A 135,132-nucleotide genomic window follows, 5' to 3' on the forward strand; every position below is an offset into this window, starting at 1 on the left:
ACAACCTCATTTGAATTTCTGTACCACTGTGTGTAGGGGAAATGTCATTTTTCTTTTGATTCAGATTGAAAACAAATTTGCAATTACAAAATTGCCTAAGTACATAAATTCTGTGTTATGATCAGGACTGGTATTTACACAAACAAGTTGGAAGAAAATTCCTCTTTCCAAAGAGCACTGCTTGGCTATAAAACAGCATGAATCTGAGCAAGCGTCTAATCAAAACTGTTTAAATTCAGAATGGTATTAACAAACCATGAAGGAATTTAGTCATTGTTCCAATATCAATTCATACATCATCCCAATATACAGTGTAAGATTATATAGAGATTTCTTACAGCCAAAAATGCTGCCCATCAGCATAATTGGGAAGTATAAGTCAAACTGTGCAATTACATACAAACCAGTTCAGTTCTCTCTTGCCAAGAAAAACATTAATAGAAGTATTGGCTGCATGAGCAATTAATTGATACAGAACATTTAGCACACAGGATCATAAACTGTGCTCTTCACCTGTGATCTTTGAGTTCCCCAGCCCCGGGCTGGCCACATATCTGTCTAGGCCATGAGTGTAAATGAGATCAGACATCAGTTGCTGACAGTTTATAAGAAAGTTAAAGATGTTCAGTTACAAGAAACCCACAATCACAGACTATAAGCAATAGCGGGAGGAGAGACTATTACTGAAGTCATTCTGCTAATTCTGTAACTCCAGGGTCTACAACTCAGCAAATATTTTATTTTTCCTGAGTATATCAGCCATAGAGGTGTTTTGCATGAGCAACATAAAGCTGCCACAAAATATCAAGAATGGAGTCTTTAGTGTATAATTTAAGCTGTCTCTAAATGATCCGCTTGATCAAGTTTCCCTGGATGTGTACAGACGATAAACTTCCACCTACCTTATCACGTTCATTATTTGCAATTATTAGTTGCAGTCATAGGATTTTCGTAAGGCTCTTCAGATTCAGATAGGACTTTTGATAAGAGCAACTCCTAATGAGAACAGGCAGCACCCTAAAAAAGCTTCCGCGGTATAAAATGCTGCAACCCGTTTGCTTAGCAGAGCAGATCTCATCCCAGTGCTACATTCTTTACATTTGGACCCCATGGTATAAGAAATCCATTTCAAGATTTCTTCTCTGATGTTCGAATGCCTAAATAGTTATTGCAGTGGATGAATTTCTCTCCAGGATTATGACTCCCTGCAGTAACTGTGTAATAGAGAAACTATAAAAGTCAGCAAGAGATGAAGGGCTTGCAGGAGCAGTCTGCTGCTAGCTGCATGGCAGAAGTTTGATCATGATCATGCCCCATAACACAGGAGCATATATTGTACCCGGTATCAAGGCAGAGAGGCTTTTCATATCTGGTGAATCAAAAGTTGAACTGAGAAGGGAATTCATTACAAAAGGACTTGAAAATGGCTACTTTCAAACACCTGGTGCAAAACTCACGTTCTTGATTTAGCTTATCTCCAAAATATTCCTCATGGACAACTAGTATATATATCAAATGCACTGAAATCAGTTGAAATTTGACTGTAACTGACTTAGGTAGGACCAAAATGATATCTGTAGTCTGTCTCTTCCCAAATGAGTAATTCTTCTTCCCCAGATAAATACCTCAAACACTATAACAAGATGTCTTTTAGGTAAATAGAAAAGTGGGGCATTACTGTAATTATTTCTCTTTTTAAAAGGTTGGTGCTAAGATGTTAAGGATGTGAGTACACAGATGTGCCCAGAAAAGCACCTAACTTTGCAGATAGGATTGTCCACTTCTTATTTAGGACATTTGTATGGACAGGTAAGTACTGCTCTCCAAATGCCTACACATGTTTAGAAGTGTCCTTCCGTCAGTTCATGGTAGAAGTTCTGTCACTTCTTACGGAAGATGTTGTACATTGTTGTACATTTTTTCTGAAATTGGAGGTTGCACTTTGTCTCTTTCCTTCATCCCAAGGTTGCAGAAAGGTCAAAAGGATCATGAAGGATTACCAAAACCATAGTTATTCGGAAGGCCCTCACACCATACAGGATGGGGAAATGAGAGACAGCAGTAATTACAGCCAAGGATCGGTTAGTTGATCCCGAGTATTTGCTGGCAGCAGCTCAGTTCCTCTCAGGGGCAAGGTAATGTTTATTTCTGTAGCCAGTAAATACAGTCAGTCTTCACCCCCACCCCTGGTGCACTGGGCTGCTGCTAATTATTGTGCTAATACACAAAGACAAATGAGCCCAAAGGAAAGGGGCAGGGAAGAAGAGACAGTTCACACTCATAAAATGAGAAACACGGGATTAGAAGAATAATAGAAATGATAAAATCCATCTGCACTTTGGAAGGTCCTAATAGCATCAGAGCCTGAGAAGTCCTTTCCCCCCAGTAATTCCTCTCTCATATATCATCCAAACCTCAAATTCCTCTCTGGAAATGAACATAGATGGAACTATATTTTCCTGCGGTTATTGTGAGCAACTCAAAATGTTTTCCTCCCTTTTCCTGTGAGACTGAGTGGGCTACACTGTAATCTGTATTTTAGTTCTGTGAAATGAACAGTATCTGGGCTAACATGACATGAAAATGGCTTATATGTTTCAGCTTTCTTTAATTGCAAACAAATACTATGAATATGTAAAATAAAATAAAATAAAGTTAAACTCTTTGGCTAAGTTGAAGGAGGCTTGCAGAGGGAAGTGGAAAGGGAATTGATCCATACCAGATTCACACAGATGGACTGGCTTTACGACAGCATATACTGTTTCTGTGAGCTAGGCCAAAGCAAACTGGCTCAAAGCATCCTCATCCTATGGCCACAAATACCCTACACCTAATGTATATTAACCTGATACAGATTTGTGAGGACAAATCCCTACCACATTCTTTTTAGCAAATGCCTGGTGAGGTCAAGAGAGAGAAGACCGCTGCTGGGAGCATCTGATAGTCTGAGCTGTACATGCTAGCCATTTTATATGCTGCCAAAACCATGGACTTGTCTGATGAGCTGCTACTGATCATGGACCAACTCTGCACAGAGTGGTTAATGCTTGCAAGTAGGTTGTCAAGACTTTTGAAAAATGGAGTTGTTGTTGAACTCAAATGAGTTGTTGAGTTCCAGGTTTGCAAACTTGGCAGCCTGTGGGTAAGGGGACATACTGTACAGCCACCACTTGTGTCCTAGGCTACAGGACACCTAGTTCAGTTTGGTATGACCAAATGAAATGGCCAGCACTGGATCCAAAATTTCCACATGACGAGGTGGTACAAAGGGTTTGCTCCAGCCTCCCATGTGCCTCTCCAGGCACAGACCCTAAATTTGCCTCTATGAAGGAATGAAGGAACATGCCTTCTGCAAGAAGCATTGCTTTTTGTTTTTCAGACTCTAGAGGGTCAGTTGGGCAGTTTCCTGTATGCCCATGTGGAAAATACTGGTAAGCATTTAATGTCAGGCTACTGAGCAGATCTGATTTATACATTTCCAGTGGCTGGGACCTTATTTTGACGTAACAATGTTGTTATCAACAGTTATAATTACAGTTAATGTTCGCTGTTGTTTTGAGGGAGTCCTATCAAAATTTTCCTGCTCTAGCAAGTAAGACCAAACTATGGCAGACAGAACCAAGAAAATAAATCAATCACATACTTAGCTGTTAAGAGTAAGTGGTCTGTGTACACATTTGTCTGGCCAAAGGACCAATTGGGTAGGTCACAAATTTTTCTGGATGCCAATGTGGCAAATATAAAAATTGATTCTGATCCATTACACCCTGCCCAGCAACTGAAGCTTAAAGAGAGTCTTCTCACAAGAAGTAGACGCCGATGACTTACTTCTTTAGTCTACGACATAGGAAAGTCTACGACACAGCACTAGTCCACATTCCAGGTAGGCTAGAAATAAATAATAGGGTGGCCCTAGCTTTACACATCTTGACAGCAAGGTAATACACCTCCCAGTTTCTTCATAGCAGTTGAATGGTAGAACCATTCCAACTAACCACTAGATGCCACTTGGTTTTCAAAGTCAATGGCAGATGTACTGTAATCCTTTCATCATATACTTCTGCTTTCTAAACAATACCAGCTTATTACCAGGAACTATTAAAGAAAAGGTTAAGGGGTGTCTGCTGCCATTATTCAGGCTTTAAATAGCACTTTATGATTTTGGCCTATATTAGTAATTTTTTTAATTGATTGTTTTTTTGCTCTCTAGTGATTCAACTGTTGTGATTTATTGCATTAAAGGTGTTTGTATTTACGGGTTTTGCAGCAGAGGTTCCTGGATTTCAAGAGAGCATGCTTTGACTTATTCAGGGAAGTGATAAGCAGGATCCTTTAGGAGGCAGTTCTGAAAAGCAAAGGAGCTCAAGGTGGTTAGTGGGTTTTTAAGGACGGCTCTTTCCAAGTATATGAATGTGCCGTCCAGATACTCAGAAAAATAAATATGTCAGGATACCAGCTTGGCTGAACAGGAAAATCATGAATTAGCTGCAGTCCAGAAAGGAAGGGCAGATAAAAACAAAGACAGACAATGGAGGAATATAGAAATATTGCCTGGGAATGGAGGAATGGGGTTAGGAAAACCAAAGCTCAGAGCTGAAACTGGCAAGGGATGTCAAAAGCAGTACAAAGAGTTTCTACTACCCCATTGGCAGTAAAAGGATGAGCAAGGGAAGTGTGGACCTATGCTGAATGTAGCATATGAGTAAATGACAGCAGATGAAGATAAGTCTCAGCAAAGACTCCTCAGCCTGGGTGACAAGAAGAGACAACAAAATCTGCCAGGCCTTTGTGCCGAGAGGCAATGTTCAAGGAGAGAAATTAGCAATTGTAGTGAGCCAGGGATCTCTTGAGAAATCTTATTCAGCCTGGAGGCAAGATGGCTTCAAAGCGACCTAGCAGCAGCTGCCTGGTACCTATGGGGACATTATGGAGAAGACAGAGTCAGGCTTTTCATAATGGTGCATGGTGGGAGGACAAGAGGCAACAGGCATGAGCTGAAACAAGAGAGGTTCAGACAGGATGTAAGGAAAATCTTTTTCACCCCGAGGACAGCCAGGATGAGGCACAGGTTTCCCAGAAAAGGTCATGCAGTCTCCATCCTTGGAGGTTTTCAAGACCCAGCTGGACAAGCCCTGAGCAATCTGGTCTGATCTCACAGCTGATTATGCTTTTGAGCAGGAGATTGGGCTAGAGATCTCTTGAGGTCCTCTCCAAACTGAATGAGTCTGTGTTACAACTCAGGCTTCCAGTAATTTTTGTTCTCTGGTACTTCATTAAAGCACTTCTGCATATATCTGGACAGTTATTTCTTTGCAAGTACTTTGACACCATCCATTTACTAAATAGAAAAATGGAACTTTATTGCATAGGTGAGTATCTCTGGGGCAAAAAAAAAAAAAAAAAAAAAAAGAACATTACAAGCAGACCAACTGCCTGTAACCAAATTAAAAGTCTAATGTAGTACAAAACTAGTAACCCTAAACTCAGAAAATACAATCACAACAGAAAAATCAAACTCCTCCATGCTTAAACCTGCAAAAACCCTCCAGGAATAGTGGTCAATTGGTGCCTGTGGTGCCTTTTCTTGTTTTGCTTCCTCTAGGAAATATTTCTTGCTTGCATTGCATACGTCAGATGGGCTGAAAGTAATGTCTACTGCTGCCTTCCACTTCACCTTCCTCCCGACTTTTGCCATTTTCCATTGCCAAGAAACCCCAGAGATCTCTAGATCTTTCCCTGTTGCGCCAGAGGATAGTCCAGGACAAAGTTGGAGTACTCATGCCCTTGTTCCACAGTTCAGATTGATTTTGGCAGTTTTTAACTGAAAATTGCTCCGTCAATAAGCACACCTGCTCTCTTTCAGTGAAGAAAACACTATTACATGTGACAGTATGACACCTCTGCACTTCAAAATGTTATTATATTCATCACAAGCAAGTAACACTTCCTGAGCTTGGAAGAACTAGGTAAAAACTTTATCTCATTGCTTAGGTAGGCTTGTAGGTAAGCTTATGTGGATGACAGAGAGAGACAGATGCACCTATCTCATTTCTCACATATTTTGCAGGTGGATAAAACACTGATTTTTCTAAGGGGAGGAAACTTTCTATGCCTTGTAAAAGGCCTGACTGGCTCAGCTCTCAAAGGAAGGGTCAAAATCAGCTTGTCCCTTCATGTCCTGTCACAGATATCTCCAAACACTTTTGGGGTTATATTATCCATCACATGATAAAAGGGTTGCATGATAGAAGGAAGATTAAAAACATTGGCCATCGTGGTCATTCTCTCTTCATCCCTCAACCATTTTTCTGGCCTTTCACTAAGATTACCCAATACTTTCCATTATAAGGACCTTATAACTTTGCCAAAGTTTGGTCATTTTAGTTGTAATTTCCCCTGCTGGCTGGATGCCTCTGGCTGATTTTTGTTTGGATCTTTTTTTCTGAAAATTTTTAAGAGAAAATGCAGTCATTTCCAAGAAAGAAGCTAGGGGAAAATGTATATAGTGTCACCTATATCAAAAACTTATGGGCATTTTCTTTTAAAAACTCTTTCCCCAGGCTTTATAGCAGAGTACAGGAATTTGGTGGGTAGTTAATGTCTATGTCTGGAATGGCTTTTTTTTTTTTTTTTTTTTTTTTTTTCCTGTCCCAGTGAAAATCTGCACAGTGAAGAAAATACTTTACAAGACTTAAATATCACAGATTTGTGTCATGAAGACGACTATTTTCTTTAAGAGTTCTGCTTCCTTTGTTGTAAAGGTTAGAATCATAGAATCAGGAAGGTTGGAAGGGACCTCTGGAGATCATCTAGTCCAACCTCCTTGCTCAGCAGGGTCGTGTACAGCATGTTAGACAGGGTTGCATCCAGGCGGGCCTTGAAGATCTCCAGAGAAGGAGACTCCACAACCTCTCTGGGCAACCTGGTCCAGTGCTCTGCCACTCTCACAGGGAAGAAATTCCCTCTCGCGGTCAGGCGGAACTTCCTGTGCTTCAATTTCTGCCCATTGCCTCTTGTCCTGTCACACGGGGCAACTGAAAAGAGTTTGTCCCCGTCCCCTTGACACCCTCTCTTCAGGTACTTAGATACATTGAGATGTGTATACCCTTGAGATGTGTACCCTTCAGATACTTACACACATTGTGTTAAAAAGCACATGTGAGAGATGGGGTACCAGAGACAGGAAAACAGAGAAATTCTTTTTTTCAAAGCAGGTAGCTTCAGTACTAGAGAACTGATCTCTGCATCTCTGCCAAATAATTCCTATGTGATGTGAGCAACTCACAAACATCCAACCCATCCTAGTTTATCACTACCCATGTTTTTCTCATCAGTCTTAATAGGAATCTTGTGGTGTCATTTGGAGGAGGGCTGAGTACTCACACCTGCAGTGGAAGTCAATGGGAACTGACAGTCAAACACGCGAAATGTTTTGTATGACTATGTCTGGATTGTAGGGTTTATGCTATCTGCAATGCACCTAATGTCCTGATCTCATAGCTTTCCAGATACATGACTTGGCCTTTTTGCAGGTCTCATACACATGGAAAGCAGGGAAGGAAAGGCGGAGGCACCATAAGGTTTGCCTCAGTCTTGTGGGGATGTTGCTCGTGTTTTTAGCTGCACTTACAAAGTGGAAGGTGGAAAGTGCCCTTGGCATAAATATAGGCTGTAATGCAGGGTACTCTGAGAAATCAAAGCATTTCAAATGAAGGATTTCATATGAGAAAATAGCTTTTAATTTGAATCTTAGCATAGTCCTATAAAAGGGCCATAATAATACTCCTGTTTGCTTGCAAAGATGTTTGCAAAGATTAATTAACCTTTGGGAAATATAAAAATGTTACACTGATGACAGACATAGAGAAAATTAATAATTTTATCTTCAGAGCAGAGCTTGAATGTTGCAGTGAATGGGACTCAGAGGAATAATGAAAACAAAATATTCAATCATTAAATGAGTTCAGTCCATTCTCTGTGCTGAATAAAAGAAGGTTATTAGACAAATATAACAAAACCTAAAACCTAGATCAATACTTTTTATCAATGGGAATAAATATATCTGATCAATAAATTTCAAATATGTACAGATAAATTAAGATTGCACAGGCAATCTTTCTTCTAGCATGTCCTAGCTCTGGAGTGCTTCACTTCACAACTTGAGTAATGTTTTTTGACAACAATTATTTGTGTGTAGTATGTATGAAGTCTGATACCGTGGAAAAAAGACATGGTATCTCTCCAAAGCTTTAATTAATATTTTCAGTGGCATGTGATCTATCTGAAAGATATCTGAAGACCAATGTAAACCTAGTAAATAAGACTAAAAATACTTATTAGAGTATAACTTATTAGTTATTGCCATTATGCCCCAACAAGCAAAACTTCAAAAGCTCAATGTTCTCCATAAACAGTAATTTACATAAATTACAGATGTGTTCTACATGGTAAGCAAAATACTTAATGATTGGAATCATTCCAATCCTGTTTTGCAAAGTTTTTCTGTATTTTTTGGGCTGAATTCAGAGATGAGAAGTCATAATTTAATATTTCCCTGGACTTACACCCACTTGTTGAAGTGTCAGGGAGTCTTGGTGGGTGTAACTAACATGCTGAGCAGCCAAAATAAGTTGTAATGGTGTTAACTTAAAATAGGGAGGATACACTGTCTTTTTATTTGCTTTTCTTGCTGCGTTCCTCCTCCGTGGCCAAGCAGTATACAAGACATCATAGCTTAGCCTCTGCTGGACTGAGGTCTGCACTGGAAGGTGAGAAGTCATGGCAATAAATGGTATATTTGGTTGTGCCATGTGAACCTGTATTGGTTCACAACCAGCGAATTCTGGGCAAAGACTCAGCTGAACTGAGCCACACACTGTAGATGTCCCCTGAAGGACTACGTTACAGCAGCTCCCTCTCCCCGCAGTGTGAGAGAGCCTGGCAAAGACACCTCTCCTCAACACCTCACCTCCAGGAGCACTTACACAGCTGGACAGGAGCACGCATAACACAACCATCTCTCTCCGAGCTGCACGTGACCTGCAGGTGACTTCAGCCATAGGTGCACTTCTGAGGGCTGACAGGGCCCACTTCTCCAAGGAGACAGGTTGCTGCTCCCCGGCTCCCTGCTGAAGATAAAAGGAAGACAAATGATGTTGGCATCTGGGGAGTCTCAAAACATTATAAAAACTGTGTCTTCTCTTGTTTTCCTCCTTTCATGAATATGAACTACACGATGGCCAGTATCATTCTAATATACCCCCAACTATCCAGCCAAAGAGCTGACTCCATTAGATCATGGGCAAAAATGTACTGTAAGGAGGAAATCAGAATTATTTTATTGTATATGCTGAAAGAAATCAACATTATGCCCAAACAATATTTTATTACTAAGGTATAAAAAGCTAGTTACGCAAGCACCTTAATAAAATATGGCACTAATTATTTGGCCTTGATTTTACTCTAGTAGTAATAGAATTGCTTTTTATTATGTGAAATTCTGGTGCACAAAAGTTGACTATTTTGTTGGTTTAAGTATTCAGCAGACTCAACAGCAACAATTGTTTTCAGTAATTTCAACAAAATAATATGCAAGGAAATTGGTCTATAAATTGCCAGAATAAAATTCCCCAAACTTTTTGAACTGGAAATAATCACTTTTAATTTGAAATATGTAAGAAACATAATGATGTGTTTCATCAAACATCAAAAATATAAAACAGCAGTCCCTAAATGTCATCTGCAGGTAATCATAATAGCTGTACTTCTAATTGTGTTCCAGCATTTTGTTTTCTTTACATGTAAGGCAATGTGACTGTCCAGCTGATTCTAGAACTTAGGTCATGTTATCCTTCCAAGAAGCATGGTTTCTAAAAGAAAAAGGTCACAGTAGTCAAAAGAGAAGTGAACTGGGCATGGGCTTTCGCATTATCCACGGTCAAACAATCTCTAGAACAGGAGTCACTATCTGAGTAACTGTGTTACCCTGAAAGATAACCAGGTGTTCTGCTGCTTTCAGAATCGCCTTCAGCTTCTCAGTTAGTGAACAAAATTGGAAAGGGGAAGCTCTCACTTGTCAGAGACAAGACTAGATAATTAAACACTTCCAAATTATGCTGATAATTACCCAGATTAAGAAAAAGATCATCTCTGGATTGAACAGAATTATTAGTAAATAATTATTCACCATTTGTTTAGGATCATTTACAAACTCATTACCCAGATCCAAGGATAATATCTTTGCTCTAGGCACAGATCCAAAATGGTCATTAACAACAATACGAAATTGTTGTGGACAAAAAAGATTTATCATTAAAATATGTTATAATACTTAACTTTTACTTTTCAAATGAACATTTTGTATTGAACCCAAATGGTACTAATTCAGTCAAATGATCTTCCACATACGGTTCTTGTGTAACATGTGGTTCTCTCCAATGATGCATTGGATAAAATTGTTGCTTTTCTTACTGCATTTGGTCTCAGAAAATTAGAAGACTGCTGATCAGAAGAGAACTCCACATGTACCTTAATGTGCAAAGACTAAAGCTTCCAGCATCATTTGAAGACTCTCCAAATAGTCCAATAGCTTCTGGTCAGAGAACAGAAGAGTGAATAAACTGTGACAGTTTAGACTTCCATACAACCAAGCCATATTAAATGGATGCAAACGGTTCTAGACAAGCACAATTTGTTTAGACCCTCTATACCTTCTCTGAATCTGAATCTGGCTGCAATATAGGATCCCTTTGTGACAGACTGCCATGACAGCATGTTGCAATAGCAAGATGTTGTTATATTATTGAAAAAACAGACCTCATAATTTATGTCCTGAACTAGAATAACAGCAAAGACCTTAAAATGCAGTATTTCTGTGAAATCGGGTGTCCCTAGAATGCAGCCTAAATACCAGCAGATTTCTAAAAATATGATAATATGAAAATATACTTGAAATGTTTTCTGAGGACATCAGTGGTTTTAGTCAGAGCGGCAATGTAATCAGGTTTGGCACATTTCACCATAGCTTTAAATGAAACTTGATAACTATGAAAGCATATATAAAAAGTTCAAGCTTGTGAAGGCCTAGGACTGGGCAATATTGGCTCCATGTTGTGCTCTGTTATGTAATCTGTTTTTATACCCAGCTTGTAGGAATATTCCTTGCTCTCTATATAATAAGAAACGGAGACACAATTTAAGGTCAGAGAGATCCAGCTTGAGGAGAGACCTTACATCTAAGCAGAAATAAGAGGGGAGACTCTAGCACGTGAGCAGCACTCCTCCTGCACGGAGATCACAGGGGAAGGGAAAGATGCATCAGCTGCACTGAGGAAACAACGGAGTTTAGTTCTGAGCAGCCCCTGTGGTACAATCGGGTTTCACTCTGAATGAGAAACAGTTCCAGCTTTGGGGCCTGTGATGCCATTTCCAACAAAACTTTCCCAGCAGGTTGGTTGGAAGGACGTGCCACCAAGACTGCCACGTCTCTGACGGCATTGCCCACCATGGCGCCGACCCGCTGCCTTCCCTGTGTCCTGCCCCAGGGGACACCAGCAGCCGAATGAAAGATTGCAGCCCCCAACCCGCTCCTGTGGGTACCTTGGGGTAGACAGAGCAAGGAGAAACGCAAGACAGGTTTCCTCTGGAGGTACTTCCTCAGACCATCATTTTCGGAGCATACATCCAACAAGAATCAAAATACCTGGGAGCTGTGCAAACACGCAACTGGAAAAGAAAAAAACAGCAATAAGACTGGAGCACAGAATCCCTTTAAGGATGGAAAGGGACATCCTCTTGCTGTTTTTTAAAGCCAGTATTGCGAAAGTATGCTACTCGGTGGTTTTTTTGATCTTCTAGAATTCTTCCATCTGTTTAATCAGCCTGGTTTGATGGAGAAAGTATATGCTAACATCAACAAACCTCAGACAGAAGGAATTCGGCTTAAAGCACCCTAAGTCTGTAAAACAAACTAGAAGCTCATTAATTATATTTGCTCATTTACCCCATCTCCATGGAACGTAATCTGGGCTCACTTTCTGTGGATTCATAACTTTCAAGAGTTGACAAGGGTAGTGATAGTATCTAACAGCAACACCTTCTTAGGGGTAGATGGAGAAGATCCAGTGGGAAAAAAGAAGGAACACTTAGTTCAGAAACTGAAACAAAAATGCCTAATTCCTCTATATTTTAGCAGAATTCGCATGAGCAAAAGAAAATATAGAAGCACAGTTTAGAAATATGAAGTGCCACACTATGTACATGAATTAATTCATATTTTAAAACCACAAGGATTGAGTTAGATTTCAGGCCTAATGAATCAATCATCAATTTATGTTTGAGTTCAAAATACTCATTTTTCTGTAAATTACCAAGGAATATTTTTTACTTGGACACAGCAGTTCACTCATTGTAAGTCTCAGCAATCTTTTGGCTGCTATCCTTCAGTTCACTAAGGTCTTATAAAAGTGTCAGTAGCTACTACTGTTGAGGAATTGTCTAAATTCCTGCACAGTATATTCTGCTGCACAGTATATTCTGTGATGTAACAAATTTAGATGTGTTCTTAAAAAAAAAAAAAAAAAAAAAAAAAAAAAAAAAAAAACTTTCATCCAGCACTATGTTTTCAAACCAAAGTACTTTTCTTTTGGAGAAATGACACCTCTTCATTACTAGTTTCATCCACAGCCCATGGAAATTACTGGAGAGATTTCTTCTTGGAAACATGCTCACGGGCTCTGGATCAGACTAGATAGCTTTTAGTTTGGGGAATTGAACAATATCTCTTCCTCAAAATAAAAATTATAAGATAACAACTGATCAAGCATTAATCTGTCTCATAAATATGGTGAATGCTTTTATCCTAATCCAGCAGAACACTAAAGGACATTCTTAATTACCTGATTACTATATTCAGATTTAAGTGTTTTTAGTCATGGCTCATACAAAAAGCAGACAATTCAGTCGACTACTGCAGTGTAAATTAAAAGCTGATTCAAGTCTCTCTGACATTTGAGCTCTGCTTTAAAGTATAACGTGGTTACTGCACTAGTGACCCACAATTGATATCCAAGTATTTTTGGCGATACTGAATTGGAAGAGAGTAGGTACTATTCCCGAGTCAGCTAAACTCCCCAGAGTGTCAGTCAGTTCAAGTCATCAGGTCAACTGAAGGCATTCAAATTTCTAAATCCGTTCTTTAATTTTTGCTTTACATGTATTACATTTTGTGAATTTAATCCTATGTTCCTCATCTAGGTGAGATTCTACCTGATACTTTTCCAGCGCTTTTTTGGCCTAGCGTTAAACTGTTGATGGGATACTGCAGCACAATCCTTTTGTTACGCTACGATCGTTACCAGAGCCGTAGGCTGGCTGAACAGACCATGCGGCACAATCATTTCCTTGGGTTTCCCACCATTTGACATGCTGTGGTACCTCTAACAGCCAGGCTGAGGCAAATTTGTGTGCTTGATGGGAAAGGCTCTCTGGCGTCTCTGCTGTTTTGGGCAGCCCCGGCAAGAACCGGTGCATACGGGGCTACTTCTGCTTCACCAGAATTGGTGGCAATGGCTGTAGCTGGATCACAAACACTTAGCGCTGTCTTCCCTAGCCTAAATAAGGGGAGGTTTGCAGAAAATCAATGCGTGCCTTTCATGAAAACGGGACACTGGAAACTATCCGCTATTCCTGGCAACTTCCAGAACGAGAGAAATAAAAGATCACTTGCCCTTATATCCCTAATCCCACAAATATTTACACACATTCTTGAATTTACGCTCTGAGAGCAACCCCGCTGGCTGCCGCAGGGCTGCCCGCAGCCTTTCGGCACGCGCCCGCGCGGCTCCCCGCGCGCCCTGCAGCGCCCTTCCCACCGCCGGCCGCGGCCGGGCCCCGCGCTCCCGCAGCGCGCTCCTTGCGCCCCGGCGCTCGCTGGGCACCGCGGCGGCTTCGGGCTCGCTCCGTGCGTCGCGGCGGCCTGCCACGAACCCGCCCCCGCGACGGGTTGGGGGTAGGGGGCGGACGGGGCGGACGGGGCGGGGGGGGGGGGACAAGCGCCGGGTCCGGCCCCCGCGCCCGTCCCCGCACATCTGCATCTGGGCCCCGCCGCCGCCCCGGCCCCGGCCCCGGCCCCTTCCCCGGGGCGGAGGGAGGGAGGGCGGGGCCGGGCCGCGGTTCCGCGGGGCCGGGCCGCGCCGCGCTGGGCTGGCGGCGAGAGCGCGGTGCCGCCGGCGGCCGAGGAGGGACCGCGGGCGGCGGCGGCGGCAGCGGGCGGGCGCGCGCAGCAGGGCCCGCGGCGACGGCGGCGCCCGGCCCCGGCATGGCCCGGCAGTAGCGGCGGGAGCGCCGCCCGCCCCCGCCCGCCGCTCCCGGCGGCAGCCCCCGCCGCCCCCGTCCTATGCGACCCGCCCCGGCGCCAAGATGAAAGGTAGGGCCGGGAGCGGCGCGCCGCCGCGCCCGCGGACACACGTGCGCCGCCGCGCCCGCGGGCGGGCACCGGGCGGGCAGCGGAGGGGATGCGGGCGGGCACCGGGCAGGGCACCGGGCGGGCAGCGGAGAGGATCTGGGCAGGCACCGGGCACGGCACCGGGCGGGCAGCGGACGGGGTGCGGGCGGGCACCGGGCAGGGCACCGGGCGGGCAGCGGAGAGGATCCGGGCAGGGCACCGGGCGGGCAGCGGAGGGGATGCGGGCGGGCACCGGGCAGGGCACCGGGCGGGCAGCGGAGGGGATCCAGGCAGGGCACCGGGCGGGCAGCGGAGGGGATGCGGGCGGGCACCGGGCAGGGCACCGGGCGGGCACCGGAGAGGATCCAGGCAGGCACCGGACAGGGCACCGGGCGGGCAGCGGAGAGGATCCAGGCAGGGCACCGGGCGGGCAGCGGAGGGGATGCAGGCGGGCACTGGGCAGGGCACCGGCGGGCACCGGAGAGGATCCAGGCAGGCACCCGACAGGGCACCGGGCGGGTAGCAGAGGGGGATGCGGGCAGGCACCGGCGGGCACCAGAGAGGATCCGGGCAGGCAGCGGGCAGGGCAGCGGGCAGGGCACCGGGCGGGCAGCGGAGAGGATCCGGTCAGGCACCGGGCAGGGCACAGGGCGGGCAGCGGAAAGGGTGCAGGTGGGCACCGGGCGGGCAGCGGAGAGGATGCGGGCAGGAACTTGACAGAGTACCGGAGAGGATGCGGGCAGGCACCGGACAGGCACTAGGCGGGCAGCGGAGAGGATGCAGGCAGGCACCGGGCAGTGTGCGGGCAGCGTGCAGGAAAGCAACGCACAGGTCGAGCACGGTGCGGGCAGGGGTTGAACGGTGTAGACAGGGCAGGGTGCAGGCAGGATGCGCACAGGTTGCAGGCAGAGTGCGGACAAGGCAGCGTGCGGGCAGGGCAGGGTGCATTCAGGGTGCAGACAAGGCAGCGTGCGGGCAGGGCAGGGTGCATTCAAGGTGCGAGGGGGCAGGAGGCAGGGTGCGAACAGGGCAGGGTGCAGACAGGGCGCAGGGAGGCTGTGCAGGGGGCGAGCGAGTGAGCCGCTGCGCACGGAGCTCTGCTGCAGCACCCCGGGATGGTTTGTGCTGGTGAGCGCCAAAAATCTGCTCCGAGGAGGCCAGTTATCCCTGCGTCCCCTCTCTTCCCATCATTTCTGCTCTCCACAGCACATTTTTGCTCAACACCTACCTTTTGTTTTATCCCTCCCTGCTGTCCTGAGAACAAGACATTTGTTTTTCCTTAATTTATTTGTTTATTTTTTGCCAGTGTTTTGCGATGTTCTTGGTGTTGCTTCTAAACATCTGGCAGTGATTAGGTGCCAGTAGAGGCTTAACTGGCTTGTGAAATGTATTTGGCATATTTCTCCTCAACATCCACCGGCTGGAAAATATTTGGTCTTTGCCTTGCATCTGTTAAAGCTGAAACTCAAATTCTTTTCCTCTTTCTCTCTCATTTTTTCTCCCTCTTTTTGTTTTGAATGGGTGAAACATGCAAATTCTATGAGTTGACCCTGTCCTGGAAAGTTGTGACTGAGAGATATGAGATGATGCAATTTTAAAATCTAATAGAGAAGCAGATTGTCGGTTTGCCTTGGTTGTAACTGAGTAAAGCTGTATTAGGAGGTTTGCAAGAAAGCCTCCTGTTTACAAAAATTGATAGCCTCACAGCAAAAGGCAGAGCCTTTACACACTGGGGAATTGCTACAATGAAAACATCAAAGGACATTACGGAAAGTTGAGGAAGTAGTTGGGAGTTTGCGAGAGTTGAGCCTAGTTTTTCTTTGGAGACAAAAATAAACTTGAAAGGTGGAAGGAAAAAGCAAACACACGAGAAAATTGCTTTTGGGCACCAGAGTGCCTGTGCTTGGATTGCGGAGTTCGATTCCAGATGCCAGTGTGCCAGTAAACATCATAATAGTTACACATAGTTTCCACAGTCTGGGACACCAAATGATGTGATTATTTATTCACTTGCCAGAGTAGCTGCCTGAAGGGAGGAGAAGCTTTCTGGGGGCTTCTGGGTTTTGTTTTTGCAAGCCCACACACACCATTTAAGTAACTTCTGACATTGTGATGTGGTCTCTCTACAGAGCCCTGCAATACATTAAAAAATAATGTATTTATAAGGTTCTTTATTTAGAGGGTATTTGTGCCCAAAGTGTTGTCCTCAGCTTGTCATTATCAGCATTAAGTGCAATGGCAGTAACAAACCAAACCAGTGGGGATGCAGTAATGTAAAACCACGTGTGGTGTCACTGCGAGTCTTACATCTATTTTTGTTGGGCCTGAGGCTGTGCCCTTTTTGGGGAGCGGGCAGGAGGAGAGGGGCAGAGGATGCCAGAACGTTTTTGAGTGAGCGCGTACTGCGATCCCCGTTTACGCCAGCAAGCGTTTTGCTGTGGTTTTACGTAGATGCGGGAAGCGACTCAGAACGACTTGCCTCTCTCTGCGTCCTGCACCCATTGCTCTTCTGTACTAAGTGGAGAAACGTCATTTTGAGGGAAGATGTTGCTCCTCCTGCGAGCAAACGTTGGTGCCCAGCACTACAGCGAGAGCAAGGTGCTTCACGCTGGCTGACAGTCCTTACCTTTCTGTTTCTCCAAGTAGTCACAGCCATTTTACTTCCTCCCCTCACCAGAATTATGGAAATCAGTTTTATAGCATGCAAAGATCAATCCTTAAATGACTGTGCTAGTAACGAAAGAACAAAAAGCCTTCGAACAAATGCTCGAGCGGCATTGCAAGAGTTATGGAAGTTTTTAGCCAAAATAAATTTTGACTCTCAATTTTCCTTTCCTGGGTACACATTTGGTTATTCATATTTTCTCTTTCAACTCGGTGGTGTTGATAATTCGAGGGCTTTAGAACTCAGTGCAGTTACACATTTTCTGAATAATAAAATGATCTGTTGATTGCAGCTGTCTCTGTATTTACCCTCTCTGGAGAATGGAGAAATATCTAAATAATTACATCATTAAATATCTGTAAGGAATAAATTATATTTTCCATTGCTGGAATTTGTAATGTGTTATGTTTCAAATCACTAAAATAAATTGAACTGTATGTTTCAAAGACTTGCAGCTTTGTTCCCAGTAAACTACGCTGAGCTCACAAACTTTGTGATACTTTCTAGTAATAATTCACGTATTTATAAAGGGACTTCATTGCTTTAGGGTCAGATGTATCTTTGATGATACTTCTAAGTTTTAGATACTTATTGAGTTATGAGGTAGTAGTTGTTGCCTAGGAGACAAATGAAAACAGCTTCCTCATAGTCAAACAACAGCACATGTTCAAAACCTTTCGGCCTAATTTAAGACAGGGAAAACTGTTGCTAAAACCAAGAACTTCCTTCTATACATCTGTAATATATTTTATAATTATTATTTTAAACTATATCTGCAGTCACTACTGTCACGACTGTCTTGGTGTTAAGTATTTTTGCTGTTTAAAACATGGATAATTATTTGGTACCTATGCCTAAAATCGGGCAACGCCGAAGCCAAGACTGCTGCTTTGGGGCCATTGGTCCAGGCTGCAAGGAGAGGTCTGCATTGTGTTATCTGGAGCTGTTCAGCTTGGTCTGGTCACCGAGCATCCTCTGCCGCATTCCTCCTGGCTGCTGTGCCAGGCACCTTGTTGTACCACTTGTATATCGGTGGTTGTGGGAGGAGGAAGAGTATTATCTGAGAAATAACGTGTGACCAAATGCCCTGTCCCGTGCAGTTCCTCTCATTTTTTTAAAACATTTACCCAAAGAGAAGCAAAAGGGCAGGTTCACCTGTGCTTGCGTTCCACCGAAACGGGTAAAGAGGCAATTGCCTCGGAAATGGGTAAGTCTCAGCGTCCGGCTGCTTCGTGTGGGGTGCTTTCCCCCATTGAGTTTTGTGCCCTTTGTACACAGGGTTTTTGGTGGACCAAAGCAAAGCGTGACAATTAATGAAACCTCAGGCTGTTCTGCTAAAATCATCTTTCCTGTGTTTTAACTTGGATCGAGGATGTAATCTGTGGTGCAAAATTCAGTTCCTCTTTCTTCATTGTGTTGCATAAGCCTTAAGAATAAATAAGTAATCTATTTATATGATATCTTCTTGCTAGATTCTCTCTTGCTAGATTTCAGGTTTCTCTCTCTCTAACCATTTTGATGCTGCCACTATTTTCAAAAGATAAAGCAAAAGCAGTAGTTTTCTATTAATGTAAAAAAGTGTATCTCTCTGTAATCTTCTTGTGCTCAAAACCAAATCAGTAGTCATCTGCAAATGGATCTTTCCTGGACAGAAACTTTAAACTGCAAACTTCAAAAATTCCAGTCCAGAGTGCATTGCAGAAGCCAGAAAGTGTCTGAAAACGAAGGATTAGAAGTGGAGAGATCCAATAACCTTTACTTAGTCCACTCATAACAGTGCTTATATGAATATACTGATATAAACATAAAACATATGCAAGTGCTCTGAGTGATTGGAGTATACAATACAGTGTGTTGAACATGTCACAGGACCATACTATAGAAGTTCAAAGGCAGGAGCAGTTATAATAAATGTGTGATACAGCACAGAACAAATCTTCAGCAATGCCACTACATTGCCAAAATATCCAAAATTTGTTGATAGCATAGAGGATGAATGAGAGAGATGAATATACTTGCATGCATCAAAGGGTATTCTTAATGATATAGGAGAAAGCAGAGCAGTGAAAATACAAGGGAAATCTGCTATTGCAGAGATTGGAATATTGCTGTATAACTGTATAGCCTCATTAAGCATAATGAGCATGCAAGCCTTTTATTACTGGATTATTTTTGGTAACAAATTGTAATTGTGCATCTCAATATTCCACTTTTCCCAGCTATGTAGGATGGAGAGTGGCACTGGGGAGTCTATCCATGTAAAGAAGGAGGTTGTTTAAAATCTCTTGTGGCTTTTTCTCCCACTACTTTGGATGACTAAAGGTATTCTAGACTGATTTTGCTGGAGTTGAAAGCTGAACAGAGCCCTTTTTTTGTTACCATTCCTTAACACTTTGTTTAGATCTGTACTTAAAAAGCATTGTGCTTATAGGTTCAAACATCTTTGCCTGCTTAGGTACCCAGATAAGGAGGCAAACATGTAATCTGGTACAGAGATACAGCTGATCAGGCCTTCAAAGCAAAACTAGAACAGAATAAAGAAAGAGAGCTGGAAGAAATGTCAACGATGAAAGCAGTTTAGTGCTGTAAAATATGCCTGCCCAGTTATCTTCAGAGATTCCCAAAATGTTTCTTATCCTGAGGTTCTCAGAGAATGAACATTCTCTGTCAAAACTGAGATTGCTTCCTTCCAACCCTTCCCCAACGGAAAGCAAAATAAAAACAGGGGTTTTTATCAGGCATTGAAAGTGAACATGATCCTCCTCATAATTTGTGGTCGGTAAAAGTGAGGGATTGACATAAGATGAATTCTTTTGGGAGTCTGACTGCTTACCCTTGAAATTACTTTTGGTACATAAATTTGAGGTGAAGACTGGGATGTTACTAGAGAACAAGGTGGATGAATTATGGGAGGTAAAATAGAAACATGTTCATGAAAGTGTATGCCATTTTAATGTTGTCCTCTAACATACAGATAGGAAAGCAAGATTTTTCAGTGCATTAATTAATTAAGTGTCTGAAGGGAGGGTGTCAAGGGGACGGGGACAAACTCTTTTCAGTTGTCCCATGTGACAAGACAAGAGGCAATGGGCAGAAATTGAAGCACAGGAAGTTCTGCCTGAACATGAGGGGGATTTTCTTCCCTGTGAGAGTGATGGAGCGCTGGACCAGGTTGCCCAGAGAGGTGGTGGAGTCTCCTTCTCTGGAGATGTTCAAGGCTCGTCTGGATGCAACCCTGTGTAACATGCTCTAGGTGACCCTGCTGAGAGGGGAGGTTGGGCTAGATGATCTCCAGAGGTCCTTCCAACCTTCCTGATTCTATGATTCTATGATTAATGATCTATTTACTCTTAAATCATTACTCTAAAATAGGATGTGATTTAAACTTTTTATTTCTAAGGTTGATCTTCTGCACCGCACAGCCGTTCCTGGCCCCAGTACTGGATGGATCTGTAGCACTGACCTGTAGCACTTAAGGCCTAACAAGAAGTATTTTAGCTTTGTTCAAGAAAGCCCCCCATTTAGTGTCTTCATTTTGTGCTTAAAAAGCAAAACTAGGGCCACCATTCCTAGATCTCTGACTTTCTTTATATTCTGTCTTCTTTTCATTCTTCGTTCTCTCTGGTTATTTTGGCTGTACCAATGGGTACATGTCATGTTTCTTTTTCCTTTTTTTTTTTTAATGCATGTGTTATGTGTTGAGAGACACAATCCAAGTCTTGGATTATAAGGCTCAAGAGAGGATTGAAGGTCCAAGACCTTGCCTCTCGCTTTGTTGCAGTATTGCGAGCGGATAGATTCCCACATGGGCCCCTGAGGGACAGAGGTGGGGACAAGCCTTGGTCTCATTGCTAGAATCCAGGCTAAAACGACATCTCCAAGGATGCCCCAGCATGCCGGGATGTGGGCTCTTTTCCAGGACTGCCTCGGCTAAACCTTTGCCGGGGTTTCCCAAAGACCCGCTGGAGTCAGGTGTCCAGCAGGTGCAGAAGTGTAGTCCTCGCCCCGAGGAGCATGGCATGCGAGGAGACAAGGCAGACCAAGGCCTAGGCGGCAAAGTGGCGTACTGCATGCAGCGTGAGCAGCGGTGACGTTGTGAGCGCGACGTGTCGGATTGTGACTTGGTCAGCGGGGTTTGGGACAGGGTTTGGTTTTGGAGGAGGGCTTATCAGAATAGAAGCAAAGAGAGAAAGGCGTTTTAACATGAAAAAGGGCTGTAAGGAAAAATGTGCAGAGGGAAGCGGAAGAAGCGGAAGAAGAGGACAAGTGAAATGAAGCATCTGTGAAGACGGAGGGGAATGAACAGCCCATTAGTACAAACAGGAGACTGTCCAGAATAAAAGCTATGAAAACCGGTGGAAACCAATTAGACTGATGAAGTCATCAACATCTGAAGGCTGCAGCTGCTTGCCTGTGCTTCTGCTGGCTCCGTTTCACCTCTAGGTCAGCAGTTTGAATATAGACCCAGCTAATAGTGACCAAAAATGCGTATAAATCTGGTGGCTGTTCCAAAAACCTTTTGAAATGTGATATGAGAAAGATACTAGTGCTCCCTGTTCTCTTCTCTCTGAACAGTTGTTATTATTAGAGAAACCTCACAAGTGGACAAGTTTTACCAGTCAGTGATGGGACTGAGAGGGAGAAGGCAGACAGGATGAGCTTTCCGACACTGCAGGTGGTACCTCCAGCTGGGTCCAGGATGCACTTGCCACACAGGTCCAAGCAGAGGTCTGTGCTGATGTTATAAGAACTGTTGCTGTTTTATGACTTATGAATATCCTTGTTTTCCACTAATTGGCACAGTATCTCTCCAAATGTTAAAAAAAAATCTGTTCTTGATAATATTAAAATAAATTTTACAGAGTTGCACAGGGATATAACTATATAGTTTCCATTAAGTCAGTGGGAGATGCAGGGCCCTAACTATTTAAGCTCTTTCTGAGCGCACATTAGAAAGAGATTTATTTTAAAGGAAAATCTTTATACTAGATGTCATTGTTACTACAAATTAATCTTATAGTCTGGAGTTCCCAGTGTGGTACTTATGGGTAAATTATAATGTACTGTAAATCCAGTTTTCAGGGGGGTTATAAATTAGCTTATAAAATCTGCATTGAAACTTGGCATGGCAGTTTTCAGTCCAGATGCCTCAAACTCTCTTGAAACGTATCTCCAGTGATTTTGAAATATAGTGTAGAATATTTGTGCTTATTCTAAATTCAGGACTTCAAATAAAGGTTACTTCTTTTAACCCATGTTTACCACATGCAAAAGTTCTAGAAATAATTGGGTGCCATGCCATATGTCTGTAACCAGCACATGATCCATCATCTCTAAGGTACTGAGGTCTAGTTTGCTTCACTAGTGAATTATATTGAGTGATGTACTGTTAAAAGGTGGCAGCCGGACATGTACGTTACCAGCTTTCTGTCACACCTTCTGTATGCCAACAATGATATCCATAAAAAGAAGGGGATCAAACTGAAACAATTTCACTAGAATCACATTGCAACGAAGGATTGGCAGGTCTGATGCTGTTCCTGTGCAGAGAGCAGTGGTTATAGGCCATACAACGGGATAGATGTGGCATCCTTTTAGGCTCCAGGCCAGCTCTTTCTTACTTGACCTCAGACTGACGCAGAAGTGGTCCATGATTAATTTATTTAAGATTTAAGAACAAGAACTAATTCTACTCAACAGAATTTTGCTTTGCCTCTAGGAGATTAATCAAACGAGAGTCTAATTTGTTTTAAATTAAATGAATTCCTTCTGTTAGTTGTGTTGCTCCTCAGCTGAACTACCTTCTTATAATTTCCACTCCTTTGAAGCATTGCACTGTAACTTATTTAACTCTACAACTGTATTTATTAGAGGTGTTACAGTAATAACTTATAACTTCTGGAAGGCAACCAGAAGTTGGCATTGATACTTGCTGGGGGTGTGGTTATTGCCAAAACATCTCAAAGGCTTTCCTTTCCTTTCCTTCCTTTCCTTTCCTTTCCTTTCCTTTCCTTTCCTTTCCTTTCCTTTCCTTTCCTTTCCTTTCCTTTCCTTTCCTTTCCTTTCCTTTCCTTTCCTTTCCATTTCCTTTCCTTTCCTTTCCTTTCCTTTCCTTTCCTTTCCTTTCCTTTCCTTTCCTTTCCTTTCCTTTCCTTTCCTTTCCTTTCCTTTCCTTTCCTTTCCTTTCCTTTCCTTTCCTTTCCTTTCCTTTCCTTTTTATTAGTGCTCTTGCTTTGCACTGACTCCCTAAATATTTGATGTGCTTCTGCCCTACAGAAAGCCAGTTACTTGTAGTGGTTTGCTGTAAGCTCTGAGCGACAGTCCGTTGTAGTCCTCCAAGGATACTCTCGTAAACCTGTTGAAACAGGAGATCTCACATGGTCCTTCAACACAGTTAAATAAAATCGGTTGCTCATGTGCGTTCATTTGGAAGTTCCCCTTTTTCAGTGGCATATCCTTCTGCCAGAGCTCAGCAGAAGTCAGTGGAACAAGAAATCTCATTTTAAGTAGTTTTTCTTATTCTAGATTCTCTCTCTGTCACCTCCCAGCTGAGAGCACTGTAGATTAGAGCCCTGTTACTTGGAAGCGAAGTGCCCATGTGCGTTGGCATTTCGTGCCTGCTGGCTAAAACACCAACTCCCCTGTCCTTGCACGTGCTACACGGGGGCTGAAACTGCAGCTCGCCTCTTACTGCTTGCTCCCATGTTCTGCCTGGCACCCTGAAAGGAAGCTTGCTGAGAGGTGAAATGTGCTTTTAACCCGCCCTGTGTGAAGTTTTCTCGTGCGTCGTTTGCATGTGTGGGAGGGGGGAGGTTTTCCTTGCATTGCTTTTAGAGACCCTCACCATTTTGTACAGTGAGGGAACTGTTGTGCTCAAGGGTTTGTGCCTGAGGAGATGTTCCCAATGGTCCTGAAGGCTGCACTCTCCTGAACTCCAAGCCTATGAAATGAATTTATGGCTTAAAGAGTTAATTCTTCCAGCTGGGATATTATCATGGGTTGGCTTTGTTTTCTGCTTCAAGGAAAAGTATGCGCTTTATGTTTTTCACCCAGCAAAATAATCCTTACATATAAATATGTATACGTGTGTAATGGAAATATTGCATTCATTCCGGTCGTCTTTGAAAATGAGAAGGGTTGAATTTAAACTAAAGTAAAACATTTCAAACTTATGTCTTTCACTATGTCAAACAAAACTCTCTTGTACCAGTTGCAGCCCCGGTCAAGTGAATGGGCACCGCTGATGTAAAATAGCAAAGCTGCGGTAATATGAACCACAAATGGTCAAAACTCATGAATTCATTTCATGCTGATTTCTGAAATTGTCCTTAAAATCAGAGGGCATAAACACATAATACATCCTGGAGGTTTTCTTCCTGTTTCCTTTGCTGGTTGGCATGTATTTTTTTAATCTCTGTAACTCATCACAGATTAATTTTTATAGTCTTCTCTACAAAGACTAGATGGTCCCTTTTAAATGAAAATGTAGGTTCTCCTTTATTTCTGCTATGCGAAGATATCATGAAGCTTTGAAAAATACTACTGTTTTTCTAAAACTTGTGACAAAAACTTCAAGATTTTCAGCACTGGAACTTGTACCAGAGACCTGAGGGCCAAGTTTTTGGTATCTCCAGTGAGTACAATACCATCCAAAAAGGGAATAAGAGGAGAAGGCTGGTAAAAATGGCTTTGTTTCAAGACTTATATTTGTTGGTTTGTTTATCAACTTTAGTATTTCAAACACAGATTTCTTAGGAATAACCCAGTAGAAGTTTGAACCCATCCCATTCTCCTTTTTTAAAGGATGCCAGGCTATACATTTCTGAAAATTTAGTCTAAACTTTTGTTTTATTTCTTCTTCTCTTTTTTAATTTCCTTAAACTTACTACATTGAAGTTAATATTAATAAAAATTTTTTATTGTATTTGCATGTGATTTGAGCAAATTGTATAGTGGGAGTTGTGACTAAACATGACTGAGCTTTGTTCACTAGATGATTTTAATAGACCTCCCCTAAAATAAATTCTTGCCTCTTGCTAGACTAACTCACATGGAATAGAAAAGTTTTATCTGCTGTTTTAGGTTTTAATGAACAAGAAGCAAGGTTGCATGTTGATGAAGCAGTCCTTGCCCATCTCTACTTCTTTGTTTCAAATGCCACAAGTGTTCTTCAAAATCAGGAGATTTATGAAAAAATATTACATATTAAAAGCTAAAAAGGAAAAAAAATGCACCCAGTCACTGGGTGCAACACTGTGTTGTAAGTATAAAAAAGTAAACGGTCAAGAAGAACATAAATATGTTTATGAATGTGTTGCCAGAGGTCAATGCTGTTGGGCATAGCATGAAGACCTAAACCATATCCCATCTAGCATCCGCAGGAGTGGAGCAGGGCTTTCAGCAAACACTCCTCGATGCCAAGATGACCTTCGAGGCAGCGTTTTGAATGGCTTTGATTGCCCAAGGCTGTGGATGGGGAGGAAGCAGACGTACTTGATTTGAAAGATGATCAGGGAGTGCAGAGAAGAGTTTGACAGCGTGGGCCTGGGAGGAGGCCTGTAGGATGAAGCAAGAGGATTTAGTCCCGGCCTGGCTGCGTAAATCAGATAAGCTGTGCACCGGATCAGCCAGATTACACTCCCGAGAAACAAAGAAAATGACTGTGTTACTACCCCAATAGCAACAGAGGGCAGGAAGTTAAGGGTCCTGGAACTGCTATCTTTTTTATGCAACTTTTATCTTTTGTGCAAGAGGGGAAGATTTTTCCTTAGTACTTCACTGTTGGGATAAGAAGCTTGGGTGTTGACTGTTCGTGGTCACCTGGTTTTTTAGTATTTGTCATGTTTGGGCAGGTGACCTTGTCTTTGGATAATGTTTGGTAGGATTGTGAGATTTGCTGACTTCAAAAACAGGGTATATTTGTTTTGCCTAAGGAAGTGTCCACAGGTTCTTGCATTTCTTGAATACGTGTCTGAATCAGGAGTCCTGCTTAAGATATGGACAGGAGTGTCCCTGGCAGTGAGCAAAACCTGTACTAGCTGGTTAGGAATACAGGTAGAAGGTTTTGAGCTGTTTCATCAGAAGTGCTGTGTGAGTAAAGGATGAAGTTCTACAACATGATACATTTCATGAACTACTTTGCTGCATCAAGCAATGACTTCCTCATGCTTCAACGTGTAGCACTTTGCAGGTTAGAAAGAGGTGTAGGTTAAAATGTTTCCTAGATCTTCACTCAAAATTTGCCAAGGCTGCAAGAACCTGATATTTACTTTTACATTCTTTGGGAGGACTTCACCTTTGGATACATCCTCCCAGGCCTCCGTATGCCCCACGTTAGCTGCAGCCCCTGGTGACGCAGACCAGCAATAAAATCGTGGACATCAAAGGGCTCACCCAGCACAGATCTGCCACTCCACTGTGCGTGCTTGTCTGTATTGAGTCTGTTTTTTCATTACTACTGCTCATTAAATGTTCCTGTCTGTGAATTCCTTGGCTGGCCCGGCCTTTGTGCTTCTGTTTACTTCTCCCCTGGTGTGGGCAAAAGATTTGGATGGAGAGTTTCCAAGTGAATAAGCTTCCTTGGCATCACGTGCCAGATGAGTGGCATGAGGGCCTTGGAGAGGGCAGCTGCACGAGCGGCTGCTGCAGCTGCCCAGCATGGCATGGTCGTGCCTGACATGGTGCTGAGTCTGCTTTCCCCGAAGTGGGAGGTGATAACGTTCTGCTGTAATACAAACAAAAGCCAGGCTAGCAGATTTTGGAAAGCACAGATTTTTTTTTTTTTTTTCAATTTTTTTTGCCGCTTGGGACGCAGGCTTGCCTACAGACTTCTGTTCAGAAATGCAGCAAAGGCGATATGGCTCCCCAGTGCAGGGTAGCTGTGGACTACTGCACCATGGCCACACTGACTGCCCCTTGGGAGTCGGTGTTGTAAAGCCTATTTTAAGAGAGCCAACGTAGGATTCCCCACCACATGAAATGGTGCTTGTGAGAGGGCAGATGGATCTATTTTCCCTTTAGAAATTGGGAAGACAGGAGATAAAGCAGCTTGGTCTGAGCTCCACTTGCTGCAAGTTCAGTTGACTAATAAGAAAGCTGGATCTTGTCTTCCTCTCTGTCTCAGCAGAAAAAAAGGGCTTGGTTGATAGAAAGAGGCTGACCACACAAATGCAGGCATATCCTTTTTTCTAAAAGAGAAGTTGTGGATATATTTATTGTGCAGGTCCCAGCCTTTTCCTTTGTGGTATTGCTGCTGGAAGGAAGTGGAGAGAATTAAGCTTCTAACAAGATAAATTTGTGATTATTAGCATTTTACTGCTAAGGAGATGAGAACAAAAGGGCTTAATTTGTTTTTTCATCATCTTTCTGAGGTTGTCAGTTCTGTTTCCCATCTTTTATTGGGTCTTATCTCTTCAAGTGAAGCTAGTGCCTGTGGGAGGTGGTAGATGGATAGCCATAGCTTCAGACTCCTCTCGCTCATTATTCAGCAGAGCTACAGGTTGCAAAGCCAAGCAGAAGTGCCGCTTTGTGCAGATGGCCAGGCTAATACACGTTGAGCCTGAGCCCGATGGTGCAGGCAGTTCCAACAGCTGTTGTGAGCAGCACCTCGGTCCTGGCACCAGGTGCCAGCTGTGGTTGTCCTTGCAGTGAGGGACTGGCCTGCTCCAGGCTGTACTTGCACATCAACCAGGGTCCAGAATCACCGCCAGATGTAGTCTGGATTTCTGCTGGAGATCTGAGGGGGAGGAAAGGCTCCGAACTGTCACCCACCTGGTGACAGAGGTTCGGCATGAATGGTGGAGGGAAAGGAAATTCAGTGATGGTTAAAATACCTTGCAAATCAATGACACTTTCAAGTGCATTCATTTGTTGTAGTGCACCCATAAAAACATTTCTTCCCATCTTTGTGCAATGGAAGAAGTAACCTCTTGCTTTGTCTTTCTCTCTCCAGACGATTTTGCAGAAGAGGAGGAGGTGCAGTCCTTTGGCTACAAGAGGTTTGGTAAGTGCTAGCAGGTCTTTCAGCTTGGTGTTTCCTAGTCCTGAAACAAAGTAGAACAGTTGCTATTAAAACCTCCCTTGGCAACAGCATATAAAGCTATGGGACTTTGCCATAGGACTTGCACCTTGGTCTAACATATACCCAAAGAAAGTTATTTTTAGGCTTATTTTAATTTCTTGGCAAATACACTTCAGAAATAGCTCTGATCAGAAATGAAAAGAGGTCTATTTAATTATTTGAGTATTGAATGAAATAGTGTTACGGAAATGAAGTCCATACTTCAACAGAAATGGATCTGCTTGCTGTAAAAAGGGGACTGTACCTCACAAATGTCTTCTGCTCAATTAGGCTTTCCTTAGGCCTTGGGACTGATGTACAGTACAGTTTGCAGCTATTCCTAGAATGGTAGTGTAGGATCTCCTGCAAACCCATAAAGTTATGTTAACAATTTAGCCAGGAACTATTCCATGCATTCCTCTCAAAAAAAGAAATAAAAATATTTGATGTGTATGCATTCAGACATCAGAAAGCAGTCCTGTTAAAGAGAATCCTTTACCACCGTTTTATCTGCTCCTGATCTGGCATGTAGTGGTAAATTCAAAACCTTGCTAAACTCTCCTGTAAGGTGTTCCGGAGCTGGTGAGGTTCTTTATTGCTCCTCTAAAGAAGTGCGCAAACGTTTCGCCTGTGCTTACCATTGAATATACCAAAAAGATTTGACTTAATGCAGTACAGTGTTACATTTTGTAAACAATTTCTTAAACTAACAATTCTACTAAATAGTTTTATTGAAATGATAGCAGTCACTTTCTTTTCTTTTTTAATATTTTATTCATGAAAATGGCCATGAAGTGTGAAGCAATCAGTGCTATAAGTTTCTGAATAGGCCTCAGAAGCCTTTCAGGTTCTCTCTGATTCTCAGGGAAATATTTCAATATCGGCAGGCTACAGCTTTCCCCAAAGAGACAGGCTGGCTCCTTTCTGTCTAAGCGCCATCAAGATAGCGTCGTGGGCTCCGAGCTCCCACATTGCCAGCTCTGTCCGGGAGTAGAGGAAGCATCTGCAGGCAAAAACATGAGAGACACTTTCGAGGAGCTCATCATCCAAACTCATAGCTGCCTTATCCACTATAAACCATTGGGCTAAAAGTTCACCTTGTTCTTCTGTCCCAGGAAAGAGGCTGGAACAAGAGTTCCAGTTCAAGAACCCTGTTTGGCAAACCGATAGGAAAGGCAGGCTGAATTAAGGGGGAAAAAAAACCAACAATCTCTCCACCCCAAAAGGAGCAGGGGGAGGAATGATGTTTGTAGCAGAAGGGGATGCGGTGTTTGGGAGGTGGGGATCACATTCACATGACCTCTTCTACCCCCTGAACTACTCCACCGCTCCCTGCTGTTGAGCTTTATTTTGGATAGGTCAGCCAACCACAGAGCCAGCATCTGTGGCTTGGAAAGTCCTGCCATAAGGCTGCACATATTTTTTTTCTTACTTTTTTTTTTCTGGATTAGGCCCTAGAATAGCAGGAAAAAAAGTCTTGAGAAATGGGAAGAAATTTTAACTGTTCATTTCTGTCACCTCCAGCTGAGGAGAGTAAAAATTATTAGGATTCATTAGCACCTATAAAAATAGCTTCCCTCCATGTTGTCCACTACCTAGCCACCTCTCATCGGCATGCACTTGCAGTGAACCGTGCAAGGTTTCAGCAAGGAGTGGATATCCCTAGTAAATGCACTATTGTGGCATAACGTGATATTTTCATGTTAACTTGCTTTCATTCCTTTCTTTCTCCTTTGCCCTCGTTAATGTGGTGCTAACAACATGAGTCATTTCTTCTCTTAAAAATGTAAAATTGACCTGAACATTTCCAGAAATATGTGTGCTATTGCAGTGAGGGTAAAGGGGGCAGAAGAGGGTAAGCAGCATGGCAGTGGCAAGAGAAGGAAATGTCCCCATGTCCTTGTTCACACCTGAACACCACAAAGTGACAACGGAAAAGACAGGTTAGTTCTACTTTTAGGAAATAACTGTAATCCTTTCTTCTCCATAAAAACAAAACTGCAGTCTTCAGGGAGGTTTTCCTGATGTTTACAGTACTTGAGAGTTAAACTCCAAATCATCCTGAGCCATTCCTTAGTTTAGGAGAGCCAAATGTATAGGGTGAATGAGACCCTGAGGTCAGAACATTCACGCTAGTGAGGATTTTGTAATTCTTCAGTATCCTGGTCCAAGAAGCCTTCTTTGTTCATGTTATTTTTGGAGTGCAAACTTCCTGTCATACCCCTTCCTCATCTTTCTCAACAGAGTGTGGCAGCACAGGGAAGAACTTTGCTGATTGTGTTTCAGTACCTCCCTGCCATCAGCGTTTCTTCTGCGTGCCTACAAGTGTACATGCTTTTGTGGCCTCTAAATGATTATTTCCCCTACTTCAGAAAACTAAACTTTGTGCATGCCCATTTGCCCAGTTATCAGTGTATTTCCAGGTAGCTTCTGAGTAACACCTCAAGGAGGTGGGCAAACATGAACCTAAGTAGTGTTGGCTACTTTATCTTACTCCATTCAGCAGGGTGACAGGCAAATCTTTTAAAAAGCCAAAAATCACTGAATGGCCAGGTCAGCGTTTCTAGTGGAACACACAAGTTGTTATTGAGGCTGAAGTACAGCTGAGTAGTTCAAGCTCCTCTCTGAGGAATAGGAAGCCTCTTATTGCAAGCGATATGCCCTCTTTGCCCTCTGTCCTCATTCATAATGGAAGGTAATATGGGGGAAGCACTTTGCAAAAACCAAGCATCATTATATAAACTATTGATAAAAGAGCATTTTGAGAGGAGTCTTACCCTATCTGCTGGTCTGATGCTGTTGAAAGCTCAGTGCTTTTGGTGTATAGTCTGCTGGAATGGGCAGCGATAGTGGCAGCAGTTATATTTTTGCTTCCATCACACAAGAGCTATTCTGTTAGCATAGTGTGATAGGAGTAGTCCTTGTATGCACCATCGACATGAGATGTGGTAGGAGTACCCTATCTCAAGTGCCTTTGACTCCAGCTTTTGGAAGTGGGAGGCCTTGTTTGGATCATAATGTCCTCCAAGAGGGAGACAGCTAAAGCACAAGTGGTCCATGAAAAACATGGCTTGCAGTGAGTCACTGCTGGCAGCTGGGAACATTTGTTGGTCAGCATTTGGCAAGCAAAGCTTTGACCAAACTGCTTTCCTAGAGTTCAGCTGAAGAGTTTATTATTAGCTGCCTTGTTGCTGTTCCCTGTAGTTTGATTCAAAGAAGAAACAAATCTGCAAAAGGCAAGAGGCTTCTTCAGACAAACCATGGTTTGGAGAAGAAGCTTTTGGAAAGAAGACTAATTTTTTCCCATTCTGCCAGCATACCCTGCTTCTTTTTTTTTCTGAATCATCCTGTCCCTCCTCCTCAGATAAGCTAATGTCAAAGAATTTATCTTGCTACTATGTTTTCGAGTCAGTGGAACGTTAACTGGTTATATTAAGCCAAACATACTCAGCATAACATACTAACATACTAAGTAACAATCAGGACTGATACAGAAAACTTTGAGATGCTGGAAAAATATACACGAGCATTTTTCCCCCTTTTGAGCAAAGAACAAACTTGCTGCAGGGGGGCAGGAAGGTAGAGGAAAACACTCCTTCCAGTTAACTGATGTTAGAGGGTGTTTACTTCTTTTCAATAGCTGCTACAGATGTGCGTGGAAACTGCCAAAAGTGTGTTGTCTGGTGACTTGTGGCTCCGGGTTGTTGCAGTGAGAAAGCCCATGACAAAGCATGTTTTTTATCACTGTTACTTCATCATCAGTCACTGCTGCAGCCACTTTGAAGTTATCTGCCCAAGATAAGGAGCTAGGCCTCTCCACTGATTTTCCTCTTCCAGATTGCCAGTAGCATTAACCCTTTCTTCAATCAGCATATCATTGGTTTATATGTTTTTTGCCTCTTTGGGAAAGAATCAGTGAGGAAAGGTCAGAACTTTTCAAAATTACACATCTTTTAAGTCTTTTTGGTTAGCATTAAGACACAAAATGGATGCTAAACCTCAGGATTCAGAGCTCAAGCCAGTTTCTAGATAGCGGACATAAGAGTGAGATCTGCTTACAGCAGCATTTTGATTCTGTCCTCTGAGATTCTGGCTCTGGGCATAGCAGTAGACAAGGGAATTAAAGGGAATTAATGGGCTTTGAGGCAGCAGATCTGGTCTTCTCATTTGTGACATTCCTAGGTAATAGATACAGAGATGATTGCAAATTTTGCTTTTTTGTTTTAATATATTAGAACTTATAACCTGTGCTTTACTGAACAGACTATTTTAGGTACAAATTTCAATGTGAAGCTTTTCATTGTCTGGTTTGAAGCTATGGCACAATTTGGAGTATCTGAAAACAGTAGGGTTGGTCTTTCAGCTGTTTTGAAGCCCATTTGTAATGTTTTAGAAAGCAAGCTTCCAAGGAATGAGCTGAGAACCTTGCTGATAAAGAGCAACCTCAGAAGGAATCAAAAAATAGAGCTAATATACTATAGATAAGTAGAAGACTAAACAGCTTGGGTAAGATAACTACCCCTTTCCCCAGAGCAAACACAGCCAGAATTGGAGGCCATAAGCCTGTCCTCCATCGTAGTCCTCATCTTCGCCACTCCCCATCATCCAGATTATGAGATGGGATCCATTTCCCTCCTCTTCCTTCACTTCATCTTCCTGCTTCCCTGCCCTGGTGTTGAAGTCATTAGTAGGAAGAAGTCCCCTGTGTCCCAGTGCACAAACCCCACTGCACTCCAGCACACTCCAGCACACTCCAGCGCTCTGCAGTGCATTGATCCTCGGGAGTCCCCACTGTCACTCTAGGTCAATATTTGGTGATGAAGGATAAAAGTGACTTTGGCTCTCCCATGTAATGTAGGTACTTTTTCAGGTACGGTGCATGAGGCATGCAAGAGATGACCCGCTCATGATGTCCCTGCTGTGCAGTTATGACAACTTAGTTCCTACATTTGGTAGTGATGGTGAAATACCGTGATGCTGTTTGAACCCTGTAGTGGTTATGACATGCAGCTAACATGCAGAATTTGCACTTGTGCAGTTACCACGTTTGCAGGCTACATGTGACCACTGGTCACCACAAACATGATGCTCTGTTAAAAATAAAAATAAATCAGAGTTTTTTTAGTGGATTGGGAAAATTCAGATGATTCAGCCACAGACTGATTCAACAACAGAAACAGCTGGACACTGGTGGGACCAGTAGGGTAACCCTGTGCCCTTTGATTTCACAAACTGCTTCTTGACCTGGCTGTCACCTCTCTTGGAGATGCTATTCACTGCTGTGGCCACCGCAAGCTTGCAGGGCAATGGCCGGCGTGCGGCCGTTTCTGGCAGGACGTTCTCTGCCGCTGCGCAGGCGTACAGCACCCGGCGGTGTCACCTTGCTGCCGAAAGGGGTGCACTCAGCACATGCATCAGCGCTGCACTCTCAAAAACATTTTTTTTCCCTGATTTGGAGCAGCTGAGCTAGATCCGTTTAATAACTCTTTTCTCACTATATTTGTTTATATTATTTTATATGGAGAGAAGATACGTATCGTTTCTCCACCTCTGCTAAGCTACAGTTGGGGAGCATTAGGATAAAAGCCTTACGAACAGTTTACAGTGAAAAATGCAAACTTTGAGACAGAATGCTTTTTTTTTACAATAGGATTTATTAAATCCCATACGCTTTCTGCCTATAAGTAGAGTTTCAGACATGATCGCAGTAAGCTTTTGTTAAAACTCGCCTCTTGGAAGTTTGTGATGGCATTTCTTCCTTAGTGCTGCACAGACAGAATGCTTTTAATCTTTACGCCCAGATGAATCCAGTCCATTGCCCAAGCCTGTGATAACACACACAAGAAATGGCTGGCGTTAGTCCGGCAGCATGCTCCCTCCGCACGGACCTTAAGCCTCTGACGTGAAAAAAAGAAGAAAAAATCTTTAGGAATTTGTCAACTTTTTCGTGTGGTTTGTAAACGACCCGTGGGCGGTTCAGGTGCCACAAACCCCATCGTTCCTGGGGCGTTCTTTCATATGGACGCCTGCAAAACTAATAAAAACCATGGGGTCACCGTTGCTCACCAAGCCAGGAAGGTCTGGCAAGTTGTTTCCAGTTCAGTGATCCAGTTGTATTTATCGAATCGCGATGTTGTCTGCCTGTGTCTGGGGTAATTAAATCCGCTCTGAACGGCGGAGCTGGTGCCATGGTTTGTCTTCGGAGGCGCCCTTCTGACTGCGATGGGCAGCAGCAAGCAAGCAGCAAGAGGGCTTTGGCTGACCTCTCCCCACAAGTCCCTGAAAGTCTGAGCAGCCCAGCGCGGTCAGTTGTTATGGGGTTTATTCATTAAGGGGAATTGAATGTTTGATACAAAAAATATCCTCCGTGTTTTGTCATTTCGGAGGAACACGTGCAGGGAGCTCCTGGTGAGGTGCCTGCATGTGTGTAGCTCCGTCTGTCATCTGCCAGAGCCTTCTGTCTCGTACAGCACGAAGGGGACGGGTGATAAATGGTTTATTGCCAATATGGTCAAACCACATTTAAAGTTGCTATGTCTTTTCATGCTCCTGAAGATGGAAAATAGTTTGTGCATCCTGACAAATCTGTCAGGCAGCTTAGTGAGAGCCAAAAAATTAACAAAGCTGTGTCCTGTGTTAACGTCCTCAGAAGCTTGAAGAGCTGCTGAATTCTGTGGGTTTGGATCTGCCCCTCTCCAGTCTGCCCTGCTGTGCCGAGCTAACGGCATTTCTCCTTCCAGTCCAAACCCATCAAGAGGCCTCTTAGCAATGGCAGTCATTCCAGCTGTATGTCGTTATGTAGGCAATCTATTTTCCCTTAGTTAGGGGGTTTTGTTGTCTAGAAAGGCCCTGCATACAATTAAAATTCTTGACATGTTTCTTCATATATTGCATTTGCATGCATGGAATCATAGCTGCCTGATCAATCTCCATCTTTTACTGGGCTGTGTTGAAAGGCGATATGGTCAACATCACGTGTGAATTCTGCACTCTATTTTTCATTAGAGCTATAAAATAGGTGTGTGGGCTTAACAGTGTCATATTTATGAATGGAATGAAAAATATTGGCCACAGCATGAGCAACACCTGGGGATTTTGTATTTATTTTCCTGTAAACTAGCTGGACAAATAATGAAATACGTAACATGCAAGTTGCTGCCAAAACACCTAGGCTGCATATTGGGTTATTGAACTTCATAAGGCAATTACCTGTGAAATTAATACCTTAGAAGTAAACTAAGAATTTACCATGAAAACGAATGAAAACTGTGGGAGAAATTAAAGATAAGGAAGGGGAAGATAAAATAGTTGAAAGTTCTTGTTAGAAGAATCTCCTAGTGATACAGTGTGATTGTAGCACTCATCAGAATTCCTAAAGCTCCAAATGAATTTTCTTCAGAAATAAAATAAGCATCTAAAGCCAGCTGCTACTATATTCTATTCTTTACTGTGCCCTATTAGCTGTAACTTTGCAAGTGTTGAAATGTTTCTAATTGTACTTTTGTTTACCTGTATCTACTTTTCTATACATACTCCATAGCCTCTGTTGTACTTACCACAGGTGACAGTTTCAAAACAGACGCTCTGGTACCTAGTGAAAAAGGGGGTGCTATCTTCCCTTGGGACTATGTCAAACCTTTAGGTTCGTTGGTTATCTAACAACACTCCAAAATAAAACTCCTTCCTGTCAGATGCTGCTTACCTTGGCCTCCTAGATTCCGTTTATTTCTCAGGAATTCCCTCAAAACACCAGCAAGCTCTAGCACTGATGCTGTGTGATGCACCAGAAAACGGCATCCGAGCACCTGGTTCTCCGAGGCATGAAGCTCTCGGCAAAAGCTGCTCGGCACCTCGTCGGGGCAGATCCCCAGATTTGCCGTCCGTGTAACGCAGCGCTGCTTCGTGGCTTTGTCAGCCAGCTAGGAACAGCCAGTGTGCTAACAGCAAAAAGCTGGGTGTTTTAAATAACTGCTACCAAGACAAATAATACGACTTAGCTTGACAAACATGCTGGTAGATATATACGGGGACTAATACGTAAAGCCCCTAGCTGTCGGATTAGGAAGCCTCGCAGCCTTTTGCCATCTCACTTAAAAGCCCCCGTAATCATTTTACTCGATACAGTTAAAGGAGCAATCTTGTCTCGTGCTCTCGGTTTCAACAGAGTTCCAGCGAAGGGGAAAGATCAGACTGAATTGTTAGTACAGTGTTTTGCCTGGTGAACTCCAGGAAGCATTGAAACGAAAATGCCACAATGTTTTGACATCAGATGTCATTTAAAGTTATGTCAAGCTTCCTCGCTTCTGTACCACCGGTTTCTCACTTCCCACACTCCTTGGGGAGCCGCAGCGAGGGAGGTGTGAAACCTCGTGGGCCCAGACCGGGCAGTCTCTGCTGTCACCCCCGTTTGCACGCAGCAGCCCCAAGCCTGGCCGGTGTCCTGGAACTGGCGACTTTACACATGCAATACCTCACTTTGTTGTACTTGGCAAATTTCTTAAAGGGATGATTTTCAGAGACTAAATTTTATGGACTTCCACAGGAAATCCAAATATGGGACTTAGGGTAGGTTTCATTTCACCTACTTCTAGGTAGCCTGGACATCTACTGCAGGGTAGACACTCCTTAAAATGGCTGCAGGACAGGGAGGTCAACACTGCCTGAAGAGACTTCATACTGAACGGGAGCGTTGAGTCCGTGGCCATTTGGAGTTACTACCCAGAGATCTTCAACTCCAGATCTCTGTATTAGGTGTTGCTTTCTGCTTAGAAGTGTTTTCTGTGGAAGTACTGGGCAGCTGGAGGCTCTGGTAATAACTGACCTAGGGGAAGAAGCCTGTGAGACCTAACAGGAGTGACGATAGTGCAAATAAAGAATCTAAAAGTATTTTGGCCTGTGTTAGCCTACTGCAGACAGTAACAAAATGTTGCATGTGGCTTTGTTAAATTAAAACCAAATCATACTCCAGTGTGCCACAACATACCAAACTAGAAAAAAAAAAAAAGGAATCAAATTTTATCTACTCTTGATAAACTTTCTACTACTAGTAAACCTAAGTGAAGCAGCATGAGAGCAGAGGACTTTCCATTTGTCCCGTTCCAGCGGGGTTAAGTGAGGGGGTTGACATCCTGGAATGTGCAGCCGGACAACACAGGAGACGTCCAGAGGCAGGAGCCTCGCGGAGAGCCCGGAGCCGACAGGGAGAAGGGTTGGTGCTCGGGGAGTTGCGTGCTCTCCAAATGCTGTTCGGTTTGGTCAGGAGTGCATCTGGGAAAACGCACCAAGCCCAAATGTGAGAGTGATGCCGTAAATAAATAAAAAGTAAATACATTTTTCATGTTTCAATTTGTGATTGTTAATGGGGTCAGCCAAAGGTTTTGCAGGAGACACAGTGCAAGACACAGGGATCCACCTCTGTTCAGCCTAGCTAGGGCTCGTTAGGAGATACTGTATTGCCAGTCTTGTGCAGACATTAAGACTCAGCATAACAGGACTTTGTCATATGATTTCTGACAGCTGTTTTGTAAGTCTGTGAAGATGCAGAGCAGCCAGGTTTTCTTCTAAGGATGTGAGGACACTAGGGCCCTCATTGGAGGGCCAATGGGAGGAAAATTGGATTTCTCTGTGTATGTTTCTAAATCTGGAATTTTAAGAGTTTGGAAAATGCTTATTTATTTGCTTTATATAGCATGTTCCTCTGCGCTTGTTACCAAGGTCTTGGCCAAGAACATGGAAAATTCTGCTGGGTTTTACATTTTAAATTAGCTCCTGAATGGACATGCAAGCCTTTAGTTGCAAGGCTTGTTTAGGCCAGTAGATTATACATTTAGTACTGTTCAACGGCAGAAAAAATATAAGCCCTTTGTATTTTGTTTAGAGGTTAAGATATAATTTCAAACAATCTGTGTACATAATGCCAACTGGTAACTGGTTCCCTACGTACATTTCTGCATTATCATATAGTGAAGGACAATCTGATAGCAAAAAATAATAATACATAGACCTAAGGAATTTTCTTTTTTCCTCCCCTCTCCCTGGAAGTTAATTGTTTCAGGTGGAAATACTGCATATAATGTCCCATGTAACGGATGATTTCATTTTAAATCTGGCCTGTAAGACTAGAGCTTGCAGATGGAGAGCTCCTGTCCTTAATTAACATTTTGAACAGTCAGAGGCCAGAATAATCTGAACATCCGCTGTTGAGTTTCAACATAGCATCTGTGCACAGCTAAGATCACTTGTCCCCAGAAATTATTGCATGTCACTGTTTGTGTGTGCAGATGTTTATATTTAAATGTATGCACTCAGTTTTCTATGACCGTATCCAAATTGGATTTGGTCGGTGTATTGGACTACCTGACAGCATGATTTCCAGTATACAAAAACCAGACCCTTGGATGTTTAAACTGCATTTAGGTTCCATCTGAAAGTTTGTGCTCCCAGTGTGTCCCTGATTATACTAGTCCTCATATTTGGTAAAACAAAAAGCTGTGAGGTGGTTCTTCTTCTTTCCCTTTTCCAAGGGAAACTCTTGGAGAGTTCCTCTGGAAATTCCCTGGTTGAGAATTAAGAAGTCATCTTGCTACCTTGAACAATGACGCTGTCTATTTTTCCTAAAACAGGCCAGCTGAACATTGCTCCATAATTTATTTGTCTCCTTCAGAAAACAAGTTTCTGCTTGATTAACGATACTACACATTTAACTTATTTTACATTTTTTTTTAAAAAAATACATGTTTCAGAGCTGCGCAAAATGTCTTTACTAGATGCCTTGCAGAACAAGTGAGGCTAGGACTGGACAATACACAGCACACCTCAGTTTTAAGGGGAAAAACAGACGAACATCTGCTTCTTCTGTTCATTACCGAGCATCTGAAAAGCTTTCCAGAATATTAAAAACTTTAAAAGGGCTGGTCACTGTTAGATAAAATTAGGAGAAAAATGTAAGATGTCAGAGTAGTGAATTTGGTGTGCGTGAGGGGCTGAAATACTGTGGAAAGAGGAGGAGGAATAGACATACCCTTCTTTATGGTGTCTGTCTTGGGCCATCAAACACAGAAGTCAAGACCATTGTTTTTAGAGGTGCATAGTTTAATCCCTGTTTGTTCCATCACTGCTAGCCTTTGCTCCCTCACGAATCACAGACTGGCTTTTTGCAGGCTCCAAAACAGCTTTTGAAACTACATCCATGGAAGATTCCTCTGTTTTCAGTGGCATTTACTGTACAAGCTGTAGTTTGGCAAGGTGCAGGAAGTAATGTGCTTTGTGGAATGCCATTATGTGGTGCTGTTAGGGAACCCCATGTTCTTTTTTTTCTTTTTTTTTTTTTTTTTTTTTATATATATAATAGCTGTAGAAGGTGTCAGAGGTGGCTCCTGCTCTTCCTGTTCAATTGAAAGCCTGTCCCTTATTTCCCTCATCGTCTCTGCCCATTCAGTCTACATCTGGACTAGTGCAGCAGAAGGTAAAAAGAACATTTAAGCCTCAGGCCCTCAGTACTGAGCCCCCCGAGATGACATGGCAGAGGAATTTGGTAGCTGTAGGAAATGCCTCCCATTATCAGAGAGCGATTGTCACCCTGTAAACCCCATAAAATTCACAGTTTGCCTTTTGCTTGAGCAAACTTTGACTCCAGGCCAGGGACAGATGAAGAGACAGAAAGAGGTTTAACCCCTTTGCTCAGCGGGTTTCCATTTTGTGAGCTGACACGCAGAAGGAGAGGGTGTTAAGCTGGGGCCCACCTCTGCAGCAATAGCCACATCTGCTTCTCTCTTGCAGCGCAGCATCCTGACTCCCAAGAAGCCAGTATTCTTGGCAAGCCTCCCCTGCAAAATACAACCTTGTGTGTGCATTTTTATTCTCAAATATCTGTGCAAGAGGAACTATGCACAAATATCTATGCACAGAACTACTCTGAGTAATTCTGTGATTTAATACAAATAGAGCTGCTTTCCCGGCAACAAACTCTTTATGGTAGACTCAGTTCAAATTGCAATTAAGCCTCTGATTATGTCTCCAGTGGAAAAAAAAAAGACTCCTTGCTAAGGAGTCTTGTGTTCACTTCCTGCAAAGAATGAAATTCCACTTGTATGAAACTAGATTACCAAAAAAGCCAAAGTAACCATACGAGTTACCAGATAACTCAGTAATACATGTTATGTATCTATCCAGTGGGTGTTCTAGGTGGCCTAGAAGAGATTAAGTGTCTTTCCAAAAGGAACCAGAAGAGCAGACTGTAGAGTGAAATGGCATCTGATGCCAAAGGATACTCATGTCACTTTAGTTCTCGCGATTTTGTGCTTACTGATTACGCTGATGTGGCACTATAATTTAATCCCTTTATTTTTCTCCCTTCTGGGAGGTTTCTAAAATGGTATTTAAGAAAGCAAAATAAATACTCTCTAACGTCTTTTCAGTTGTTCTTCTGGGAAGACTTGTGGTGAGTTAAAAGAAAATACTCAGTGAAGCTGTGAATGGGAGACATTTCCAGGGTGGGTGTGTTCTGAGGTTTGTTTGGGTTTTTATAATACTCTACTCCTATGTCTTATTTCTTTTAAATAGTTTTCAGATGCTTTTAATACAGTAGAAGCTGAATTAAGAAACTCCTCCGAATTCTACCAGTTCTGGGAGTTTTGCGGCGCAGGGATATTACCCCCAGGCAGATACGTGCTTAGGGTAGCTCTGTTAGAAGGCAACTGTGATGCTGGTCGAGTCCTGCAGCCTTTGCTCAGGCAGATTCACTGCAGGGTTTTTTTTCCAGGCACTTGTCTCTCCTTTCGCTGAGAGCTGAAATGGATTCGTAACTTTAAGTAACCCCACTTCACCTGCTGAAACAACAGTTTCTCCAATGTCCAGACTCCCAGGGAGGACGGAGGGTCATGTTGTGCTCTTTGCAGTCACCTGAGGACCGCCTTATTTCCCCCCCCCCCCCCCCACAAATGCCTTCGGTTTGGAGACCACGTCGTTTGCTGCCCTTCTTCCCCGGGCCGAGTAATGCTTTGCATCACGGGTGGCATTTATTCCTGAAACGTTCTGCCGCAAAGTGAACAGCCAACATCTAGAGGCGAATCGGTACTTCAAGGAACGGGTGGAATCTCCTCTCCGGTAGATACATTAACTCAGAAACCGGAGCGGAGCAGTTGCGGGCCTGGTTATTTATGGCACTGGAGTCAATAAAGCGGGATGAGGGCGGCTTGATTTGTTCGCTTCAAACGGCGCGGCGACGCAGCAGAGGGGCGCCGGGGCGGCAGCTTTCTTTCGGAGCTGCTTGCTTTTATATACTGCGCTCGACTTCGTCAGCGCGCGGCCTGCGATGCAGGCGCCTTGCAGGACGGGGTTAAAACCGTCTGCAGTTCTCAAACGGGCAGCGTCCCCCGAAGAGGGTGTTAAATCCAGAGAGTGCTGATCTGTTTCCTGTCTTTGTTATGATTTCTCCGCTGTAACTGAATCTCCCCCGGAGCCGCGGCGAAGGAGCGGGAGCCCGGCGCAGCTGTGTCAGCAGGCCCAGGGCCGCCGCCGCCGCCGCCGCCTGTGCACGGCTCGCGTCCCCGGGCCCCGCGGGGGGTTGTGAATTTGCAGCTTAAAGCCTGCCGGGTTGGCCCGGCGAGCGATGGGCGCCCGCTTTTCCTTCAGCGTTTAGGGGGCTCCAGGAAAGCAGGCGGAGCAGATGGGAGAGAGCGCGCGTGCCTGTTAGCCCTCACTGCGCCTGTCCAGAAAGGATCTGCAGGGCTGTAAACGTAACCCGTCACTTTCAGATGGCTCCCAGCGTGGCCCTTTGGGAAAACACTTAGGAAACGCATGTGGCGTTTAAGACTCTGGGCGGAGGCTCTTCTTCCACATTGAACCCCAAAGCTTCAAAAAGGTTTTGTGCTCTTAAAGAAAAAAAGGGCGTTACGCGCAGGTTTCGGTGTGTTTCTAGCAGCGCGTAGCCTGTGCGGTGTCACGAGCGCGCGTGAACGGAAGGGGCCCTGGCTCAGCGAGAGCCCTCTTTCGCCTTCGACGGATGGGAGCGAGTCTTCCCCGGCTGCGTGCTTTTCAGCGTGGTTCGCTGCCGGAGCTGACCGCTGCTCCGAGAGGGAAGACGCAGCCAGCAAACTTCGCCTCGTCAGAAGGCGCTGGTCCAAAGCTGCGCGGGTTACGCTGCTTGCTCTTCGAGCCGCTCACAGAGAGGCTGCCGGCAGGTTTCCAGTAGGCTCGACGCTGAAGTCAAAGCGACTTCTTTGAAATGTCTGAACTGGGGCGTGCGGAAGGTTTTAGGGAAGATGGGGAGGGGGAGAATCTGCAGGTTGTGCGCAGCGCAGCGCTTTCTGGTGAGGATGAGACACCCCAAGCAGACCGGTTTTCTCGTCGGGTTACGGTCTGTTATGAGGATTTGGGGTTTGTCATGCAGATTTCCCAGGCCTTAAAATGCCGATTATTGCCTTTCAGCTGTAATCACAGTAGGTAAAGAAGTGGTTCTCTATCGGGTATCTTGCCTCAAGATCTTTCTGAAATATCACAGGACCGGACTGCAACGTAATTTTGACATAATAATAATTCAAAAATGGCTTTTGAAATTTTGAGGAGGCTGGAGAGTTTTCTGACTCATTCCCAGGTCACATGCAAATCTGCTGTAACTAGGTACAATTACAAACTAGGTAACTGATTGAAGCAGCGTCGCCGCTGCTGGTATTTAAGTGTGGAATTGTTTGGCTAGATTTGTGTCGTCCCACTGTTTGAAGACAGTGAGTTAAACAATGCTCGTGCAGCCAGCTGGAAGGTCTGAAGAGGAGCATGTTTTAAATCAGAGTAAAGCCCGACATTTATTTTCATTGCATTTAGTGAATTAGAGCCAGGACTGGTTTCCGCAATGATTGCATGTGTCAGGCAGTGCATTAACACCTGTTAGGGGAGCTTGGGGTGCCTCCTATAAAAGCAAAAGCTGCTCTAAGATCCTAAATATCTTTGTTGATCTGTACTTGGGTATTTTAGTTTTGCATGCTTTTCTTTCAAATACTGTAAAAATGAGAATAGTTTACAGCATTATATTGTAAGTCGTAAGGTATTAGAAGAAGTAAGTTGCATAGTTTCCCCTCCCTCCATGCACAGTTCAGTAACCTGATAAAAAAAATATAAACAAGAGTTTGTTAAGACCTCTGTAGCACCAAAGTGTTCTCGTAACTCATGTGAATGTTTCAAAGTTTTGCAATAATATACTTGATCCTATTTGAAGAGTTTTGCATTGAGTCTCTACAGGACTTAGTAAAAATAAAGATTGCGGTTCAACATTTGGTACTAGATCTTCTCCGAGAGCAACAGTCATAAGAGTCTATGTCCCTTTATTTAGCTAACAGTTTGGTATTTACTGCACACTGACTTGAGATGGACATTTCTTACATTCTCACTGTTGTATGATTAATTTTTTTAATGAATAAAAGATACATTGAATGTGGTCATAGGTAACATGATAAAACAGCTAACAGTTGAGCTTGGTTTCAGAATGTGGGATATTTTATTTTATGTCTCAAAACAATATCCATCTTCATCTCTCTTTGATAATGTGTTTTTTCCCTCTTGGTGTTTTCTTGACTTTTACTGAGGGAAAAGGATAAAAGAAATAAGTGATGTAACTCAGAGTTTTCCACCTTTCAGATGTCCAGTAACTATCTTTACTTCTTACTCCGTGTGGAGGAATCACATCCGTTGCTGCTTGCCATGCTCCAGCTGACTTGCAAATACATACCAAAGGAGGAGCAGCAAGGCCCAGGCTTATCTTACTTCCTCTAGTCTGCTCAAAAATAAAATAAAATAAAATAAAATAAAACAAGGACTGAATATTCAGCTCCCTCGAGCTACTTTTTTTTTTTTTTTTCTACTTTCTCCTCATCTAGGTTTCAGACAACTGCTTGCTGCTGCTTTTACGCCACAGGCCCAGGGGCCGGGGGCCCGTCTCCGCTCCGCGAGCCATCTGCTGCGGCCGTGCGAGCGCTCCCGGGCACGCGGCAGCACGGCGCTCCCTCGCCGCGAGTCGCCTGGGAGCGCCTCCCTGGTGCCTTCATTTGTTAATAATAATAATAATAATAATAATAATAATAATAATAAACACTCAGAGCGCTGCCCGGAAGGCAAAGGCAAGAACGAGCAACTGAGCAAACCAGCGCTGAGCGTTGCTGAGCGCGAAAACGCTCCCGGGCGCGAACGCTCCGCGCGAGTGGCGGGCTCAGGCGGGCGGTCGTCCCCCGGCCGGCAGCTCGCCAAGAGGCCGTAGGGAAGAGCCCTTTGGTGGGTGCTGCGCGGTCACTGTGCGCTGCGTTAATCAGAGCTGGCAGCAATTAAGAGTCGTGGAGGGGAGTCTTTCTAGCTCAGCGATTTCCCCCGTAGCCTCTAATAAGGAGGACTCGGAAGGAAAAACAAATGTTGTTGTTCGCTAAGCTCTCACGAGCCGCTTCCGATCGCCTGGCGATCCAGCCGTGTGTTGGATGGAGAATTGGCAGCGTTTGGATTGAGTAACACCAGTTTTCTGCATGTCTGCGTGGTGACGTTTCTGTTTACATTCTTTAAACATGTGGAATGTCAATTTTTCACTGTTTTTCCTTTCCTGGTGTGGGGTTCTTGGGTTATTTTGAGCCCAAGCTTGTTTTCCTCCGTTATGTAAGAAGTCAAGATAACAGAAGTGTGATGTACTTCCCTCCGTTAATACCGCAGTTCAAGGAACTGAGGAGGCAGAACTGGCCAAACAGAGTTCTTGTCACACGTTTCTGGTCACAGTAGTTCACTTGCCTGTGAAAGCATATTCCTCGCACAGCTTTTACTATTTTTTTTAATTTTATGATGTCATTTGTGTCTGATGTGATGAGGACAAATAAATACCATGCACATTGCAAGGGTGAAACACGTCGGCCGTGGTGACAGCCCTGATTAAGTGGCCGCCTCACCTGCACTCCCTGCCCGGGCTCTCTGCTGAGACCACTTCTGACATACCAAACCTGTGAGCAGTGTCCAGTGGCTGCCAAGGAAAAGAAAAAATGGCCAAGGAAACATTTCTCTCGTATCCCTCTGTCCCAAATGTGATTTTTTTTCCCTCCCCATTTATTTTGGTCTAAATTCAGGACCCCAGAACAAGGACTGCGAATGGCTGGCGGGAGTGGGCCACGCTGGAAGGACCTGTGTTAATGGCCCATCCTACACAGCCAGGAGCCCCTCGTGCTCCCTAGTCAGAGGATGCCCTTGGCAATCCCATGCCTCTACACTGGTATTCATATTCATACACACCTCAGCATCTGGGTCCTCAATAGCCTTCACAGAGCAAAACTAAAATTGCAAATCATTTGCCAAGTCCCCCTCTTCTTAAACACTGCTCTATAAAACGGTGTGTTATATTTTACTATTTCGCTCAAATACGGTCAAGCCACTCGAGAATGATTTGATGGCAGTGATGGGCTGTGGTGGCCAGTATCACAGCAACAGGAAAAATTGTTAGAGAAAGTATACTAGTAAAAGCATGGTCCATTTCAAATGTTGAGGAGGAGGCAGGTGCAGTTGCTGCTCCTCAGGTGGCAAATTCTTCCAGTTTACCACCGTTCCTCTGATAAGATTTGCATTTTTCACTTTGTTGACATCAAGGCATGAATAAAGGCTAGTGGGCTGGTGTCTTCATTAGATATCTGTCATGTACCTCAGGTATCATTTTGGAGAGTCTGGATACTCTGTAGGTGTATGAAATACATTTGTATGAATCTCATCTCATAGACAAAGTAAGTAGAATCAAAGGTCTTCATCTCTGTTTAGCTACTGCTCTGAAAAATACTTTCTCAGAAGAGAGTTTTCATGTTTAGATAACAAACTGTGGCATTCTTCCTTCCTATGCTTCACTTGCCTCGGCCAGGTGTCCATGTGGGTTACTCCAGTCGTCTGTGCTGTAGCTTTGGCCCAGGGTGCATGTTCATTACGTGCTTTGAGTTTGATTTTTCCAAACCTTGATCAAACCGGGCCTGTGGCTCCCTGTAATACTGGAAAAAATCAGTCAGTCCCCTTGGCTGATATGTTTATATGAATATATAGGGGGAAAGCTGAAATTGGACAGGAGCTGGCTGTTGAAAGCACATCTGTGTCCTGAAAGCAAAACCTGTAGCTAGGATGACACAGACCTCCATGCAACAGGAACACACTGGCTGGATCTCCACTCTCCATGTCTGTGTCGCTTTTTGGGTATCTAAAGCTCTTTCACGCCAGCGCACACAATGCCACTCGGAGGCTCCACTCTAAAGATGAATTTGTCCAGCTCCAGGCAGGAATTGCCAAGCAGACCAGAGCCTTCGCCCTCTAGGGCAGCGTCCTTGCTCTGAATGCAGCTTGCCCTGCACGAAGCTTTGCAAGAAGGTGCAGCAAGCTTTGAATCGGGGAGACGTGGAATGACCTGCCCCCTTGTTCCCTGGGTTGCTCCAATTTGAACATTGCCCTCAGCCCTCTCCCTCAGAAGAAGGGAGAGCCAGAGCGCTCACACTGCTTGTTACAAGTGAGTGTTTTGCCCGTAGATTTTGTGTGTGTGTGTGTGTGTGTGTGTGTGTTGTCACTTACTCTCTAGCAGTGAGTTCAGGAGATTAATGACAGACTGGGTAGAAAAGGTATTTGTTCAGTCTATTCTCAGCATGATTAATGCCCCTGATACTTGTGATATAGAATAGACATTTCTAAGCTGCAGATACTTCTAGCATTTGCAGCTCATTTTAGGGATTATATACAGTAAATATGATTGCTTTGCACAGGGCTGAATTTCATCTTGAACTCCAAGTATATTAGTTCATTTTTATATGGAAATGTGTCTGTTCAAAGAGAATGAAACACTGACATATTGCTGTAATATTAGACCTTGTCCAAAACTTTGGGCTCTTTTGTTCCAGAGAAAATTCCAATATTTTAACATTTTTCTTACCCCCACCCTCCCAAAGAGGGAAGGCTGCAAAATGAATCATCATGAAAATGCTTTAGAATGCTTTATTTTGAGGTCTTTGGTTGAAATTTCAGAATTCCTGAAATATTGAGCTATTCTGCTTTATTCCAGTTTGATATTAAAATTTTGTTGCTGGGTTTCATGGGAAATACAGATGAGATAAATTATGTCTCAGTTCTCACCAGGAGACTTGGCTCCCTTGCTATGGATGCATGGAATATCACAATGATTTATTTAGAAATCCTATCCAATTCTGTTTTTTGTTTTATTATAACCTCACTTGTGTTGAAATAAAAGCACTTATTTGAGTAAAATAGTTTTTTGGTTTTACGGAATGTTTTGAGGGTTTTTTTTTATCACATTTATATTGTCCAGAACTTAAACGTTACATGGAGCTCAGTTGAGGGCTGTCCTGATAGAAGACCTGAAAATATTTGTAAAATTGTTTTTTTTTTCAAATGGAATTACCTTATTCCATGGAAACAGTAATTTACTGAAAACTTCCATTGGCTTTAATTTCCAAATAGTGTTTTATTTTTCACTGTGGTTTAATCAGTAGCATGCTGCTCTAAAACATATTGCAGAATGCCCCACCATTTGTAGCAACTGTATGTTTCACGTGTGCAAAAATGCTGAGAAGTGGTCAAAATGTCTCATGCTTGCAGCCAATGACTCTTCCCTTTATAATGTCTAAATGGTGTGCAGTTGCAGTCATTAATGATGCTTATTTCAGTAGCATCTGCTGATAACCAAAATTTACGCTATGAACTGTGCAGGTATTGAAGAACTTTTAGTCTCGGTGGTTGAGATAACCAAAGAATAGGTAATAACCTGCAAGCCAAGGGAATTATGTGACAGCAGCCAACCAACCTGTCAGCTCTGCCAGCTTCCAGGAGGGAGGCCTGAATAGAATAAAAATAAAGGGCAACACAGAGTTCAGCCAATATCAAAGTAGCGTTTTATGCACGTCTGTGATTCCATGAGACCATCCCCAGCTAATGACGAGTCCCAAAGTCTTTATAAGCAATAAATAGCTAGTCTGTTGCAACAGACTGACTTTATGTGTTGACCATCCTTGTGTGGTTTAAACTTCGTAATCTGGAGCCCACACAGGAACTGAGAGGTTTTTGGTTATTTCTTCTTTTTTCTTTTTGTCAAACAGAGCTTGACTGTCATAGTAGACTATGAGCCTATCATGTGCAATTGAAGAATCACCAAGAACATATCTAGAGAGCTCAAAATACAGTTTCAAAATGCTTCCAAGATATATCTTGGGTATATCCGTGGGACAGAGGATGAGGAGGGATGTAACTTTCCCATTACTTCCGATCAGTACAGCAGAAGTTTTGCATCAAGCGATGGGGTAGTGGCTGCGTAGCTGCTCAGCTGTCCCGCACAGATCAGGGCTGTGTTCAGGGCACTGAACATTGTCTGCTGCAGCAGGATTTGTTGACGGGCTCTGGAAGAAGGTGTTACAGCTACTTCGGTGTCTGCAGCCTGAGCTTAGACAAGTCTGCGGCTTCTGTAGTGTCACCCTGCATCCGCATCAGTTTCTGTGAGACCTAACTAAGCTCTTCATAAGCAAATATAAACAAACCAGCTTAGGTTGTACAAACTCCACTGGTGGTGGCAGTGCTCACAGCTGGGGTAAAGCCGGAGTGTGACCTGTCCAGAACAGAGAGGTCGTGTTTTTCTGAAAGACTCTAAAAGCAGAAAGGATAGAACCTGCTGAAATCACATTTTCACTGTGATGAAAAAGCAACTGTCCAAGTTATTGCACTTTCTGATATTTAGCTTATTCTGTTCAGCACCTGAAATTATTGCATAAGTTGCTTTTGATTACTGTATTTTATGTTCCCATCAAAGAGCCACGTTTCGTGTGGTTAGGCCATTTTCAGTAGAAATAAACAAACTGAATTTTATTATGAAGGAAAAGAGCAACAACTGAGAACTGACTCCTGCACAGTTCTTCCTGACAAAAATACATGTATTCAATTACATCTTTATTTTGGGACTGTGTAAGTGGGCAAGGTGCCCACTCAAACGGCTGAAAGTCTTCCCTTGGATTATGCAGGCAGCTGAGGCCACCAGCTCTGTCTAGCTTTTCATCTGAATGATGTTGAGCACTGCAATGTAGCCAGGTATAGTAAAACATGCCAGACAGCTCATGCCTCTCTGTGCAAAGTTTATTAAAACACAATTTATTATAACAGTTTGATACATAGTTTATTTCAACAGTTTGATAGTCAACAGTTTTTTGTAGAGTTGCAGCCCATCTTGCTGAATCCTTGCAGGTGGATGTTCATGATACTTGTTGTCTTTGAGAGGCTGCTGTTACGGGATCAGCTCCGCAGGGGGAAGTGAGCATTAAGCATTGCTGTGGCATGTTACCTGACCATCTCGCAATCAAGTCTGCAAATCCTCTGCGAGCTGCAGCGCTGTGGCTGATGTTTTATGGGCCCATCTTCAGGCTCACCTCAACAGTCTTTCTCCCAGAGTGTGTAACATGAATAGGACGGGGATTGTTGCTTTTTCAGTGAGCTCTGGAGAAAGCCCTGCTGTCCTGCCGTGTTCCTCTCCAAGAGTTTGTGGTGGACTCAGAGGAGCTAGAGAATGGCTGGAGTAAGGGATTAATTAAATTGCTAGGAAGGATTTTGGAGTCAGTTTAGGGTGTGCTCACTGCTGAAAAGTACTGAAGTTTAGCTGTCCTTGACTAGTAAAGAAAGGGTAGATTAATCCTTGGGTGATGGAGCTCTTCAGAGAACAAGAGCTACCTGGTGTGACCAGGCTGCTCAGGCCTGAGCGCTGCCTTCGCACTGCCGTCTGCCATGAGAAGCACTGCTGGCATGCGCTGTGGGTAAGCAACCCGCCCCCGCAGCACCCAGCGCATCCTATTGCAAGCAGCGTTCAGCACGCACCCCTCTCCTGAGTGCCCAGCTCCTGGTGGCACAGCGACAGGGTGGCTGGCGGCGTGACAGCGGCGTATTGCTGTGGCTCACCTCGTCCCCGTGCCTTTTGCCAGGGACGGGGGGGTCCTGGAGCCCTGCTTTTGGCTTTGCCACCTCATCTGCCCTTGCAAGTGAAAAGAAGGCAGCTTCACTGCAGCTTTTGTGTTTTGGTTAAACCAGAATCTCAACCTGGGAAGAAACATTTGGTGGGAGTGTTTCCTGAGACAAATCTGTCCTCCTGGGAATACTGACCTCTAACCCTGTCAAACTAAGGAATTTTTACTTGAGCCATCTCACTGATCTAACTTGTCTGGCATCAATCTCTTCTGCCTATTGATGACTTTTTATTGTTGCTAACTAAATGTATTAATGAGAGAGAATTTAGTGTCTTGGATCTGCCATTAATTTTCACTTAAGTATTACTGTGAGCTACAGACTTCTTTCACTTTTCTTGTCTCTTACTTTTATAAGGATAGTCCCATGATGAGATTAAATAGCCTTCCTCACGATGCAAGAAATGGGGTGAAGGAAACAAACATTAAGAAGAAGGATAAAGCAGTATGAGAAGATATGTTAACATTGTCCCTGAAAGATATTCTGGATTCTTGAAAATGTTATGCAGAGGCCATCCCCAAGCCCGTGTAACTTTGGTAATCCATGATCTCTTCCAGCTGTTAGCATGAGCACCGCAGCCTAATAATCATCTCAGTGTGCATTACTCATTCTCCATTTTATGGTATGTCTCTTTACTTATTAGATCATTGACAGAGGGAACAAGCCATCCGTTGAAGGAGACCTGGATGCAATTATGCATAGTTCAACTGGATCTGATTAGTGCTAAACAGCAAAAGATGTTGCATGTAATGCAAGTTAAGATACACAGAGAAGTATGGCAAAGTGGGGAAGACAAGAACCAATGCTCAGCAGGGACTGCTGCTTTCAGAGACACAGTCGTGAAGACATATTAGCCATGATGCATGTTATCCATGGGTCATTAATTTTGGCTTAATATGCTCTACAGGTATGAGAAAGAAACACTGAGATTTTGCAGGAGGAGTTCACTACTACAGCTAAACCCTGGGCTGGCACAAGGCAGCAAGAGACCTGTGCAGTGTGTAGCTAGCCTGTGGAAGATATGAGAGGACAGCAGGAACCTTTCAAACCTGTGCTTTTTTGCAAGAAAGGCTGTGAAATTCCTGGGGAAAGCTCTGGGGTGGTATAATGAAACAGCAGGAGCCAGGCAGTAGTATCTGTATGCTACGAGCCGTCTTTGCCACAGACTCTTCGTCGTGAAGGTAGCTTGCCCTGCTTTCACAAGTACACTTGTATGACTGCAGGGTAATGCAGGGACACAAAAACACGCTTTAATCAGTACCAATAGCATTCAGATGTAGAGCTGCTCACTTACTGCAGTGGTGTCCAAGGTAGGTTAGTCAAACCCCAGCCCTGCAAAGTACGGAGCCATTTTTCTAACTGACTCGTATCCAATGTGCAGTTTGTACCAGGACTCAGTTCTCTAATAAATTTAGTGCACTCTTACAAGGGATCAGTTTTAGGCTCTGGCTAGATGCTAGTCTTGTCAGTGTAGGTATGTAAGTACTTAATTTTTAGCAAATTTCCTCCTAGTATCTGGAGGCCTATCAATGGGTAAGGGGAAAGGTTGGAGTAGAAAATCCCTCAAAAGGGACAATATTTATTTGCCACTTAATGTTCTTGATATCAGTGCAATGCTATTGGCCAACTGTAGCAGTTTTATTCTACTGTAAAAATGGTGGTATTGCAGGTTGGATATAATTCTCAGTCAATTGTGCAAGTTTTCCTTTTACATTTTTTCTGGTGTGAAATTAATTGTTGGTATCGTTGTTAAAAGAATCTTCCTGATTTTCCAATAAGGAAGAAATAAAAGAGCTGTGGAGTTTAGTTTCTACCTCATGTGTAAAATATGTTGAACATAGTAAAACAGCACTGGAGTTGGGGCCACCAGTCACAAGTACTGAGTGCAATGATGATGAAAATAATTGTAGAATTAGGGAAGTATCCTGATTATTATTATTTTTGCTATGATTAGTTCATCAGAGACCATTATCCTACGATTTTTCTTTCAGAATTGGATTTCCAAAGTCATGAAGGGATTTTCTTTACCCAATCAACCCTCACAGCATATACTGTCAGAGGAAAATGCTCAGTTACATCTTGCACATCCATTTGACCTATTAAAGAAATATGATGCTAAAGAAGATTTTTGCTAGCCAGTCCTCTTTTTGATTAGAGAAAGAGAAATCATTCTGTGTCAAGCATAGATCTTTTGGTTTCTCATGTATTGTGTCATTGGTGCTTATCATGCAGTGACTGTTGATGGTTTCAACCAGAAAAATAAGTACAAGGAAAATAAGTGCATCCTTTCAGTACAGGCAGAGATGAGGAATTTGTTTGCAGTTGCACAACAGAGCAGCGCTCCTATGGAGCATGTGGAATAATTAGAAAATGATTTGAACCGTGTTTATAAAGCAGGAAGAGAGGCAGGCCATCTTTCAGCAGAGAGGTCACAGAATCATAAGGTTGGAAGGGATCTCTGGAGATCATCTAGTCCAACCCTCAGCATAGCCCATACGGGGAATGACTCCACAACCTTGGCATTAGCAGCACCACGCTCTAACCAACTGAGCTAAACCTGCCGCCTAACCGTATTGCAACTCTGTGATGGAAAGCCTCTTTCACACTGGGGAATTCATAAAAGGTGAGGGGGAGAAAACACTCTTTACCAAGTTTGTGTGATTTTCCATCTCTGGAAACCCAGCAGACCACAGACCTCAGGAGAAAGTGTGAAGGAGCTGGAGACAAAGCAAGACTGATGAAGGGGATCTATTTAACCCTCCTAGGACATTAGGAAAGTTCACCCAAGCTTACCTTAGATCCACGACTCCGTGATAGAAATAAAACGCAAAATGCATGGAACAAATAATTCCAACAGATAAATGCTAGAAATTTTTTCGTGCTTACTAAAAGTTTAGTGTTACTATGGGAGGTTCTTAAATTGCAGCGATGGTGGGGAACAGCAGTGCTAGAGAAATTTATAGGTACGTGTAATGCTTGTAAAATCCCTGGATGAAAAGTAGTGTAGCAGGGCAAATTATCTTTCATATAAATTATCTTTCAAAATGTAAATACAAGCAATAAAGACAGTACCTGTATGGACAACTTGTACTACTGCTAAGAAACTTCACAGGACTAAACTTACCATTCACATCTTTCCAGTATATGATCTGTAGTCATGCTGGTCAGGCAACATCCATCCCCAAGAGGTCCTACAAAAAAAGGAATACTTTAACTGTGTCATGCAGAGCAATGGATTTTAACTAAATGTATAACATCATCTTTAGGATACATCCTTTAGCAATTTCCCCCTCTTCCTCATCTTGCATGACTCCATAAATCCAGTTCTGTGTCCCAGCTCATGCCACATTCAGGAGCAGACTCCGAGCATACCGGTGTTAGACATGAGCTGCATCCATCCAGAATCTGTAGGAATCTAAGTGCTGGTGAATTTTAGGAAGGAAAGATCAACTCTCTATTTTAGATCAAATTTGATTTTGTAATCTTGTTTCTGAAGTGGTTCCATATGTGGGAGAAATCTGTTTGGAAAAAGTTAGAATCTTAAGCTGGTAGTTCTTCTCAAGAGGTTTCTGCCATTCAAACCAAAGTGATAATATTTTGATACTTTCAATTATGAACTTAATTTATTTGTTCTTGTACCAGCCTCTCCAAGCACCTCTAGCAGCTATGTTTATCTGAAATGCAGGAATTTTCCTATTGAAGGATCTGGATATAGTCCAATTTACATTTTTTTTTAGACAAAACCACAGAACAACTACGTGTTATGTACCAAATAAAAAAGTCTGTAAAGAAATCGCCTCATAGAGGTTTGCTGTTATTTTCAGAAAATTCACGTTGATATTTTCAGGTTAGACAGTAGGAAATAAATACAAACCTTCCAAGCCCTGCATTTGAAAGATACCATACAGATTTTAGGTTAGTCTGTTCAAAAGATGATTTGGTCTTCTACATAGGCCCTCAGACTTTGTGCAGTAAATGTGTGTTACTTAATTTGCTGATTTTGATAATTGGTGATACACTAAAGAGCTCCTGTTTTGTTTCAAAGCCACATTGACGTAGGCGAGTGTTTGTGCAGACTGAGTTAACAGCAGCTCTTGGCTGATATTAGTACCTGCTGACAGGCAGAAAATTACATTAATGTATGTTTTATCCTCAATATTTCAAGCTTAAATGTTTGTAATGGTAACAGTAATGTATCTTTTGGTTTACTGTAATGCTAAGTTTCCAATGCATCACTCTCCTTCCTATCCGCTAAATGACACAGGGATCTGGATGAGTCCACCAGGGTCAGGAATACTCTTTTAAACCATGCACCAAATTTAGCTGGGGGGGGAGGTAGAAGTCTGGCAGCCAGACTCCCAGCTCCCTGATTTTCACTGCTCCTAGCCCTGTGCTGCCATACCCATCAGGTAGGAATAGTCGAACACATGGTCCATGGATGAGTAAAGCATCCCCCAACTGTGGATATACCAGGCTAGAAAAACAGTCACTTGAGGCAGCGAGGAAAGTGCAACTTGCCTGCTCCCGGTTGCTGACAGAATAAAGAGTAAAGAGCTGCCTTCCAAGTGGCAAAGATGATATCCGAGCTCTCCAGGTACCCTTTGGCAAGGTGGTCCCTCTGTTAGATGGAGTCCATGACTCCCCTTAGCCTTGGAGAAGGGAAGAGAAACTTTGGAGAAGTGTTTCATCCGATGAAACACTTCCTTGCTTCTGAGCTGCCTGAGCAACATTTCTTGCTTGCTGAGCTCAAGAAATACCTTAGCTCTTCAAGAATGGTTGGAAAAAATCCTTTACTGACACTCAGCCAGGGCAGCCATAGAAAAGCAGTGTGGCTTGAATGGCTGTTGTAATTCCTAAAATTGTTTTAAACACCCTGTGCTACTGTGGGAGAAGTAACTTTTAACAGTGTGAATCCATGATGGTAGCGTAACCTGGGAAGGCTATGCTGCAAGATGCTTTGGAGGCTGCATTTCTGCTAGGCAGGACCCAAAGGTCTGCCAGTACTTGGAGCAAACAAAACTGGAATTTCATTGCATGCGATGCCAACAGAAAGTCCAAGTGTTCTGTTTTGTTCTTTGAACTGAAAACCCCAGAGCAGAGTTTCTTGGTTTCACAATAAAATAATACAAACGCTAGTTTAAATTTCGAATTAGTAAAGGACTATTTTTGGCTTTCTCAGAGACAGCATCTGTAAATAATCAGGCAGAAGCCTTTCCATAAAACAACACAGAAAAACCTCAAAGAGCATTTAGATTCTGCAACATTTAAACAAGATTTTTAACCCATAGGGAAGCCAAAATCAACACAATGCTTCCTGCACATAAAAGCCTGGAATTTCTTAGCAGTGTGGGGGCAATAAATGACTATCACATTTCCCTCCTTTTTAAAAAATAAATATTTTTCAATGGAAATAGTAATATCAATGGAAAAAGAAAACAGGACCGTGAGTTATGTAAGAATCAATTTAAGCTCTGAACCCTCATATACTGCAAACTGGAGGCTAATTAAAGAAAAGCTGGTGTTGCCCAGTTTTGCTCTAACTGTCCTCCAGGTCAAGAGATCAAATATTTTAGCTCAGAATCGTTTTGGAACCATCCAAATCCATGACCCACATTTCAAGTTCACTCCTGCTGCTCCCAGCCTGGTCCATCCATAATGCAAACACAAGAGGTGAATAATAGACTCTTAATTAAGTCCTCTACAAAGATAAGGAGAGTATGATGACTTAGAGCTACAAAAAGCTAATCAGTTTACTCAAGTCACATAACTAAATTAGCCAATTTGATTCTTATTTATCTTTTGTGTTTCCAAATTGACAAATGACACAGATAATATATAAAAACTTAACGCACAAAGCACTGCCTCCATAAAACTAGCTTAAGTGCCGATGCTAACCAAGGTTGTCAGTGGCATATTTTAGCCAATTTATGTTCCTTTCCAGTTCTGTTAACTAAAGAAAATCACCAAGAACATGAAATCTCTTTTGTGCTTAGAGTTGTAACTAGTACAGCAGGTCATCTGCCTTTCTTAGAGAGCCTGTTTCTTTACTGTCTGCACAAAACACATTACTGTATAGTGCAGCATGTTCCTAGAACTCCCTGACCACAGCATTAGCCCACAGTATGTGTGAAATCCAAAACTGGTCCATAACCAAGTACGTATGGATGGGTTATTTGCTAAGGAAAAATGTGAACATTGTCCAGTGTAAAAAATCAATACCTTATATAAGATGCTGTTACCTTGATTTCCTGGCTCTTGCAGGGGGAGAGTTGTTGGCTGAAGGAGCTACTGAATCCAGCTTTGGTGCGTTTGAGTGGAAGACTGTTTATGGAAAACAGGCTACATTTCTGGTCATTAGCTTGGCCTGACTGAAACCTGTAGATCCCTAAACTGTGGACTGGTTGACTAGCAAATACCAAATTTTCTTGGAAGTGAGCAGTGCAGGCAAAAGGAACTGAGAAATGTTGCTACTTATGTTAAATGATGGCTCCATGAGTAAGCTGCATGGTTCCCATAAACCACCCCTGGTTTGTGAGCCAATGCTAAAGAAAGGCCGAATCAAGCAGTTGTTTCATCTGTGTGAAACTCTGGGTAAAGAAGCAAAAATCACAATCTTGCAATTCCTGTTTACGAGTCTGGTTAGGTTTTAGCTGTAGTTTATACGTGGTTATTTAGAGTGACTAATTGTCTAGCTTCCCACAAAAGATAGATTTGTGTCTTTTCCCAGAGCAGGCACAGATATGAAAGGTTTTACAGTAACAGATTCAAGCTAATGGCATGGCCAAAATGTGCCTAAATCTTCTGTTTTTCTCTGCTAAATGACTTATTCATTTTGATATTCCAAGAGATCTGCAGGCAATTTCAAAATATTAGCATTTGCTTAATAGGCAGATTTCGGAGAAAATAAAAAGTTGCAGTTCAGGCATGGGAAAAGATTGTCACAGAGACACAGAGCTTACCAAGATGTACCCGTCGTAATGAATTCCCAGAGCCCTGAGTAACACGTCAGACAAGATTCCAGGCCTTGGAATCTTTTCAAGGCAGGTGGGATCTGGGAGCCTGACACGGCTATAGTTCCTGGCAGTACAGTGTTTCACGAGCACCTCTGCCTTTCTGATTCAACTTGGGCACATAGCGTTTGACATTTCCAAAGGGACACAGGGCATCTGAGCTAGTTTGGGCCTTTGAAAATCCTGGTGGTCCTACCACCATATGAAAATGCTTTAATAAAATGTGAGAGAAAAGCAATTCCATTTTCTGAGGCTGAGAAGCTTTACTGTGCCACAGTGGCAAGAAGTTTCTTGCCAGTCTTTTTTTTCTTTGCAAATTTGGAAGAACCACAAATTAGCATACTTTGATCATGGTACCATGTGGAAACCAAAAGTTTGTGCTGTAATTACCTTCTCAGCGTAGCTTTCTTTTCAAACCAAGCTTTACTATTGTCAGAAGAAGAAAAACCCAGCATGGAGTTTGCTAACATGAGACTAACAGATTTGCAATGGTGAAAGCATGCATCATCTCCCATGTGTTCGCACATTCATTTGTTTGTTAATGTAAGTAAGTTGTAACTTTTTTAACATTCTTCTTTGGCTATAGCACTTAATGATTTAAGAAAGCTAAACTGTAAATGGGAAGGATGCTGAACAGAGGAGCTCACTATCAAAGCAGAGCAAGTCTACAACTCTTTGAAGTAGAATAAGGAAGTTTAGGTTATCTGCGGTGTGGATGGTGGAAAGGTTTTTTAAATTTGGTTAATGCACATATCTTCAATACACTTTTTTTTGAGATAAATAAACTGGTGATGGTGAAATTAGGTTTACTTCTAGTACCTAAATTGAAGACATTAAAAAAGGTGTATTTCCTTGAATTACTTGACTATAACTTTCTTACACTACTACATGGTCATATAGATACTCCAGTTTTTCACATTAAATGCAGTGGCCATGCAAGACAGCTTTGCATGGTAATTTTCATGAGTACAGAAAGTCAAGGTAGGAACAGAGCTGATGTAGTCTCAGGGTTTTTTAAAAAATGAACAAGATCACACTATTCAAATATTATGAACCATTTTCCACAGTCTTCATTCAATAGTTAATAAACACAGCATGATAAACACAGAAGTAATGATGTACAGTATGGTTTTGCATTTCTTGTTCATATCTTACCCATTTAGACTCTTTGTACCATGTGGGTAGCAAACAGATGTATTACATTATGCTACATTAAATCCTGTGGAGGCAATAGTTTTAAGTGCTGCGTCAAATATTTATAATGTGGAATTATTTTAGGACCAGAGCCAAGTACAATATGGCATCCTTCATAGTGTCTCTCTTGTTTTTGTAAGAACCGGAAGCCTCGCTACTGCCTTACAGTTATGCTTCTTCTCTAACCTTCATCATCTCTTTTCATCTGTCACCATCAGAATATGTTTTAATTACCATTATTTATTGGTGTCTCTATGACTTTCTTTATTAGCTTACTCACTGAAGCTAGAAAGGGCCAAGATTTTAAGAGTCCCTTTTTAGCCCTACCACACATGTGGGTGGGCAAGACCCTGCTTTCTCATGTGCCTGTGGTGAACCACACATGCTGGAAGCACGTATGCCAATCTTGTGCACTCCAGCAAGTGTAAGGTACAAACTAGGTGCTGCAAAGGTCTTGATGCAAGATGTGATAGCGCTGGGACCAGGCCAACCCACAGCGTAGCTCCGGCCAGGGTCGGGGTCCAGCCCTGAGCTTGCTGGTGCTCCTAGCCCATGGGTGAGGGTACAGGCTGAGGGGCCCAGGGGAGATGGAGCAGGGCAAATAAGTCTTGTGGGTGACCCCAGGGCACCCCTGTCCTGCCATAATATACCTTGCGCATTTCAGAGGGGTAATGCAGCATTTTGGGACTGTATCCTCTTCTGTGCATAATGCAATAATAATAACAGCAACAGTAATTTCCGTCATTAAATCTGCCTTCTCTGCATTACGATGTGTTTCTAGAGGCTGTCTTGCTTTTCTTTCTGTTAGTTGGCAAAAATGAAGACCTGAAACATGGCGGTCTGTCTTGAAAACATTCAAAATATCTGCGGCTCTTTAGAAAGTCATCATGTTAAAGGAGTTTGTTGTTCATCTCCAGCTGCATGTCTTGTATTTATGAGCCTATTTAAATTCCAAATTTTTGCATGCTTCTTTTACTTCTCTTTGACTTCTAGGTTTATCCAAATCCTCTTCTTTATGGAACTGATTTACAGGTTGTGTTATTCATTAGAAATTCTTTACTCAGAAATACCGGAATTTTCTTAGTTTGTGAATACTTTCATTACTCAACCAGCTGAATGGCTGATTTAATAACTGAACTGTTTAATTCCTTTGATTTTTTTTAATAATTTTCCCTCAGTATATGTTCCCTGCTTGCAGCCTCACTGTTTGACATTCAGCAAGCGGACGTCCTTTCACTTGTAGAAAATTCTCTGAAGAATTTGAATGCGCTTTTTCATGTGGATGAAATTTCTGAAGGATCATCCCTGTCTGCAGCATTTCCTAGTGTGAGTTTGTCCTCTATGGTGTCTCCTAGACTCTTCGCACAGAGTCTACAAGCAAACAGCAGACTGTCCGAGAGGCAGCCCAGGGGCTTACTCAGGCATATTTTTCTCCTCCGTAAAGATATAGCCTTGTGAAACCTAAGTGTGGTTTGTCTTCCCGCTCCTCTTTTCTCCTCTTTGTGGTCACGTATTTGAACATTTAACATGTTGGCAAATACATCACAGTCCTATGCGTCAGAGCTGCTAGAGCAAGAACATGGCTCTTTATTTATAGTGTTATGTCCTGAGCCCGAGGGAGAGATGGATCCTTCCTTGTGCGCGTGGCTAATGCAGCAGAGAGGGGGGTCCGGGCCTTTCCACAGGGCTGTCATGAATTGCTTGGGTATCAGAAGGGGCTACATGAGCAGGATCGGCGGCTGTCGCTTGAAGTGACTGTTTACCCCACTCAACCTCAGGACGGCTACAATGAGAGTACAAGGCACCCCCCCTTCCAAGCAAAATGCGATCAGGTGAGGAAAGTGAAGAGCTGCGTGATGGCATATGGATTTCTCTTGTATGACAAACGTACATGCATGCAAACAAACGTACATCCTCTGTGAGACATTTCCTGAATAATGCCAGCCCTTACCGTCTATAAAAGAATATGCTCATTCCAGTGCTATCACTCTGTCAGAAATTTTTCTCCACATTTAGGAATTTGTAGAATGCATTCAACTATATGTTGGTATTTTATTAATATTTGCTTGCCTTAGAGCTGATTTCCAAGCTAAAATCAAAAGCCTTTTTATTCTAATGCTTGTTATAGTGTGAAGGGGGGTGGTTAGGAGCAGTAGATAGACAGGAAAATGAGGACAGACCCTGAGTTTCTCTGTCAGGGCCCTCTTTCAGTACTGCCAATCCCAACTTCTAACATGAAAGCACCATAACTCTTATCATAGTATCCTGGCAGCCTTGGTCCTTTCTATTGGCACAGGCTGTAAGTCACTCTTCAGCTCCTTCCTTCTGTTTGAAAGTGGCTCGAAAGAAAATGGAAACTGCTGTCTACTGTTGCTTTAAGAAGGCAATTGAAACATAAATATCCTGGCACTGGAGTCCAAGTCAATCAATTTTTTAGTTTTCTCAAATTCAGCTTGACGTTTTCTCATTCCATACGAAAGGAACATTGTCTGAGGTTTTCAGTGCTCTGGGTGGGCTCATGAGCCAGTGAAATGGAGTGGTGGTTTCTACCAGACTTGGCTCCCGGCCTCTGTAGCGGCTCATAAACACAATGATTTGCATAACCTCCCCAGCGTCTGAGGAAAAGAGACTGTTAGTCAACACTTCTGTCACGTCAGGGTCATTCTTAACGCATGTGATCTGAAAGGGCAGCACCGCGGCGTTCTTCATCTCCTTCCACTCGCGGGACCAACATCCCATCTCAGATGGGGAAAGATGCTTTAATCAACTCAAAACAAAGATCACTATAAGTTGAGTTCATTCAGTCTCTGGGCCTTTTATTGGTTAAAATTCATATGTGATATTCTTGAAACTATCTGGATTTGCAGGTCTCACTGAGACATAAAATACCCAGACCGTCAGTCTGGTTTTCATTTGCACTCCTTCCAACTCTGGTGTAATTGAGAGCAGGCCCAATGCAGTGTATCTATAGCTTTCATATACCTCTTGTAGGCTGGTTTGCTTCTCAGTTTAACAGAAGGTCCATTAGAATTGTAATCAGAGATAACTTTGGGGAAAAAAACAGAAACTGTACAGAATATATTTTAAATTGACAGGATATTAGACTAGGTGATCCAGAAAAAAATCTGCTTTCTAATTAATACTTGCTTTTAATGTAGCAAGGTGATGTTTTATGCTTCTCTTTTAATGTTTCTTTGATTTCAGCAGGGTTTAGTCATTGAGGCACTTTTGACTGCACAATTTGCTCTCAGCCACAGTAGAAGCCAATGGAAGGACATTGTCCGTTCCAAGCCAACATCCTGGCTTCTGGGGCTGCTTCCTCAGTTGTGCCAGTATGTGCATGATGCAATAAGGTAATGAGGAAAATTTAAATTAAATTCTTTTTAAAATTTTTTTTCAGTGAGGCAAATGATTTTGTGAAAATTGCTGCATGTGGGTCTGAATCTTCCCTAAGCTACCGGGCATTTGTTACGGCACAAAGAAGGCTTTGCAGTCCCTGACTATCTGGAAATACTCCTTTTATGTTATGTATGTTGCTAAGTACAGTCCCTCTCCCCCTCCAAACAGGCTTTCAAGAAGGAATTCTTTTAGTCAGGTTGTTTGAAGGTTTATCCACTGTCCTATTCAATGCCTGTTATGGCAAACAAATCAACTTCATTCTTTACATGTTTCTTCAACATTTGCCTGTTGTTGGTTTTTTTTTCTGGCTCACTTTAGAGATAAAGAGTTGTTGAATGCACTGATGTATCTTGGTATGTGTTATCGCTGAAGTACATTTAGCGCTTAGTATTATTCGGAAGTGTTTATTTTCAAAAGCATTCAGACTCTATGTCTTTGATAGATTTCCATCTTTCAGCTCCACATGTGATGTCAAAAATAATATATGAGTTGGACATTTGTACTTTGGTCTTTTAGCAGTAGATGTTTGCTGACCACATATTGCTCAAAGTGGTAAATGCAGCTGTTGTCCAGACAATTTGCAGCCTTAATTCCTTCTATTCGTCTCCAGGGGGACAGTGTTTTGTTCCCTATATATGAAAATGAATTAATTTCTGGTATTCATTCTTCTTTCCAATTGATATTTGTACTGAGATGTCATCAGGGTTCTCATGAGAGTGTTTTTCCACAATACATTACTAATACTTTTTTTTTTTTTTTTTTTTTTTTTTTTTTTTGTGAGGCTATACAGTACTTAGATATTTGCATGTTGGCTAGGCTACCACTTAAAAGATCAGGGCTATCAGCAAAACCTAGCATACTGTGGATAAACTCTGTGATAACTGTATCATAGCCCTCTGCACTCTTTTTTTGCCTCATAAGAGTACAGTGAAAGTCAAATAATAGAGGCAAACTGTGCCAAAACATGAGCAGCAATTTACTCAAGATGAAGTAACAGTACCTGGAAAGAGTAATAAGAGTAATAAGAGAAAAGTGAAAATAAACTAGTAAGTAGGAGGATGTAAAAAGTAATTTTATGAATTGAGTAACTTTCTGAATTGAGTTTTTAAAATTTGGAGTTACAAACCCATCACAGTTCTCTGTGGAATGGAAGAATGGAAGCAAAGCTGTGGTGATGGCTATGGGGATTTGTCAAAATTGTCTTTACTTTTGTGGAAATCTTCCTTTTGATTGGCAAATTCAGATGGTAAAAGCTTCTTTGGATTTTATCTAGTTGACTTTATTTATAACTATGGACAAAAGAATCCTAGGAAAAGCTGAGCTGGGAGTTCTCAAATTTATTCTGAATGATGACACCTATAATCACCTTCTTTTGTGCAGAGAGGGTAATGAGCAAATGTTCCCACTCAGTTTCCACAAAAAAGAGCTTGGATTTTTTTCACCAAAATGCAAGTTTTACAAAGCCTGTCAAGAGGCACACCAACTTGCCTGTTTCCAACTCCTTCCTGCCTGACCTCCTGCCACGATCAGGACGGGTTTCACCGGAACACATACATTCTCCCTTGGGTATCGTGATTCAGATTTTCTGCGAAGCGTACAACTCCTGAATAGGCAATCAAAAGGGAATTAGAGCAATCATCTTCCAAGGTCTTGCTCTGCTGTCAGGACACGGAGTGCACACCGCATAGAAAATGAAATAAGCCGCGTATGTTTTCTTAAAGCATGATTTAAAGCAGCAGTTCAGGCCTGCTTTTCTATATGAGTATTGTCTTGCCAGTCGAACCTCAAAATCAGCTACTGAGCTCTCCAGGCAGCACAGTGCATCAGCCACTATGGACTGGCAGAGCCTTGCCAAGCTATTTATGCAGTTTTGTATCTCTTGGGTGGAAACACTGGGGTTGCTCCAGCTTGTGGAACAGACTGGGGTTTGGAGGAACTTATTTTGAAAACATCAGGACTCTGGGTTAGATGCAGTGAGCTTCTTGGAAGGTTTAAAGTCTGTCATTAGCAAGTTGCTGCCTAACTGATACTACGAGTGTCTCTTGCTCCCTTTTTACTGTATTGGGAGAAAATGTTTTGCTGTTACCCCCAAAACACTTAATACAGTTAATAACAAACATCATGTTGGATATGAGAAGAATGTGCCTATAAAAGTAAAGTCAGATCCTCCTTAGGACTGATCTGTGATAATGTCTGCCTTTTGCAGACTTGATTATATTAATCAGTTTAAAAAGAGACTGAAATATGATGATGATGAATGTCATTTGGACAGAAACAGTTAAAGTAGAAGGGTATTCAAATGCAATTCCTTCTTCTTCAGTTTAAAGAACTTACTTTGAATAAGGTCCAAATGACAAAGTCAGATTAGTTTTCTGCTATTTTTTTATAAACTGATTTTAGCTTTTTTTGACAGCTACATCCCTTTGCAAATGTAAAATCTGAACTCCCCACTGAGCCCTGAGTTTGGAACAACCACAAATAATTCAAATCTCATCTGAAAGTCTTTTTCCAAGTTTCAGTCTTGTCATTCTTTGTGTATATATGAAGTGCAAGCCTTTTGGTTACAGGAAAATGATCGAAAGAAAATCTTGTTGAACTGAAGACTGATTGAGTGATCAGTAATTCTGATCAATTAGTTCCACGTATAAAGTGCTATGCTTTGTGAAAGCATGGGCATCTCTTTATTACGATTTTATAAAGCCAATACATCTTTCATGCTCATGAGTCTTCATGATTATATGCAGCTAGCAAGAGTACCAAAAAAGTTGTATGTATAAAATGTTTGCATGTGTGTGCTCACACACACAAAACATACATGGGTGTTACAGATATCTGTTTAATTAGTATCATATTGAATTCAAGGTGCATGACTCTAGACTGGTTGCCATGATTATGTTGCGCAACATCGTGGTAGATTTCCAGTCATATTTTGCATACATTACACTGAGAAACAATGACAGCTCTCCAAAATAACTTAGATTCCATATAATTTTTTTAGCAGCTGTGATTTCAGTTTAACCTTTAATTAGTTCCCTCTGCAGCTCCAAGTAAAGGCTGGCTTCTGTTAAACGCAGTTGCTTTCTTCTGCAGATGGCCTGGTGAAAGTGCGGCTTCTCAAAAAAGGAGGATACTGAACAGTGCATGGCAAACTTGGGGATAATAAAGCAAATGTGATGATTATTAATTAAAGACTGCTTCTATATGGGTTACCCATGGTTTCCAGTAATCATGGTTTTGTATCAATTGTCAGCCCTAGTTTTTATATCAGGTGACATTGCTAAAAACATTAACTTAGATGTTTAAGAGCTGGCGAAATAAACCTCCACTCTGGAAGCAAATGATCCTTTGACATTGCCATGTATTTTCCACAAAGAATTTATGTTGTTCAGTGAGCCCGGCATTCCTAGAGAGAGTGGCTCTATCCCAATGAACACTTTAGGCAGAAGAAAAAGACTCCTAAAGAATATTTCTTTCTCATAAGGATAGGACAAATTCTCAAACCCAGCCAATATGTTTTTAAAACATTTCAGATGAAAACTGTAGTGCCCTATTCACGTTTTCAGAGAATTCAATAGTACATGACTGCTGGCATCCATAGGCACAAATGTAGCCACTACTTTTTCCCAGTACAGATCTCATATCATTATATCTTACAGATTCCCTGAGATATTTCAAGTCTCTCAACGCTGTCGCTCTTCAGTCATACTTCTGAACAAGTCACTCAACAAAAAATTAGGACTGACAGCAACCCATTGCAAAGTTTAAGAGTTAATTTTAAAAAAATAAAGTTTTTGAAGGATCAGGAAATGCTGAGAAATATTTCTGACTGGTATTGCTGCTGAGTGACTGCGCTCAGATAAAGGTGTGCAAAGTAACAGTTACAAGTCTGTCATAAACACTAACACCAATTCACATCATTGCACAACATTAGCTTGCTTCAGCCAAAGAAAGAGTTTAGCAAGGATAAATTGAACTGTCAGAACATAGAAATATTTCTATTCAAATATTAACATTTTCCGTGGTGAAGCAGATTTGCTGTGGGTGTTCCTGTTAGATGTGTAATGCTCATCACAATTACAGCAGCACATGCTAAGAAATTTCTGTATCACATTAAAAGCATTGGTATGATTTCGCTGGTGACATAAATCACTGTCAATAGGAGACTAACTCTTTCCATGGCTAGGTCATAGCTCTAAGCATGCCTGGTAAGCGTGAAGCCTGATGAGAATGAGTAGGAGCCACATGAAGTCTCCAGTTTTCCCAAAACATATTACTGTTGTAATAGGTGTTGAACATTTATTAAAGTTACAGTCCCTTGGCCCACAAAAGTGAAATGTAGAAAAGTAGAAAGATGGTTTCAGAGCTGTGACTTTGTTCCCTGAGAGTAAACTTCAAACTGGAAGGCACTGTAAGATTTAATACTGTAGGTCTCAGTAAGCAGGAGAGCTCTGCTGGCCTTTTTTTTTTTTTTTTTTTTTGGATCATTTATTTAATTAAAGCATCATTTCTGTTGCGACCACAAATGTTCCAGTTTGCACTGTTACTCAAGGTCAGAACTTGCTTGACCTCCCTGGCAGGGGAAGAAAAGAGTAAAGCAAATGGAAAAAAAAGAGAGTAAATAAATCAATTCAAGGAAGACTTGTTCCCTTTACTCCCAAATCCAAAAGAGCAGAAACGGCTGAATTGAAAGAGGAAAGGGCTAAGACTGAGACTGATTAAGAGATGTCCAGCCTGAAGAAAAGGCAAAAAATGAAACAAGTAAGACAGAGAAAAATGAACTACATTAAGAGTGAGCTTGCATGAGAGAGTCGGCTGCCAGCCAGGAGGCAGCAGCTGCAGCAGGAAGGCCCATATCCCATTGAAAGAGAAAAGGGACCATCTCTCTGCTGGAATGAAAGGGAAATAGAAAAGAATTCACCTTTAAAGACACAGAAATGGCATTTGAGGCTAGGGGAAGGGCAGAGAGGAATTAAAATTTGTGAAAGAGACAAGTTGTATTTTCTAAGAGCAATGCAGTGAGTGTTAAAATCCCTTCAAAAGGCTGTGACAACCAAGAGAGATCTCAGAATGATCAGAAAGGATAAGCCGTTCTGAGTAGTTTCATGTTGCATTAAGACTTTTGAATGAATGCTGTGCATCAAGCAAATTTCCTCATTTTTACCAGGGGAGATGAGGCAGATACCATACCATACTAATGACATCATGTCTAACTCCAGATGTGAACAAGAAAGGAAGAAAGTGTAGGATAGATATTTCAGCACAAATCAGAGAAACCCTCAGTACTGAGGGAGAACCTGAGGCTGCAAATCTCAACACCTTTTGTTGAGGTTCAACAAAATAAAGGATAAAAAGAAGCAAAGCAAAACCCTTTGTGATTCTGAGAGAAAATATCAAGGTCAAGCAACCGAGAACAGACATCTTGAATTAAATACTCATGATTTCTAGAAAATATGCCACGCTTAAGAAGTGAATGTCATCAGTGTCACAATAAAGAAGTTACGCAGGACTGTAAATCTGATAATTTAGGAAGGAAAAGCAAAGGGCATAGAGAGGATGTTCCATCTGAAAGCAAGGAGGTTAGTGAGGAAGCTTGTGTGGTTTTGGATGTGTCAGATGTGTAACTTAATTGCTGTTGAAACAAAGAATGGTGATGGCACTCTTAGAGAAATGTTTAAGTCTCACAGTACCAGAATTGTACATTCTGCTTCTGAAGGCATGGAATATTTTCAAGCATACATATGTAATGAATATAGAATAGAAATATTCTCTTTAAAACCAGGATTGCAGCTCCTAACTGTCATGGAGCTGTATAAGCTCCTCCTTCCTGGTCTTTCCCATTGATCCACGCTAAATAAGATGCTAGATCTCTGCTTCTTTAGGTGAACCTTACTATTTCCAATCAGCATATGAGAAGGTTCAGCCTCTTCTGCTTTATATATCAGTAAGATTGACAAATCCTAGAAAGAAGGACAATTCTGGACTATAAATGCCAGAGTATGGGAGGTACAGCATAGAAACTCAGCTCAGAACATCTTCATCAATGACCTGGGGGAGGTAGTGGAGGGCAGTCTCATCAAATTTGGAAATAGCACTGAACTAGAGGGGACCAGGCTTGAGGGTAGGGCTGCCATTCAGAGGGATCTAGACAGACTGGAGGAATGGGCCAACAGGAACCTTACAAAGTTAAAGACTAACGAATGGGAGGGAAGTCTTGCATTTAAGAAAGAAGAATCCCTGCGAACAAAATAGGCTGGGGAGCAGGCCTGAGGGTCTAGGTAGACAGCAAGTTGAATATGAGCCAGCAATTTGCCCTGGCAGCACAGAAGGTTGTAACAGCTTCCTTGGCTGCATTGACAGGAGTGTAGCCAGTAGATCAAGGCAATTGATCAACAAGGAAGTTCTACTCCTTATGCCACAATCCTTAGTAAGGAACTAATTAAGTTAAAAGTAACCTAACTGTTCAGCCCAAAACCTTATGTACAGATGAGCTGAGAAATGAAGGTGTAAACAGCTAGTTTTGTGATGTCTTTCCTTTTTGTTCTATGTTGTTTCTTTTCCATTTGATGAAGTGTGCATAAAACTGAAATTCTTTGAAAAAAGTTGTTATATGTTCCATTTTTTAAAATCCTACAAGAGATGCGATTTGATTCTGAGAAAGAATGGAAGTAAATAATTAATACAGCTGTTTTATTTTGCACCTCTTTTCTTGATCTTAGAACTTTTCCTGATGATAGAACTTAATTTGTAGTGAAATTGTTTGAACTTCTAGGTAGTGTTACCACCATCTTTGAATAAGTGATTTATCTTGTATGATTGATACTACAAGAGTTCACAACTCCATCTGAAATAGTTGTTTCTCAGCATTGCATAAGTTGTCCCCAGCTTATCCAAAGACATTCTGGAGTCCTGCAATCCTGTAATGCATGTTCCTATAAACTATAAACATTAGCTTAAAGGATGACTGCCATTTTTGCTATTTGAATCTTTTGCAACATTTTCCCAAACTCCCAAGCACTGTAGTAAACAAACAAACAAAGCCACAGGAATGACTCCAATTATGTAGTATAAACAGGCTGCATCCAGAGCAAAACAATAGCTAGCTAAATTCAAACAGCTATGGTTGCATTCCGGTGCAAAAGAGGTTGGTTTGTATTCTCGGAGACCCCACATTTGTTTACTTATGCTAGTCTTTCCATTTCGGTGTTTACTGTTAGGAGTTACACTTAGATGAACTGGTGGTCAGAGCACAGCCTTGAGAGACAGGCTGTGACTGAGCCCTGGTTCTCCTATGACTTCTCCCAGATAACCATTGCCTGTTATATACCTTCCACTTTTGCAGGCTTTGAGCGATAGCTGTGTTCGATCACACCTCCCTGCTGCGAAACCCAGCAAATATCAGTATGCTCCTGCTGCCTCAGAACAGGCCCCAAACACGTTCACAGAGGTGATGCTCAGACCCTTGTTGCTAGCCTGACATTTCCGCCTGGCTTTTGTGCGTTTCTACGCAGCTTGGTGGGTTCTCTGAATCATACTGGGAGGTGCCAGTCTGTCCCAAGGCGAACATTGTACATGGAGCCTGAGTCGTAGAGCAGGCCACAGCACAGGGAATCAGTGCTGCAGGCATATTAGTTTGGATTTCATCCTCACGTTACAGGAACCACAGGAGCCCAGAAAACCTCTGTGCAACAAGTAGAGAGCAAAAGGATAGCAGGAAAGATAGCAGCAAGTTGGAGGGGCACAGGAGGAGTCTGCCCACGAAGTCTGTGCACAAAGAGGCACGAGGATGATCCTGAGGTGAGCAAGGCATAAGAGAAAGCAGAACCAGAGCAGTCCCTCCCTAAAAAGCTTGGGAATCACTTTATATGGCAGTGTACTCAAAAGTAAGACATTGCTAATTTGTGTGTGGATGAAGCCTTTGGTTTTTCAACCCAAGCAAGCTGGCTTAAAGACTTCAGCTTCTGCATGTCTCAGCTAGCCCAGATTAATACAGTGGAGATGAGAATGTGCACAGTGTGTTGAAAGAGTTGTTGTGACATGTTGCCTGTGGTGAGCGATTCCTAGCAGCTGGGAAGCCACAGTGTGTGGCAGCTGTTGCCTCCGAATGATCTTCAGGAGTAGCTCCAAGCTTGCGTGCGTTGCAATAGTTATGTCTTGAAATAAAGTAAATGAATAAAAGGGAAACTTTGGTTGACTGTAGCAGGACCTGGGCCTAAAGAAAAGGTTGTAAATCCTTCAGTGACGCAAATACTATGTGGGAAAATAGCCAGAAGGGTGGTGCCACTTCCAAATCATGACCTTCTTGTATGAGAGGTGAATGACAGTTTTCAGCAACAGCAGTAGAAAGGATCCCTTCCAATCCAGCAGTATCTTTCCCTGTTGTATGTCACTAGTGTATACTTCTGGAGTTTCATACTCGGTCAAGTTGAGCTTCAAAAGGAGATTCAGTCCAAATCCCAGCCTGAGCCAGAAACTGGAGAAGCAAAGAAAACTACTGCACTGGTTTCAGGAAGGAAGAGCTGTGATACACACATACTTCCTTTCTGAGTAATAGCAGCCCAATAGTACTTACCAAACTGGACCAGATGGGCAAAATAAAGTGTGTACACATTTTTCATCTCTAATTTGATTTCTTCCAATTTTACTCTGTCAAACTGCTATATAATGTTAACTAAAATTTTAGTATCTATTTATATTATAGAACAGGTATTTTGTATATATTCTTTGTCTGTAGACTTTTTCCCAGTGCAACATTGCACCAAAGTTGAAGCCTTTTTTAACCCAGCATCAAGTTTTCATGGAGTCCTCAAAATAAAGCCAGAAATGTTAACTATAGTCAAAAGTACTGTTTTTCACACGAGTTTGGTAATAGGGACATAAGAATTGAGGCATAGTTAAGTTAGACTTAACTTTGGATTTTGACCTATCTGTACTCACGTGCTTTCTGTCTAACCTTTTCCACTTCTCTCTATTACGTTATTAAAGAACATAAAGCTTGTGAGTGGATATATAAACATCCCCCCCACAGTGTGAAATGAGGCGGTTTGCAGAACGTGTGGTCGAAGTTGTCAGCTACAGATATTTCTCCACATGAAGAAATGGAAATCTCAGGGACGTTCAGCTGTTTTCAATCTGCTGAAGTATTTGGGTTCCCACCCCTCTAATTCTTTTAGGTTTTTGGTTGAACTAAAAAGATGACAGACACCTTATAACTTCTCTGTAGAATTTTTAGTAGATATCTCTGTCTGTAATTGGTACATCACACAGCTATGCTACAGTAAATACAGTAAATAGCTTCATACAAGTTCTCACATGCTTACTGTGAGAATCACAGCCTGGCTTTGTAGTTGCCTTCTTTTTATGTCCTGTCTCTGAAAGCAGTAAAAGCTACAACAGTCAGGTATAATGCTGTTAACTTTCCCCAAAGATTCATTAGTGAAATGAGATGAGGACTTGAGATACTTGAGGTTGAAATTGGGTGCCTATGAAAGTAATCCTTGGGAGACCTTCAACTTATTGAAACACTTTTAGATCAGAAAAAATCTAGAGATACATCTCTGCTGAAGGTATTTATTGGTCAGCAACAACATAGAGCTTTGTTGTGACTCAAAAGCATGAAAAATTGCATGTGGAGCTAGCCCTGCACAGATTTCAAAGAGGGTTAAAATTAATATGAAGAAACTTTCCCTCCTTGCACAAGGAGAAACAAATATCCTAAGCTTTTTGCTCTAGAGTGGGAAAGATCTGGATTTGGTGCTGGCAGTTTTCTCTGTGGTATAGTAAGGAGCCGTTCTGAACTGAATACTTGCTCTAAGATCAGAGCTTTAAATGTTTTTTCTGAACATTGAAAATACTTAGCAAAGCTGCTGACTCTGCATAGTTATCACATGGCCTAAGCCTGATCTGAGGTTCTGAATGTCAGGGGAAGCTTAGACCAGTATGAAACCTTCTGACCCACAGCCAGTAGGCTCGTTCTGAGCATCCTGTAGTGATGCAGTAATCTATCGTGATTCTGGCACTGGCACAGGTTGCCCAGAGAGGTTGTGGAGTCTCCTTCTCTGGAGATATTCAAAACCCGCCTGGACATGATCCTGTGCAACATGCTCTAGGTGACTCTGCTTGAGCAGGGGGGTTGGACTAGATGATCTCCAACCTCAACCATTCTGTGATTCTGTGATTCAGAGAGAAATGTAAGGCTCATCTTGACCACCCAAGCACAAAAGCACTGGAGGAGGTCATGTGCATGGTATTCAGTGAGAAGCAGCCCTTGAGCTAGTAAGCCTTTACTCAGGAGGGAATATCATCCTTCCACAGTAATCAGTCAGCTTTTTTCATTTTCAGATATGAATGTATTTGCCCATGGCCAGTTGCATCTCTTCCTTGCCCCTCATTGCTTTTCACTACACATTGCAGTTTTAAAACGGTGTTCCTTTGAAGTTATCTATGCAGGAAAGCAAAAGCCTTTCTGTTCTCCTGAATGAGAGCAACCACACGAGAACTTAACTTGCTTTAATTGATATACAATGTGCTTCGTACGTCTAACTGATTTATCTCAGCTTTCCCACATATCTTCACATAGGCATGCCACAGAATGCAGCTTGAAAGGAGGGAGTGCAGTCATACATCTGAAAAGCTGGTGGTAACTATTTAAACCTAGCAGCAGCGAGAACCCCTGAGACAAAATCTTTGGCAGTTTCCTACACCACGGAGGGAACTTGGGTCACCAAAGGCCTGTAAATAGCATCATAATGACTGGTTCCTCAGCAGGCATAAACATGTGCTTTGAATTTTCTAAATGATTCAGAGGCGTGCTGTGAGATAACTACTGATAACTAGCAGATGTGAAATTTGCTTTTCAAGACAGGGAGGCTGAGGGGAAAGTCAAGTAGATTTTGGCTTATGGTCCTTACAGTAAGTCTGATATTTGAAGCTCATTAAAGCCTCTTTTTTCCAGGGGAGGAACTCTATTGTATTCAATGAAGGTAATTCTGTTTTAAACCAGTTCCTATGAGGGTGGTATTAGGCCTTGTGAGCTCTTGTAGATAAAGCTTTCTGGGTGTTTGAACCTGAAGACAAAAGTAGAATCTTATTTTGAAAGTTTAAAAATACAATTTTATTTTAAAACGTACGTTGTGTTATGCTAGTGTCTTTCCTAGAGCTTTCTCAAAACTTACATGATGTACTGAGACACTAAACAAAGGTTCTGGGCTAAGGGGTCCATATGGGTGCAGCAATACCACTCAGCAGCCCACCTGCATTAATGCTGTGGTGCCCTCAGTCTAGGGATGGGTTGGTGCTAATTTAGGACTCTTGGCATCCTGTTTCACATTAGGGGGATAAATACACTTGCAGTCATGTAGGATGGTGTGTTTGCAAGGTCTCGGAGAACACCTGTTAGTCTCCCAGGTCAAAGGCTCTTACTGACAGGTCACCTGTTCTTTCTCAGGGAGATCCCGAGTTTTGGAAAGTGAAGTTTTGCAAGTGGTGTAAAACAAAGAAATTATGTATTAAATGGTATTATTAAAAAGCCAGAGAACATGTCAATATTCTTCTCAATTACAACAGTTCTCAGCAAACTGAAACCTGACGTGAAAGCATTTCTGGTGCTTGAGGAGAAAGTGAATCAGCACTAAGAACAGTGACTGCAGCATGCACAATCGTGACCCTGGGCTCAGTGAGAGCTACAGTGGGGTGCAGACAGCACTTACACAGTGACTCTTTGAAGCGTTCTGGAATATTCATGGGTATGGATTTAAACAACATGCACAAAAATTTGAGGTGTTTTGTTTTTTTAGGGGCTCCCTTTTAAATATCATACTTTAATGCCTCACAATACTAAAAGCCATAAGAACTTAAGTGTTGGAGTTTTTGTTTGGTTGGATTTTTTTTTTTTTTTTTTTTAAGAAGAACTGAAAAGATATCACCAAACTACATCTGGGCTCATCAGTTTCTTTATGCACATGTGTCTGTTGCCTGTTTAGTTTCTGCTTTGTCCCAGATTTCCCCATAGCAATGCACTGACCCATGGGCTATGGGGATTTCCTTCAAAGCAATGCATGCCAGCCTGTACTGTCATGCTAGCTCACAATTCGAACGATTAACTCCTGAGTGCCCTGGTGGTACACACTGCCTACGCAGGAGCTCGCCCTCTGACTTTTAGTGTAGAAAGAGCAGCTGTGTCTTCAGGCTGGGAGGCTCCACCACAGTGGGGCTCTGGCTGACACCTGAGCCTTGCTTGTCCAGCCAATCTGAACACGATCGGCCTGACCTGTGTGGCTTTGCAAACATGAGTTGAAATTCAAGCACAGTGGTTAAATGAGAGGGATCTAGCCGCTGGTGAAACAGGAATTGAGTTCAGATAAGAATCTCTTCAAAAGCACAAAAGTGAACAAAGAGAATACATTAATATTTTCTTTTCTGATCTCCTCCTTCCCAGAGAAGAACCAAACATGGCTCAGGCAGCCTCTCTGGCCTCAGGGAGTCTTTTGCATGGACATCCATGTGTTATCTATATGTTGGCTGTTTGTGGTTGAGTCCATTTCCTATAAGCATAGCAGCTGGTTATTAGCTGTTGTGAGATACCCTCTTCAGCCTCCTTCTCTAGACAGTGACTCATTTTTACAATCATGTAGTTTGGTACAATTAACAGTTTTCAGGAACTTTAAAAGTGTTTTTTAAAATGCCTAGGCTCATAACTTTACAACGAGGAGGCACCATCATGATCATGTAATCTGACCCTTTGCATAATACAAGATAGAGTAATTGCTGAGTGATGCCCATAAATTTTTTTCTGGAGCTAAGAGATATCTTTTAAAAAGACATTCTGTCTTTATTTTAAAACTTTATGTGATAGAGAATCCATTAAATGTCTTCTCCACTGCTTCTCATTGTTAATCAACTTCTCTGATAAAAATGATTAGCTTATGTCTACTAGAAGTATGTTTAATTTCACTGTCCCCTACACTGGCTCTTATTATGACTTTGTTTGCTAGAAAGCCCTAAGTTATCAGAAAAAGTTTCATGCAGGAACAAAATATGAGCCTTGTCTTTGATAAACTCAATAAAATTAGGTTTGTTAGCCTCCCATATTAAGGCAGGTTTAATCATCCTTATGTATTCTGTCCAAGCCATTGTTGCATTTCAATTTTCCAACGAGTGCATGCAAAAATGAGATATGTTATTCTAGTACAATGTCACTAGACAGTTATACCACCTCTCCAGGCTTGCTTATACACCTGAGCAATGCATTTACTCTCATCAGCTGCAGGGTATTCCACTGTCAGATCCTGGTGGTTTCCCACATCTGCTTTCTGAAAGTCATCTATCTTCCCAACATGGTTTAGGCTCTTGGTTTTTATATTTAGATAGCAATATTTAAAATTAAAAACACACACTGGTCAAGTGGAGTCAATTGCCCCACAATCCAATTAATTGCTTTGTAGATCAATAAGCTATGTTTTCCGATGTTTGCATCCTCTGCTGGCGTTTTCAGCCATAGAAACCATATTCCATTCTAGACGATACATTTGAAAACCTCAGGCTGTGGTGAACCCTGTGAAACATCCTTGATAGTTGCCAGATATTGTATGCTGTACAGACTTATTCTTTGTATCCTTACATGTCTTGTTAAACTGCCATTTGAAAGGATGTGGTCCTGAATACAGGTTTAACATCAGGCTGTTTCTGGCTCACCACCTCTTTTATGTGTCCTCTTTCAGCAGCCAGGTAGGCTGTGAGGTCAGCACAAGTGCTTGTTTGACAGCTACAGTGTTCAGATAACCTGGTTATCAGTGCTGTGCTAACTATCTTTAGATATACCATCAACTTCTGTTTCTGTCACAGATTTCTTAGATGACATGGACACTGGATCTGTGATTTTAGAAAAACAGATTTTCCTCTGAGTATTTGTTGAAGGGGTGTTACCATTGAAATGGTTGGGTTACTTGTCTCCTGTTTGGAGCATTAGGGGGACATTGGGAGCATTAGGGGTTTTTGGTTCTTTTTTGTTTTTTTGTTTTTTACTTTTTCAAATTTTATTCTGCAGTATTTCAAAAGACCTCATTGCCAAGGCTCCAGTTGGAGTAGGTATAATGCTATATTCACAAAGTTATTTATATTCATAATATACTTTAGGTTACCTAGCACTGTTCAAACTGTAAAATATTCAAAACTGACAGTAGTATTCCTGCCTAGGATTGCTTCCAGGTTAAAGGCATGGATGTATGTGACACGACAGAAAACTCGGAAGGAAGTCAGGCTGCAGACACCCATGTAATGCAGTCGTTGGATCTAGAGAGCATCGGAGACTTTTGCAAAAGAGGTGTTGAGAAGAAGAATTGAAGGAACTGGAATAGGGTCCTTTGTGCACAAGAACCAGGATAATGGGAGACTTGAGAGCAGACCCGAGTTCTCATTGCTTTTTAAAAGTGTTACTAGTGAAGGAGGGGCAAAGCCCAGGGTACAGAAAGGGAGATGTTAGAATAGAGAAGATGCCTATAAATGGACCTCTGGAGAGACTGATAGGTATATTTCTGTATTACAGAGATGGAGAATCGAATGCAGAAGAATGGAGAAGTAGTAGAAGGATGTAGGAAATATGACAGAGTCAGATCAGGGGAAAAGGAAGCAGTAACAGCCTTAGAGCTATTCAGTAGGAGGTATAGGAAGAAATGTAAAGAATTCAGTGGCAAGGGGATTTTAATAATTGAGTCAAGAGGTGGCCAACCTAGGGATCACAATTTTAACAGAAAAAATGTGGAGAAAGGTCATTGTAGATGCTTTTAAAGAAAGAATCTGTAGGACTTAATGATAGCTTCAACCTGAGTTAGAAGTGTGAGATTTATTCATAAACCAGCAAGGAATGAGCTGTTGTTTTGCTCCTGTTTGAAATAACTTGTAAAATTAGAACATTATTGTAAATACCTGTTGGAAAGGCTTCTGGCGGTTTTAATCTCATATTGCATAAAGCTTTAATTATCACATGGAGAGCTGGAATTCCTGAACAGATGAGAAATATACGGCAAAGGCAGGAGGGATACCAAACAGGAGTGATGTGTGAATTCTAGCTGTATATATGTTCAAATAGGGGAAATTAGCTGTATGATGTCCCATAGCTCTTTTCACCTCCTTTTAGGGTGTCCCAGATGATATCTTAAAACATCCAAGCAGAGCTGTTGGGAAGGTCTTCTATAGTTTATCTCAACAAGCAATATCTTAAATATCTCAGTTCTTAATCTGTTTTTATACCAATTTAGACCTAGAGTTATTACACTGACATCGCTGGAGTTATTCTGGGTTTGTGTTGGTATAAAGGAGGTGAGAATTTCGTTCAAAAGACAGTTTGCACAGAAAGGCAGCAAGCTCTATGGAAAGCCTTGGATCAGGACTTCAGTGTATCTCTGCAGAAAAGAATCCAGATCTTTCATGCCCTACTTGCTTGGTAAATAACTTTTGTTCCTGTGCAGTTGAGAGTGGACAGCATGATGACTGACAGTCTGTATTTGAAGGACAAATGTAAATATAGAATACCACAGTTAAAATTCCCTTAATGAACATCACAAAATACTGTAGATCTGGTCAATGTGGCATATTTTAGGGTTGAAAGTGGAATTGGGTTAAAAATATAATTTGTGGACAGAATGCTTATGACTAAAATAGTGAGGTTTCTTTTGGAAAAAGGAGCAAATCTATTTAAATGATTCCTTTAATCTGTTTCCTAGTCTGTGGTTGCTGCAGTCACAGATTTTTTTTTTCCCCCAAGAGTTCTGTTTTTGTCCCAAATAGTCATAGATAAGTTTCTTTTTCTAAAGCCTCTCTGAAGAGTTATGCTTCACTTCATCTATTTGGCCTAACTGTAGTTACTTTTTGACTGACAAAAGATGTTAGTAACAGGGATTGGTCCAGAGTCTTAAAAACGTGGACCTTGGGTATGAAGGAACTTCCTAGATAAAAATAATAGATCAACTTTCAAAAGGGCTGAACCACCAGCAACTTCAGTTAACCTCCTGCTCATGTATTTAATGTTAAGCTGTTTCTTTGATGAATGGTCCCAATTTCAATAGGAGTTGCCAGGTAATTTTTTTATGTAGGCTGTTTGTTTAGTTACTCCCTTGAACCTGGAAGTGCTTTACATTCTTGTGGAGAAAGACCGTATCTTTTTCATATTCCACTGATCTGAACAGTGCATCAATACTGGAAAAAACACTGTACTGACTGATGTCAGCGGCAGAGGAAAATAAATTTGAGTAGTGAGGCCAGGACTAGAAAAAACACTAATTTCCACTTTCTCCTCCTTTTTGCTGACAATGTTATTTTGTGCTAGATTTTCTGGAGAATCTGTATTATAAAACATTTTTAAATTATCTGTTCATTTGAGAGTCATGATACTTTGCGTCTTCAAACAATTGTGGATTTAGGGACAAATCCTGCTGATTTCGGAGTGCCTACAGCTGCAAGTGAGTTGGTGCATCTGCAAGGCCGTATGAATACCAGACTTGTTTTATGAGGTGAACTTACACTAGAGAAAATTATCCTAATTTATTATAACACTCTTAGAGCCGAGTTGCAGACTGTAATGGCTGCTAAACAAATCCAATCTGCTTAAACAGATTGCTTGATCAAGCAAAGTTAAAATATAAATATTAGAAGCAGTATCTTTTATAGCATACTTTGTACGGCATAACTGAAGGCTCTCTTTCCAAAAAGAGTCAAAAAGCAGAGAATGGGCAACAATCAGTGCACCAAATTGTGCTCTGGTTTTATCTGTACAGTGACATTAAGAGACCCCACTGGGGCAGGTACAGAGAGAATTTGGCCTCGCTGCTGTAAGAGGGTCGCCCAGATTAATCTGTGACCTAGCTTCGAGATGGAGCAAGTCAATGGGAGCTGGCACTGAATCTGAATGCTAACCCAAAGAAAATTAAAGGCAATTTAGAAGATTGCCAGGTACTGTGGGAAGGAATGAAGAAGACACAGGCTCGTAGTACTTCTTTTTGCTGCATATTCATCATCCTTGTTGAAATGAAAAAAAAAAAATGTTAATTTAAGGCATCTTCTGTATTTCAATGACATTTTACCTGTTAATAGTGTAGTTCATCTGACTACCACTTTGTCTGCAGCGGGCATACACACAGAATGCATAAGGTTGGAAGGGACCTCTGGAGATCATCTAGGCCAGCCCCCCTGCTCAAGCAGAGTCATCTAGAGCACATTAGACAGGGTTGCATCCAGGCAGGTGTTGAATATCTCCAGAGAAGGAGACTCCGCAACCTCAGTTCATTCATGTTTCCGTGAACTCTGCTGCTTATTGGACAAACAAGGTGAAAAAGAGCAGTGATGTACCTACAAACTGCTGAAAAACTCAGCACCTTTCGTGAGGCATGTGGATCTTAGCTGCGGCGATCTCACATTTTCTATGCAGCGATTAGTCCATTTCCGTGGCAGAGTCCCTGCCGTTCTGCAGAACCCCAAAGTTACTCCCATCTCCCGGGACGGGAAAGCAGCACCCAGCCTCCCCAGCTGTGACTAAGGTGGTGCATCATTAAAGCTACAGCTCCCGGGGACACAACTTCATTGGCTATAAAAGGCTGATGTGTTGATTGCCAGTCGTGATGTCAAAAGCTGACAAGAAACCTTCTCTGACCCCGTTGCCCTGCAAGTTAAAGAAGCCAACCCAGCAGATGCAGAGACAGGAGACTGTGCAACAAAACTTGGTATAATGCTTAAACCTGCATACACAGCTGTCTAAAACTTCTACAGATGTTACAGTATTTAATTTATTATATCATGCACTATACTTTTTTAGTCTTAACCCAATCCTCCTGAAACGCAACATTTACTGCTGTAACTAAGGAGTGTAAATACTCCTTAGCATATTTCTACTTGTTTCTGCTAAGCATACTTAGTAGAAAGTATGCTCAGAGCAAACTGTAAGGACCAGCTGGATCTCAGTTGTTTTTTGTGAATATCAGTGAATTCAGTCTCAAATAGTGCTTCAGTAAATAGGTTTTATAAGCCTGTCAAAGCTAGCACTTCCAGTTTTCTAGAGAATGCTGGCTGTTTCAAATCCTGCTCCTGAATCTTTACTTTCGACACTGTGCCTTTTAGCAGTCCCTAGCATTACCAGGAGATTTTCATTGATTTGTGTGGTCACGATATGTGTGGTTTAGTGCCATAATCTTTTCCCAGTCTATACTGATGGACTGAAATATTGCCTTTCCCTCATATTTTCCCATATACTTTGTGTACTCTTCAAGGAAAATGTTGCACTGTGATTTTTTTTAAAAAAAAAAAAAGAAGCACCTCCAAAATTTGGTGAGCAGTTCTGCAGAAGATCCTGCAGACTGGAAGAGCCAGCTTTAGGACTTTGGTTCAATGCACTAAAGAAAAGTAGGACCAAAATCAGAAATGTGCCCTTTTGCTCCTAGAGAAGAGATACATCTTTGCCTTTGCTGTAGTCCCTCCAAACACCCGAATGATGGGAGAACCTGGCTGAGAAGAGCCATGTCACACATTGCAGATGAGGCACGCTCACTAGGGAAAGCAACAGAGATAATGATTTTTCAGCACTAGTGTTTAACAAGCAGGACTGAAGATAACTCACCAAAGGTCTTAGTTATTCTGGCAACATTACAGGGCTGTGATTCAACATGACAGACTGTCCGTGACCAGCTTTTCCCACTGTATTAATAGAAACAGGCTTTTAATTAGCCTCCAGCTTGTATTCCTTTGGATTCACTTTTGATTCCTGTTTGTTTCTTGAACAAACAGACTTAGAATATGCTTTATAAGAAAAAAACTCTGTGGAGTTTCAGAATACAGAGATACACTCACCCTTATCATCTACTGACCCTGGCCATTGCCATAAAACATCTGGCAGGATTATCTGCTCCCTCCCCATTTTAATTCTGAACCCAGCTGGATCTGAAAGGCACATCCCTCTCAGGGCGGTGAGATGCCTTGTCATCACATTTGATTTTCCCCAAAATGCGTGTACTTTCTGCACAGCAGTCCAGAGCAGAGACCCACCTATTTCCGTTCAGAGAAATTAAAGCCAAAGAGGCTTCATCTTCTCTGACCTCTTGTGTGTGATAGGCCATGCAGTTATATCCAGTTACTCCTGCACTAAGTCCAGTAACTTTTTTTTTTTTTTTTTTTTGGCTGAAGTATATCTTCTAAATGAGGAGTCGAGCTTGAATCTAAAGACATTAAAATAGAGGGAATCCCCTGTGATGGTGCTCTGTTCCAGTTATAATCACTCCCACTGCCTGACTTTTTGCTTCATTTCCAACAGACATTTTCTACCTCCATCTTGTAGCAACTGTTTTGTGTTATGCTTTTTGCCTCTTAATTAAAGTGCCCTTTAGTACCCCAGATTTTCTCTCCTTCAAAGTACCTAGTCTTCAGTCAAATCTGTCTTTCATTTTTCACTATTTTCTTCTGAATAGGAAAAGCGTTTGGATCAATTTGAGCTCCCACTCTCACCCTCAGTCCCCGGTAGGAGTCGTAGTGCTGAAGTTGAAACGCCTGGTAGGGCTCACGGCCTCGCACCCATGGGCATGGGAGTTGCTGGAGCTGGTGGCCTGAGAGCAGCCTCCTCCTGTCTGTGCTGCTCTGGAGGTAGAGGCCCTACAAGATGCTGGCTCCCTCAGAAAGCTGGCCTTGGTCACCAAGCCTAGGAGCCCTTTTCTCTTGGCCATTCACATGACCAGCCTGGCCCAGAGCCACTGAGCTTGTCCAAGGCTGTCCGGGCTCTGGGCAGTTTGAGAGGCCTGGAAAGACGGAGCAGTAGGTTGGGCTTTGGGGTGCCGGAGAACCAGGTTCCAGTTAACACCGCATTTCCCAAGGCCTTTCTGATTTCCAGTTCATTGTAGCAAGCCTGGAAGCTGAATCTGCCGTTTTTGTTATAACACTATACTGGCAAATCTTTGGTGGCTTACTTGTCGCCTAAGCTCCTGATATGCTTTTCAGAGTCACTGCTCTCCAAGCATGACGTTGACATGCGTTTTCCTTGAAGGGTCCCAGCTCGTCCCGTGATTCAGTTTGCTGGCATGGCTGCCCTGCGCTCGTAACTGCTGTGTTAACTTTTTTGTCCCTTTGGAAACATTACAATGTTTGTGTGGATGGCCAAGAGAGGCCAAAGGGGGATCCCCCACAAATAGAGAGCTGGATGTTGTTTTCAGACAGTACAAGATATTGCAGAGCGGCTAAGCTGTTTAGTAACTAATGAAACAGTGATTAAAAACAGTGTTCTTCTGTCCTCTGGCTTCTGTCCACGTACAGCAAGATTTTGACCTGAGTTTGCTCATACACCTTGGCAGAACTCTTGAAGGAAATTTCCCTAAGTGCCTTTAACTTTCCTTTAACAAAGATCTCGATAAAACGAGGAGTGGAATAGAGAGGAACCTGCATAACAACTGCCCTTAGCATTTCTAAAGGACTGTAACACTTTTGCTGGGCGTATCTTTCATCTTTTGAGATAAGAGCTACCAGAACATTTATCAAGTGTTTTACTCTACTTCAGTGTTTCATGTGTATTGGTGTGCACATCTCTATACTCTAGTTGCATTGCATTCATCTTGTAAAATTGCACAGGCTTTACGCTTGATCTTGCCTATAAAAAATAGTATTGTAACAGGGTATGAAGGAGCTGGATCCATTTATTCCCCTTAAAAATATTTTGGAAGTTTTTCATTTTCACAGCATTAAAGAAGGTCTTATCTAAGCTATTTAAAAAAGACTAATTCATCATTCAAACCAGCAAGCAGCAAGTTGTCTCTTGTTGTGGATCAGGCCTGTAATGCAGAACAAGAAGAGCACGCAAAGTAGTGAAAACCATTAGTATCTGATGTGAAAATGCCATGTCTTTTGTGCTCAAATACTTCTTTCCTGTGCAGGCTCGAATATGATTCTGTCAGAGTACCAGGAGGTGATGTATGAAATATGCTTAGCAAACGAAATATGTGTTACATTAAATTCACATTAATGGTTCCACGCACACTGAAAGCTCTACCTTTCATGGACCTGTTTGTGATGTTTCCCATTAGCTATAGTTTAAATTTTTCAACATTTCCAAGTCTGCTTTTCAGGAGTATATAGTTCAGTCATGGGAAAATTCATATTGGGCTGAAATTTGCCATACAAGGAACCAGCCAAGAAATTAATGTTCTGAATCAAATAAAACTACTGAGAAACAGATATTTTTAGAAAATATGTCTTACTCTTAATACATGAAAATTATTTTTCAGATTATTTTTTAAAGTTTTAGAGCATCACAGCAACTCAGTGCCTGTGGATTCTGAGGACACAAGGAAGAGTTAGTCTGAAGTTTATTAGATTTTCGTTAAACAAGTTATAGTGCCATGGGTTAATTTCTTAATTTAAAATTTCCACTGAACTGCCAGTCCAGCTGCTTAGCCTGCTCTTCTGGTTCTACGCTTTCAGTTTGATGTGGAAGAAAAGACATTTTCCAGCTTCCTAGTTTGAATGATGCACCTGCACTGATGTAAACGGCATGTAGCTCTGTAGAAGCTGGTGAGGTTACACTTGTGTAACTGCGATAGTGATAAGGAGCAAGAGCATTTAGTGCAGTGATCTATTGAAAACATTTAACGCTTGCATTGAGCAAATAAATTATAATGTCTCCACACTTAAAAGTTGAAAGACGATGGGTCACGGGTGCAATGTATTTCTCTGCTGGAGTTCAAAAGAGCAGCTGCGGAGTACGGCATAAATAACAGCAGATATTGCCTTATTTTGCAGTGAAAAATCAAGATTTATTGGCCTTGAAGTTAAATATTGACTCCAGATTTTCTTCAGTCATTTTTTTTTTTTTTTTTTTTTTTTTTTTTTTTTTTTTTTTTGCTTCAAGGAGCAAATTAATCTTAGTATTTGACAAAAAGAATAGTAACACAAATTCAGGCCTGACAGAAGAAGGTTTAATTCTATAAACTTTCTAAGTGTTTGCCACCTTTTACATTAAGTATAGAAAAGGACCATTTTACATGTATTTTCAGCAGTATGTAGAGAAACCTGAATACCACAACCATTATTTGAGGACTTCAACATTCTTCAACATGTTAAAGTCATAAATTACTAGGCATGATAAAGTTGCTTTCAAATCCTAGAGGAGCACTGAAAACCAATGAGTAAGGCAGATATTTAGGTATGCAGTCTAAAGATTTTGGCCCTAGCCTCAGGAAGAATCATTTTTTGAAAATAAAAAATTTACACATCTCATCTGCCTGAGTTCACTTAGTTCCCTCCCTCCTTTCCTGTTGCCCTCTGAAGAAGCAAGTATTTTCAGTTACCTTAGGACTGCTTTCACTGAAACACAAGCTAAGATTAGTTTGGGGTCATTTGATATATAGGCCTGTATGTTTCTCAAGAACTTCTAATAATATATTTTCATATAAATTAAGAAAATTATACAACTATATATTATACTATACTATTATAACTATATTATACAAAATTATACAACTATTTATTCTTAATGTTATTAAATAACATTTTGCAAATTCCCACTTTTAGTTGTAGATTTGTGTTACGCCTCCTGCCCCTTAAAGGGCCCTTTAATACTCGGGATTTTCTCTCTGTTAAAGTACCTAGATTTGGATCAATTTAAGCCTCCCGCTGTAACCCTTAGTCCCCTGGTAGAACTCGTAGCGCCGAGCCTGAAACGGCTGGTAAGACTCACAGCCTCCCACCTACGGACAGGGGAGTCACTGGAGTCCGTGGCCTCACAGCAGACCTCTCCCATCTGCGCTGCTCTGGAGCCAAAGACCTTAAAGACCATTAAATAATGGTTTGCAAAGACTTAGCTTTCCATAAGCTATTGAGTAAAGGATTATGGATTCATTTTAACAAATTCAGCCATGGGTATGTGTTCCAGGAAGAGCAGTATTGTTAGTATTACTGCTAGAGCTATTCTTATTGTAGCCACATGTTTAATGCTTTGTTAGGGGATGGTCTAATAAATTTCCCGTGATGTCTAAAAATGGCAGATTTTTACGATGCTTATGTACACTCTGCAGATTTAGTAGGATCTTTCAATGGATTTGTTAACTTCCAAATTTCTGTGTTTGCACTAGAAGTTTCATCTATTTAACAATGTGATTCCATTGACATTAGGTAGTTCTTATGCTTTGGGACTTCTGACTAGTTGCTTTTCTTGTCTGTGACTACAGTGCTCTCAATGCCATTCTGCATAGTTTTTCCTCCGTTATAACAAGCAGATTTAATTCTGCTATTCTTCAGCTGTTTGTCAAGAGAAACATTCCACATTTGCTTGTTTCATTATTAGGAGAGAAAACAAGAATTGCATTTATCAGCCACACTTCTGCTTCTGTATGGGAAGCTTCTTATAATAATTTACGGAAAAAGAATTTCCTCTTAGATACAGAGGATTTTTAAATAAGTAAAATCACAGAAATTGTGATGGTACTGCATGGAAACAATCCTTTTATCAGGACTATTGGACCTCATGTTATACAGCCAGTGCACATTGGCACAACTGTGTGAAAAAAGTTGTGGCTGAATGAGGAATTTATTCTAAGCCTGCTTTTTATCCAGGAAATTGGATGCTAGTGAGATGTGTATGAGCCAGGATGTGAGGAGAGCTCAGGAGGCAGAGATATTGCAGGACGCAGAGAAGACAGGAGAGAGGCAAAACAGGAGAACAGAATGAGAAAAACTGAAAGGTGGTAGCTGAATTGGGTCATAGTCCTTCCTCTTAACCTAGAAATCCAGATTCATGGCGGAAACAATCTATTTTGAAAAGTAAGATTCAGGAAAGAGAGGTAAAGGCTGAGGTTGGTTGGGGGAGGTTCATTAGGATGAAGGATGGAAACAGGATTTATTGTCTTTGCTGTCAAGCCTGCAATACTTCTGAAGAAAAAAACCCTACCTTTAGAAAGTGGTTTTAGAAGGGCAGCGAGGTGAAAAATAAATCCTATTGCTGTCAGCCACTCTCCTTTGGAGATGATTTAATGCAGTGTTCTCGATTCAGCTGAAGGGAGTCAACCAGCACAATTCCAGAGGAACAGCATTTATACCTGAACATAATTTTGCTCCCGTAGTTGAACATGTAGCCCCAGGAGATTAGAAATTAATTTACAGCCATTGGATTTATGACCATGAACTAAGTGTACGTAGGGATCCTCGCTTTTCGTTTTGTGACGACATTTCAGCCACACAATGTTAGGACTGTAGAGAGTTGATTTTGTCATGGAAAAGGCTAGTCAGAAGTGGCTTTGGGCTCTTTTCATTCACAGCCGTAATTTAATAGGTGAACAGAGCATGGTTGCATTCACTTAATGTGTTTTCCGCACCCACATTGGTTTATGAGGTCCTACTCTGCCCTTTCTCATGGCCCACTTTATTTTGGTACAAAAGTTTAGTCACTTGGTCCCATTCCAAATAAGTGGTCTATTTAACTGTGAAGTATCCACCACTACTGGAAACACCTTCAACACTTATTTTGTGAGGGCCTATTTTAAATTACAAATAATGTCCTCAGTAAGACTTTCCATTGGAAAAGAGGCAATTCTTCATCTCAGTGAAGGCAATGGAAGCCTTACCACTTTCTCCAATGGATAAAGGGAGATAAAGGTCTGTTTATTAATTTGAGGTCTTAACCCTTGATTAACTTTCTTCAATTCTGTTGATGTCAGTTTTTCATTACGATATTCCAGCTTGAACATGTAACAAAGGTTGTAAACAAAGATACCTCCACATTTTACTTCTAACAAATCTCAGTCTCTAGAACTTTTTCAAACTTTTGCTTTCCCACATGAAAATGGAATACTTGTTCATAGTCTGCAGGCAATTATTTTTTTTTCCTCCTAAAAGTCTCATCAAAAGTAGTTCTGTATTTTTCACTAATGGAAAAAGAGAAATACAATTTTTATGCCATCCAATATAGTTGAAACTTTATTTTGTTCTGCCCCACCAGGTAGTGGGGGTGAAAAAAAAATCTGATGAATGAGAAGGGCATCCAGTGTGCTTCCTTTTGCCAGTGAGAATTGGATAAGATTCATACGCATTACAAGTGTTTAAAAGCACACTTTACAGAGATGCATGGGATTTTATAATACACTTAAATAAATGACCTGCCGAGATTCCATTAGAAGTTCACATGTGCACGTACGTACATTCCTCAGAAATTTCCATGGAACAGATGGTCTCCTAGTATTCCCATTTGAGTTAAGCATGCACATAAAAAAAGTTTAGTTTTTGTACATAGTTGGAATACTGTTTGTGGCAATGTGAGTGAATACAAAACCATTGCCTCATTGTTAATGACTGGAGTGCTCGTTTGGAGGGGGTGAGCTTTTCTTCACTCTATAAAGCAAAGATCCAATCTAGCATTTTTTAGCGTTGTCCATAAAATAATGTGAAGCGTTAGAGAAGAGGTTAGTAAAACTAACAGTAAAGGCTTCCTGAAAGGAGAATGGATTTTTAACCTGTGCTTTGGAAGGTATCACCATTTCCCTGCAGTATAGGTGGCCTGTATCATGACCTAGCAGACTTAGAGCCTCAGCCAAGATCATGTTGCCCTTTTAGAGAAATGTATCACAAAAGCCACAAAGCACAAAGTTGTTATTTTTTCTTCTTACCAGTTAATGTAATACCATTACTAAGGTCACTAACACCTAAATACTGTATTATAAGCATACCTACTTTGAGGAAAAATACATACTTTGAGGCTGTTAGATTTTTTCCTCTTTTCAGTCTAGTGTAATTTGAGTTAAGACTAAAAACTATGTACGTTAGTCATGAAATTTTACCACCTTCATTAGGAGCTATGTTTCATTAGGAAGCTTGTTTATTTAAGAATGGAGGGCACAGATTTAGACGGTTAAGAGAAGAAATGACATTACTTAGCCATCTGGCTAAATGCCGTAACTCTGAAGGGCAAATCCATCTTTGCTAATGCTTTATTCAATCTAGTTTTAATTAACTCATCAGATGGCATATCCACAGATTGTCTTAGGAGGCTATTGCACAGTCCAAAAGATCTGTCTTTGATCTCCCCATAGATCTGGCAATATATCTTCTTGCCAGTCACTCTGAAATTCTCTAGTGCTAGAGTTTGAGAGAGGCTTTTTACTGTAATGTACTGTCACTATCATGCCTGTCAATGAACAGGTCTTTAATTCATATATGACTTTTATTTTCCTTTAACTGTTCTAGTTTTTCTATCTCTTGAATGGCTGAATTAGATTTGGAGGGTGGTTAGTTCCAGAGAAGTGCACTGAGTGATCCCTTGCTTGATTTTTATTACTTGAGGGCAGGCACATCTCTCTTGTTCCAGATAGTTATTTAAAAGCACCAATATTTACTGTTTTTTGTTCCAGTTTGAGTTAAGCACTAGACATGTGTTTGAATCTAATAGTATATGGGATATTGGACCCTCTGTAGTGTGATCTTCTTACCACATTTCTATGGCTGAACATTAAACACTAGCAAGTCCCTGTTTTTTTGTAAGATTTACCATGATAGTCCTTCAGTTCTACTCATAATATTTGTGTAACATACAGTTCAGACACTCAGCAGTCTCTGCTTAGCCTGTGTTGTGGTTGGGCTTTTTTGTATCCTTTCAATTAAGATATTTAGTGTTTAATCACAGTAGGACATTGTTTGGAAATAGTATATAATTAAATGGTGATGGTTAGTGAAGTGTATAATTAGGATTTTTGACAATTCATTGTGTATCTCTGGTCTACTGTGAAGAAGAACAAAGCCAAAGGGAAAATGCTGGCTGGGTTATATAAATAAGTGAGAGATGATGGTTAGGCTGAAAAATGAGGGCTCTTCCCTCCTTTAATGAAAGGGTTTGTATACATTACATAGAATAAAGTATGTCTTAGGCAGAAAGCTTTCCAGAGATAATAGTGTTGGCCCTCTGAGACTCTTTATTATGTCAGACATGGGATTACGGATTTATGGGAAGAGGCTGCTACCTCTGGCAGATTCAGTTTCATGAAGGAGAATTTACCCTGCCTCTGCTGGGTGCAGAATTTTGGGCCCTGACCTGCAGATCAGGAAGGGTGGGGGGATTTTTCCAAGGTGTGCAAGAGAAAAAAATCCTCCATTTCCCCTGAAACAGCCTGCGTTCTTCTAGCAAGCCTGACCTGAGAGCTAAGTGCCCCCCTAGTTTCTCCAGGGGAGGGTGGAAACACTGAAGCCTGCTCTCCTGCCAGCCCCAAGCCCCCGCCCCAAGGCAGAGCCCTTCCAGCGTGGTGGTCAGAGTGGCACTTTAGGGCCAGGATCCTGAGAAGCAGTAAACGGCTGATACTTTTTTTTTGTTTTCTGGCCTGCAGCCTTGAGGAACCACTTCTCAGGAGTCCTTCTTCTTTTTTTTTTTTTTAAAAAGAAAAAACTGTCTAGGAATATACTGATCTCCTAAAATGCAAGCTGAAATTCTCACGTAACAGCTACAAGAAAGGGGCATCAAGGTGAAAAAGCAATCAATAGTGTGAAACTTATGAAAAAATTACAGGAACAGGCAACACTTTCCTTGGCAGGAGTTGCACAACTTAAATCCTTATACGCAGAACAGGCTTTTGAGGTTTTTCTTTTTTTCTTTCTTGAATTTATTCATACAAGGCATGAGCTATGTAACAGGGCAATCAGATTATGCAGGGCACTGCAGAAACTCATGAGGATGGAATGATTCAGGGTTGGTCAATTTATTTATTAATTTATGAAGAAAGAGGCACTGTCTTGCAGTGTTTGCTTGGAATACAGAGTGGCTGTTTCAGCCACTGTCTTGCTGCCATGTTTCATGATTTTCCACGTGGCATAGGAAAACTGGCACTGGTTAGGTGAGTACCTACCCACCGCTTAGCCTTCAAGCTAAGCTGCTTTAATTGCTTCCTAGTAAACAAACGGAAACCTTTTCAAAATAAACATAGCTTGCATTTACCCCTATTTGGCTAAAAAAACAGAAGCAAAACTAGTAAATTCCACACCAAGTGACAGCATGTTAGTGCTGTTTTTTCCAATGGCATTGTAAAAATCTGAAAATAGACTTAACCGGGCTATTACAATCAACCTACTCGTAAGCAAACATTGCAGCACCTGTGCTAGCAGGACCACTTGCCATGAAGGAAACCGGCCTTGAGAAGACTCTGGATGTGGGAGGAAAGCTGCCACTCACCAGGCCCAGAGCCAAGGAGGAGGGGAGTCACGGCAAGAGGCTGGGCGAGGAGTGAAGCAGGGGTTGTCAGAGGACATGATTCTGTGGTATCGCACATCTTTTGTAACGTGTAATGAACGGTGGGTCCTGGTTTACCCAGTCCATAGCTCTTCCCCAGAAAAGCCCTGCGTGCGGATTTGTGCAGGTGAGGGGCAGAGGAATAAGGAGCTGCCCGGTCTGAAGAAAGGCAGCGGAGGGGATTGCGCCAGCAAGGCCCTCCACCGCTGTAACCTACGGACGTGACGCTCTCTTGCAGCCCCGTTATGCAGTAACTGTGAAATTTGCTCATTGAGCCCTTGCCACAGTTCTCCAGATTTGTGTGTCCAGCCGCATTTTCGGTCACACAGCAGGAGCGGGGCTGGGGGGCTGTGCAGCAGCTAGAGAGCCTCAATAAATGCTATACTTGCCGTGGCTACAGCTTTGTGCAATAGGCCTTCCCCATCCTGTAACTCTGATAACCCTAATATGTGGGGATGGATCAGTATGCATTAGGCACAGAAAAGGTAGAAAAGGAAAGGTCATGCCTATTTACACTCAGCTCAAGCTACAGCCTTTCTAGTTCAAGAACATACTCTAAACTGAAAGAAAGTGGAGAGTTATCTCAAAATAAAAAAAGCAAAGTTTAAATGAGTCTCAGGTTTTGCCGTTTATAAGCATTATAAAGAATGATTTGTTTCCTGAGGTGCTTTCTGTTAGTCACGTGGAGTCACTGAATCATCAGTTTTGCTGACTGTAACTAAACCATTCATAGAGGATTGCAGGAATCGTTACCAAGAAGGTAGGTTATTAACCTGTAAAAGCACAGAAAAGAGGACAAAAATCTCAGTTTGAATTTTGCGGCTGGATAGATCTGGTAAACTCAAAGCTGTATGAGTTTTTTTGTTGGCAAAGATGTGTCTGCTCTTGATCAGAGTGTGCTAATGTGATACGCTGATTTTATGTCAATACAAAGGCCTCTCTCACAAAACATGCATGTATACACATATGCACACACGCACATATATATATATGTATGTGCATGCACTCTTATATGCCTGAATTTGAAAATCCTCTCTAGCTGCCCGAAGGGCAGATTTACTTTCCTCTTGAGGCCTAATTATGCTTATTAGAACAAAACTGCCATTTCACACTTGTGTGCCTCAACTTAAGCACCAGCAGCTAGATTTTTTTAAGAGATTTAGTTATTTAAATCTAGAAAAATATTCCTGATGGGTTTCCTAAAGGGATCGTCTACATTTGCTAGTGAATTAGGCACGCACTGGGTGCAGCTCTGCATGGTAAAGTACCTCTGAATATCTGATTCCTACCTACATGTTCTACAGAAGCTGATTATGCTCCATAGTGTGTTCAGGCCCCTTTAAATATAGTTATTAGATCTATTGCTCATTAGTTTTGAAAGCATTAGTCTCAAGAAATTTATCATTTTAAGGCTGTAAACTAGGCTTGCAGTCTTCCCTTGGAGCTTCAGGGGATGTTATCTCTTTATATACAAATCACACTGGGAAAAAACTCTCCTAACTAATGTATGTACTTTTTTTCCTGCACTACATTTCTTCAGTTATCTTATGAGTACTTTTTTGTCAGGGTTACCTTACGTCTTTGTGAATACAGATCTGCTAGCAGAAATATTATGAGGCCACCTAAGATCCTGAAGCCAGAGCCAAGAAAAGGACACGGAGGAAAATACTCTCGAAAATAATTACTGAGCAAGAAAATATGCGTGCATATCATACTCAAGTGTTTTAAGACATAGTTCCTGAAGCATAATACATTTGAGGAGTCAGGCATTTTGTAGGGTGTCTACTCCATGTCAAAAAGGAAAGGTATTTAGTCTTCCAGTAAAAAACACAGAACAACAACAAAAAAACTCAACCCCTCCCCCCCAAAAATGCAGTTTTATCTGGAGCCCCAAAGGAATCTGCAGATGTATACCCCCTGCATGAGAACAAAGTCTTCAGTCGCTAGAATGTAATGCTATAAAAACAAATACTACAAAGCCTGGTAACAGGGGGATGTCTCACTTGCATATTTTTTGTGACCATCTTGGTTTGCAGAGAAGGGGGTCCCCAAAGCATGTGAGCCAGCAGGATCTCTTTGTACTGGGTCGCTGTCTGTTTGGCCAGATGTCTTCCCAACAGTGAGACAGAAAAACCAGAGCTCTTATTAAAATAAGTCGGGGAAGGGAATGGAAAAAAAGCATGTGTCCAGTGAAACGAGGCACATTGTGTCCCATCTGATATTTATTAAACGTTGATCAAATCAGCAGTGAGAAATGCACATCATCCGGAAGTGACCTTGACTCCCAGGGTTTTGAAGTTAGTGACAAATGTCTGGGAGCAGACCAACATTAAAACCATGTGTACCGAACCCAGAGAGGCGTATGCTGCGCAAGGAGCAACAATAACAAACTGAGAAGATCTGACTTAAGCCGAGAGCCCTGTTTGGCAGGTTTTGCATCTGTTGTGTCAGTGGAATGGGCATGTAGGGTCTTTCCCTGTATATTCACTTTACAGCTTTACAGCTTTCTAGATGAGCTGGAAATCTACACATCTCCTGGAAGAACACCACATTATGGGTAAGCCATGAAAGCAGGCAGCCAAGTGAATAAAAACGCAATTGATTCTGGTGAAAATTTTGTCAGATTAAAATCCAAGTGTGGTTTCCTTCAATACTTGATGCTGAGTTTTTATGACAAAGCTGTATATTTTATGCCAGCCTGCTGGCTTTTGTGTAATCACAGGGAGCACAGGGAATCTTCTCCCAGCTGTTGTTTCTTAATATTTTGGTTACCGTGTCTTTTGAGATCAACCCTTTAATAAAAGGGTCCTTACAGTGACAGACATCTCCTGTATCAGAACAACCCTATTTGGGATTGGTCCTAAGGCAGGATAGTGGGGAAGAACAACTGTGCAAGTCAAATCCAGGTTCCCTGTTTGGAGAGGTTAGGGAGCCCTGATTCTGTTACGTTCATCCTTCCACAGAGAGGGCTACCTTCCCTGTTTTCACCTTTGCTCATAGCCCGGGTTGTTCAACCACACAAAAAGGCACCAGAAACATTCTTCAAAATCTTTTCTTCTGGGTATCTCTAACTTATCTCTATCTCTAACTTTCATGTATTTAGTAAACTCTAAGGTCAGACAGTACTAGCAGCAGAATAGCTGCTACGTAGCTAATAGTTATGTATTTGTAACAAAGAATAAATCCAGTGGTTCTGAAAGACTTACTGTGTCCATCTCCAAGCAGGCAAAAAAAAAAAAAAAAAAAAAAAAAAAAAAAAAAAAAAGCTATTTCAGCTCCCTGATTTTTTATTCCAGCCCTGGACTTGGGGCAAGTTAGATGAAAGTAGTGTGCGTTAGATGACAAGTGAGCTGCAGTTTTAAGCTGGTGTGCAGAAAGAGCCAGCAGGCAATGCAATATAGAGTTCCAGCCCAGCTGAGTTAATGGAATCACTTTAGCCCGTATGATTGCTTTCATACGCTGTGTTTATGTTATTGATACCAACAGGGCTGGATTGTAAAAGATGGAAAGGTCTGGCTTTTGTTGGGGTGCCGCTCTGATGTCAGTTTGAAATACGCTGAAAGTGAAATCTCCCAAAAGCCAAAGTGCTGTTTTATTGGAGCAGCGATAGCGAGGACTGAGACAAGTGAAACCTGATCTTTATGAAGTATTGGAACATATATGATACCAGATGATGAACTGCTATACAGTCAGTGACATCAGCAAACTTTCGGCCCACTGCACTATCCAGGAAGTCAGTGTACAGTGATGGAAAGCAGGGCATGTCATAAAATGAGTAACCTTAATGTGACACCAGAATCAAGTGAAACTTCTCTATGTGCAGTTGCTGTCAGAGATTTAGTTATTTCTGCTTTTCCCTGCACTTTGTACTCTGCAGTCTATCGATCTTCCCAGTAACAGATCTGATCTTGCCTTCATTAGTATGAGAATCAAGCTTTCTGTTATCCATGTGGGTTACAAGGCGAATGTGGTGTGCGTTAAGCTCCAAACTTCCAGTGGTTTTTGGTATGTAGCATGTTCAAAGACTTGCAGAATTGGAATCCAATTCTTAAGTCCTGCAGAGGAAGAGCCTGGCATTCAGGGCATAGTACATAGCACTCAATAAGCTCTGCGTACCAGTTAACAGCAGCAGAAAGGCACCCAAGATGCCATGAGTCCCCCTTATGAAATAATTTCAGTCTCTGAATACCTGCTACAGAACTCTGGAAAACCACACGTTCCCTCTCTGGTCTCTTCAACAACCAGAACTTCCCTCTAGCAAACTCCTTGTGACTGTCTGCGAAGCAAACAAAAACAGCCTACACATCAGGATCCATAAGGATGTTTGTTGAATTATGGACTCTTTGCCATATCTTGTGTGGCACAGGAGTTAGCAGTCTTCCAAGTCCCAGCACCGCCAAATGGGCTCTGCATTTGCCCATCTCTGACAGCTTCTTTCTTTTTTACCTACACAGGAAGGAGAGAATCCTCCCCCCTCTGCCGTTTCTGTTCTTAGGTTTATACATGTGATCTTTGTTTTATTTTCCTCTGATATATCTGAAAAAAAAAATCTGAATGTGCCCAACTGGTCTTATGCCTAAATCCCAAGTATTGCAAATCCATGACATCACTTTCATCACACGGCAACAGGATATGGCATCAGAGCTGAAAGGCTTAGGAAACATGAGATAACACAATGTGGAAAGAGGAGCTGACCTGCACAAGATGCGTTGCTGCCTTGTCCAAGGCTAATATACATGCAAAGGGTATTGAGAAAAATGCCTTGTCAAATAAACTTTGTATAAATCCTCTTCCTGAGTTGCTTCAGCATGGTAATCCCTCCTTCAAGTACTGTAGGCTTAAGGAAGTCACTAGAAACTGCTGTTCCTTGAGAGGGAAATAGAGTTGACTTAGCTTGGTATGTCAGTCACCAGTCCTCAGTAAACACAGGGGAAATGCCCTGTGCTTTCCTCTTAAAAAGTGAAAAATTAAAAACTGTTCTGCAGAAGGTCATGAGTTGGGAAAAGCAAAATCAGCTGTAGGTTACGCCTCAGGGGAAATATAAGTTACTCATAAAAAGTTACAGAGCAAGTTTTGATTAGTTAAGTAATCTGGTACATGCAATTTATTAGAGCTTAAAGCTTTCCTATGGGACTCCTCTAATGGTACACAAATAGAGTAAAATATCAAAAAGAAGTGCATTTTTTGACAGACACAGAAAGCTACATTTATCCTGATCTACATAATGCACATTGGAAGGAGGGATAAATCCAGCACATTCATTCCAGCACAGTCATCAGATTTTCTTGTTTTTACACATTCATCTTTCTTCTGAATTTCTTGGTAACTTATTCAAATCTTCCATTACTTTCAAGCTGTTTCAGAGGATCCCATGGAGAAAAGAGGAATATTGGTTCCCCCCCCCAATAAGCTGACTGATATCAAAACATGCTGTTAAAAGTTCAAATATCAAACAGTAAAGGTTTATTTTTGCTTATCAACTTGATGCCCCTTTTCCTAAACTTTTCTACCTGGACAAAATAATCAGCATGATTTTACCAGTATAGATCTACCACTAGGTTTACCAGTGGGGTATCCTTTATTCTCTTGGGAAATGGTACTTTCCAAAACAAAACAAAAATCTCCTTACGGGAAGAAAACATTCACATGGTAGCCATTTTTGGTGACTGTTGCAAAATAGGGCCAGTACTCCTATCAGCTTCTCACAACACCATTTTACATCTGTGTTTTCATCCTGCCTGAGTATCTACTGTCTCCTGTTGCCAGTGCAGGGAGACTGGATGCTGGGAGGTGCTACTGCAGGATGCTGACAGCAACCATTTGAATAACCATTTGACTTCCAAAGCTCCCCATAGCTTCTGAAGCTCCTGAAAATAGTACTGTCTCTTGGTAAAGCCACGTTTTTTCCAGTGAAATAGAACCTACTTCTCTTTAATGCTGTGAAATCCGTAAGTGATTGTATAGCTAAACTGATGCTTTAACAGCTGTGGAGGCTATTCAGGCAGCACAGGCGAATAGGTACCCGTTTATCATCTGCTTACATAAATATTTCATTCTTTAGAAAATAGAGGAGAAGAAATAGGGAGATAAAACCAGCAATGTGTTCTTTGCCCTTGTTTTAAATTTCTTAAAATCTTCTTTTGCAGGTATTCAGGAGGGGACTCAATGTACCAAATGTAAAAATAATTGGGCACTGAAGTTTTCCATCATCCTATTATATATTTTATGTGCCCTGTTAACAATTACAGTAGCCATTCTGGGATATAAAGGTATGTATGTATGGAGCACAAAATTTCACTTCCAATTAAAAATCCAAGTGCATTTCCACATATTAGGCAATTTATTACATTTTCTCTTGAAATATGAATATGTTTGGCAGTGGGTTTCCTAGTATAACATATCAACATCTGCATATCAATGAACTGCAACTTTAGATTTTCACTTCCAAATAATTATGAAGTTTTGAAATTAGATTAAGAATTATCTAAGAAATTTGGAAAAAAAAAAGGAGAAGGTTAGAATAAAATGATTATTTTTCCATCGTGAAAGAGTATTAGCTGGGAGACTCAAAACACTGCTTTAAGTTGCTGATCTCTGAAAACTGAATCTGTAGGACACCCACCCTTGTTATGCCTTGATTTCACTGGGCTTTCTTGTACATACCAGCATCTTTCCAGAATAAGTGCCAATGTACTGGGTTACCTGCAGTTCTTTTAATGAGCAAAGTCTAAAGGTGCTTTGAAGATGTGGCAGTAATTTCAGACCATCTAGCTGTTGGCAGCTGGGCAATCCAGTAATGAAGGAAGTTTCATTTGTGCAAGTCCAAGGTAGGGCACATTGGAAAGAGCAGCTTGAAGTTGCCATACGCTGTGGTGACTAATTGTCTGTAGCCATAGCCACTTAGGCATGCTTGTGGATGGATCGAGCTCATGGTCTGCTTGTTGTGCAGTCACAGCCCTTAAAAGTTAAAGGCATGAGATGTGAGTCTCTGCTAAGGAAAAGACAGTGAATAGCACTGTGAGTATTATAACAGGACCCTGCAGCCTGCAGAATGATGTGGAGAAAAGCAAGCTAGCTTTAAATTAGCTTCCTTGAGTATAGCTCTAAGCGTAGCTTCAAAACCCTCCAAGAAGCAGGGTAAATACTCATGTGATTAGCATGCAGTGTGTTGTGTGCTGCCAGCAGCTGCAGTCCTTGCAGAATTGACATCACCTTTGGTCTTTTGCCAGTGAAAGAAAAGGAAATTGTAGAAATAGAAAGGGATAAATACTTATTTTAAAGGATTGAATCCAGTTTAGAGTGGGAACTCTTTGAGTTAGATGAAAATTTAACAAGGGAAACGAGAGGATGCGAAGGGTAGATAGAGTCACATAGATGCTCCTTTTTCATTATAAACAACAGAGATTGCAGTACATTGAAACATAATGTAAAGAACAGCAGTATGTATATAACTGATCAGATGTTTTCCCAAAGAATGTGTAACTGGCCACTGAAAGTAAGGTTTCAAGGAAAAGAACTATGCAGGATTCAAGAACTTCCCTTGATATATAAAGATAAAATTGTTTGTTATACGAGCTATAGTGATATAAATCTGTAGAGATCTGCTTACAACAGGTAAGGGTGTGATCATTCCAGGCTATAACCCAGCCGCTAAATGTCTGGGATTTAGAAGAATTTTCTTCAAGAGAGTTTTATTACATGGCTGTCATTCTGGGGCTTACTAGAAGAATCAAATCTCACTTGGCACCAGAAACAGTATATCAAGTTGGAGGGACCATTGCTCTGTATTTGCTTTGGCAAACCATTGTTCATGTACATGTAGACATAAAGGAATAAAGAAACTGTCCAAAAAATCTCTTTGGGAGAGGGAGTTTTACTCCCTCTTCTCAATCCACAGTTTTCAAGCTTCTTTCTCCATGAGCCTCTAGCACAGTTTTGTCCTTTCCACAAGCTCTGTTCTCATCTTGAGGCCCCTTAGTGTTGCTACGCTTAATCTGAAACCTACTTTTTGTTCTGGCTAGTTATTTGTGTGTGACTAGCATTTCTGTCATAGCATTACCAAGCAACATTTATCACGGGTGAGACCAAAAGGATTTCCTCACCCACTAAAATGCCAAAAGAATATAGGAACATGCGTAATGCACGTCCTGTTCACTGACCTTAAGACATCTTGGTGTCTGCGCCACCTAAATTCCAAGGAAGGAGGTATACATTGGAGAAGAGTCCTTTTCAGTCCAAAGTGACCCTTCAGAAACTCCAAGCAGCAAATTATCATGTCACGTATAAATATTGTCTTTTGCATCCTCCTGTTTGAGAGCTTTGTCTCCACCATGCCTGAAGCACTAACTTGCAGGGAAACCATGAGTTAGGCAAAACTCTGACTTAGTCAGAAGAAAACAACATCACAGTACCTAGTCAAATTATTGAGGTGCTTTTGCAAGTTAGGAAGGAATTAAGCCTTAATGGAAGAACAGAACACAAAATAAAATTTTATAATGCTCTTGAACTTTACCCTCTGCATCAAAGTTTGGCTTGTCTTTTTTTATTGTGATATTATGCTGAAAGAAGGAATTCTGCTGGCATCAGGGATTCTTTCAATCTCTTAGCTAAGTTTCCATTAAACTTGCCTCCTACACTTATGTTTATAAAGCCCAAAACTACTTTTAAAACTTTCATTTCCTACATGGTATTTAGATATCCTGTGTGATTTAAAATGTTAAAGCTACTAATCAGTGGATTAAATATGGCAGGCAAAAAATAACTCAATGGGAGGCAAAATCAACATAGAACAAACCTCCAAATTGGTGGCAAAAACTGCATAGTAAGCTGGAGAAAGCTGAAACCAAAACATGAATTAAACATCAAGGTCATCAGGGAATTGAAAGTTGAGTTTACTAGTAGTTTACCTTCAGAAGAAATATTAAATTATTTTTTAAAATCTTAATAAAGCAACCTTTAATTTTTACACATGCTTTCTTAAATTAAATGCAAAAAAACCTGAAATTACATTTTTGTGACACCAGCCAGCATCTGTTTAAAGTGAATGATCATTCTCTGACTCACTCCAATAAGGGAAGTTAACATGCTCTGAATTTGAATTTCTGATAGTTGTCTGACTCTGCTCAGTCTTTATTTTGAAGTTTTTTGACGAGTACCCACTGTGACTTTCATATACTTATTTTACCTGTCTCTCAGACAGTGTTTGCTTAAGCCAACATATGCTGGTGAGATGGGACTTTTTGCTCTTGCTTCTTGCCTGAGCCTCAGGAAGTGGGTCCAGTGCAGACACTTCTCACTGTTCTAGTCAGCAACTACTTAAAGTTTTTGCTTCGTTTGGAGGACCTTTAACAAATTTCCGTAGTGACCTTATCACTCATCGGAAAGTGAGACTTTTCTTCAAGACAGAGAACATATTTGCCCTGCAGATCACAGTGTAGAGATGTCTGACCCAGCTGAGAATGAAGATGAAGCTACCCAGAGCAAGCCTGAGGCACAGACAGTCATTGCTCTTTTCTTTTTTTCTTTTTTTTTTTTTCAATAGTTGCAGACTTTTGTGAGCAGCAGAAACTTACTTTGACCGTGGCTGTCTTTACTCATTCTCCCCACAGTTCATCCTTTCCCCTAGTAGAGGGAGGGGGCTGAGGAAGGTAAATAAGCTGTGGCTTGCTTGGGGAGGGTATTTAGACAGGCAATCGAGTCATCCATGGTTTGTTTGACAACAGAGGCTAAGATCCTGCTCCTGTACAAAGCAAACATATATATTGGCTTGTCTGTGGGATGACAAAGCTGAGTTTTGCCTGCATCACTGCAAATCCTTGAGTTATCTCTGCCGTTAGCCTAGGCAGAGCTCTCAATTGCTGCAGCTGCTGGAGCCAGTGGTTTGGAGTTGGCTCTGGACTCTCTCCCGTACGCTTCACAGTGCAGCACTGGCTTGCTCTCTGAGGGGAGACAGAATTAAAATAAAGGTAATAGTTTGCCCAATAGAGCTAATTCTGCATTTCACTTCAGTTAATCTGCGTACGGCACTGACAGTTTAGTGTCAAATAGGCAAAAATCAGTACCTTCCGTATTTGAAAAAAGCCTTCTCCATCTAGCCTCTCTAAACCAGCATCTTCCAGGCCAGACCATACTGATTCAGGGCTGTTATCTGATTTCCAGTTACACAATAGAATTAAAATTTACTACTTTCTGTGAGAGACAAACTATTGAGGATAGAATGACCTTTTAAGAGTGATCATTAGTGATCTTGCAGGCCAAGCATCCCCAGATATCACAGCCAATTGTAACTAGTACCAGTGAGACACCTCTTGGGGTGTTCTACACAAAAAGCATTCATAGCTGCAGAGCAGCTACAGTCTTTTTAAGGCATTTTTCAGAGTTTTGACAATGAAAATAGCATACTCTATTCTATCTGCAGTTCCTTTCAAATTCATCTCCTTGCCAGCATAGGCTACTGTGTATTGGCAGGATTTCTATTATTTTCATTTGCTTTAGACTTTTCCAGAGAACATTTTAATCCAAGTTACCAGTGCTAGATTCTTTTTCAATCATGAAAAATTCTTGTTGTTACAGAACAGCACAAAAATCTCAGTTTTATAAGCTTCAGAGCTGAACAACAGACTGGCTCCATTTGAACTATGAAAGGAAGAAACTGCATTTTGCTTAAATTAATATTAAGAAATATTCATTTGCACAACTGGAGAAGATAAGTGAATGTTACACTGAATCAGGATTAACAGGATCTATAGTTGATGAGATACTGCCCATCAAGGCCAAGGTTCAGCACAAACACTTGGAGTAAGCCTGATTTTTAAATCCAGATGCTTTCCCTAGGTCCTCCATAAGTGCCTCAGATATGAACACCACAAGGAGCTACCTAGAGCTAATCAAAAAGAAAGGCCAAACATGGTCCCCATGCTCACTGCATGCAATACACAGATGTATATAGACCTCAGTGGAAAACTAAGTGAAGGACTACTGATCTGGGCTCCAACCTGGAAGAGAGTTTGGGCAAAAGCAGAGGCACAAAGCATTTCAAAAAGCATCTTTAATAGGCAGAAGGACCAGTGAAACATTAGTGTTATACTGAGAGGAAAATGTCCCTCCTAAGGCAGAGGGTATTGAGCAATGGTCCCCCTGAAAATGCAAAGTCAAAATTGTAGCCTGGATCTGGCATTTAGCAGGCCAGCTGCCATCATCTCAAATACAGAAATCTACCTCTGACTCTATTTTTATGAGCACAGTAAAACCTCTGTTTTGCTGACTTGTTAGCAGTAGGGAAAGGAGAAAGAAGGTAATTCACCAAAGGATGTCTGGTCACCTCAGAAAATCTTGGCACTTTGGTATAACTCCACTCACCTCGGTATAGTTACACCAGCGATAATCTTGGCCTGCTGTTTTTTGTGTTGATATTTTGGAAGCATTAAAAACCTGTGGTATATCTGTGGTACCTGTGGTCAGAAAAACAAGTTAAAAAAGAATCAAGAGGAGTCCTTGTTGGACCATGCCTTAAAGGTCTAGGGTGCTTATGGTTGCTTGTGGGTAGCAAAAGATCTTCTAAAATTCCATTTCAGGTAGAAAACAATTCCTTCCATGGCAGCAACTTCTTCAAGGTTATTTCCTGGCTGCAGATTGTCTCAGGGACAGAAGGAGTTTGTGGTAGCCACTGCCCCTACACTGGCCTACAGAACTGGCTTCACTAGCCAAAGACCTGGGAAACACCTTATTTCTTCTGTATGAACAAGGCGGGCTGGCACCATGCCTCATGTAGGGTCAGCGCAGATCCATTCTGCTCCCAACATAGCCAAAGAGCTAAGTAATCTGGTGATGAGAAGACATTTCTGGTCCTGGTTATGGTTTGAATGCAAAAGCATATCAAACTAGGTTTAACGTGGAAGCTGAAGGTTGCTTCTAGCCTTGCAAGCATTGCTTCAGCAATACGTATTTTTATCTCTGTAAGGCACTCCAGGCTCTTATTTGTTGTGCTGTCTTTTTCCATTTCTGTATCAATGCCATCAAATCATCCAATTGTCTCAGTGACAACAAAATGGCTCAGACATTATCAAAATAAAGAGCACATCAGAGAAAGCCATAAATCTGCACTTGCTGAATGACTGTCCATTCAATCTTAATGAGTCAGAATGGTTTCTTGGAGTGCTGTGTGTGATTATCAAAATGTTTAAGAGTTGTTCAAAAGCATTTTAATAATTGCATCTTCGAACTGGTGTCTCAGACTAAAGTCTGATAGCTAGGAGGCAGTTTTTAATAATCTAAAGACTCAGAGTAAAAATATTGGCTCACTTTAAGGACAAATTTGCCTATAGCAAAATAAAAGCAATTCTTCCACCTCACTTCTGGGCCTTGAGCAACGTCTATATTCATCATGCTGAGGTGTGTTTTTAGCATGGAGATATTGTTAAAAGAAAACGCCTTGGTTCAAGAGGAAAACTGTCAAAGAGGGTTCTCCTCATTTATGAGAGAGACTGTTCGTTAGCAAAAAAATGTTTGGTGAATGTTGGCATATTGAAGAGCTTTCTAGAAGAATGCCAGGTTATATAAGAGAGCATCTTTCTGACATTTCACAGAATAACAGTAGAGTTCAGTGGCAACCAAAGCAATTTTAAAGGTATTTTTGTTTGAACTTAGTGGTATTCTTTTGGTTTGCTTTAGCATTTTTAGCTTTTTTCATAATTTCACTTTTCTTCTTTCCTTAATGTACTGTTCTCTTTCTCCTAGTTGTAGAAAAAATGGACAATGTCACAGGTGGCCTGGAAACGTCCCACAGAAGATATACAGAAAAACTCACAGAGGTGGAGAGTGGTCTGAAGAAATTAGGTAATCTACGTGCAAGCAAAGCCCTGTTGTATTATGCCTTTGAGGTATTATCCTGGCAGATAGGGACTGGGAATTTGTCTGCAAAATCTCTGACCGTGACAAGATATAATATTTACATTCCTATTTCTCAAGTACTTAAAAATGGTTAAGACCATCTCTACTTAGTACAGTAAAGTGTTAAGTATACCTTAACATTTGCAGTTCCCACTGAAGTCACTCTGAAATCATTTATACTTTTATAATGGACACTTAAAAGTTGTCCTGGAGAGAGTCTTCTCTAAGATGACTCATGAGAGATGTAAAATATAGCAGAAGTTGTAACACAAAAGAAGAGATTCTAAATCATATAAAAATCTGTCAGTCATCTTGATAATGTTTTAGCAATTAAAATGCAAAACTGAAATCCATTTTAAGGGGTGCACAAATAATAGACTCTTAGCCCTGAGGCAAGTTGATAACTTCTACGAAATGTGCCCTAAAAATCTCCAAGAGTACAGGACACAAAGCTGTTACGAGCTCAGCTCTTTTAAGTATTATCACACTTCTAAATTTGCAGAAAATTAGAAAAAGATAATGTGTAAGGATTCTGCTTAATAGATAGACATTTCTGCCTTTCTTTCTCGTCTAGAAAGGAAGCAAAGCTATTTATTAGCAGTTTATGTATACATAAACTTACAGTTTGTATAATTAGCTTAATATAGACATAGATAAACACATATGTGCATTTGCTTCTTGAAATACATTTTGTTTAGCTTCATAGGCCATATATTGAGATATCCATTGCTTGGAAAAATTATAGCTTGCAATAATAGCTTGCAACTTGATCATAAATTTTTACATCTTTTTTCCTCCTCAAAAAGTAAATACATTCTGAAGTATTTACACACTGCATTTAGTTCTAAGACATGGAATAATTCAGTGGCAGGTACTTGCAGTGATACATTTACAGAATAAATGTTACACCTGAAAGCATGTACAACATTTTGGAGTTTTATTGATCAAATCACAACTTGGAGCACCTTTGATCCAGGTCATGCAGAAGCATTTTGTACACTATGGACTGGATAGCCTATAACTGGCAAGATGCTCAAGACCATCAGTTCCCATTTAAGTTGACTTGCCAAGGAAGAAGTTTAAATAGTTGTGGGGCAATGTATGTGAGAGGCATAAAGATAAGAGAGCTGTTGTAAAGTTGGAGGGATAGCCGCATGAGATAAATGAAAGACAAGCCTTTAGGGATTAGCTATGTCTGGACATGGCAGTTGTTAGAGCTGCATGAAGAACACAATATAATTTGAGCTATAACTGAGATGTAAATGTAGATGCCAGAGTGAGATGAGTGACAGGGAGAGGAGCTGTGCTTTGGCAAGGTGTCCATTTGCAGAAGACTCCTTAAACATTCCAGACTGAACTCTCTCTCTCTCAAGCCACCATTTGCTGTTAGCCATCATGATTCATTCAAACATACCAAAAGAAAGCTCCATGCCAAACTGTACTCACTGCAGTTTATGAAGACCATCCTTCCCTCCCTTGGAATCATTTACATGGACTTAAGACTCTGTAATTGGTAAACATAGCTGGACTTAGATGAGGACAAGAATATATGAAGTGTGTAGCAGAGGGAAGTGACTGAGGTCAAGAAAGGGAATCTTCCCTAAAAGTGAGTTTTGACTACTCATTTCCTTGGTTTCTACGTCCTGGTTGGTGAGCTGGGCAGCCTCAGAAGCTTAATCACACTCAGAAAAGCTCCCAGAAGTATACTGTAGAGCAGTGTAAGCAAGAAGAGAGATGTTCCTCAAAGATTAAAGGTTTTGCCTTGCTAAAACTTGGAACATGAGGAAGCAGTAAAAGATATGTCATAGAACGCACTAGTGGTATATTAGAGAGAGAAAAAAAAAGAAATGCATCCTATCCTGTCATATCTGGAGTGGCCTGCTGGCAAAGCTTTTGTCTTTAGCCTGAATTGTTTTAAAATAGACATTAGAACTCTTCTAAAACTAAAACAAAGATTTTTTAAAAATAGCTATATGTACTAAATCACAGTGAAAATATTTCACTGTGAGAATAAGGAAGAGAAAAATACGAACTGCTAAAATCTGCTTCTGAGCTTCCTTATAAAGCCACCTGTAGCTTCAAAACATAAACTTACTGTTACTTCTCTAATATTTCGAATTTTGCTTATCATTCAATTGTTGTTCAGGTTACAAACAGTATTTGAAATCATATATTCATCATAATTTGTAACTGTCATTTTTCCCATATGTGACAATAGAACCACCATTCTGTTCTCCTTGGCAAGACACAAGGTCTTAACCTATTTCTACTTTTATGGTTTATTGCTTTATGGTTTCTCTCTTCTGGAAGAGATAGTGTAGAAGTTCTACTGATAGAAAATTTTGACAGTCTAGCTGTATTAAAAATATACTGTGCTTGTTTGTATTGTGTTTTAAAAATGCATCCTAAAGCCTTTCAATTTTTTCCTGTCTAACAGATGACCAAGCTGGACAAAAAGCCATGAATACAAACACTGAACTGTCTAGCTTCAGATCTGATATTCTGTCTCTTCGTCAGCAGCTTCATGACATTGCAGAGAAAACAACTAGAAATAAAGATACACTGGAGAAGCTGCAAGAGTCTGGAAATGTATTAGATGATAGACAGAGCCAAATGAAAAGCATCTTAGATAGCAACTCTTTCATGATTATCAGTGTCAATAAGACTCTTCAGGCATATACTGGCTATATCAACAATCTTCAACAGGACACAAGTAATATCCAAACAAATTTGCAAAACCAAGTGCATTCTCATAATGTGGTCATCATGAACCTGAACAATTTAAACCTGACACAAATACAGCAAAGAAATCTTATCAGTGTTCTGCAGAAGTCAATGGAAGATACAAGTTTGGCTATCCTAAGAATCAAAAATGACTTCCAAAATCTGCAGCAGGTTGTCCTTCAAGCCCGGAAAGACACTGATTGGCTTAAGGAGAAAGTACAAAATTTACAGACTTTAGCAGCCAACAACTCAGCATTGGCAAAAGCTAACAACGATACGCTTGAAGACATGAACAATCAGCTCAGCTCCTTCAGTGGGCAAATGGAGAACATCACCACAATTGCCCAAGCGAACGAACAAAATCTAAAGGATCTCCAGGAACAGCATAAAGAATATGAAAATAGAACTTCTGCCAAATTCAACCAGCTGGAAGAGCGATTCCAGGTCTTTGAGACCGATGTAGTCAATATCATCAGCAACATCAGCTACACTGCCCATCATCTACGGACACTGACTGGCAATCTCAATGAGGTCAGGACAACTTGTACAGACACCTTAAGTAAACATTCAGATGAGCTGATTTTTATGAACAGCACACTAGCCAATATTCGCTTAGACTCTACATCTCTCAAGATGCAGCAGGATTTGATGAGGTCAAGACTAGATGTTGAAGTTGCCAATTTGTCAGTAATTATGGAAGAAATGAAGCTAGTAGATTCCAAACATGGCCAGCTCATCAAGAACTTCACTATCCTGCAAGGTATGCAAATTCCCTAACAATACCCTTACTGATCTATATTTAATTCCTGCTTGCAAGAACTTCTTTAATTCTGTGAAAGTTTTTTCCCAATGCATGTTGGTACAGAGTCCTGAGTTTTTCCATTATCTAATCTTAAGCTTTGGAAATGGAAATATAGCTTCAATTTTTCTGCCTTACTAATTTTCATACCCCTTCCTTACATACCTGGAATGGGAATGTTATGAAAGAAGGTTCTGACTTAGCAGAATTTTATTCCAGATGACTGACTGGATCTGCTTTTGATTTAGTTTCTAAAATAAGCTAGTGAAGGTGTGGAACCTCAAGAAACCAATCTCTGCTAAGGAGGAAATGGCTAAAAAATATAAGTTGGCCCATTCCCAGGAAGGTCCGCCCTTACTGAAAAACAAGTTTCTATTTCACTTTAAGCCAGTTGTTAGCCTGCCAGAACACATCCTACTTTGCTTGGGTTTTAATCCTTGGATATTTTATTTTCTCCAGAAATAAATAACATCAAGTTTAGGGGGCTTTTCCCAGCCAAGTATTCTTCTAAATGAACACTCATATTGCCAACCTGATGTGAACCAGTCACGCCTACAACTCTAATGACAAATGTAAATCCTTTTCTCCAAATAGAATAGGGCTGAATTAGAGCCCAGATTATACATCAATAACCTTAACCTTTCTCATTTCAACCAGGCCTGAATGACTTCAGAGTAGGAACTTATCTTTGCTGTAGAGTCAGGATAAAAAGAAGACATTGGCAATTGGCCCATCCATGATCAGAATCCAAAATTATTTTGTTGTTTATATATGAAAAGCTGTTACAATATTCCCATTTCCTATCGTATGTATTGTTCTCATTATAACCAGCAAATTAGCAGATAATACTACTGGTCTTTCTTCATGGCTGGCCTACTGCTCACTATCCATCCTTTTTTCTCCTTTGACAACCGAATATTGACAGAGCAACAGAACAGCAGCAGTCCTGTAGTCTAAGAGAGGAGAAGGAGGGCTAGAAAGAAAAAGGAGCGTAGCAGAATAAGAGAATGAAAGTGTCAAAATGTAGTACTGCATTTATTTACTACGTAAACAACACAGTATGTCTTGTAGGGACTGACACCTCAACTGATCACCTGTGGCATTACGTGACTGTCCAGTTCACATGATAAGATGCATCAGAAGTTTTTCTTCTGTATCTTGTACTTCAGGGAGGCTCAGGAAAGAGCAGTGCTATATAATGTCTGAAAAGCAGCTGCACATTTGCAAGAATTGTTGGTCAGATATTCAAGGTGCTGAATATCCAGTGTGGCTGGTCTGAGGTAGATTAAACAAGGACCCCAGGTGGTTTTCTGTTTTGTATTCTGCTCTTACTTTGAATAAATTTTGAATGTTTATACTCTTTCAGGTCCTCCTGGTCCAAGGGGACCTAAAGGTGACAGAGGACCTGCAGGTCCTCTCGGCCCCGCTGGTCTAAAAGGACAAAAAGGAGAGAAGGGAGAGCCAGGACCTCCAGGACCTGCAGGTGAAAAGGGCCCACCTGGGCCAGCTGGGCCACCAGGAGAAAAAGGAGGGAAAGGTTCGAGAGGATCACCTGGCTCCAAAGGTCAGAGAGGCTCTCCTGGTAAGACAGGTCTGCCAGGACCAAGTGGAGACCCAGGGCCACCTGGGCCACAAGGCAAAGATGGTCCTCCGGGGCCACAAGGCCCACCAGGATTTCAAGGACTGCAAGGAACTGTGGGAGAACCAGGCGTGCCAGGACCTCGAGGATTGCCTGGGCTACCTGGAGTCCCTGGGCTCCCTGGTCCAAAAGGCCCACCTGGCCCACCAGGGCCCCCAGGTCCAGGAATGCCAATGGCACTACAAAGTGAACCTACATCAGTGCCCGAGGCTAATGGTAAGCTATCTAAACGCTGCATGGATTCTGTTACAGAAATAGAAATCTACCTAGCAGAGAGTGCCCACCAGTGAGATACTGGTTTATAGTTACCTCTGTTACATGAGTCTCCACTTAATCTCTGCGATTCATAAGGAGCACTCTCAAGTGAAGCTATACCTGTTGGTTTTCCCTCTGATGCTCTGAAATTGATTTTAGTTAATATTTACAGCTAAAGAGAAGGCAGCATGAGTAATAAATAATCCCCTCAATCATGCAGTTTAGCCTTGGTTTCATACTCTGAGTCAGGGTCCCGAGAAGCACATTCCCACACTATCTCTAAGTATATCCTCCACTTAGTTTTAGCCCCATGCGGAAAGATACTGCTGGCTCTTTGATTTATCAGTAATTAGTTTAACACAAAAATTTCACATCACAGGTTGTTCTCCTCGTTGGAAGAATTATACAGAGAAGTGTTACTACTTTTCAATCGAAAGAGAAATTTTTGAAGAGGCAAAGTTATTCTGTGAAGAGAAGGCATCACGCTTGGTTATCATAAACAACAAAGAGGAACAGGTAACTTCTCTTTCCACTTTTCAAGGAGAGACTCTTAGGCAATTCTGTATGTGGAAGGTACAGGGCAAGTGGGAAGCTGAGAACATCACGGATTTATATGTAGGGAAGCAGACACAGTAATGGACTCCAGTTAGCATTTTCTCCACCCTCTGACTGATCAGCAGTTAGTCCGTGTGCAGTGTGAGCAGAGCTGCTGCTGATGGGTATGGAGCACCCAGGAAAGCTGGTGAGAATTGAAGCAGTTTTGAACCCTTGAAGATGGAGTCTGCTGTACCTTGCATATTATTGAAATATATTTTGATAACGTTGAAAATAATTTATTTTTAAATTGTCTCTTGTAAAACACACAGCCTAAGACTACTGTGACCCACAAATGTTTTTATCTAGCTATAAATCTAGCTATACATTAACCACTGTTCAAGATAATTATTGGTGATTATGTAGCAGTGTGAACATCAAGATAAAACTGCTTACTCTTTGCTGTTTTTTTTTCCATATGTATCTATATGAGGTTGCCTGTGGCTTTATATCAAGCTCATTTTCATGACTAGCTCTCTCTGCCTTGCATGCAAACAGTGCTATGGATTCCGGTGTGAGTAAGGGGTTGCAAGCTAACTCATGAAATGCATCTTCAGCTTAGAAAAAATCTCTTTAGCCCTTCCTGCTCTGATAACAAGGATGCTCATGAAGCAAGAGTAGCTCATTAGCGCTGAAGCGGATCATGTTTGTTTGTTATGGACTGAGATCTTTCTTTCACAGCAATGGCTAAAAAGGCAGATTCTTGGGAAAGGCAGCTTCTGGATTGGGCTTACAGATTCAGAGAAGGAAAATGAATGGAGATGGCTGGATGGATCCTTACCAGTTTACACGTACGTAAAAAAAGAACAACGGTGTTTATTCTCTGCAGATGCTACTGTTCTTACTGCCACTTCTCAAAGCAGCATCTAGAAATTATCCAGTGAATCCAGAGGTTTGCAGATGCCAGTGAAATAATACTTTACTTAGGGTAGCACTGAACTGTTTTTTTCTCTCTCCCGTCACAATACACAAGACTTTTATTTCCTCACCAGAAGGAAAACTGAAAATTGAATGAAAGAGTCGCATAACTACACAGTATTCTTGCCAGAATATTTGCTCCTGACTTTTATTACAAAGTGGAGATGGGAAGCACAGACAGTTTTTTTCTGTCTTGCTTTGAATTTTCCTCATTTGCATTACAACTGGCTATAAATAGAGTGCTCATTCTGATAAAAAATGACCAGCCTTTAGATAAAGCCCAAATCCAAGTGGAAAGCATTAAATATAAGGAAAATGCATGAAACCATGATGTCTAAGCTTTGGCCAGCTGAGAGCTGAATTGGCAGCTCTCCAGGAATCGCAGGGCTACACCTAATTAGTCCTAAATGGAACAGATTGCAACCACCCAAACTTTTAATACGAGGAGTGGACTAAAGAGTTTATAGAACTGAGCATGCTGCGCTCCAGAAAAACATGCTACACTCAGTCAGATGTTACGAAATGATTAGCTGTGATCTCATTGGTGTTCATTTTGATGAGAAACATGGAAAAAGTCAGATGTGTTTCAAATGAGCCATAATATTTTTCCCTTTTCCTCCCTCCCTCCCTTCATCTCTCTCTCTCTCTTTATAGCAGCCCTGGGACTGACTCCCACTTCAGCCACTACTTTCAATAGCTTTCCCCTACACTATGGTTTTAGGTGTTAGGCAGTAACTTCAGAACTGTCAGTTACTGATTTTCAAAGTATTTAATTTTTTTCTGGAAAGCTGTGTGTCTTCCCAGGTGCCTAGTGAAATCCTTTGACAGGCAGGCATGTTTTTTAGCTGAGTATGGACCGTATCAGCCAGCAATCACAAGCTCTATTCAACCACCTGTTTCTTCAAGAAAATGGAGCTTTTAAGTCTCGATGTTGGAAGCATTTCTCACTTATTAAACAAAAACAGGATGAGGAAACATTTGCTGTGAGGTCTTTACACGCTGCCTTAAATTACACCAGCAAGGCTTTTTGATCTCAAAAGATCTGTGTACGTAGACTTTGTTAATTAAGTGTTAGCCTGAAAATTCACTTCCCATCCAAACACGGGCCTGTAAAACAGGTAAACCTCTGCTGTGCCTCCAGAGGGGCCCGTGTCGGTGCGGCCAGAGCCCTGAGTGCCTCCACGGATCCCTCTTCCTAGTACCATCTGCTGGCAGGAATGAAGGGAGCAGACTTGCAGGTTCAGAGCAATGCACATGGAGCACTATATGTGCATGTACATTCAGAAACTAAAATAAAGTTCACCGGTCTAAATTTAGGTCTTTGAGTTTGGCAGCCTGGGGCTGAATAGATTCCCTTCCCTGTAATACATCTGTTTTCCATTTTCTGCAAGAGTCATGTATTGTTTGTTTCGACGTGTATTTCCCGTTCAGAACAGATCTCATGATGTTTTCGTTAATTTTCTTCTGGTGAAAAACTGTCACGTGGGCTGTGTTGTGCAATAATATATACTGCTGTTTTGTTGGAAGAAACTGGAAAACTGGGCAACCTGATAACTGGAGCCATGGGCACGGGCCAGGGGAAGACTGCGCCGGGTTAATCTATGCTGGACTCTGGAATGACTTTTACTGTGAAGATGTGAACAATTTCATTTGTGAAAAAGACATGGACAAAGGTAAGCAAGCACTTCATTTGATTATTTCACTCGACCTGTAGCAGGCCAAATTCAAGTCAACTTTACACAGCTAGAGAAAAGATCCAGATGTGTGGCCATATGCTATAGAAATGTGTTGCTAAGGAAAAGGGTGCATCACCCTTAGACCTCTTCTACTCAGCTCCAGCCCAGCTTGAGCTTTTCTAATACTCTGTGTTTTACATACTCTAGATATATTGCACTCTGAAAGGCCAGCCTCCAGAGTGGCCATAACATGGCATGTTCCATTTCCTCACCATCTTCTGGAGACCTTCGATGTGCCTAAAATGTCAGGCATGATTTGGCATGTGTGCTCCAGACCCTGGCCACCTTATAAGCTGTTTTTATAGACCCAGTGCAGTGGGCAAATTTGGTCTTTAGGATAGCTTAGGGACTAGCCTTCCAAAAACAAGTAGACTCTATCCAAAGAATTAATGTTAAAAGCATTTTGTGTGTGTATAACTCTGTGTGGGTGTCTAGAGTGAAGGACAGCATGTAACAGTATAAGGTGCTCTTCCCTTCCTATATAAATTTGTTATTTTAGCAAAACTTCATATTTTACAGGTATTTCTCCTCCTGGACTTACAGAACTTGCATAAGAATTCCTTAAATTTTTTAAGATACCTTGATCTCGGTAAGCTTCCTTTTTGGAAAAGCATTAATTGTTACAGGCTTTTAATGTTTTTTTTTTCTCTCGAACTGTAGCTGAAATATTTGGAGAGTAAGAGGCTGTGAATTTACAGATACCTACATATTACAGAAATTTCCTTAAAGAAGAAGAAAGATCCCAGAAGAGATCAACATCTCCTACCAAAATGGAAAGAGTTAAAGCAAGCACTGAAAACTGGTTTAAATGGCATTCAGCAACTCTTCTTCAGCATTCTGCAATTATTCCAGGCCTTTCAACCCAAAACATCAGGAGCTTATCAGAAATACAGTTGGACTAATTCAGTTACAGATTTTCTTCCCAACTGGTAACCACATACATACGTAACTGTCTTTTGAGAAAAGACATTCTGTCAATCGGAGTAAGACTGTTGGTCATTCATTTATAGAAAAACATATAAAGCAACTGTGTAAACAGTATGTTCATTTGCTAAAATCCCAAATGTAGGAAAATTATACAGATACACGAATATATAGATTTTATATAAATATATATATATAGTCCAACTCTTATCAATAATATGGAATATACTTTTAAGAGCTTTTAAAACTTTGTATTTTTGTACAAAATATTTGCTTTTTACAATTGTTCTCTTTTTTACTGACCTTTTTTTTTTTTTTTTTTTTTTTTTTAACAAATATAGTGCACAGGAGCCAAAGAAAACAATAAAGGTACTAATAATTCATTAAAGGTTTGCTATCAGGCCTAGCTCAGCTATAGAGAAATATTTTTCCAGTTAGATAAATTTGTATTTTCCCAGATGAATTGTTCTGGTTAAATAACTTTTATGGCAGATTTTAGATAGTGTTTTCCTTACTGTATGCAGTCCAGTCTGCATGTGTAACAGTGGAGTTGACTAAGGATTAGATACACATTATAGCTCTGATCACAGTCAGTGTGCTGTCAGGGTACTATGCAAAGACTATGCTAATAAAAACTTTTCCTCTCTTCCTTCCTTCTTTCCCTCCTGCCTGCCTGCCTTCCTGCCTTCCTTCCCTGCTTGAAAAAAATGCCACAGAGGTAAATCACTGACTTCTTATAATGATTTTGAAACGTTTCACTCCTCCTCCATGTTCATGCAGAGTTCTACACTAATAGGTGCTGCCCAGATGAAGAATTTTATGAGAACAGAAACAAAAGTTCATGCTGCACATGCCGAAATATGTTTCTTTCTACGATAGATTTTAAAATTTGGTAATAAAAACATGCCATACTCAGAAAAGTCTAATCAACTTGCATTTCTCTAAAGTGCTTTGTAAATTGATCTCATTATTTCCTTGGACCAGTACTTCTTTCCCAAACAAACTAGAAAATAAAATATACTACCAAACAGAGTGCAGTGTGGTTAAAGAGATGGTATCACTACCTAGGAAGTTTCCTCCTCAGTCCTGTGAGCTGTCATGTAAGCAGCAGTGCAGCTTGTTAAGAATTAAAAAATTAGCAGCCAGTTCAAGTTCATTAGCAGAAACTCTGTTCTTCGATCCCAGATTTTAAACTTTGTGTAAAAACTGCACCTTGAAGGAAGTCACTACACCACTACGCGACACGTCTACAGCATGAAGGAAGTCGTTTTGGCTTCCTCTGAAAGAGAGCTGTTTTTGCATTGCCTCCTGACCTCCCATTTACCTTGGCTGAATGCGGATAAGCTTGTTGAAATACTCCAGCGCTGTTGGAAAGAGACAAGATTTTGGGCTTCAGATATCGCTCCCAAGAACAACTGAGCAAAGACTGCTGCATCGCTGAATTCTGCACTCCCTCCAGTGTTTGTTTTTGTTTTTGTTTTGTTTTGTTTTGGGGGGGGGGAACTTTTTAATAATAGCTGTAATTTACTTCAAGAAAATACCTAAAAAATTACATTTGAGAATCTTACCTTGTGGTACCTATGAGATATGAGAAAGGAACAAAACAAAAATTGCATACATTTAATTAAAAGTGAAATGCCCATGAAGTGGAATTTGTCTTTGCAAACACGCTGGATTTCCCGAAACTTTGCTTTTTCGCTTTTTCATGAGGTTCTGACTACAACGTCATTATACCATATACTCTGTCATGCTGTACCTAAGAGTTGTGTGTAGATACATGCTGTAATGTTTGCATACATACTTACACAAGTGCCTGTAGGGACAATTTTCATCTGCTATTTTTAGGTAAAGAGGTACAACAGTATTACTTGCACTCCCAGAGAGCCTCACAGACCTCGGTGGATGGAACTTCACAGAACCACACTGATTCAGAAAAGCACTGCTGTCTTCATTTTGAATGTTGGCATATTTAGGTAAATTCTGAGCATCTACCAAGATAAATGAAGTTCTTCATGCTTGTTACTGAAGTGCTAGACTTAAGTCCACCCAAGTAGCTCCTGACAACCTCCTTTAAAGCCCCAGATGTTTTGTTTCCCAGCTCTGTGCTTAACCAAAAGACACCATCTTTCCCTTCCGTCAGCAATGGGAGCGATGGTACATGGAAAGATGAGATAATCTGAGAGTCATCTAAAGCCCTCCAGTCCCTCTGTAGAGGTTTACTGTGCAGTCACAATCAACAGCTACAGCTGTACGTATGACTACATAAGGCTACTAAAATGGCTGGAGCATTTATCAGCAATGCGTGCTTAACTTGCTGAAAACTTGCACAGCAGCTATGATAAACCGTAGGCAGCGGTCTGGCTGTAGCATGGAAATAATCATTGAACGAGGACAGTTTAAGGATGTGATGTGTTTATGAATTAAATTCTCATTTCAAAGTGAATTTCAACTCTGTCTTGTAATTATATGTAACACTGTTCTAATTATCCACTTTTAACTGAGAAATAAAATGTGCCTGATGTTGAGCACCCTGTTCACACATCAGAAGCAAAGTGAGTAGGTGTTAGGCAAAACTGGCCTGAGATGGATGCTCTGTTTGCATTGCTGGTGTGTTCAGTCATCCTTGAAATCTGGCCTGACCAGGCAGGCAGGCCAAGGTGGACCATCCTTCTGATCCGGTATTCCTGCAAGTGGAAAAAGGAGGTGTCAAACGGCAGCAAAGGGTGAAATGACTGCGGAGCTGGGAGAGTGCTAAGGCAGCTGCAGAGACCGCCAGGGAAAGGAGAGCAATCGGCGGGGATGCAAGCAGGGCCCCAGGGAAGGCCAAGAAGTTGTCATGCAAGTCGGAGCTGCCGCATGGGATCTAGAAAACTGTCCCTGTGAAATCTGCTTGCTGGATGGTTTGAACAATAGCACAGGTTGGGCGGAAAGCTGTATGTGATAGGAGATTATTTTGTCCCAGCTAGAGTTTTGGCTTTGTATGCACGTGTACTGTAACTTGGCGTGTTGAGTACACATCTCCATCGCTCTTTGCCGTCTCTTACAAACTACATGCAAGCCCACTGAGAGAATATTTTCGCTCCCTGGCGAGTGCTGCGCCCGAGGCACGAGGTGGAGGGGAAGGCAGAGAGGGTGCAAAGTCATTGTGCCTTACATCAGCCAGTGCTGGATTTCTTAGTGCCGTTTTTGACTCATCCTGTTAATTTATCATGAATCGTCTTCTGCCAATTAGAACTAAGAAGCTTCTGACCTTCAGCCCTCTTTGATGTCTCTAAATATCACCTGCAGTTGTGCCAATAAAGGAAGCGCTAAGTGGTGACACAGAAGTAAATGTTGTTTATTCTGTGAGTACTTGTGTGACCAAGTGACACATGTCAATTGGTGTGTGCAGCAGCTCAGAGGCATTTCAGAGGTATTAAAAATCAAATTGATGAAAAACAAATTGTTGTAATTAAAGCCTGTCCTCTTGCAGCTAGTCCTAAGCATGACTGCAGCTATTTCACCTCTTAATTGCCATTTTAGTCCATTGTTTTGCAGCATCTGGATACTAAAAAATATGGTTTTAAATGGCTAAGCTGAACAAAAGGCGAAGTGCCTTTGGGTCCCCCTTCAAAGCTCGCTGTCTGCGCAGAAGAGCGCCGAACACCTCGGATGAGTGTTCCCCCCGCTCGCCGCGTGGTGCCTCGACTTCGGTGGAGCAGGATGAGTCCCGAGATTAGCCCTTATTGTGTCTAATTTAAACTGGCTGTTTGTGACAGCTAATCTAATCGCGCTGCTTCTCTTTCTCCCTCAAGTGGCTGAGCTCCTCTTATAAATTTCCATGCTTGGCAAGTAGCTCCCCTGTTTTTAGGAAGTAGCAGGGATCAGCCCGCGACCGCTGGCGCGCGGAGGAGCTGGGCGGAGGGCGGCCGCTGGCTGTCAGAGGCTGGCTGGGCAGCGAGTAGGGGAAAGGCTGCGGAGGATGTTGAGTTTATCCACGTGCGTGAAAACAAAACCACTCAAAGGCCCCGGGTGGCTTCCTCGGTTGAAAGCACAGCCTCTCACGCAGTCGCAGCGTCCACCGGGAGCGGAGGGTCTGCAGCCCACGGCTCCTCGGCGAACGTCACGTTGCCCCGGCGCGCGGCGCGGGCGTCCGGGCTCACCTTGATGTTGCTGGTCGAGGGCCCAGGGGCGGGATAGCTGCTCCGCTCCCCCGCAGCCCAGCAGGCTGGCGGAGAAGGGGGCCACCGCCAGCGCTCCCCCACGGTCGCTCGGGGCCGACCCGGGCATCCGCGCGCAGGAGAGCCTCGTGCCGTGAGGACAAAACCGGGGCATCCCGAAGCCGGGTCTGCCTAAGAGCAGGGGCCGTTTGTTCAGTCGCTGTCTCCCCCTCACTTTTTCCATGGAGTTTATTGGAGGAAAAAAACAAAACAAAACAAAACAAAAAAAAACCCCAGAAGCTTGGCTAAAATTTTTTTAAAGTTCTCATGTGTTTCCTTTCTTAAGATGGAATACGTTTGTTTTTTCTTTCCATCTGGCTCAGAGATGAGAAAAACATCCTTTGATTTCTTTTTCAAAATAAACTCTGTGTGATGCTCCAAAATTTGTGTGAAGATTCTTTTTTTTTAATTTTAGAATAAAAAGAGCAAATCGCTAAGCAAATAATGCTTTTATTTCAGAATATTTTACATGTGGTTAGGATTTTCTTATCCAAAGTCCATCCCAGAGGTATAAAAGTATTGCTATTCCCATTTTCTGGCTGGAGGAAAAAACAGATTACAATCTTAGGTTTTCAAAAGTATGATTCAGTTTTGGGTCGTCTATTTTTATATATCAAGGAGGTAACTTTTAGAGAATTTTTTTTTTTTTGATTAAACCAAAGTTAGCAGAGAGCAAACAAATTTTCTTACACCTTAATGCTGGTGTGTGGCGGAGCTGGTTTATTTTCAATGCTAAATTAAACAGAATGGTGCCTCTCCCACACCACCAGCTGTATGTGAGACTGCCGCTGCTGCCGTTGCTTTGCAGAGCAGATCTCAGTGCGATCACAGCAAAGCAACATCAGCCCAGTTGTGAGCAATCTCTTGTGTGGACAAGAGGTAACAAATTACGCTAAATTACGAAGACACCTCTTGCTCAGAGGAAAACAAGTTAAAGGATTGTCGAGACTATTAACATCTCTGGTTCTCTGCAGTCCAAAGTCATTAAATCCTAAAAAAAAGTATGAAGTTCTATCTTAATAATTGGGGTGGGGGTTGTCCCTTTTAGTCATTTTGGCTACCCGGCAAGAATTTTATTAGGAAACTTCTTCTAATAATCAGTGTGAATGCAATTATGTCTATTTTAGACATATGTGCTCTCATTCCAGTGCTGTCCTTCAGCTTAAATATCTTCTCTCCCGGGATTTTCATCGTAACCATAGTGGTCAGATTGGAGCTGTTCATCACAAGACACTTGAAGGGACGGACGGGAACAAGTACATTCCTCCGACAACCAGAGGAGCCCTGTAGCAGAGCCTGGCGCCAATACCACGGTCTAACTTCACATAAGATTATCTAAGGACACACTGCTTCTTGCTGAATGGTGGAAGTTTTGATACTGTTTCCTTGTTAGTACTATTAGATGATATAAAGCAACAAAACGTGTATAGAGGATGTTTTCCTATTGAATTGGAATAGTCAGAAGTGTTTACTTTTTATAAGGTAGTGCCACGTTTTACAAAGTGTGTGAGAAATGAGCCTGTAGGTCTGAGCCTCAGCACATTTAGTCTGGTTTTATAGCAGTGTTTTTGAATCCCAGCTGAGGTAGGATTTAGACCTCATCTTGATCTTCAAGATGAAAATCTCTGATTCAGAGATTCTTGTGTAACTTCTGCTAGTTACTTTTTCTGACGTAAGTGACACAAATCTGAGATGCAGACATCTGTGTCATTTCAGGCATTCAGAATTGCTTCCAAACTCCCAGCATTCACAGTTGTGCTCTTGCCATTCTTGCCAGAGGTCCTACTGGTGGAAGCTGCAAGTCTGTAAATATGACTTTGGAAGAGGTTTCTTCTAGAATCCCTCTCATTCAGAAGTCTGGATATATTGCAAAGACGATGTTTCCCTTAATTCCAGCTCTATTACACGCATTCAGGACTGTGAGCTGGATTGAGAACTGGCTGAAAGGCAGAGCTCAGAGGGTTGTCATCAGTGGCGTGGAGTCTAGTTGGAGGCCTGTGGCTAGTGTCATCTCCCAGGGCTCAGTACTGGGTCCCATCCTGTTCAACTTGTTCATCAACAACCTGGATGAGGGGGCAGAGTGCCTCCTCAGCAAGTTTGCTGATGACACCAAGCTGGGAGGAGTGGCTGACACACCTGAGGGCTGTGCTGCCATTCAGAGAGACCTGGACAGGCTGGAGAGCTGGCTGGAGAGGAACCTCATGAAGTTCAACAAGGGCAAGGGCAGAGTCCTGCACCTAGGGAAAAATAACCCCAGGCACCAGTACAAGCTGGGGGCTGACCTTGTGGAGAGCAGCTCTGCGGAGAAGGACCTGGGAGTGCTGGTGGATGACAAGTTGACCCTGAGCCAGCAATGTGCCCTTGTGGCCAAGAAAGCCAATGGTCTCCTGGGGTGCATTAGGAAGAGTGTTGCCAGCAGGTCGAGGGAGGTGATCCTGCCCCTCTACTCAGCCCTGGGGAGGCCTCATCTCGAGTACTGTGTCCAGTTCTGGGCTCCCCAGTACAAGAGAGACATGGAGCTACCGGAGAGAGTCCAGCGTAGGGCTACAAGGATGATCAGAGGGCTGGAGCACCTGCCCTATGAGGAACGGCTGTGAGAGCTGGGCCTCTTCAGCCTGGGGAAGAGAAGCCTGAGGGGGGGGATCTTATCAATGTGGATAAGTACCTGAAGGGAGGGTGTCAAGGGGATGGGGACAAACTCTTTTCAGTTGCCCCATGTGACAGGACAAGAGGCAATGGGCAGAAATTGAAGCACAGGAAGTTCTGCCTGAACATGAGGGGGAATTTCTTCCCTGTGAGAGTGACGGAGCACTGGACCAGGTTGCCCAGAGAGGTTGTGGAGTCTCCTTCTGTGGAGATCTTCAAGGCCCGCCTGGATGCAACCCTGTCTAACATGCTGTACACGACCCTGCTGAGCAAGGAGGTTGGACTAGATGATCTCCAGAGGTCCCTTCCAACCTTACTGATTCTATGATTCTATGATTCATACAAAACAAATAATAAATTATTTTTATGAATAGTAGAAACATATTTTTGTCTGTTGTCAAAATAAAAGTCTGGAGGCAGAAATCAGACAAAACATCCCTTGGCATTGCAGTATCCCACTATAGCAAGGAACACAGGCAAAAAAATGTTCCTGGATTAACTCCTGTGAGAACAGCATGAACTGATATTTGAACAGTAGACAGCTTAGTGGTATCTGCTTATGGAAACAAACTTAACCACATGTATGGCCTTGTTGCTGGTTCGCCAGAAGGACAGGGGCAGCCCTGTAGTTTCAAATGAACTGTAGGAGGACAGAAATAGGTGGAGAATGATTGAGAAGGGAAATGAACCCTGATATTTTCATCATGGTTTCCAGTAAGGTCAACCACAGAGATGTTCTCTTCTCAGAAACAATATAATAGGGCACTGTCACAGTTCTTCCAATTCCCATTCTCAGTTGGGAGAAGACGATATCCTTGGCCTGAGAGAAGTGTGTCATTCAGTTGGTGCCTGAAGTCGCGTAGTCCTTTCCTAGCACAAACAAAAATTCCTGGAGGTTCCAAGTCTCCAGGGAGCTGGGTTAGGGCTTTTGTTTTGTTCATTGGTTGTTTTTCCTTCACATCCTTTTCCTCCTACACAAGTTTTGAAACACAGAATTTTTTCTAGCGTTCCAGCTGTATTAGAAGTGCAGAGCTAGACTTTGGAAGAAAAATTAAAGCAAGAATATGCAGCAGGTCTCCAAGCAACAAAACAGAGTGTGCTCTGGGAAATAGGTCCACAATGGTATTTGGATCCATAACTCCTATTTTAGTGCCACATTCTCATTAAGATCTCCATTTGAACAGGTGCACTTTATGAATAGTCAAACATGCATCTTTAATAATAGTAATAAACAGAAGTATCAAGATACAGATGTGGAAAAAGAGGAATGATTGAAACATAAAGGAAGTAGTCTGGTTTTCAAAAACATGGAAAACTACTGAATTAGCAAATCAGTTCAACTCTGAATATCCATATATTACAATCCACCAGGTGCTTTTCTTGGGTAAGAATTTTAAAGGTGGAACTTTTAAATGAATGGCCTCAGCTCTCCCCATTTTTTAAGTGACAAAACTTGGAGGCATTCGGGTCCCTCAACAGTCACCAGCTGGGGATTTCAAACACAAAGAAAATTTCAAAGGCAGATCAGTCCTCCACATCCCATTTTATCTAGATTTGGCATTTTTGGGAGTGGGTAGATAGTCAAAAGTCCTGGCCAGGACGGTTCCCTGGCTGAAACCAGCTCTCTCCTGTGTGTTTGCACTGTTAAATTGGGAAGAAAACACCTAAAGTATAGTCTCACTCAAGTATCACTGGGAGCACTTTATTTATTTAGCAGACATCGCCATGAGGTCTCCCTGTCTACATCCATCTCCTGGCATTTTACATGTGATAACAGTCTAAAAATAAAATAAAACAAGAAGAAAACACAGGCAGAACAGCTGTGGTTCTATCCAGACAAAACTTTGAATGAAAGCCATTATAATGAAGCAGACTCTGCAATTGAAAATCCATTTACATTTTCAACTCATTCCAACTGTAAATCTGAGGTTATATATATGACAGATTAAAAGACTCTGGCCCCACTACACTTCTCCCCGGCAAGAGAAAACCATCTGCACTGCATCACTCATGGTTGCTTCAACTCTGTAGGTGCACTTTTAAAAATTACATAGTGATACATTTTTTTTTTCATTTCCTATCACATGCAAGCCAAACTAGTCACATTGCATTTTCCATAACTATGTGGTAGTTGGCACTCCAGGCAAGGAGACTGACGTGTGTTTTCATTTGCTCTTTTCCATCAGTCACAGAGACTACTGTACCACTTCCTTTGTAATCACACTAGCCAGCATAAAAAGTACTGAATGAACATATGGTTGTGAAACCAGACAAAAAAGCCAGGAATATTGCTCTCTTTTCAAGTATAGGGAGAGAATAAATGAGCGTTCACCACACAGGAGGCCACACAGAGCCATACGGAGGTGACTTCAGTGCTCTTACCGTGCTTTGAGCTGCGTGCTCCTCGTGCCATGGGCAAGGCATAAGGGATGACGCTCATGCTATATAGAGAGACAAGAAAAAGTTTCTTAAGCCCAGGCATGCCTTATTTTGACAGTTTAACTGCTAGCCGAGAAGTGCATAGTTCCTGCACCACAGCCCTCATATGGGAGCTCACCTGCAACAGCTGATGCTGCATTCAGGCATGCTCCCATGCCCAGCGGCCTCAGCCAGTGCCGGGCTAGTTCCTTCCCCACACACACGCAGCAGCTCGCAAGGTCCAGCCCTAATCTCTGAACATAGGAAAAGGAAGATGGCAAAATCAGCTGAAGGATCTGAAATTCCATTGCAAAAAAAAGCTGCGGAACAAGTTAATTCTTTGATCCTTAAGCAAAATATATGACAAATGGAATTTAAGAAAAGACAGTATTTTTGTTATTTATCATCAGTGTGATCAGGGCTGTGCAGGCATGGGACAGGAACAAACAGCACATGCTTCTCCTCAGCATGAGGTGATACACTTGAGGAGTCACAACGGTGTCCTGTTGATGGGAGGGCAGAGTGACACCAATTGCTTCTGTTCAGAAAAAGTTACTATCTAAGAAAGCAAAACTAGAGAGCAAAGGAATTATTCAGGTGCTTACTCCTACATGCTTATGCCCTTTGAAATGCTCTAGGGTGTCTAGACTAGTCTGCAGGCGCCAGTTCAGAAGAGCGTGGTCTCGTGCTGTGTCATATGCTACCCTCTTGTGAATGTCTCAGCTATCCCACAGCATAAGATGGTAAATGCACCCACCAATGCTAAGTAACACCACAGAAGACCTTGATCTGGTCTAGGCTGCTTCACATATAATGGCACAAATAGTTTTATTTCTAAAGCATGAATAGTGTGCACTTAGAAAAGCCTGTAAAATATTAGATAAAAACATCAGCTAAAGGATTTTCAAAACAGTTTTTAATTCTGAAATTAATACAGCAGGTCAAAATATGACATTGGCATGCCAACCAGAGAGGGAGGAGAAAAACCTAATGAAGAAGAAGGGTTGTTGAGGGCAACAGTTAACTTCAGCTCTTGAATTTGCCTGAGAAGCAATCGTTTTTAGCAGTGCCAGTAGTGTGATTGTGAGCAAAACTGCAAAATGTGTGAGAAACAGCAGAGGAAGGATATGCTCCAGGACTCCCGAAGGGTGCTGTGGGGTGAGCAGGGAAGGATACACACTATGGCATCCCTTGAAAAAGGTCATGTCTTTCCTTACTGAGCTTCTAGTCAGCAAAATGGGGGGAAGCCATGTCTCTGCCAACTTCTCTGCTGAGTTAAAAGAAGCGACTTCCAGCAAAGAACTGCAGCACAGAGGCACTGCAATCTTCCCCCGTTATTTGGGAAATACAGAGAGCTCCTGAGACGCTTCTCGTTCCCTTTTGGTCCATGTGGTGCAGCTGTACAGCCTGGCCCGCACACGAGCTGCAGCATAGGAGAAGGACAGATAACACACTGCTGCAGGGGTGACTGAAACGAGTCAGCAGCTTCAATTCAGGTTCCCACATAAGCTACCTGCTAGCACAAGTATCAGTGATTACCACTGACAAGTTTGCCAGTCTCAGCAGAGACATAGGGCAGACAAGCTTCTCCTTCAGCTTAAGGCCAAGGCTGTGGGGTTTGCCTCCCCACAGGCTGTGCTCAGCCTAGTCCCCCCAAGCAGAGGATGTGGGGCAGGGACGGGTGGCCTTCACTGACTGAGACCTTGCCGGCAACAAGCCGACATGTCAGTGTCTTTCACTGGAAAGGAGAAAAGAGAGAGGATTTACAATTCCATAAATTGCACCAGCCAGTTGAGAGACTTGGCTATCCTTTCAACTCGAGGGATGCACATGGGAGGAAAGGCAGCTTGACACCCAGCAGGTGAGCTTGCAAGTCATAGTTTATTACTGACACAACCCAACAGCGAGGATTCAGCTTCTTGAAGCAGCAGGAATCAGAAAGACAGCACTGACTGCGACCAACAAAACATTGCCATGAATGTTTGCTTCTTTAGTCCTGTTCATGGACATTTACTTTTTACTTGCTTCAAACCTTCTGCTGAAGAACCCTGTATTAAAACACATGCCAAGTTGCTTTAATGAAACAAAGTATTGATTTTAAAATAGGTTATACTATGTCTAATAGGGAATTATTGAATATTGCAGTTGAAGCAACCAGCTTAATACTTCTTGCCTTCCGGGAGACCAGGAGAAATTTGCCCTTATTTTAAAAATTATATGGTCTAACAACAGAATTTACCTAGAAGATGCTCAGCCTCCTACTTCACAGATTCTCTTCAAATATGCTCAGTCTCTGGAGTCGTTCTTTCAGGGGAAGGAATTAGATTGAGACCCATCTCATAGTCCAGGAAGAAGTTTTCCATATGCAGCGATTTACAACAAGACAGTTCATTTTTCTTCCCAGCTTATGAAAATTTTTTACTAAATTCAACAGTAGTTTGCTATAATAATAAAAGCCTGAGCCTGGTGGAGTTGTAGGAGATATGGACACTACTCTTAGCCATCGATTTTCTGGAAGACATTTGGCAAAGATCTGAAGTCCTGATATGGCAAATCACTTAAACATATGCTCAACTTAAAACACATCAGTAGCTTCATTGTTCAATGTTTAAATGACTTCACCCTAGTTTCACTGACTATATGCTACAGATGCTGATGAAAGTTGCCAACCAAAGAAAGGTTTTGTGAGTATTCAGGCAGGAACACCTGCAAAATACTTTGCGAAAATTTACTTGAAGATAGACCAGAAATATAAATATCCATAAAATTCACTAGTTCACCAGATATTTGTAATCAATTGACTCAAACTACCCTTTGCTTCATTTACAGGACCAAATAGATAGAAGCTGACTAAAACATTTATGTCTTGTCCTTAAATAAGGCAATGAAGGATAAGCCTATCCTAAGTAGACAGCCTCAATTTAGGGCTGGATTTAGGAGAAGAACATTTTGAGGTATGTCTTGCCCCTTCTTTTGCAAAAGTGGCAGGAAAAAAATTTGAAAAACCACAAAGTTTTCTTATTGCCATGTATACTGTACAACTAAGACTAGGTTTACCAGTCTTCACCTCTAAGCTTTGTGAGTGAAGGGACACAGGAGCAGTAAGGCAATGGACTACCTGTGAAGAGCATCATCACAGCTGTGCCAGGGAGGATTTCCTCCTCACCATCACCCCTTGAGTTCCCTTGTGCCAAATGCTCGCTGCTCCAACAGCCAGGATAATGTTTGTGCATATTGGTTGCTCTGCTTCAGGCAGCCTTTCTTGGCCCTGCTTCTCTCCTTAATTTAAAATCAAGCGAAATCTGATGGAGGTAGAAGCTTTCTCCTCATGTGAAGGAGACAAAGAGATTTTTAAATGTTCTTAGATCCAGAATTGCAGCAAGAGGGTGGCTCCACTAGCTGTAACTGAAACAAAAATTCCTCTTCCAGCTGTAGACTTTTTATAAAAGGCCCTTACAGCTATATTTAGTGTATTCAGGCTAAATAGAAGGTTGAATAATCTTCAAATCTCAAGGTGAATCACTGAAAAGTTATTACTGTTCTCTGAGTCACTTGGATATGAAATTAAAGTAGACAAGTTATATATAACAAGACAAGATGTGATTAATAAAGTTGTAGTCAGATTTTTTTATCATTTGAGTATTTTATCATTAAGTTAGAAAAGACATCGTCATCTGAGCATCATTGACTCTGTGAAGCATATGAGCACTAATCCTACCTTAAAAAAATTGGAAAGAAACATTTTTCACTTTTTTTCAATGCATTTATTTTCTGTGTTTGGCAGATCTTTGCCTGTACTTCTCTGCGTAATGAATTTCCCTTTCTCTTCTCCAAAGTGCTCTGAAGTAAGAAAAAAACAACTCGGAAATGAGGAGAAAATGTCTGCAAAGCCATATAAAGTGGCAGTTAGAGGCAAGTAAAGTAAGTGAAATTACTTTTACTTTCTCTCCGCAAATTTAACTTGCACATCTCCTAGGATCCAGGCAAACTCTTTTATCTACTAGTGATTGTTCTCCTTTGGCGGCAACCCAGCTCCCTGGTATAGCAAAGCAAAAGAACTTGTTAATGAATTTTTCATTTGGAGCTACTTGAATGATTAAGTGTTTGCTGGTTTGGTTCAGCTTCCACAACCTATATCTGAGCAAAGCAAAAGCCCGAATTGACTTTTGATTATCAGTGACCTAGTGAACTTTGTTTCTGAATTGCTCTTATGAATTTGTTGCAATTTCAGCCCTGAGCACAAGCTCAAAAGACCCCAAACGCAAAATCCCAAAGACCACAGTTCAATGATTCAGAGTTTATTATGCTGCCATACAAACACTATGATTTTAGTTATATGATTATCAAATTCCTCCACAATAAAAAAATAGCTGTTGGTAACTATGCAGAAATATTAAAGTAGTTGGAGAATTTAAGTCTCCTGATGAGGAAAAATACCAGCAAAGCCATTACCAGATGTCGTGAGGAAACTGAAATTCTGAGTAATGTGACAATAAACACAGAAAATATCCGGACTTGAGAAATTCTGAGGAATCATCTAAACAAGAAGAGCAATCAGAATGACTATTCAAGCACAACAGCGCTAGATTTATCTCTTAATATATGCAGTTTACTTACAGTTTTTATAAGAAATTCTGTGTCTCAGTACCATAACCATAGTCTCAGAAAAGGTGAGTAGGCTGATTTGATTTTTCACTAATCTTGTAAGAAACATTTAAAGTAAGCAGCCATCTGGAAAAGTGGCAGATCTGGTATTGTCTTAGCAAGTCAATTTAGTAGTTATTGCTAGGCTGCAGTCTGATGGAAGGGTAGACACGTACAACGAATGAAAATTATCCTACCAGTACTCTGGTCTACCCTAGTGGCTGATCAGGACAACTGCATGAAATGAGCAGAAGAGATCTTTGACTTACCTACTGTCTTTAAGATCCATCCTACCTAACTTACCATACTAAGTTACCTAACTAAGTGCCTAAGTGAAGAGCCTACTTGTTCTACGTTCTCTGTACAAACATTGGCATCACCACAGCATCACTCATGTCCCCTAAAGCCTGAATTACCTTCGTTTTTATTAGAGGGGGTGTTTAGGAGGGTTATGCTCTTAATCTTGGCCCCACAGCTAGGAGGGTCTGGGCCTACCTGAAAAAACAGAGGTATACAAGATATACCAAGTATACAAGGATCCTCAAGAGACTGGCTTCATGGCTCTTCTTCATTTAGGAAGAACCCCAGAGGATGAGAACCTTTTTCCCCACTCTTCCTCATTGGTGACTAGGAAGATCTTTAAAGCAGCCTCTGAGCCAAAGAGATTTCTGCTATCAACCAAAGCCGTTTTGCCATTTTGGATATTAGAGCTCATTTTGGTCACCTACAGAGAGACTGGAGAAGACTTTCCATAGTAGTGTCCCCAGTAACCTGCTCACCACTTGTCACAGGATTAGAAACACTGTCCATTGGAAAGGAGTTGGGCCACATCACTGCGCTGGGTTGCGCCATTTCAATAATGATCTCCTCCTGGACCTGTTCTGGTTCTTTACAACTAGAGAAACAGTTCATCTTGGTAAAGCTAAGAAAATAGTGTGTGTGTGTGTGTGTGTGTGTGTGTGTGTGTGTGTGTGTATGTGTGTGTAACAGAGACAGCTTTAGGTTTACTACTACTTTCAGTGTTACTACTACATACATGTGACATGTATGGCTGCCTGGAAAAAGATGACCTCTATTAGCAGCAAGCACTTTGAGATAACTGACCAAAATACAAGCACTGTGCTAATCTCAAGTCTTATTCACTCTTCTGATTGAAGAAACTATGTTTCCAAATGATTTTTCATATTTCAGTAGAGGAATTGGGCTTTAGTAGTTGGACAGTTGGATTAAGACAATGCTGAAAACAAGAAACCTTCTGGGGCATTTATTTCACAGAAAGGTATATTGATGTTACTAGGATTTTAAAGTGACTGGATACTCTGAAGCAACAAGAGTGACTAATTTCCCTTTCAAAGAATCCACATATGTTCTGCTTTCATGTTTTGAAAGGCAGCCAAAGCAACATTCTTTCAGGTTATAAGTTGATGTAAATAAGGTGTAACAGAGAGCCCCTATAGCAAAGTTTCCACTTTGTCTCCAGCTAACTCTTAAATAATACCATTAATTGCCATAAGCTGGCAGTTTCCAAACACAATCAGTCTGAGAGGGTGAGAAAAGAAACCCCTACGTGTAGACAATCTAGATTAACATTAGGACAGCGGCAGCCTGAAGTGAAAAACAGATCCACAAAATGCAAGGTACTTTTCAAATTCCAATTTGGGCATGGAAATATTCTCCTTACAATATTTAAAAAAAAAAAAAAAAAAAAAAAAAAAAGTTGAAAAGGACAAAGCAGTGAAGCAAGCCAGATGATGAGAAACAGTTTGCCAATTCCCTCTTCAGGCCTACCTATGTTTCTTTGTATTTTGATAAGATTGTTAACCATAGACTTTACCTATTTTAACATATTTAATGATATTCCTTTATAATTTTTAGCATCATTTTTTTTCCATTTTTTTCTTTGTTCTTCCTTGAAGAGAACCAACACACGAGATCAGTACTTTGTGGTGATGCAACAACCAAGCTAGAGGAATCCTTCTCCTTAAACTGTGCACTGGAAGTGTGCGGCAGCACAGGACAGAAGCAACAGCTTACAGAGCACCAGCTTCATCTGATCTAAAGACTTTGCCCAGGCAGTTTGTCTTGGTTTGGTGACATTTTTGGAGGAACTCCTGCTATATAACTGAAGCAGAGCTTTTTTCAGAGTGTACGTCTACAGACTGAATTACAAGAGGTGATTACTTCTTGTTCTCTCATCTATGCACATGACAGTGAGAGGTCGTTTGGAATCAGCCTCAAAGAAAAGATCATTTGAAAATCTCTCTGCTGTTCGTTGTTTTGGTGTGCAATACTTATGTCTGAAATAGTCTTTTAGTTCTTTGGGGCAGAGCTATATCTGAATATTGACAATCAAAAAGAGGATGAAAAGAAGAAAGGAATGAGCCTTACGAGTGCAGTCAAAAGGAAATGAATCTGCAAGAATGCTATCCTTTTTCAGCAGCACAAGTACAATGTCATGCTTCAGGAATTGCAACAATGACTGATGTAAAAGAAGTAAACCTAGGCACCGCTGGTATAGAAATATAGGCATGTGGCCTTGCTGCATTCTTTAATAACCTAGGCTGAAATTATAAGGGAATTGTGAATAAAATTAAAGCTGCATTCTCCACAGCAGAGAATGCCCAAAATGTGAGGTATTTTGTAAGGAAATTGTAGGTAAAAATGTCAAGCTAACCCAAGGTCTCTGATGAACTCACAGTAATTTTATTAGACTATAATCCAGATGATATTACTGACTGATGGAAGGAGCTGTTGATAGTAGGATTGTTGCGAATAATAGCCAGATGTGTGACACTGGCTTTTTTCAAAAGCAAGACTTTTGGCAGTATTAGTGGCACAGAGATATAAAGTTTAGTAAATCATTCTGGCAACAAAAATTATGCATACACATGCATTGGAATAAAACAAACTACATAGGGTAGATGCTTTTGCCAACTGAAGAAGTTAGAGACTTAGATAATGATGATGGAACAGCCAAATACAAAGGAGACTTTTAAAGGTAACAAATAATATTATTTGAAAATATTGCATGGACTACTATTTCCATAGAATATTAATATTTATGTGCAAAATTGTGTATGTAAATAATTATGACAATAACAATAAAATGTATAGAAATAGAGTTTTAAACACAGAGCAAAAGAGTGGCCAATATGAATAAATTCCCCTTCTTTTTCCTAGGTCACTGTTGAGAGTCAGTTATGAAAAAGGGCAGATTTTTGGGCCATTACACATATCTAGCTATAGTGAGTCATCTGACCATCACCTCTGGTTAGAATAGTTCAGTTTATTGGGTTCAATGCGGGTGCAGACAACGAACTCTAGTTTGGGCAGAATCAGCCTATAAATGCCTTTAGCACACTGCAAAAGCATCATTTCATGCTTTCACCTTTCACTGACTCCCATTTTATTCCACTCTCAGATCAAAACTCTGATCTTGATCGTTAAAGTCAATTAATGGGCCAGAACCCGTTTCCATTAGTGACCATATTTCCATCTATATCCTGTTAAGAAAGTGGTATATTCTAGGACAGCAGCACTAACAAGTCCTATGTCCCAGATGAATGATGTGAGTAGGAAATCAATCTCAGTAATTCTCAGTGAAACAAAAAATTCATACATGGAACAGACTTCTGGCTGAGTTCAGGTCACGTAGACCAATTTGGTGACAAATCTGACTATTTCTAGGTACAGTGGGCAAATTATTTGAAAATACCATCAAAATATATTGATGAAACATTTCTGCTCTAACTGGCATGATGGAACGGGATTATATTGGACACATTCCTAAGCAAATTATTCAGGAAATTGAGAAGAAAACCACTAAGTCTTAAACGCAGCAGAACAGCATCATGAGATTTAATGAATAAAAGTTCCCTAAGGAAAAGTGTTACTACTAAACGTAGTACTACTAAAAGGTAGAAAAATTTCTTGAAGGGCTATTTTTTGTGTTACTCTGGTTTCTTCCTCATCAGTCCAAGTACGTTATTAATTGTGTCTCACAATCAGTAGCACACTAAAATGGTTGGCAGGATGTCATTTGAAAATTATGCACTAAAGGTAGTGTAGCTTGTGTGTTAGTGTTTCTAATTCTCTATCCTGTGCAACTTCCCGTGACTGGTTTGGAAATACCAGGTAAGCTACTTAAACTAGTCTAATAAGGTGATTTATCCACCTTTCATGCCAGCCATTCTAAGCAGATGAATGTCGTGGAATATTGTCCAGAGAGGAAAAGTGCTAAAAAAAAACATTGAAGAACTCTTTGAGTGCAAGGGAGGGCAGCAAAGGAGGGGACTGAAGCTCCAGGCACTTGTACTTCAGAGAGGGGAGGCTTTGCAGGCTCTGAACATACCCTGTTGTAGGAATAACAGCATAAGCTATAATGGAAATTCAGTTTGGTCTTAGAAAGGGATTTTATCCAGAAAGATAGCATCTGGTTTAAGTGAAGTCTTTTGTAATTCAAGCTGCACAGGCTATTTATACAAGGTGATACAATCCCTGTTCTCTTTGAGCATAGAGATGTTCTGAGATACTGCTTTTATTAATTGCTTTCATTCATCTGAACTGGTGAAAGTTTTTAAGAGGTCTTAATTCTGGGCTAAAACCAGATTTTGTCTAGATTAGGTTTAAGAAAGTGATATTAACATGTTTGCTCCCTTAGCTTCCCAGCTAGCATAGCCTTAATTGACAATGTATTTTTCAAAAGTGTTAGTTTGCATATTGCTATCTAATTTAAGACATTGACTCCTCTTCATACTACAAACAGATGGGATGCTTCAATTTGTTACTGTCTTACAGATGCACAGCACTGCTCATCCAACTGAACTTCTGATCCCTGAAAAAGAGAGCAATTTTTGTCTACTTATCAATAGTTTGGCATCTTTGATTACAGGGTCGGTGAAGATGGCTTTAAAGCAAGTTGTCAAGACTCCGCGCTGAGATAGCCAAGCGGCAAGCAGAACTGTCACGCTGCCGACTTTGCTGTGGGAACAGCAATTTCTCTCAGGGGTGCAGAGCAACTGCTGGGGCGCCAGCATCTTCATTCCCTGTGGCCAACTTGCTAGGCTCATTTGTTGCTGTCCTGAAGTGAGCACTAATAACTCACTGCTGATCCCCCCTCCACACCAGATCTGTGGGAAAGTGGCAAAGACAGTTCCAAGCAGAGGAAAAACACAGGACCTGTGTCAAGTGAAAAGTGGGTATAAAATACTATTAAATCACAATGGTAACATTTTTTCTTCCTTCTTATCAACTCCTACTCTGGAAAAAAGTATTTCTTTCTATGCTGTACACACTAACAATTATACTGCACTGCTTTTCAGCAGGCTGGCAGTCCTTATCTCTGCTCAATTGTAACATCAGTCTTGGCTTAAAGAATATTTGTATTTTAAAAGACTCTATTTGCTTTGGCAATATCTCCATAAGACACACACAACTGGCTTTTTACTATCTTTGTAAGAGCTTAAACTTTTTTTTTTTTTTGTATTATTCAGAGAGCTCTTCTCTGCTTTTCAATCCTACAGTGTAGGGGAATAGAATAATCTCAAATTATTTATTCAGGACAGCCCTTTATTCAGCTTACAGTATGCTTTAATTTATCAAAATAAGATACGAGGAATAATGAAAAAACCTTGTAAAAGCCAAGTAAATTTTTTTCTAAGCTTAAATGGATAATACTCAGTATGTCTCACAGTATAAGCTTTTGACTGACTCATTCAAAATGATAAATCATGTGAAACCTATGTTTAAAGTTATGAAGCCACCTTTCTCATGATTTGAAATGAAATGGTATGGTTTTGCCATATCCTGCACTTTCTAGACAGTGTCAAACAATCTATACGAACAATGTTTTCAGTTAGAGATGAAGTAACAAACTTTCCCCCGGCAGAGTGCCACCAGCTTTCCATTAGCAGTGCAGCGTCGGTGCCAGAAGTCAAACAAGCAAAACTGCAACCACCAAACTGAGCAGCTGTGACTTTACACCTTGGTTTTCTGTGTAAACACTTCCCTCCACTGGTAGAATAACTAACTGCAATCATACCACTCAGGTGGAAAAATGTAATTCCATCTATACTTTGAGAGATTATTTTAATACTAATTTAGATAGTAATAATGCATTCAATTGTAATACTTTTTTGCCTCTTCCAAAAAGAAATAGATATTGGCTATTTTATTTTTTCCCACTTATGAAACAGGAGTTTGGTGGTATCAGCCTTTCAGCCAGATATAAGATAGCATGCTCAGGAGAACTGGGACACCACACTGGGGCAATATGCTTGGCTTTCTTTAGGATCACTGAATTAAAATGCAGGCTAAAGCAATCCTTCACCATACACAAGGAAAGAAAGGGAAAACTTAGCAGAGGCATACCATTCTCTAGTGCTCCTGACAATTCTGTCAGACCTTCCCTCAACTTTGCTGATTGCAAGTTTTCCTGTTTCTACACTTCCCCCGCCAAAAAACCCACCCCGTTAGCCACCCACAGACCTGGCTCAGGCTGCTCTGCCTCTGGAAAGCAGCAGTGCAGACAAGAACAGCTGAGCTAGCACAGGCACAGCGCGGGCCTGCGTGAGCCAACCTGCTGACCCAGCTGCCTTAACCCGCAGCTATGAACCATCCCTTCTCTCAGCAAGGCAGCGAGGGCTAGTTACAGCATGCTGGTGCCTGGTGAGAAAAACCTGTAACGCCCAAAGCTCCATGTAAGACAGGACCGCGGTTCCAGAACGGACTTTTGCTCACAGGGGCTACTAAAAATCAAAGCATATATCGGAACGCTGCCAGCAGTAACTTCAAGATGTTCCCAGAAAATGTGGTGCCTTCAGAGATTCAGAGACAATAGCAGAAGACAACCGTGGAAATGCTAAAGTGAAGAGTCAGACATCGGCAGAAGGGCTGCTTGCACGTCATACCTCAGACAGCACATCTGATGGAAAGCCTAAAGTTTTGGCATTGCAAAAGGGCAGAACAGGTGATCCAGCATATGGAGTGCTTCAGTTCTGAGCTGAATTTGTCAAGCTCTCCTAGTGATCTAACAAAAAAATAAATGACTAATAAAGAAGGAGAGTTAAAAGGAGACAAAAACAATTGGCTGGTTGGGTATCTGCAGTGCAGACCAACTCAGAAACTTTAGAGAGCATATAAATACCCAATATTTCCCTTCCCTGAGAAAAAAAATACCACTATTCGCAGCTCAGCTGAAAACAATGTTTTTGCTGAAAAAATGAACATTTGTAACTCAGCAGAAAACAATGTTCAGACTCCACTGGGAGCTTCTTCAGCATTGTTCAGCTAACATGCTGTTCCTGTTTTCAGAGTAGTAGGAGTTGTGCACAGGGAAACAGATTTGTTGTTGGACTCTGTCCTTTACAAGTTGTTCACACAGTTGAGGGTGGAAATGTTAATAAAAATAAGAAAGTTCTCCAGCCTTCCCAGGAGACCATAATAGCGATCTGGAAAAGATACATAACCACTCTGGTTACCGGGAGATTTAGCTAACAAAAAGTACAGGATGAGCTTACTTATATTTGAATCAGGACAATCTCAGCCTCTCTTGACAACAAAGCGGGGGAGGGATGCAGGAAAAATGAAAGTATCTTCCACATTATTCTGCAATACAATTACCTGTGCATCTTTTCTAGGTGTTTTGTATAGTGCTGACCCTATAATGTCTCTATACTCTGATATCATCTAAAAGGAAAAAAACATGCCAGGGTAGGATATATCTCTCCTAACCTTAGGTGTTTAAATTTGGGCCAGTGACATGGGCTTGTACTCTGTTGAATGCAGAGAAACAGATGTTTATAAGGTATTATTTCTCTGACTTATTTTAGATGCCTACCTTCTGCTGAGATAGCTCATGCCTTAGAGATAACTCTTAAACCAGTATCGCTCCTTCAGTGCAAAGGACAACAAGCTTAATGTACAGGGTAGTGAGATGAACCTTACTTTTTTTTTTTTTTTTTTTTTTTCCTGTGAAAGAAATTCAGGTCTCCAGTGCCCTTTCAGGTTTGGAAGGGGCTCCCAGCTGGCCTCCAACTGCTGCTTCTGAAGGATGCAGGTCTCCTGGCTTGTACCTGCCAGTCCTGTGGAGGTTTCTCCAGCATGCTGGGATGTCTATAATGGCACTGGGCACCTTTGCTTACTAAGCTGAATTGCTCCCTGTATTTCTAACTGTAAAGTAGAACCACAAGGGCTCTTCAATCTATTTTCAATATGAAAATTGGATAATTCCTGGTCAACTTTCACTCTATTACACATTCTGAGGGAATGGGGGGGGGAGTCAAATAAATGAATCAGCCCTTTCCTTTCAGTTATTTAATATTATTGGGGGGCGGGGTGAGGAAAGAAAGAAGGGAACAGAAGGGTAAGACAGATGGGAGAGGTTTTAAAAAGTAAAAGTCAGCAACAGAGTAATAGCAGAGTTTTTCAAATTTAAATCCATCATAAAATTGTGTTTGATTTTCTCAATTAAAAAAAAGCAATATGGAAATATTTCTGGCAATATTGCACTTTTTGTGATAGGTTCTATTTTCTTCCAAATGTTACATATTTTTGGCCAGAGCTACAGCAAACTCTTCAGACAGGGATAATATTTGAGGACCTGGATAGGGCCCTCAGAACAATTCCCATAAGGTCAGAGTTTAGTATCCTTAGGAATCCTCTCCAGAGAAGTACAACAGCAGGGAGCCAGCCTTCTCCCTTTGCTGGTCAGAAACCAGCAGATCAGCTGCTTGTGCAACTGTGGTCCAGCAGCGACCAGTAGTGGATGGTTAG

At 41.6% G+C, this 135,132-nt stretch overlaps 1 protein-coding gene across 2 annotated transcripts; it reads left to right on the forward strand.

The window, feature by feature from the left end:
• The first annotated feature begins 14,351 nt into the window (after positions 1-14,351).
• COLEC12 (collectin subfamily member 12) lies at positions 14,352-117,035 on the forward strand. 2 transcript variants are annotated; one of them, XM_062570208.1, is made up of 11 exons: positions 14,352-14,425; positions 28,060-28,110; positions 96,123-96,245; positions 102,712-102,810; positions 105,302-106,348; positions 107,754-108,242; positions 108,661-108,797; positions 109,557-109,666; positions 111,321-111,466; positions 112,049-112,118; positions 112,245-117,035. In XM_062570208.1, the coding sequence occupies exons 1-10, from the start codon at positions 14,419-14,421 to the stop codon at positions 112,081-112,083; spliced, it is 2,244 nt and encodes a 747-aa protein (XP_062426192.1). In that variant the 5' UTR covers positions 14,352-14,418; the 3' UTR covers positions 112,084-112,118; positions 112,245-117,035. The 2 variants fall into 2 exon arrangements, with proteins under 2 accessions (XP_062426192.1, XP_062426193.1); XM_062570209.1 differs by lacking the exon at positions 112,049-112,118 and having other exon boundaries at positions 112,190-117,035.
• Positions 117,036-135,132: the final 18,097 nt, after the last annotated feature.

Source organism: Rhea pennata, chromosome 2, assembly GCF_028389875.1.
Source record: "Rhea pennata isolate bPtePen1 chromosome 2, bPtePen1.pri, whole genome shotgun sequence".
NCBI lineage: Eukaryota > Metazoa > Chordata > Aves > Rheiformes > Rheidae > Rhea > Rhea pennata.

Excerpts from the sequence above, each read along its gene's own strand:
- COLEC12 (XM_062570208.1), top strand. Across the intron at positions 109,667-111,320 it reads GGATCCTTACCAGTTTACAC|AAACTGGAAAACTGGGCAAC; the intron begins GTACGTAAAAAA and ends TTTTGTTGGAAG. Across the intron at positions 111,467-112,048 it reads TGAAAAAGACATGGACAAAG|GTATTTCTCCTCCTGGACTT; the intron begins GTAAGCAAGCAC and ends CATATTTTACAG.